The 128422-nt window shown below is 37.8% G+C and overlaps 2 protein-coding genes across 2 annotated transcripts; one reads left to right on the top strand and one right to left on the bottom strand.

Moving 5' to 3' along the window:
• Nucleotides 1–21275: 21275 nt before the first annotated feature.
• Mospd2 (motile sperm domain containing 2) lies at nucleotides 21276–62092 on the bottom strand. Its single transcript, XM_036175394.1, has 15 exons — nucleotides 61961–62092; nucleotides 61744–61813; nucleotides 48154–48309; nucleotides 46001–46087; nucleotides 44068–44222; nucleotides 41135–41195; nucleotides 38779–38817; nucleotides 35623–35747; nucleotides 31857–32033; nucleotides 31042–31154; nucleotides 28751–28847; nucleotides 27937–28033; nucleotides 27386–27515; nucleotides 24678–24780; nucleotides 21276–23788 (listed from the first exon to the last, which is right to left on the bottom strand). Exons 1-15 carry the CDS (start codon nucleotides 61967–61969, stop codon nucleotides 23651–23653), a joined length of 1557 nt encoding a protein of 518 aa, XP_036031287.1. The 5' UTR covers nucleotides 61970–62092; the 3' UTR covers nucleotides 21276–23650.
• Nucleotides 62093–62476: 384 nt separating this feature from the next.
• Fancb (FA complementation group B) lies at nucleotides 62477–84287 on the top strand. Its single transcript, XM_036175445.1, has 10 exons — nucleotides 62477–62538; nucleotides 65263–65325; nucleotides 65670–66677; nucleotides 69695–69847; nucleotides 70768–70860; nucleotides 74008–74136; nucleotides 75079–75242; nucleotides 82669–83081; nucleotides 83194–83428; nucleotides 83879–84287. The coding sequence occupies exons 3-10, from the start codon at nucleotides 65739–65741 to the stop codon at nucleotides 84285–84287; spliced, it is 2535 nt and encodes an 844-aa protein (XP_036031338.1). The 5' UTR covers nucleotides 62477–62538; nucleotides 65263–65325; nucleotides 65670–65738.
• Nucleotides 84288–128422: the final 44135 nt, after the last annotated feature.

Here is a 128422-nt window from a genome sequence, read left to right as displayed (position 1 = left end):
CAGATCCTCTTAAGCACTAAGCCATCTCACCAGCCCTGCATCAGTATGTTTAAAAAGCTCCACAGATCTGGTGAGATGGCTCACTAGGTAAAGGCACATGCCACCAAACATGACAACCTGAGTTCAACCCCTGTGACCCAGTTTGAGGCCGCTGAAATGGCTCAGTGGGCCAAGGCTTTGGCACTAAGTCTGAAGTCTGACAACTTGAGTTCAGTCCCTGGGATCCTTGTAGTGGAAGGAGAGACTGACTTCTACAAGTTGTCATCTGACCTCAACACATGTATGTGCTTCTTCCCCAAACAAATAAAATGTAACAAGAAATGAAAAACTCATCTGTATCTGACATTTACATCACATCTCAATTTGTACTACCACATTTCAAGTGCTCAATAAACACAAATAGTTAATGCCTAGTGTTTTGGAAATCACAGTTTCAGGCAAAGGAAGTCTTATTCTTTATCCCTATCTTTCTCATGTTTGTTAACTGAATATTAAATTCATGTACTGTTTCTACCTGAAGCCAATGTAGGGCCTACTCACTTCAAATAATAGCAGCTGTTTTAGAAAGCCTTGCTTCTGATTAGAGCAGGATGAAACAATCTTGTTCTAGACAAATGCATTCGCGGTAGAATGTGCTGCTATAAATATTTATATCGGTCTGACAGTGATGGCCCCACAGCCTGAGAGCCATGATGTCTTCTCCCCATGCTTGGATCTTATCTTATTTTCCCTCAACTAAAGTTATTAAATTCACATGAGCTTGCACAGTGTTCTAAATTCATGAGAGCCTTGTTTATAGATGGCATGGTGTAGCAGTGGAGGTGGGACAAGGTAAATCTTCCATGTCATCACTTAAACTGTCTAAGGAACAAAATGCTGAGCAGAACTGATTTCCACTCTACAAATGAATGCATGCAGATTTAAATAAATGCACCTTTACGCACCCAGCACCAACTAGACTCCTCAACCTCAATGCTGCTGACATTTGTTATTTTCATTTTTTTTTTTAAATTTCTTGCTGAGGGGTATGCATAGTTTCTTTTCCTTTCTCATTTCCTTTTTTTTCTTTACTTAATTTTTTTAAGATAGGACCTCCTGCATCTCAGGCTGACCTCAGACTCACCATATGGCTCAGGCTAACCCTAACCTTTTGATCCTCTTGCCTCCACCTCCAATGCTAGGATCGTAAACCTGTGTAACCGTGCTGGGCTTATGTGTTGCTGGAGATCCAACCTAGGGTTTCATTGCATGGTTTCATTAACCCCTCTGAGCAATCTTCCTTCCTTCCTTCCATGCTTCCTTCCTTCCTTCCTTCCTTGCTCCCATCCTTTTTGCCTTCTTTCCTTCCTTCTTGGATTCTTTGCCCACTTTGAAACTTGACATGACTAACAGAATTCCTGTAATATTATGGATCACTCTAATTTATTTTTGTCTTTGGAGAGAAATGTGCTTTCTCAAACTTCTTGTGAGATTTGTTAGTCACTGGGAAAATGTTACCTGGTTTTCAGGTCACAGTACTGTGGATACCTTATTGAGAAGTGGGATAGATTCTTATACTGATGCAAACAAAATGCAGCTGCACTTATCTCAAAAGGAATGAGAGCATTTGTTCTGAACCAAGAATTAGTGACCATGGCCTGGGAACACAGATGCAAGTGACCCTGTCGTAACAATAATGGACTAAACCTCTGAAACTGTAAACCAGCCCCAATGAAATGTTTTCCTTTATAAGAGTTGCCATGGTCATGGTGTCTCTTCGCACCAGTAGAACCATGTTTCCCTAATAGTAAAAAATAGAATGAGTACTTAGAACTGTTCCTCCCATGACAGGAAAGCCTATCTAAGAAAGTGCATTTCTTTAAAGAGCTGTGTCATACCATCCTTTAGGTCCTGTGCTGGAAAAATAAATCAAGTTTCAAATGTAGTAACAATTAGGAACCATAAAAGTACCATGTCATAGGTCTGCAAAAGTCAAATATTCTCTACCTATTTCATGACTTGTAGGAGTAACTGTGCTTTATCACAGGTCATTTTTTATACAGTTTCTGGCCCTAAACTCTCTAGGTACGTGCCTGTAAGGTTGTACATGGCACTCATGCGGTCAAAAAACAACTTGCAGGCATTTTTTTCTTTCTGCCATGTGGGTCCCAAAGATCAAACTCAGGTCCTCAGCTTGGAGGAAAGTGTCTTTACTCACTGAGGCATATCACTGGTCCTTAATGTCTTCCTTAAAGGACTAGGTTAGTTATACCCACTTGTCTTCTACTTTCCATCATGTTATAATCTATCAAGGGCCTTCACCAAATGCAGCTTCCTGATTTTGGATTTCTAGTTCCCAGAACCACAAACAGAGTCAGCTTTCTTCCTTTATGAATTACCCACCTGAGATATCCTATTATAGCAACAACAACATACTGGGACAACCACTGTAGTGTAGCATCAGCATTATCTGGGTGCTTCATAAAAATACAGAATCTGAAGCCTTACTTCAGACCTACTGAGTTATAATCTGCATTTTCACAAAAGCTCCAGGGAATCTATTGGTTTAGTAGGAGCTAGAAGCATTGCTGTAAGACAATAGAAAGACTAAATTCTATGTTATTTTTCCCAGAGGGATATTGTGGTAATATCATTTCCTGCTACTGTAATCAAATATGGTGACAACATCAAGGAACACAGACTTTTTTGGACTCAAAGTTCAAGGGCACAGTCTGTCATGGAAGAGAAGTTATAGTGGACGGAGTTTAAAGTGGCTGATTGTATTGTGTCAACAATCAGGAAGCAGAGAAAGATGAATGCTGGTGCTCATCTCACTTTCTCCTTTTTAGTCAGTCCAGAACCTGAACCTGTAGAATGGTACCATGCACATTTAGGGTGGATATTCTCACCTCAGTTAAACCAGTGCATTAACTCCCTCATAGACATGTACAGACATTTGTTTCCAAGGTAATTCTAAATCCACTTTATGTTGAACATCAGTATCAGCTATCACAGATGTAGATAACTATTACAAGATGTTTGAACACTGAAAACTGGCTAAACTATGTCTATCTCTAACTGTTCTCACATTCCTTTGCCTTATGGACCAAGTAGTGTTGGATAAAATGGGGACTGTCTTAAGTCTTTGCAGAGGTAGAATGGATAAATTGCAGCAAGTTGGATACTGGGAGTGGGGTGCATTCAAGACAGAGAGTAAAGCTGTGGGTAGAGCAAGCAGAGCTCTCCTAAGAATCCTAAGCTATATGTAGATTAGTGTCAAACAAAGCAAGTTACCATAGGGCTGTTGCCCATCAGCCAAACCAGAAAAAGAACTCTGATTTTGAGATCTTCGCTTTAAGGAATGAGCCTACATATCTGTTTGAAAAGGGGAGAGACCGAACACAGAGACATGGAATGTCTATGACAGGAAAGCTACCGTGGTAGGAGAAGCATTTTTCCTGTTGTACTCAGTGGCAATGCTTCATCACTTTATTTTTGATATTGGTTTAAAACCATCTTGTTGTATCAAAGGAAGTTAGGTAATAATTAAATTTGTTTACTTAATTAATTTTTAATGTCTTTCATCAAATTTCAATTATAAAAAGCAGGGTTGTAATAAGCTCATTTTAAAAAAATAAGGAGAGGCTGAAGAGATGCCTCAGTGGTTAAGAGCACTGGATGCTCTTCCAGAGGACCCGGGTTCAAGTCCCAGCATCCATATGGCAGCTCACACTGTCTGTAACTCCAGTTCTAGTAATCTGACACCCTCACACTGACACCAAAATGCACATAAAATTAAAGAAATAAATAAATAGAGAGAAAACTCCATTTTACCATGAAAAGAATTGCTGTTAAGTACACTTTCAGAGTGTTGCATCTTTCTGGAAAGATTAAACATTTTTTGAACTATTTTTTCTGAGTAATTATAGATACACACATATGCACACTGCTTTCTTCATATACATTTTATCACAATCTATTTTAAGATTTTATTTTAGGGGACGTAGAGATGGCTCAGTGGTTAAGATCACTTGCTGCTTTTGCAGAGGACCCAGTTTGGATCCCAGTATTCACCTGGTGGTTTACAACCATCTGCAACTCCAGTTTCAGGGGATTCAGTGTCCTCTTCTGGCCTCTTGGGGCACTGCATTCACATGGTGCATTCATATACATGCAGACAAATATTCATACAAGTGAAATAAAATTTGAAGCTTTTAAACATTTTGTTTTTCATTGTATTTATTTCTCTCTGTGTGTGGTTATGAGTACATGTGTGTGAGTGCCCATGGTGGCCAGAAAAGGGCATCAATATCTGGGAACTGGAGTTAGAGGCTGTTAGTGAGTGGACTGGTGTGGGTGCTGGGTACCGAATGTGCGTCCTCTGAAAAAGCAAAGAGTGCAGGTAACCACAAAGCAACCTCTCCAACCCTTCTCATAACAAATTTTGTCATGTTAGGATCTTTGCCTCAGTTTGGGTATAAAATCATCCTAATGATTTGTGAAAGATGGTTGAATTTGAATGTGTGTGTATTTCACAGGTCTTATATTTCATAATTATTCAGATAAATACTTCCTAGAAAACCCTGAGGACCCTACCACCTATTCAAAGAAGTGTTTAATCCAGGAGTCCTCTCTTGGTACAGCCCACCACTTATCTCATTTGGGAGCAAAAAAAAAAAAAAAAAAAAATCTAATCTCTCCATTGGCAGCAAAGCCCAGAAGATTTGCTGATTTAATTCAGTGGCTATTTGTAGAACCTATTTGTAGATGCAGACTTGCCCTTTTATTTTCACCTTAAGAGTGGCAGGCAGAGATGTTGTGCCAAAGAAACAAACAAAAAAGCCCTCTGCATCCCCATCTACCTTTCAGTGACATTTCTTTGAAAATAATCATCATCAAAAAATATTAAAAAAAAATCCCCTTCTGTCCCATCCAGAGGATGTTTGGTATCTAGCCTCAGAGGGGAGAACCATTTTCCCCATAGAATGAAAGTAAATGGAAACAAGTTAGTAGATACATTATCTAGAAGAGCTAAGTAAGAAATGGATTGATTTCACAGCTCCACTAAAGCAAAATCCATTTAATGAGCACACAAATGAAATCAATTCACCCAATAAGGGTGGTTTTTAGGGGAGAGTTTGAGAAATATTTCCTATTTCTAAGGACCATCTTATGTGTAAAGATAGAAATAATGTAAAAAGAAACTGAATAATACCTGTTTAGGTCTCTCTCTTTCTCTCCCCCCACCCCAGAGATTTCCAATGTTGAATAATTGGTCTCTGAAATAAGCTATGTTTGAATCATGGGTTTAAAAGATTAAACAATTCTGCTAATTTGCATTAAACATCTGAATTAATTTTTCAGAGCTGAATGTCAAAATGTCATTTTCTACTAGTGATCATATGAGCAGTTGTAACTGCTAGACTCCACCAAGTACAGGTCACCATATGCCCTCTATTTTTTTTAAATGTTAAGTTAATGTGCATAGTGATATGTCCTCCAAACCACAGTGTGACACTTGGTTAATCATTAATGTCTTCAAGATAACACAGGGATGTATTATGCATCAGATAGTCTTCTAAGTAATATGCCCTAAGACATTTACATTTTCATTTGTGATTGTTAATCTTGATTGTCGACTTGATGAAATTTAGAATCCCATGGTTGGGGAAAAACTATGGATATATCTCTGAAGGATTTTCTAGATTAAGTTAATGAAGGTAAGAAAGCACACCTTAAATGTGGCTGACATCATTATATGGGTTGAGGTCCTTGACCGAATAAAAATGCCAAGGCTAGTTGAGCATCACCATTCATTCCTCTCTGTTCCCTCACTGTGGATGCTAGTTTGCTTGCCACCTCCCTTTCCTGCCTCCATTCCTCTACACCATGATGGTTTCTATACCCTGGAACTATAAGCCCAAATGATCCCTTTCTCCTGTAAGTTGCTTTGGTTGGGTGTTTTTTTATCATACCAACCAGACAAGTAATGAATACATTATTTAGTTCTCATTTTATGACTTCCTCCCTTATTTCAGATGCTTCATTTCCAGGATATATTTGTGGGACTAGGGTGAACTATTTTCCATTCAAGCACATTTTTACCCACACACTCCCCTTTGGAACACCCACTTTGGAAACTGTGCATATTATCAGCTAGCTCCTAGCAAGACACACCTATGCATGTTGAAAAGAAAGGTTGAATTCTGGTTTGTACTCTAGCCTTTCCCTCTCTAGCAAACTTAGGAGAAATGAATCTGTGAGCTCTCCCTGTAGAATTGTTAATTGAGCTACCTGATGGTATTTCCTCATGGGGCGTCCTTACCTACACAATACCCTCATTATGATATACTAAGTTTGACTATTATTAGTTAGAATAATCCCACCAGGTATCTGTAGATTTCTGGAGCATGGCCAGCTGAAAAATACTACACTTCTAATTATCCAACTGTAAAATGAAGATGTTTCATGACAAAAAATAGTTTGTTTTTTGATACCGTCCCACATACTCCAAACAACAACTTACTATTTTGTATGTTAAATCTGGACTGGGACCAATCACCCTACTCTATGACTTCCTGAAAACAGGGGCTGCATCTTGTTTATCTTTGGGACACTGTTCCAAGCATAGTACTTGACATGTAGAAAATGTTCAGTACATGTTTAAGTCATTTTGAAGAATATCCATACACAATGCAGGTTACTTTTAAATGGACATAAAGTATGTGGATTATGAAACTCATGGAAAAGCAGAAAAAACAGCTTCTACCTACAACTCTTGACATTGGGGGAATGATTAATAATCAAGTAAAATGAGAAACCATTTAGAACAGAGGAGTTTTAAGGGAAAAGCATCCTTTCTATGAATGTTTGTCTAACTTTACATGTGACTACCTGGGAACTTGGGAACAGTATGTACATGAACGTGCAGATTCTGATTCTTCTGTTCTGTGTCTCGTTGTGAGTGGTGTGTGTGTGTGCGTGTGTGTGTGTGTGTAGAGAACATGTTCATGTGTGTGAATGTAGTCATGTATGCCATAGTGCACTTGTGGAGCAGAAAGTACATCCTCCAGTGTCAGTCCTATCTGTCCTCGTTGTTTGACACAGGACCTCTCATTTCCTGCTCCACATGCCAGAGATTCTCCAGACTCCATCTCTCAAATAGCCGCAGGAATGCTGCATACATACTACAGTGTTCAGCTTTATGTGGGTTTGGGGGATCCAGACTCAGATCTTCATGCTTATTCAGCAAGTGCTCTACTCACTGAGCACCTGCCCAGCTGGTAGTTAGTGGTTTCTTAGTCTTTTCCAACATTTCGAAAGTCTTCCTCAAAGCATAATCCAGGTACCTCAGCATTGCTGGTGTATTAGAAATGCAGACTCTCTAACCCAGTGCCAACCCTTCTTACTCATACTCTGGCTCCTCATTCAATGAGTCCTTCAAACATACTCCTGGAAAAGGTCTAAAAATTCCTTATTGATCTGCCTTTGAGGTTATCTGACCCTGCTTAAGAAGTGATACTTTCTTTGATGCTTATATATCCCCGTTATGATTGGTTGGCTTTCCCAGGCTTAGAACTAAGAGAGGACAAACCAGTTTTCTATCTCTCATACTTTTCTGAACCTACAAAATGTTGAACTTTCAATCCATTTTATTCAAACACTGCTTTCTTATGGACTGCTTTGCAAACAGTTTAATACTATTATATATTATGTTTACTGGAGGTCAGGAAAATACAATATTGAATAATGAGTCCCATGGGCAAGAAAAGGGATGTGGAAATTTTACCTATAATCGAGTTAAAAAACATTAGATTCAGTAAGTAGCTGAAAGATGTGCCTGGGGTAAAGAAAAACACATTGATATATAGCAAGTTCATAGAGTCTTTTCTTTTCCCTGAGCCTTTAATAAAAATGTATATTGATTTTAAGCCATAAAATGGAAGGGTTAATAGGAACAATTATCCAGAGATCAGTGTCAGAATCATTGAAATTAAAAATGTCAGTGAAGAAGAAAACACTACTGGAAGGAAAAGAAGAGCTCAGAGGAACATAAATTAGCAAGAAGACATATAAAGAAATGTCACAAACACATGATGAGTCAGCACAAACTTGAAACAAACTTGTTATGTGGATACTTACATGTTGTATTTGAAATGAGGTTCCCTAACACTAGGTTTCATAATGCTTCTGAGGTCTACTTGGCTTTACCCTGAGTGAATATTTGCTGCTAATACCTTCCTAACAGCCAGGAATTTGGGCCCCAAGCTCTGCGTGGGTTGGCCAGAGTCCAGCAGAGCAGCAAGCAGAGAGCAACAGTGGCTTTCATAATGACCTTGCATTTCAGTGAGTCTCAGATACCCTTTCCATGCTCAACCAATCCACTGAGAGCTAACAAACATAAAACCAGTTGAAAAAGACCAGAATAGGAAGGAAGGGAGAGCCACACACACAGACTGGACTCTGGATGGGACTAAACCATAGACTAGTGTAGGAGGAAATGAAAAACAGGAATGCAAATCCACTGAAAGGTCTTCAAGATTCCATGTGGGTTTTGTTGTTGTCCTTGTTGGTAAAATCCACACTTTGACTCATTTTACAAATGACATTGAGAAAATTAGGAAAGAAAGACCTTTCCTTCTCCTCCTTTATTTACAATTGTCATGGATTTTGACTTTGACCATCTTAGTAGTCTGATAGTCTGAGTGAATGACATTGGCTTTATAGAGAAATACTTGAATAAAGAAGAACCAAAAATTCCCTGTGTTCTGCTTTGGTTTGAGACTGAGTCTTGATATGTTGCCAAGATTGCCTTTCTCTAGCTTCAGTCTTATTCATGGTCAGACTAGTTGGAATGGCCATTTTGAAGTTACTTTTATTAATTAATTAATTAATTAATTAATTAATTAACTTACTTATTTACTATTTTTTATTAAGAAAATTTTTTCCATTCATTTTACACAACAATCAAAGATCCCCCTCTTCCCTCCTCCCATACCCCCAGCCTCTCCCTCCCAACTCAACCCCACTCACAAGAAGGCAGGGCCTACCATGGAGAGGCACATCCAGTAGAGGCAAGTCCAAGCCCTTACCCCTGCCTCAGTGCTGCACAAAGTGTCCCATCATAGGTAGAGGTTCCAAAAAATCCACTCATGCACCAGAGATGGATTCTGAACCTACCACCAGGGGCCCTCCCAAGCAGATCAAGCTACACAACTGTCTCCCCATTCAGAGTGCCTAGTCCAGTCCCATGTAGGCTCTACAGCCATTGATCCAACTTTCATGATTTCCCACTAGTTTATTTGGTCATCTCTGCATGTTTCCCCACCATGATCCTGATGCATTTGCTCATAGAATCCCTCCTCTCTCTCCAGCTGGACTCTTGGAGCATGGCCTGGTGTTTGGTTGTGGATCTCTGAATTTGCTTCCATCAGTTACTGGAGAAACGCTTTGTGATGACAGTTAGGGTATTCACTGGTCTGATCACTGGAGTAAGCCAGTTCAGTTTGGACACCCCCTCCACTATTTCTAGGAGCCCAAGCTGGAAGAATTTCAAATGGCCAAAAGACATTTAAGGAATTGCTCAACATCCTTAATCATCAGGGAGATGCAAATCAAAATGACTCTGAGATACCATCTTATACCTGTCAGAATGGCTAAGATCAAAAACTCTAATAACAGCTTATGTTGGAGAGGATGTGGAGCAAGGGGAACAGTCCTCCACTGTTGGTGAGAGTGCAAACTGGTACAGCCACTTTGGAAATCAGTATGGTGGTTTCTCAGAAAATTGAGAATCAATATACCTTGAGACCCAGCTATACCATTCTTGGATATATACCCAAGGAATGCTCAATTATATCACAAGAACACATGCTTAACTATGTTCATAACAGCATTATTTGTAATAGCCAGAACCTGGAAACAACCTAGATGTCCCTCAGCCAAAGAATGGATAAAGAAAATGTGGTACATATACACAATGGGAGTACTCAGCAGAGAAAAACAATGACATCATGAAATTTGCTGGATAGAACTAGAAAATATCATCATGAGTGAGGTAACCCAGACTAAGAAGGACAAACACAAAAATACTCACTCATAAGTAGATACTAGATCTAAAACAAAGGATAATCAGACAACAACCCACAACTCTAGAGAAGCTAGCTAACAAGGAAGACCCAAAGAGGGATGCACGGATCGCCCTGGGAAGGGGAAATAGACTACATCTCCATGAGTAAACTGGCGATGAGGGGTGGGCAATGGAGGGTAGGATTTAGGGGGATGAGAACATAAGGGAATGGGATGGTTGAACTGGAACAGCAATGGAGGAGGAAAACAATGAAAGAGATACCATGATAGAGGGAGATATCATGGGAATAGAGAGAAGCCTAGGGCTAGGGAAATTGCTAGGAAGTTACTTTTCTTAATGGTGGGAGTGGGGACAGGATGACAGAGCAGCAGGAGGTAACTGACCAGTTAACATCTAGCTAGTAAGTTACTTCTTTTGTCTGCAGTTTGAAGCAGAAGGAACATTATTGCTATATGCAATTCTTTTGCTTGGGGAATTTCAGTGGTGTTTTTCTAATCCCGATTTCTCAGATCAGTAAAAGCTTAGTCTCAGATTGGTAAAAGGGAATTTTGACATAAATGATTCTATTTTGATTTTTTAAATTGGTCTGTTGGGGCATAATGCAGGAGATTAGTTCAAAAGAGAGATTCATCTAAATTTTTTTTTAAATTTAACACAAGGTCTGCCAATTTGTGGAATACCTTTTATTCTAAAAAAATCATTACCACATACAGATTCTAGAACATTTGAGCTGGAGTTGTAGCACAAATGCAGGGCAGTTTACCAGCATACAAAAGACCCTGAATTCCATTTCTAGCACCATAACAAAACAGAAAGAGATTCTGAGAAATACTATGGGGGAGAAACAATTTTGTCCAATGCCATGTTTCTTAACATTATATGAAATAACAACTTTTGTCCCAGTGTGAGCTGTGGAGGAAGTAATGTTAGGAGGAATCTACTTGAGGAAATGATGATTTATAGAGCCAGAAAATAGAACATAGTGATGTATTCTAATGCAGTACTACATGGGTCATAACCAGGATAAGAACAATGTCTAAAGGCTGGGACAACTGCCTGCTCATCAAAGCTTTGGGTAAGACCCAAATACATTTCCACTCTAGTGAAGCCAGGATGGAAGAAATATCTTTGCATGTTCTAGAAAAATAATGGTCCCACTTACCTACACTTACCAGTAAGGCCCCAGACCAGTTAATCTAGGTTCTATAGTACTGTTATATCCTTTGCCTAAAGCCATGATAATGGATGTAGATTTATGCACATGAGGAGAAAAGTCAGGAATGAACAGAGAGAAGGCAAGTATAGAACTTATGAATTTTCACTTTAAAATTGTAGCTGTTTTTTCCCTCAATGCCAGGACTCCATGATGAACATCTCTTTGTAGTGGGTAACGTTCCAGCTTTGACCTGGAAGTACCACCCCCATTGAGGCTTCAGTAACTGTCACGCCTACAAGGCAGAGCCGAGACAGGACCCCTGAAGACCTGAGATCTGGATGGGGCAGCTCTCTTGGGTCCTGGATCCTAGACACTGGAAGTAGACATAGCAGAATTCTCCAGAGAATGCTGATGGACTGCGCTTCACTTTTCCCAGACCCTGTAACCTATCCCTTCACTTGTAAGTTAATCCACAAAATAAACCTCCCTTTTAACTACATGGAGTTGCCTTAATATTTAAACTAATATCTGGCACCCAACACGGGGCAAATTCCAAAGGACTGGGCGGCTCCCCCCTCCCCCTTCTCCCTGAGTGCAGGCTCCCTGCCCTAGCCCAAGGCTTCCACCGTTTCACCTGGTTAAAATAGATACTGCACTGTCCCTGGTGGCACCCTGTGGAGGCACAGACAGGACTTGGAGCTATGCCTGCTGGCAGACATCCTGTCTGCAGAGGCAGAGAGGGGGCTTAGAGTGGCCTGGAGCTCATGCCCTGAAGCTCCAGGAAGTCACAGGAAGAACTGCCTATCACTGCCTCCTGCTTGTGCTCACTCAGCTCCTGCCTTCAGCTGCTGCCAGCCAAGGCCTTCAGTAGGACCTGCTTTGGAGCTATACCAGCACAAGTTATTATGAGTGTGCTATGAAGAAAAACCTAGTACTATCAATTGAGGGAACATTTAATGTTCTGAGCCAATGATGAGTCAATTGGGATAGGGTGAGGGAGGGAAGTTAGGACAGATGAAATGTCAGGCAGAGAAATGGGCCTGAGCCATAAAAACACTTGATTTGAGAAAGGGGCTAGGAAGGTACACAAAACCTTGGTTATTCAGGAGGTTGGAAGGAAAATTATGAAGTTATTCATGGGCTAAAAAACATTAGAGCCATTTGATATGTATATGTCCAATGTATATGTATGAATCCAGGCCTACATGTGCTACACTGTACATGTGGAAATCAAAGGACAACTTTTGGGAGTTGGTTTCCTCCACTATAGGTCCAAACCCAGGTCATCAACCTTGTGCAGCAAACACTTTCACTTACTGGGCCATCTTGCTGGCTCTATTTTGAGGGCTTTAATCAAATCTCACCAGGTCTACAGTTTCTTATATCCTGAGTATTTCTGAATCAATATGCAGAAGTTGCCCAGATCTCTTGAGACTCTGGTAGGAGTCTAGGTGAGAGAAGCTGTGATGTGTTTAGGGATGGTAAAAGGGGAGAGAGGGAAATAGAAATATGAATAGATTATAGATAGATAGATAGATAGATAGATAGATAGATAGATAGATGAAGAATGTCAAGGATGAAAGTCAAATTCCTAGGTGGTATAAATGGAGCAAGGGTAGTATCATCCATTAAAATGGAGCATGCATTGAAATAGAAATTGGACGGCAAACTCAAGTGTGTGATCACAAATTGTTTTCCTCATTTGTTATGGACCCTTACATCTCCTAAGTTGATAGTACATACATGTGTGTCAACTCCAACAGTATATATGAGATGCAAATATATAAGGCGTAATGGGTTATCAATGGTATTTGCTATCACGGCTGTGGAGAAGTTCAGTTAAAGAGAGGGAGGAGAGTACTGTTCTAACTTTAGCATCTTAAAGAGTTCACAGATAGGTGCCAGTAAAGGAAACTGAAAGGAGCTAATGGTAGAAGGAGGAATCTGTTATGTCAGAAACCTAGTGTGGTGTGGGACAGAAAAAAAAAAAAAACAATACTTTTCTTTAAAGCAGGTTGATTATAAATGCAATCTATTTCTAAAGAAGAAAAGGGGATATGATATAATATGGATAAAAGGGTAGATTAAGGAACTTACTTCTAAAGAGCAACAACTTGTTTAAGATGTTTTACATTAGTATAGACTTTAGTCTATTTATACAAACTTAAAGTTAATTTTGTTATAATGTGTGCATATTTCTACTCATGTTTAAGGTATTATGTTTGTATAGCTCATTTTAAATTGTAATGGATAATTAAAAATAGATTAATTAGTCATCTATGATCTATGATAATCGTACTCGTAGTCATATTACTTAAGTCTTCTACATATACACAGAGATATTTCAGATAGATAGGTAATCTTCAAATACTTCAAAGACCTACAGAATATGGCATTCAAAATATTTTTAAAATTTAGACTTTCTGGACAATGAGACATGTCTGCTCCTGGCAGCACCGTTTTACTTCAGAGAGGAGGATGGGCATTGAAGACACTTCATATGGAGTTTATCTTCACCTTGGCAAAAATAGCCATTTGGACAAGAAACTGTTCTTGCCTGGACTGCTTGATCGACTAGACATACAGGACCCATAGAAAGGTGACCACTAAACTTTGCTTGACAAAATGGTCCTTCAGGTTCCTGCTTCGCAGAGGAAACTGCCAGACATTCTACAGGACACTGAGAGAAGTGACTGAGAAACTCTAGCCCTGTGGGCTGAAGACAAATGCCCCAACTTTACAAAGGAACATTAGGTGACTGTCCAGGCTGCCAGCTGTCTCTGTCTACTCTTGCAAGTCTCCTGAAAAATGCTTACATCCTTCTCCCGGTTCTCAGGTAATATTATATCCTTCTGAGGTCTTTGATGTGGTTGAAGACTAGATAGTTATAATTTCCTTAGTTATGATAAAAGATAAGTTAGATATAGAACCTTAGACTCACAAATATAAGCTAGATAGGATATCTTCTTTAATATTGTAACTGTAATTCTTGCTTGATAATTGTTTTGTTATATGTAATTGTACTATGTAAAAGTTAAAACCTTCCTTTAAAAAAAAAAAGAAAAGGGGAAGTGCTGTGGATATGGCTCTGTGTAAATAAAGTTCTGATTGGCAAGTGGCCAGGCAGGAAGTATAGGCGGGACAAGAGAGAAGAGAATTCTGGGAGGTGGAAGGTGGGGTGGAGAAAGACACCGCCAGCCGCTGGCCAAGACATGATGTAAGGTACTGGTAAGCCATGAGCCATGTGGCAAAGTGTAGATAAATAGAAATGGATTAATTTAAGATAGAAAAAGTAGATAACAAGAAGCCTGCCACAGCCATACAGTTTGTAAACAATGTAAGTTTCTGTGTGTTTACTTGGTTGGTTCTGAGCATCTATGGGCCTGGCGGGTGAGAGAGATTTGTACTGACTGTGGGCCAGGCAAGAAAACTCAAACTACACTAGTGTTATTGATACAGCCACATATTGTAACAAGAACTCACTTCAAATTTGGGTCATAGCAAATCCATTGGATGAAACAACAAGGTGGTTATTGCTGATCTTTGACAAGTACTGTAGCTGGAATGATGAGACTAGATTCTAGAATTGAGTGAGATGATCTTTTTTTTTTTCAAGGACTAAAGGAAGATCAGTCTGACTTTGGCCCTAAGTATGTGAGCAACCTCACTTGGATTTGGCTCTTACCACTTAGAATGCACTTAGAATGTTTTCTTTTTTTTTGGCTTCTGATTCATGTTGCTCTACCCCATGTGCATATTCCTAGATGAGAACATTTCAGTACAAATTTAACTAAAAACAAATTTTCCTCAATGAATCTGTGTGGTAATATAAGAGAGCCTATTTCATAAAAGTTACAGGTGACTATTGCATTGGAGAAAGACAAATTATTTCTTAATTTATTATAACCCCAGATCCAGCAAGGAAAGGGAGCGGGCACAATATCAAAAGTTGGGGAAATTTCTCATAGTCAGCAATTTATACACATACAAATTCCAACATGCATCAGGAAATCAGTGAGATTTTCAACATGCACATGCAGCTTGACAACTACTTGAAAATGCACAGAGGCTTTGATGGAAAAAAAGAGATCGTAAGGCATGGAATTTGGTTCAAAACAAATTGGATAGCTTAAATGTTAGGTCATGGGGAAAAGGAGGGTATGTGCTCTCCTTTTCTTTCTTCCTATTTTTCCCCTTTATAGTTTTAACACTTTCATAGAGAATCTAAGAAAATTAGCTTAAACTCATTGAAGTGAATGGATCATTCCTAAAGGAAAGAGACATATTTTTAAAAAGTGAGTTGGTTTCACTAGAGCATCATTTAGAAAAGTACACAATTCCTGGAAATATCCTTTGTCCTAGCAAATTAACTCTCTGTCAGAATCTTTTTTGAGTTCTTTTATGATGGGATTAATGTTCAAGACAGGGGCCAAGTGCTTTCTCTTGAGAATTTAGTCATGAAAGATCATTTGTGTGGACTGAAGCTGTGACTAGGCTAGAGATAAACTATCCCAGAGCCTGTCACTTGGTACCTAACACAGAAGTTCTATTTGATATTCTTTCAAATGAGTAACATCTTCAAAGCCATCCATCAGAGGCAAGGTTGAGCTCTGATCCTGTTTCTTAGAGTACTGAATTGGGTAGGTCCCACCCAATACCACCTTCTATAAACTAGCTACTGGCCTGTGGTGGTGGGACTTGAGAATGTGGTGTTTCATCACTTTACTAATTAAGTTATGTTATTTGGCAGATACTTTGCAGGCTTAGGTTTAATTAAGGTTCCAGAAGAACTAGTTTTGATTTAATCCCAAAGGAGATTGCCCTGAGTAGAACAATAATCTAATTCCTTAAAGGGAACTGGGCCGCATTGGAAAGAAAAGATTTGAAGAGAGGGCAGCTTTGCTTATGGTGGTGGCCAGAGAACAAAGAGAACAAAGACACAGAGTAGCTTCTAGGAGCTGACAGTAAGGCCCTCTCCACCAACAAATCAAACTAGAGCAACTAGGTGCACTAATGAAGGGATTGCAGCCTCAAAATCTGACATCATTAAAATATCACTTGTTTTGACACCTCCCCCATTTTTTTGTGGAATTTTCTAGAATATCATGAGAAGAAAAGGAGCTTCAGTCCATCCTAACATGAGGGATAAAAGGAATTCCCTTTACCCTATGAGTATGCCACCCACTTAAAAATATTCATGTAAACCACTTTAAAATTCACACTGCAGAACCCACTGGGCTTCTCCTTGTCCTGAGGCAGCCCACTCCAGTCTCTATTGGGAGTATTTGCTTTGCTTAGCTTTGCTGAGCTTTGCTAAATATCTGCTTAAATTGTCTATGGCTCTTGACTAAATTCAAGAAGATAAGAACTGAGGGATTCTGGAACAGTCTGTAGCTTAGAAAACTAAAAATCTGACAACAGTCACTTCCTCAGACCCAGGGAAATGGATGGAATGCTGAGCAATTAGTGGACTGGAAGTTGGGTCTGTTGTAGAAGGACTGGAGATAAGGGAAAGAGTCCCAGTGTGGCTCAGACCACAAGGGGAAAACTCAGGCACCAAAGGAGTCTATGCCAGGTTTCAGCACCAAAATGTAAGCAACCGTGTTGCATCTCTGGAGGACAGGTATCCTAACTGTTCAGGAGTCAGGTGACACCTTGAGCTGCTAGGACAGTTCTGACAACAGGAGCTGCAATGGGAACAGCTCAGCTCTGGAGGGAAAGGTATCCTGACTGTTTCGGAAGTTAGGCTATACCTGGTGTGATGGGGGATGGTGTCCCTGCAGGATATAGCAATCCTGCTCCTCTCCTGGAGAGCCACTACAGCTAAGCGTTGCTCCGCCCCCACTTAAGATGGCTTCCTAGTAGAGCTCTGCTTCTCTGGCCTAAGAGGTTGCTTCTTTTGCTTCACTCTGTTAAAGGGGAAACCCCTGCAGAAATATAACAGTCTCCTGCTCCGCCTCCTGTGAAAAGTTGTTACTTTATCTATTCCCCCTTGCTCAGCCCCCTAAAGAATGTCTCAGCAAGGCTCTTTTGTTCAGCTCTGCCTTGCTCAGCTCCTCTAAGGGAACAACTCTGCAAAGTTTTTTCTGCTTAGTCCACTATGGGACATTTTAGCAATCTCCTTCTCTGCACCATTGAATGAAGAACTTCACGTGTAAGACTCTTTTGAGAAAGAGATTTATTTGGGAAGGAGGAGTCCAGGAAGAGTGGCTGCCTCTACCAGGATGAAGAGAACAGCCCACAACTGACCAGGCAGGGTGATTTTATATAGGATCTCTTGGGGGCAGAGTTAACCAGGGATTGGTTAGATTTTCTTCTCAGGGATTGGTTAGTTTTGTGGGTTAGGAACAGAGATGGCCCTGATTTCAGAGCCAAACTGTGTTTATTTCCTGGCTTTCCTTAGCTTTTTGACTCTAATTCTAAGGCTAGGGAATATTTCTTTCACTGGCTTTGATTCTAGGGACAAAGAGTGTTTCTTTGGTACTGGTTTCAGAGTGAAGACATGTTTCTTAGGTTCTGGGTTTGGGGATAAAGTGTTTCTTCCTCTGGCTCTGGTCCCAGAACCAGGCTGTGTTTCTTTCCATGGTTCTGGGCTCCAGGGTCAGGGTGGGTTTCATTAGCCAGCCCCTTTTTTCTACAGTGTGTGTGTGTGTGTGTGTGTGTGTGTGTGTGTGTGTGTGTGTGTACATGTGAACAATAAGGACAGGGGGTGTTGGGTGCACTGCTCTATTACTCCCTGCCTTATTCCTTTGAAATAGGGTTAACTCTGTGAACACAGAGTAGGCTGATGGCCAGCAAGCCCTAGCAATCCTCCTTCCCTGTGTCTCTCCCAGCTCTGTAGTTACAGGTATTATCACATCCTGCTTTTTAAGCTGGGTGCTAGGATCCAAACTCTGCTCCTCTTACTTATTTACCCACTGAGCCATCTCTCCAGTCCCAAGAAACCAGTTTTTCAGCTTTTCTATCACCTGTTTATCTTGGAACCTTTCATGTTCATTCTCCTTTTATTTTCATATAGTTTAGCAAAGGTAAAACAATGTCGGATCTGCCTATTCTACATTTAAACCAGTTTCTCAGATGTGGCAGATTTGTTTTTTTTTAACTTTGTTTTTATTTATTCTTTATGTCTTTCATACCATGCATTTCAATCCCATTTTTTTCTGTCCCTTTGTATATGTCTTCTGCCCTTGCATCCCACTCCCTGCACCCCAATAAAATTTAAGAGAAAAAAGGGAAAAAATTCCCATCATGGAAGCTGCAGTGTGACACAGTGAGTCACACAGTAACCCCTTTGTCCATACATCTTTACTTGCAGGTGTTCATTGCAAAGAGTCATTGGTCTGGTTCAAGGCCTCTGGTTTCTGTTACACTATTGATGCTGGGCCCTCACTGGGACTCTTCTTGGCTATCCTGATGTTGCCCTATGTAGTGGAGATCCTGGAGCTTTGGATCTGCAGGACCAGTCCCTTCACATGCTCCAGCAGATCACAGATGGGGTGGACTCACCTGTCATATGGCAGCATTCGTGGGAGAGAGATGTCTCCCCCCACCCCCGACAATCAACATCTGAGGCAGATGCTGAAGTACTCCAGAGATGACCACTGTGTTAGGCCTGGACAACACAGTAGAGCTAGCTCTAGGTGTTTTTAACCAACATTACAGGTGGGAAGGTGGCTCAACTCGGCTCCAAAGTTGCATAGTCATGTAATCTTGGTAAAAAGAATGACTTCTAGGATACTCATTCTCCTTGCCCATAAAAACCAAGATTTAATGATAAACTGAGGTAGGCTATTAGGAGAAAAGAACATAAACAACTTCTGTTTCAAGGACCAAACTTGCTCTAGAGTGTGCATATACTTATTACAGACAATGGGCTGGTCAGTTAAACCAAACATATCTTGAAAATTTCGGTGTGTGTTGTGTGTATATGGGAGCCAGAGGACAATCTTAGGTGTCTTTCTTCAGTCACTAGGCACCACTTTTTTTTTGAGACAGGGTCTCTCTTACTAAATGTGAAGCTTGCTGAGTAGATAGACTTGCTGGCCAGTGAGTGCTTATATTCTCCTCTCTGCTTCCCTAGCGCTTGAATTACAAGTGTATAGCAATATGCCTCTCTCTCTCTCTCTCTCTCTCTCTCTCTCTCTCTCTCTCTCTCAAACACACACACACACACACACACATCTCACACATCTTTCTTCTTTCTTCCTTTCTCACTTTCTTTTTTCTTTTTTAATGTGTGGTTTGGGGATCAAACTCGGGTCCTTGTGTTTAAAAGGCTATCAATTTTTCTGAGTGAACTAATTTCCCAGTTATCTTCAAATGTTTTAACACACACAAAAGATTAGGACACATAAGTGGGGTAGGGAAGGTATGAGATTTTGGACAATAAAAGCCAACACTGTTTTTTCAAAGGAAGGAAACCATCAATAGGCAAATGGAAAGGATCTGATGTGGTGATTTTATTGGGGTGCCAGAGCAGATGTGGGAATACCAAGCATGGAAATTTGAAGAACTGACATTTGGCTCTCAGTGAGGTGCAATGTGTAGCTGGAGTTTTCCTGGTCCTGCCTGGCTCACAGTCAGGACAAATCTTTCTCACCTGCCAGTCCCACAGCCGCTCAGACCCAACCAAGTAAACAGAGACTTATATTGCTTACAAACTGTATGGCCGTGGCAGGCTTCTTGTTATCTACTTCTTCTATCTTAAATTAACCCATTTCTATTAATCTATACTTTGTGCCATGTGGCTCATAGCTTACCGGTACCTTATATCTCGCTCGTCATGGCGGTGGCTGGCAGTGTCTCTCTCTGCCTCAGCCCTCCTGTTCCTAGAATTCTCCTCTTTGCTTGTCCCGCCTATACTTCCTGCCTGGCTACTGGCCAATCAGTGTTTTATTTATTGACCAGAGCAACACATTTGACATACAGAACATCCCACAGCACCCATGAACAGTTCCAGGAAGGCAGAGGGAGGCCAGCCTCAGTGGACAGGTTAAATATGTTATTTCCTCACTCTCACAGCTATCATGTACACGATATAATCACCCAATAGGGAGAAGATACATATGGGCTACCTTTCCCCAGATATGAAGTGTAGGGAGGTGACTAGGACACAGGCAGTCCGCTGAACTACTGTCTCATGTGGAATAAATGGGAAGGATTCAAGTTCATTCCTTTGGGCTCTGGAGGGAGGAAAAGCCCTGTGTGTTTGGGTGGGCCCATGGTGTTAGGGATGTCAAGAACCCTCCAGTGGGTGAAAATTGCAGGGAGAAAGAGCAGATTTTTGGAGTCAACCCTTCCCTAAGCAAAGATTTCCCTGAGAAACTTGCCGCTCAAAATACCTTCCTTTAGGAAAGCTCACCTGGTCCCAGGTTGGTACTTTACTCTGCAGGCTGATGTTCTGTTATTGTAAGTCACTCTTTAAAAAATCACATGTATTGGGCCCTTTTCCTACCTGATCTTGTATCACTGCCTTTCAATGTAGGAGGACTAGTTATTCATTTGATTTCCACGAGGGACTGCTTTTTGGGAAAGTTATGTCTTCTAATAGTGAGGGGACAAATGTTACCAGCTTCAAAGGTCTCTTCTGTCACTAGTTTAGGCTGTCTTTGTGCTCTTCCATCACCCAGTTACCCATCAAGTACCTTTGTACAAGGACTCAAGGAGGGGGTACATGAGGCAATCTAGACTTCTGTGGTTCCAGAGCTTCAAGCTAAAGCAGTGAGTTTAATGTCCCCAAACTGCACTGGTGTGCAGCCTAAAGTAGACACAGGGTCAGGAAGAAACTGGATGTACTCAAGGATAGGGTCTCTTGACATGGAATTCATCTGTGGAAAGCCAAGGTAGTAGTGTCCTTACAAAATGCAATGGAGATCCAAATGGAATTATGATGACAGTCTGAATATTGATTTTTTTAAAACAATGATTTATCAATCAGAGACAAGAGTTTTTTCCTGATGATATTTATTTCATAAATGTAATTATTTTCTAAAACATATTAAAATAGAAAACATGTTCTTTTGATCAATTTATACAAAGAAAATACCGGTATAGTAATAAAAATACTGAAAATATATGAAAAGCACCAGAACATTAGAGAAATTACACTGGCAACAATTCTAGGAATATATTTTTTTATAATTATACAATAAAGTGCTATTAAATACAGTCAAAATTATTAGTGGCAAGATATAAAAAGTTATGGTTTTATGAAATTTGAGACTAGGTTTACCAGTAATTGCATTTTAGGCTACTTGCAGATCATGCTAATGATCTTTTATTAATGTTTTCATGGAAAATGTATTAATTTCCATTCCCTTGTGAAAACAAAAATCAAAATGAAAATCCCTGGCAATTTGATCATGAAAAGGCAATGACATGATTAGAGATAAAATTACTGATTAGAATACCAAAAATAATCATGCAAATGTGATTAAATTAAATGAAGACAGAACAAAATAAAATGTAAATATATAGATTAATCAAGATTAGTAGAAAAGTTTAGACGCCTTTGACATTATGGTTAATTTTCCACAGTTCTGTTTAGTCACATTTACCACAGTTTTGAGGAGTGATGTAACAATGTATGTGTTACATTCATGTATGTTACATTACAATGAATGCTAGCAAGGTATGTTACTAAATTCAACTGACCAGACATTAAGCAAGGAAGGTATTTAGTGTGTCAACACCATTTTCTTATGAAACATTAAAGGGACACTTTTAGGACAATTTTATTCCTCATCTTGGCTAATTGATTCTTCATTTATCTGATGAGGAATGAAAAGCACAGACAAATACTTTGGGATGAGATTATATTAAGGCCCCAAATCTACCACTTGGGAAATCACTGTGAACCTACAGGGACATAGATACTGTGCACAGTACTTAGTGTGGACTGCAGTCTGTTTCACATCTGGAGGTGGCAAACTGAAACAGAAAAACCCAAATCAAGACAAAGTATTACACTAGTGTCCTTTTAAGGTTTTATTTCCTCAGCCGACTTTTGAAGGAGCTCCGTTACATTACTCCTCAAAACTCACTTTTGGGATCAACTTCTTCAAGCTGAAAGCTCCCAACTCTACTCCTGAGAATAATAAATCTCCAAACATGGTTACAAATTCATTTGCTAGGCAGACTACTTTTCTTTCATCAAAAGTAGATGTACATTTGTACCTAAAGTGACTGAAACTGGTCATGTTGATGATGACACAAACTAATTTTATCAGCTTCTGCAAGGTGTATCTCTGGAGGAATTTAGGAGCCGTATGAATATACCAAAGGCAGAGTATCAAGTGGTCCAGAGAGCCCATTGTGAGGAGTGGTTCCCTTCCTCTAAGCCTTTTTGTTTTGCTTTTCTATTTGCACACATGGATACTCCAGTCTTTTCAAGGTTTGCTTCTCACCAACAATTTTAACAAGGACCATTTTGAACCCAAGGTCAGTTATACTAATGATCAGCTAAAATAACTAGACTTTCAACATTACCTAATGCCTTTCATTTAAAAATGAGGGTGCACATGGCATAATCTGTGGTCCAGAGAGGAGACTCCTTTGCCCTGGAATGAAGAAGAAGATGGGACAATGGAAGAGTAGGCCCTTATACTAAACCAGGCAAAAAGGTTCAGTGTCCAAACATAGTGAACGGCATGAAACTGCATAGAATTGACTAGAAAGAGGGGCTGTTTTGGAGACTTTCCTTCTGGGCACTGCTACCAGAAATTAACAAAAATTCAACCGCATGTAGCTTTCCATATTGTGTCAAAACCAGAGTGTTCACTAAAGAGCCCAGATTAATAAGAGGCAGGCTGCTCAGCAATGCTGAGAAACAAAGGCTAAGGTGGTTTGGCATTAAATAGCTTTACATTCCAAAAAGAATCTTGACTATCATCTGGAAGGAGTTCTCAAAGTTACAAAGTCATGATTACATAAATTACTCTCTTTAAGTATGTTTCCTTTTCAATATACATATTTTACATACATAGTATAGAAAAGGGATTAAGTCAGCTAAGCTAGTAATTCTGTATTTTTTAAAAAAGCAGATTACATCTTTTGGCTACAACAATGCATGTTACTCTTAGACTTTTCAGCTCAGCTCATGTATTTACATGATAAAACTTAGCTTTGAAAGCATTCAAATCAAAAAGAAAAAATAAATTACATTTAAGCTATTAATTTACACAATGCATATGCCTTTATTTAGTTTCCTAACTAGCTATAGTCTCTAATAATCAATGCCTTGGACATTTCTCTATTCAAACAACTGATTTTCCAGCTAAGCACCCTCCTATGTGCTACATATTTCCTTTTAGGAAGCCCAGATGTTCAGTAGTTCTAGAAGAGGGGTGGAGAAGTTTGAGCGGGGTCTGTATAACTTCTCCAGATAATGTCTGAAGGAGTTAGGTTTCTGACCAGGCACCACTTCTTTAACTGTATAATGAATAAAAGAAAGACACAACAAAAGCAAGCAAGACCATTGTTAAGGCAAGCAGCAGCTGCTGGAACCAGATAGAGCGCTGGAGTTGATCTTCAAGTTTCCTATGGCTTTCTAATAAACGATTGAGCTGAATGGGAAGAAAAAAGGGACGAAAGATTGATATCAATGAAACAATCATAAATCATGAGAATTCCAAACTGGAATATCAGAACTCCAAACACTAAAGGGATGGGGCCCATCTACTCTGAAAGGTTGGGGGCTAGAAATGCAAGGAGACATCCGATGTAAAGTTTGGTGGACACATATGTCCTTCATGCTCTACTCTGAAAGGTCCAATTTTCTAGTTGAAACAGACAGAGTTATCACTTACTGGAGGGCCTGACACCTTTGGGCTATTTAGATCTCTTTGGTTTCTCTTTCCTTTTGGGCATTGTACCTTGGGGACTGCCATGATAAGTAAAAACTCCACCACTGAGGTAGATGCACAAAACCCCTTTGTTTCTTTCCAATTGAAATGCACTAGTTAGAGTCCTTTTTATATAAGGTGGAACTCTTTTGTACTCACCAAAGCACTATGTACTTTACTATTTGGCCCCAATTCCATAGTAAAATCATCGGAGTCTTAAAATGCTTGTGGCCTTCTGAAAGCAACCTGCCACATGCCATTTCTAACTGGCCTCTTCACAAAGAAGAGGGCACTTCCAAGCCAGGCGTGGTGGCCCACCCCTATAAGTAACTCTAGCACTTGGAAGGCTGAGGCAGGAGGATTATAAGGAGTTCCAGGCCAGCCTGGGTTCAAGATGAGTCTTTGTCTCCAAAAGCAAAAAACAGAAACCCCAACAAACAACAAACAAACCCTAAACTCTGCAAAAGAAACAACCCCCCCCCCAAAAAAAAGAGCAAAAACCAACTTTCGTTGTCTCTATTAAAAGGTTCCCTTAATTAGTGGAACACAGTAGGCCTTCTGGTGCCGATGACCACTGGCCATTGTTTAGTCAGGCAGAAAGCACACTTACTTGCAGATATAGGTCTTCGCTGGTTTTATCTGACATGTGAGAAGCACCATCTTTCAGCATGAGAGTGTTTGGTTTGCTGCTCTCAACAGTATGGCATCTTAACCTAGAAATTCAAAGGAAACATAACTTCTTCAAAGCCTTAGTAAATATTTTTTCTGAAAGTAAAATAGGGAGTGCAGAGTTAAATGCAAGTGGTTGTGTACTGGAGGCAAAAGGTCTCATTCCTCTCCTTAGGCACAATTCAGAAAGTAGCTCAGTCTATATTTATCTATTATCTTTTGGGGTCTTTTATTCTCCAGTGAAAATGAAAGCTTGCGCTTTGTGCCTGCTTCTAAACCACTGAGCTTAACCTCCAGTCCCCTTTTAGCTACCTAATGTGTGTGTATAAAGAAGATGCTGTGCATACTGCCCACTGCCCCAGGGAATTCAATAGAAGGCTTCTTTGTATGTTGTTCAGTAGAATTTACCCAGATTAGCTTTCAATTTCTAGAATGGAGGATGTGCTTTATTAGAGCTTTTAGTCTCAAACCACTGGGATCCCTCCTACCTTCTAGGTGAGAGCTCTGGAGAAGGCAGCCATTAGCAACGGGTAAAAACCCAAAGCAAAGAAAGTAAAGCAACTTACACTTAACGAACCCCCTCATTTTGAATGTTTCATAAGCACTTTGAGTTAATCTCGAATTCTTTTTGTGTCACTTGCTCTTAACCTTTCAAAAATTTCCCATGCTTTTCACTAAAAGCAGAAAGATCTGGAGGCCCAGGTCACCCCTGGAGTACATAGCCAAGCCCCATTTCATGAACAGAGCAAACCACACTAAACCAAAACAAATAAAGCTTGACAGAATATAGGTTTTGTTTCTAGGCTATGATTTAAAAATGTAAGTATTGTTATTATTTCGTGAAAAACAGGTGGTACCTCTACTCAGTTGGACCTGCATCAACTTCTCCAGTGTTTTTTGTTAGCTTTATTTTCTTCTTTAAAACATGGTTTTCCTATGTAGTCCATGCTAGCCTCAAACTTTTGATCTTCCTGCTGCAACCTGCAAGTACTGTGTGTTGGGTTATAGGGCTCTATTGCCATGTTCCTCATTTTTTTGGAGGGTGTGTGTGGGTGGGGGATGGAACCTAGGACCTTGCACATGAGGGGCAAGCACTGTAGTCCTGAGCTGTCTTCCCCAGGCTGTTTATTTAAACAGTGCTCAAGTTTCTCATGTTAAAAACTTCAAGACAGGCTGGGCATAGTAGAGAACACTTCTAATGCCAGTACTTCAAAGGCTGAGCCAGGAGAATTGTTATAAGTTTGAGGCAATGCTTGGCCATATAATGGTACCCTGTATCAATGAACAAACAACCCCTGCCCCAAGCCAATAAGGACTCCCAATACCCAAACAGAAACAAACCACTACTGAAACCAAAACCAAAACCCCACAAGAAAAAGCAGCCAAGGACCCTTTCATCAACTTCGTAGTTGCTCTCTAGTCTGCCACACCTCTAGTCTAGCCCGGTTGCCCGCATCCATCTCTTGGGCATGGGCTCTGCCTTCTGTGGTTCCTGCATCCTGAAAGTACTCTTTATGGTCAGCAGTACCTTCAGCAATGTGCCCATCAGCGGGCAGCGCCAGTACCTCATCTTTCTTTATCTGCGTGGCAGTACTTGGTACTACTGGTCCCTTTTCTGTGACATATTGTCTTCCCTGGACTTTACTGACCTGACAAGAGCTGTCCTTTGGCCACACAATACTCCTCTAGGCTGGGCCAAATTCAACACTGCTCAGATGCAATGACCTAGTGCTCTGCTAGCTGTCTCCTGGTCACACGCTCCCCCGTTTTTCACGTAAGCCCAAGCACATTGCGCTTTCTTGAAACTTGCTTTGCCCACCACCATAAAAGCTCTTTGTGCAGTTACAGTCAGTCATGGTGTGACTTCCTCTTTCATTTCCTTCATGTCCTAGTCAATGTGCCAGCAGAGAGACCGTCCTTAACCACTCTATAAACTGGGGTTTCCTACCTCAGCATGACTGGTTTGGGGGGCTCATGATTTGGACTGTAGGAAGCTTAGGAACATTTGCTAGATGCCCACTGTACCCCATCCCTGAGTTGTGAAAAATAAAGATGTCTCTGGATGTTGGCAAATATTCTTGGGGGGGGGCAAAACTGATGTCACTTTAATAAATTGTAATCTACTTTAAAAAGGAGTAAAGCAAAACAAAGTAGAAAGCAGCCTCCTCTTGTTTCCTTTACTTTCCAGTACATATTTAAAGACATTTGTCACAGATGACACACAAAGGTGCACACAAGTATCCAACTGTGCACTCCTGTTTAAATAGGATACTGTTTCCATGTTTCTTTAAGCAGCTTTTCTAATTGTTATCTACTGGGTTTCTTCATGTGGATGTGGGAACAGAGTGGCTGAATTCTCTGAGTAGCTCCAGAGTGCTCCAACATGGGTATGTGCCAATGGATCTCAACTAGGGTTCACCAGTGGCCCTTTACTTCCCGTCTTACCCTTCGACTTTACACTGACACAGTCTATGAACCAGGTAAGCATTCTAAGAAGGTGGACTTGAGGGTCAGAGATGTACACCTGTCAACTGGTCAGTCCGTGAATCAAACAATTGTAAGGCAAGGACAGTGCCCTCCCCGCCATGCAGGAATTTCTGATTCTTAGTCATCCATCTCATTGGAGAGCCTGTGAGTAAAAGCGCTTACCTATGTTCCATCACTTTGCTTCTTGGAACTTCTTTCCAGAACTGGGTCAATTCTGCTGGCCCAGTGCCAGATGACTGCTCCATTTCTGCAGCCATTATCAGAAACCGGTCTTGGGCAGAGACTCTTAAGCCTGTATTCCAAAAGAATAATATAACATATGAACAACAACTATCATGGGGCTAGATATGTGGCTTAACACATTGTTACATTTCAAAAAAATATTATTTGAAACAATTTTTGAATTTAAACATATTTTGATCATATTCTTCCCCTCCCCTATAGGTCCTTCCAGATTCTCCCTACCTCCATACCCACCCAACTGTAAGTTCTTTCTCAAAAAACAAAGGAAACTCCAATATAACAATAACCTCCTAACCCAAGAAAACAAAATAAAACACCACCTAAGACAAACAAAAAACCCACCAAACTGTAACCAAATAAAAGCACACAAAAAATCCTGTGTAGTCTATCATATATGGGTCAACTACTTCTGAACATGAGGCATTATTTAAGAATACATTAAGAAAAAAAAATAAGGAAAGACAACTTACCTCCATGTGGAGAAACGATTATATCAACTGAAGCTCCAGGATCACAGCTGCTGTTGCTTGGCTTAACTCTGTACTTCTCTGGAGCAGTAGTTCTCACCTGGTTAGAAACAGTTACCACATGACCTCATGCTGGTTTGGAGGCATGGGGTAAGAATGACCTTAAAAAGGTGCAGCTAATAAACAATGAATGAAGTCTATGCAACCACCTTGGTTGTTATGTGTTGAATGCTATTTGTTCACCAATAAGATAAAAACATCCTGAGTTATTTAAAAGCCTACTTTTAAGTTCTACTGACACTTGCCCCCACCCCCTTTTTGAGATAGGGTGTAGCCATTGCTGGCCTGAAGCTGGCTATGTAGACCAGGCTGGCCTCAAACTCATAGAGATCCACCTGCCTTTGCCTCTCATGAGCTGGAATTAAAGACATGCACCACCACACCTGGCCCTAGCTTTCCTTTTGTTGTATGTATGTGAGCAGATATGTGCACATGTATGAAGCATCTAATTTACAACAGTGAAGGCTAAAACAATCCAATGGAAAGTACCTTTCCCCTCACATTTGGTATATTCTGGAGTATCATTTCTATTGGATCCTAATGTGTCAGCAAATATGAAGTGCAGGAGACTATAGTCACTATCAGCTCCACTAGAAGGGAATACAACAGGGCTCAAAGTACTAGAAATAAAAACAGGGCACAAGCTGACTATGTATACACAGTTGTCCACTGCTTGAGGACGACTTTTTCCATTAGTATATGCCTCAAATCACTTTCATAACTTAGTACGGCTTTAAGTTTTTGTTTTGTTTGTTACCTTAAAGGCCACTATATTTTTCGTGACATTTGTCAACACTATTAGAGTTTTCTTCTCTCCAGAATCCACGCTTCCAAAATATAATTCTTCGGCTGGGCTAGGTGGATAAACAAATAAGGCATTTATAGCACACAGGCTAAACAGCATTCTAATCATTAGTCTGAAAAAAAATGTTCGCTGATAGTTCATGTTCATTAGTATGAAAAGACTTCCTTATAAAAGATTATTACAAAAACAGTTACCTAATATAATTTTGTACTTTACAATTCTGATGCTGCGCATGCTAGGAAGCACTATGGTTTTCCCTAAGGTCGGAACAGAAGAGAAAGTTATGAAGATGCTGAATTAATCCTATAATCAACACTATCTAAGGCGGATCTGTGTAAGCTCTTTGGGAGGTTATGGATTATAATAAAAAGAACACAGACGGCATTACCGTTCCAGCTCTCCCTAATTACAAACAGATTTGACCAATGGAGAAGACTATTAGGCATTTATTTAAGTAACAGAATAATTTCTTACTACACAACGGCTTTTCTGAGTAAGAGAGGAGAAAAGACAGACATGGGAAGAAATTTGGAGTAGCAACTAGGGGGCAGTTAAACTAGTACAATTAGTAAGCCTCAAGCTTCCAAGTTTGCTATTATTGGCTACTGTAATATCTATAACCTAAAATGAAAAGATTCAATTCTCCTGAAAAATTGTGTAGCTTAACATTAACCAAACTGTATCAGTTGCTTCAAAACAAAGGGAAGGACATTTCGGGTAGTGTTTTTGCTTTAAATTGAAAACTGAATAGCTTACGTTATTTTTTCATATAACTTAAGTATATATACACATATACTTATGTATGTATGAATTTATGTATCTTAACATTTTGAGACTCTTTAGGTGGCCCAGGCTAGAGTCCAAGTGTGAGCCTCTTGCCTCTTATGATTGCTGGAATTGAAGGTTTGTACTGGTAAGCCCAGATGGAGATATGTTTCTACCTGATAAGTCACACAAGAAACATCTTCACATCAAGGATATTCATTAAGCTAGAGAAGACCTATGTTTAAGGATCAACTTGCCCACCTTTGGGCAAGATGGGAAACATACATGACTGCTTAATTGCTTTGGGAGCCTGTGCAACAGGAGACATGAAAAAGCAGCAATGTTATAGATATCAGAGCATGTCTCAGTAAACAGTATACAAATCAGGAGCAGCTTGGGGAGATGACATTAGTGGGGTCTTTGTGTACGTGAAGGAGCAGCTCTGTGACTCTGATGGGGGCACAGGTAGTGGGGTCATGTTCAAATTGCAGTCCTGGAAATGGTCCTATTCTAGCCTGCCTTTCCAGCTGTTCTCACTGTTGAATCTCAAGAGTTGTAGACTAGGACCTATGCTTTGGATGGTCCTTCTGCAAAGCACGAAATGTTGACTTCCAAATTAGTCAAAGAAAAAGTGCAAACATATGAACTCCAAAGGGGAAAAAGGGCAAAGAAAAACTGTGGGAGACAAAATTTATGTTGGGTGGCTTTCCTTTACTCGTACACTCACATAGACAATGGCAATAAATCCAAATTTACCTCCAACAAGAATCAACACACACATAAACAAACCAGCTCTGTCAATTAGAGAATTTCAGATGACATGTATTGTTGATGGAAGATGTACTCCAATATACTCCAAACATAGTTACACATGAAGGTTTTAAGGAAAGGGACAAGGATGCCACATTAGATCATCACTAACCAGTGTTGGTATAACAATATTGAACATAATAATATAGGAAATAGTCCTGGGCACTTTTTTTCCAGTGCTAGGGATCAAACTCAGGGCTTTAGACAATTACACCCGTGAGCTGTACCCCCAGCTCCCAATCCCAAATCTTCTGGATTAACAACTTGGAATGGAGCTAAATATGTCTGAAATTAGGGTTTCATCAATACTCTGTTTTCCTAGAACACACTGGGTTTTCAGAAGGTCAAATCAACAAATACATCCCCTTATTTTTACAAGTATCAGTAATAAAACAAACATATCATTAAGATTAATAAATGAGTATTCAATATTACCATCTGAAGTGTGATGAGGGCTTTGACACACACTCAGTGGAAGAAATAAAAAGTGTAGTTAGAAATGGTCACTAAGTCAGGAAAAGAAGGAAAATTGTACTCTTAACAAATTGTACTGTCTACTCTCAATAGTTTAAACAATAGGGTAGAAGTTTTCTTAATCCTGCAGTCCTCCCTACCCCTAAGACGATCAAGATATGTTACAGCAATGCAGTGAAAAAGATCTTTGTTACCTGATGTGTAATAAGGGTCCTTTAAAAACACTCAATGGCTTTTTAAAAGTTTTCATCTTTGAATCAACTTTTTCGTTTTCATCTGCTTTGGAAGCAGACTCAGTTGTGTTGACCTATAGATTAAAAAACAAAGACAAAAACAATGGAGACAAGATGAAGTAGTTTTAGTTCAAGTTGGACAAGTCATTGGGAGAACAAGTAAACATCAAGATTCAATGCAAATTATAGGTGTTAACATGTTTAGCATGTCTGAATGACATGTTTAACATATATTGACATAACCATGAAAAAATATTATGTAATTTTCTTATAAACATGACATTGTTGAAGATATTTGTTCTAAATTATAATGTACTTATCAAGCAAGCCCTTGCTAAGTTTTGTGAAGACTAACAATTAACAAGTCCTTCAAAACAAGATAAAAAGGAACTTCATCCAGGTGAAGTTTTACATTAATCACTTACTTTTATCTTAGATAAATACATATATTTTTGACAAAAAAAATTCCTTCCAGATGGGCTTTGCCAAGTTTTGCACAGAGCATGGACTCAGCTCTTTTTACACAGGGGGAAAAAGTATGCTGCGATTCAATTGACCTCATCCCCACTCCTTCATTTCTCAAGACGTGGAAGCATGGTAACTGGATTATCTCCAGGATGCAGGCCTAGCTGGGGGGACATGACAATGCTTTTCCCCCACATGCTAGGGACTGAACTTAGGGCAGCATGCTTGCTGGACAAGTTCCACCACCGAGCTATGCCCCAAGCTTTTAGATGGTAGCTTTTGCTTCCGTTTGACTTTATTCCTCAAATTACCTTTTCTGTTGGAACTGGTTGTTCTTCATTAGACACTGTCTCCAAGGTTTCTTTACCATCGCCTTCTATATCCTCTTTACTTGAGGTTTCATCCTCGCTGGCAATCGGCCCGTTTTCGCACAGTGGTGTCTGGAAGTCATCATCTACCAGTGGTGGGTAGCTATACTTGAAAGGATCCTAAAGAAGAGAATATGCCTTATCAGCCTGATAGTAATGTGGAGAGAAATATTTCTCTATGTTAAAAAGTGATTACTTGGGCCATGAAAATATGCTTAGTGAAATCAGGAAAAAATGGGATTCATTTCAAAGAAAAAAATCAAGTTACATCTTTGGCTTACTTCACAGCAAGAATTTCAGATGGCCCAAAGCATTAAATGTAGTGTGTGTCTTTAAACCATAAAAGTAAGCATTAAAACAGAAGAGGAATAAAACAAATCAGCAAAAATCTAAGCAGAGTAGACTCTCTACACACAACACAGAACATAGGTGGTACAATAAATAATATTGACAACTGGCTTTTGATATAGCTCAATGGTAAAGTACTTCTCTAGCATGTCTGAGAACTTGGGTTCAATGCCTAGCATTACCACTAAAACAAACCTCAATCAAATAAAAGAATATAAAAAAGCCCATAAAACCAAAAACAAAATATAAGGAGGGCTAAAGATGGCTCAGTGGTAAAGTGATTGCTGAGCTAGCATGAGGACTTGAATTTAGACCCCATGTGAAAAGCCACATGTGGTAATATTTGCCTGTAATTCCAGTACTGGGAGGCACAGACAGGAGGACCTTAGGGGTTCAATGGCCAGCCAGTCTAGCTAGTCAGTAAGTTCCAGATGCAGTGAAAGACCCTGTCTCAAAAAAATAAGGTGAGAGCAATACAGGAAGACATCTAATGTTGACCCCTGGCCTCCACATGTGCAGGTATGCACACACATGCACACACCACACAGAAGCAAGCAGAAAGAAACACAAGGGCTGGAGAAGTGGTTCAATGATGAAGAGTGCTTCCTGCTCTATCAGAGACCCGAGTTCAGATCCCAGCACCCACATCAGAGAACTGCACTTGGGACTCCAACTCCAAGGCATTTTTTAGCTTCTTTTGGCCTCCTTCCATGGGTACCTACACATACATGTATTCACACACACACAAACACACACACACACAGAGAGAGAGAGAGAGAGAGAGAGAGAGAGAGAGAGAGAGAGAGAGAGAGAGAGAGAGAGAGAGAATATCTTTAAAATCCAAAACACAAGTGAACAAAACACACAAAGAAGTGGGCATGATAGTTATATGTGATAGTTACATGCCTATATAGGCTAGTTATATGCCTATAATATGAGCACTTTAAAGATTACAAGAGATCCTGCTGGGGGAAAAAAAAAAACAAAGAAGGGGAAAATTGCAACGACGGTTTTACTTTAATTGCAAGAATAGGATCTGAAATGCAAAAATTCAGTTCTTCTAGGTTAAAACACAAACTATAAAGTTTCAGAATAAGAAAGGTAAAGACTTAAAATTAAATTTTTTAGTTCAAGTCTCTTCTGATTAATGAAAACAAACAGAAGGATCCTGAAAACTTAATCCTGCTAGTCCTTGGTTCTCTTCAAATACAATTTGGCCAGGCAGACAAAATATACCTATAATTATTTACATAGGTTTTGAATTTTAGGAAAAGTCGCTTTCATATTATTTTTAACAGCTATGTAAATACTAACAAAATTATTTGAGGTGGGGAATCACCATGTAGTCCAGGCTGGCCCAGAACTTGCAATCCTCCTATTTTTACCTCTTAGATACTGAGATTACAGGTGTGCACTACCACATCTGGCCACAACATTAAAAATTTCAAATGCACTCACCTGTTTCTGATCTCCATTAATAAGTAATACAAATCAGTTAAAAAAATTCTGAGGGCTGGGCAAGGAAATTTGCCTAGCATGAATTTAGCCACTGGTTTGATCCTTAGCACCCAAAACAAAGGAGAAGAAATCAATCAAAAAGCAAACACCCCTTCTAAACTTTGGCAGCACATTTTAAAGGATGCATTTCAAATTAAACAGACTACTGAATAGGAAAGACAGGGGTGGCAGGGGAGGGGGGATGGCACAAAATTCAGTAACTTATGGCTCATGTTAGCATACATAGGTGCAATCTTGTCACACACTAATTTGGAATGATCTCTATGCTATGTTGTGAAGGAAAAACTGAGATGTATAATACTGTACAAATACACTACCTACTAAAAAAAGATGAGTAGGAGGAAGTCTTATGTACACTTGCCTACATGTGCAATACACATCCCTGGAAATTAAGATAAGAAATGCAATCATGGAAGGCAATAGGGTGGTTGAGACAAGAGTAGAAGGCATTTTATGAAGACCTGTTTCTGAATATAGTTCTGAATCTTAAATTCAGCACTTCAGTTTAGAACCATATGCATATATTAGCTATTCAAAAAATTAGTGAACTTTGAAACATAAGTGAAAAGTATCTACACCACTGAATCCTTTTCTGAGGGTATCAGTGATCCTTCCTTGGGCATTATGATATGGCATGGATCTCCCTAGGAAGGAGAAATAGAACAGATTTTGCAGGTGGACTGGGGGCAGATGGAGATGGGAACAGGAGGGATCAGGTAGGGGGGATGGAGGGAGAGAGTATGGGAGAAACAATTGGAATTGGAGGGCACTTGGGGGCCAATGGCCAACAGTGCAGTGGAAATTCCCTGGAATCTATGAGGGTGATCCTATCAAGGACTTCTAGTAATAGAGGCTATGGAGCCTAAACTGGCCATCCTTTGGAACAAGGCAAGGCTTCTAGTGGTGGGACTACAACATTAACCCAGCCACAAAATCTTCAACCTATAGCCTGCCCTGCCTGCAAGATGTGCTGGGGCAATGGTGGTGTAGATCTTGTGGGAATGGTCAACCAATGACATGTCTAATTTGAGGTCCACGCTATGAGAGGGAGCCCATGCCCAATATTGCCTGGATGTCTAGGAACTGAAGGCTGGATAGCCCAGAGACCTAGGGTAGACTCAAACACAAATGGAAAAAAGTCAATGAAACGATTCCTAATGATATTCTGCTGTCCTAATAAATCAGTGCCTAGGTCAATTATCACCAGAGAGGCTTCTTCTGGCAGCTGATGGGAACAGATACAGAGACCCACGCTCAAACATTAGGAGGAACTTGGGGTAACCCTGTGTAATCAGGGAGGACGGACTGTAGGAGCCGGAGGGATTGAGAACACCAGGAGAGCACAGCCCATAGAATCAACTAAGTAGGGCTCACATGGGCACACAGAGACTGAAGTAGCAAGCACAGGGCCTGGGTGGGTCTGAATATGTTATAGTTGTTAGCTTGGTGTTTTTGTGCGGCTCCTAACAGTGGGAATGGGGGTGTCTTTGACTCTTTTATCTGCTCTTGGGACCCTTTTCTTCCTACTGGGTTGCCTCCTCCAGCCTTGATATGAGGGTTTGTGCCTGGTCTTATTGTATCTTGTGCCATGTTTGGTTGATGTCCCAGGGAGGTTGATGTCCCTGCTCTTTTCTGGGGGAATATGGAGGAAGAGTGGATCTGGGGGAGATAAGAGTTTGTAGGGGAACTGGGAAGAGTAGAGGGATGGGAAGCTATTGTTAGAATACATTGTATGAGAGAAGAGAAAAAAATTTCAAAAAGATACGGCTTTTTCCTTTTGAGTACATAGTGTAGAGTGCTATTATTCAGCGTTATTCTACAAGTTTCCAAGGACTGTACTTACTGTCCCACCCATGTGGGGAGGCAGGTATTCCACACTGACATACTCCTGGATTTCACTTTTACTTGCAAACTTCAACAAACTTACTGCTTCAGGGCCAAGCCAGCTTTTCACAATTTTGAAAGCAGCTGAAGAAAAACAATCACATCACAGAACTTTACTTGACTTGTCAAGTACTTTCCTGTATGTACTAACCCACAACTTCTGAGACCAGTTTCAACTAGGAGCTGATAGTGTGTTTATTATGAGGAAGGGCACTTACCCATTCTTTAATTCTGGGAGGCTTGATGGTATGCATATCCCTCACAGGTTTCAAATGATCCACGGAGATTCAGGAAGACTAAATTACCCTGATGCTCATGGAGAAGCTTTTCAGAGTTTTGACCTCTGACCACATTTATCAGCGGCCTCAACAACTATGACTTTTAGACAATGAAGCAAACTGCTCTGTGATTCAGGAAGGAATTGCATGATGTTGTGAAGAATCTTTTGTGTTTCTTCTGATAAACCCTCAATCTGAAAACCCTTCTCAAAGGAAAAGGCAGAAACAGGAGGAAGAGGTCCTGTTCATTATGGGTGTGAGCCAGAACCAGCTTCCTTCCTGACTCAAAACTCTGCATTTTTTTCCCCAGGCCTCACAGTTTATATAACCACGAGAAAGACGCTACAAGAATAAACTACTATCAAACATAGCTATTTGACAGTTATAATTCTGTCCTGTATCATGTTGTTTGCTTTGTGCTTAATTAAAAAAATATTTCTATTGGGACATTTTTAACACATTTGGAAAAAACTAAAAGCAGAATGCTGCAATAAATATGCAAAAGTGATAGTAGAAAAAAGGGGAAATAAGAATAATAAAAACATTAAAGTGTGGTTTAGAAAATCATGTTTTATTTTTATTCTGGTTCACTATGATTTAAGCTTTTGTTCAAATACTATTTAAACTTTCCTTTTCAATTTAAAACAGCTTGTGATTTGACAGGATTGAAGTCATGCTATTGGGATTAAATGAAGTGTTAAGTCTGACTTTTTTCATGCCAGATTTATTGAAATAATTCACAAATGATTCTAGCAGTAGGTTATCATAAATGCCAAAAAGCTCTATTCTGTGCAGTTCAAAATTACCCTTATCTAAAGAGAAGTCTTTTTTAGCCTGGGGGTCTTAGATTAATGAGAACAGCATGATCTCAGATTTTGGGTGGGACTTAGAAAACCAACACGTGATTTAAGGTAGGAGCAGTGGTCTATGGAGTATCAGTAGGGACTAACGGCAGGCAAAATCAATCATGCCTACAGAATGGAGCTCCAAGACAATTTCTGAGCACCAAGGTACCTGGCTTCAATGAATTTCCTTGGTTGGCAATACTACGTGTGTGCTGCTCATACTGATGCTGACAGAGAAATCTGTTTCACATTTAAAATGTCTCTCTGAATCCTTTCCTTGCAATAAATCACAAAAGTGAGCATCATTGCTTTCAGTGAGTTCTAGCAGTCCTAGTGAGTGATCAAACATGAAAGGCATTTGGGGAACTCCTTGAATTTGTGGAAGGACTGCTAGGATCCCTTAAAAATCTACTTTTTTCAACAGCACTTTTTGGTCCTACTATTTAAAGTGTTTTATCATGAGATAGTATTAGATTTTTTGTCATTTTTTTCATTTTATTAATATGGTATATTGCACAAATTTTCCGACTTGGACCAACTTTGCATTCTTAAGACAAAGCTTGCTTTGTCATGGTTTGTCAGGATCTCACCAGCCTGAGCTCATTGATTAAATCAGACTGGCTGGCCAGACAGCTCCAGAGTTCTGCCTGTTGGTACCCTTGCCCCTCACTCCTTGGGCTGAGGTTATAGGCACATGCTACTACTACAACTGGCTTCTTTACACATGTTTGTGGAAGATTAAACTCAGTTCTCAAGTCCTTTCCCAACGGAGGCAACTCTGTAGCCTATACTGCTTTTTCTATTTCTTTGAGATGGAACTCAGGGCTTCTCACAGGCTAGGCAAGTGTTCAATCACTGAATCATATCCCTAGCCATAGTACCTGCAGAGGACTGGTGCATCTACAGTTGTAAGGGGTTGCAATCTGGAGTTTTCTTTGCATCTGATGTTTGGTAGCAGGCCTGTACTTACTCATAAATGAGTTACAAGCAATCCTTTGTGGCCTATTTTTAGAACTGTTTACAAAGGATCTGGGTAAATTCTTTAACTATTTAATAGGATTAGCCAGAAAAGCCACCAGGACCTGAATGCTTCTTTGTGGGATTATTATTTTTGGTTGTGAGCCTAGCCTTTAACGGCTGAGCCATCTCTCCAACCCAGGATTATTATTATTATTATTATTATTATTATTATTATTATTATTTTGGTTGTTGGCTACTACTTCTGATTATTCTTGAGCCACTTTCAGTAGTCTAGGTCTTCCTGATAATTTATCATTTGCATCTAGTTTGCTAACTTCGTTGCTATAGTTGTTTTTTAATTCCAGAAAGTCAGCAGTGATCTCCGTTTTCTGATTTAAAATTTTAGTAAGTTAAATGTTTGTTTATTCTTTACCAGCATTAAAGGTTTGCAAATCAGGAACTTTTCCTAGAACTGAATTTCAGTTTATAGAGTTTCCCTATTGTTTGCAACAATGGACTTCTGTAACACCAATGAAAACAGAATGTGAAGAAGCAGCATTCCTTTTAAAATCACCAGGTAATTTTTTCCAATGGCCATTTCACAAGACTCTGAGCAAAATTATGATTGTCAAAAGGGCTATGTGACTATAATGATTTAGAGTGACTTTCAGATTCCTCCCACCTTGTCCTTCCACACTTGAAACCCAAGAGAAAACCTAGGCAACACATGTTTTGTTACACACCCTATGTGTGGGAAACAGAATGAGGCTTCTTGTAATTGCTTTGTCCAAATGGCAGATTATCTTGAGGCTGTTTTAGAAAAGACAGTGGAAAAACTCTCAGTGTCTGAGGAGAGAATGTCAGCCTTATTTGTTTAAAAACAAGCCTTTCAGTACCCTGGCCCTAGCCTTTTAAGAGTACACAAGTATAATACAAATATTTTCCTAAACAGCTGTAGAAACATGGCTGAATTGGCCAAGTAAGACAAATGAAAGTCAAAATGCTTTAGAAAAACACAAATAATACACTCACCATTCATTATCCAAGGCATATCAAAGATCACTATTTTTGCTGAAAGACAGAAAAAAAAAGAATCAGTCAATTTGACTTAGTACCTCTATAATACTCTACCAGTTTGACCTGATCTAGGAAAACAAAAAACAAAAAAAAAAAACTAACGTGTGAGGAAAAATTGAGCTGATTGGCCAAGTTCTAATTCAGGGAAGTGTGAGTAGTGCTGGACGGACCATTGTCTCCCAATGGGGAGGGTCCAATAATGCACCATCATTGTCCTTTGGCAAACAATGCATTCCTTTGTTCATTTGCTGAGTTTGCTCCTTGACCAAAGGTACACAAGAAAATGGTTTAAATGATATGGGTGTGACATGTCAGATCAGTGCAGAAAGCAACTGTGCTTTAAAATTATTTACATGTCTAATGTATGGCTTCACTTATAATTTTCTTGAGTCATACTGTTAAACTGCTCACAGAGCCATCCCTTACTTCTGATTCTAAGAAACAGAAACTATTTTTTTTCTTAAATGTTATGAGCTCCAGGAAGCCAATAATTCCAAAGTACATGGAACTGTTATTTTACATACAGAACTGAGGATATTTAGTAGCGCTATCAACACCTGTGAGGGAAAAATATCAGAAACCACAATGGATATTTGTGATAGCCAATGCATTCTTCTATTCCAGGTGAACCAAATGCATAGTTTCATTTTTCTCTGAGCAGAGAACCCCGTAGAATGTTACACAAAACTAGCACAAAGTAAAGTGCACAAAAAGAACATGGTATCAGTAGGAGGGAGACTGGCGTTCTGTATTCCTGTTATTCAGTGGGAGTATAATGACAGTAGAACTGTTCATGGTATGTTTTGAAAAACAATCAGTTAAAAAGACCATAAAATCCAATGCCTGCAAAACCACATTATTTTGGTAGAACACAGACATCATCTGTGGTTAATTGAAATGAACAATATTACCATTCACCTTTATATGAATCCATGAATAGTTCTTTCAAAATAATCCTGGACATATTTGATAAATAACTATAGTTACATTTTTTTCTCATCACAAATGCTTTTAAGTATTTCAGTCAACAGGTATTTTAGAAGGCTGAATGAATTTTATAAAGTAATAGTTACATTAGTAATTATTTCTACACGGCTTACCACAACGTCCTTTACATCCTTAAATAAACAAGCATTTCAGTTTTGTTTTGTTCATAAAAGAAGCAAGTTAATAGCATGAAGTAGTAATTCTATAGCATCCATTGATGGGCACTGCTTAGCAAGATTTACTGAGTCAGTGTGTGCCAGATACACAAGGAACAGTAGATCGTTCAAGTTTCCCAACCTGGACACTGTCATTCTCTTTACCAACACTCACAGTTTCCAAAGGGATTGCAGTATAGGGCTGTAGGTGGTGCTGATTCTAGATATCCATTATGCTTTTGGTTACCCAAGAGATCCTAACTGTGGAATCTGTCAGGAATATGCGCAGGCAGTTCTGTGAATTTCCATTTTGATAGCCCTTTGCTTCTCCTGCCCTTTCAATTTAACAGAACTGGGAAATATATTTGACTGTTTATGTGGGTTGGCCACTTATTTTCCCCATAAATCCAGCAGATGAAAAATGAGCATAAGGCTTAGGAGGAGTCCATCGTTTGTGTCATTAACCGGAGAATTACCATTCAAAACAAACAAAACAAGGCCGAGGATGTTAGTTCAGTGGTAGAACACTTGCTTGGCATGTACAAGGCCCTGAGTTCAGGATGTTAGTTCAGTGGTAGAACACTTGCTTGGCATGTACAAGGCCCTGAGTTCAATCTCCAGCACCATAAGAAAACAAAATAATACAAAACTCTGTAAATACCAGAGTCAAATGTAGTGCACTGTGATTCAGTATTTTCTTAGCGCCAATTTTAAAACAGCAGTTAGTAACATACTGTACGTATTTATCGTACAATGTGCCTTATCAGTACTGCTTATCTGTTCTTGCATGCAGCAAGTTCCACATAATGAATATAGTTTTAGACAAAGATCAGTAAAAATGGGCTCACATTGCAAATAAATGTATAATTGCCCATAGCTGTGTGTTAGATGTTACAGGATGTCTTGGTGTTTAGAACTTCACTTGTACCAGTAAGTGCAAAGGAAAATTACTTCATAAAATTGTCCATGTATCTACCATGATGAGCATTTACATACCTACCTATGATACATTTAGAGTATTTCATCAGAAAACAATATTCCAGGTATGAGACTCTACAATATAAAGCTTTATAATTTTTGGACATCAGCTATAACTTCAGTTATAAATAAAAATTTTTATTATAAATAAAAAATACTATTATATTTTTATAAAGGCGTAAGTTACTTACAGAGGTATTTGGGGTAATACACCTTAAAGCAGCTGATGATAAAGCGTACAAATTCCATGTCCTAAAATAAAGATTCAATTTTTAAGACTGTCCATATTAGAGAACTTCAAATTACACATTTCTAAAGGTGATAAATTACTAAATACAAGTGAGATTACTGTTTTTCTTAAGAAATAAGCTAATATAAGTATCTATTGCCCCAAGGATTAAGGTTTGGGTCTAAAATTGAGTTAAAGAAGTCAGACACTTATAGGTATTTTAAAAATTACTTGTATTACTTCAAACTAGTTATATGCTTCAGGCTACAAGAGCCACGGGGTATATAAAAGTGATCCCCATAGAGAGACTCTAAAGTTCTATTGAACAACTAAAGAATTATTGAAAAGGGTAGAGTTTATAACTTGACTAACTAAAATAATATATATGTACTCATTTGTAGCTATACATATATATGTTATGGTTTAGTATTTACTTTCTAAATCTATTTTTTACCTCATAAGAGCTTCAATAAAAATACTGTATTTTTTTTTACACAATGATCCCACTGATCAGACCTGCCAGTTTACTTTTTATTTAAAAGGACCCAGATTAGTTTTTTTGTTGTTGTTGTTCATAATCAAGTGCTGTTCATTCATTCCATTTGTTAGGAGGCTATATTAAGCAGCTGTCAGGTTAGTTCTCTTGCTTCATATACAACAACAGAAAATTAGGTCATTAGGGACATTATTCATGTTTCATTCCCCATCGTATTCCATGCTAGCAGGCTGTTTTATTAATCCTGCTCAGCCACCTTATAAACACTTCGAGTTTGAAAAGCTAAGCAGACAAGCTGGAATCCAGGACAGCTACTAAAAACCTGGTGACTCTAGATAGGACAAGCTATAAAGTCATTCCTGGCATGAGTTGCAGCACCTTTAATTGCAGTAAACTGAATGTAAGCATCCCTAGCTATAACTATTTAATATGGGAGAAATCCTAGCATATAATAATACCTTTATAAATAATCATTATATCCACTGGGCACAGTTTCAAAAATCTATGGTTAAGTAAGAGCCAGAGAAAGGGCTTAAAAATCTAGCTCTACAATCATTTGGTTACCTAGTTTAAAAGCCATGACCACTCTCTGATACTCTTACTAGTCTTCATCTAGTAATCATTAAAATCATTTATTCAATTGAGTGTCCTTGTTCATAAAAGCTTGAATACTGATAAATGTCTACACTGGGTACTACATACCATAGCTCTATGAAAGAGCTTGTTGTACAATCTCTCAGGATGTTTTTCAGAATGGTGTCTTTATCATGCAAAGTGTCCACCCTCTGATGATGCATGCAAGATTTTTCTTTCGAGTTCAACTGCTGAGAATGGATACACCTCTCCTAAAATGTCGATTATTTAAAATCTAACTATTTGTATAATTTTAAATGATTCCATTCTTTTAGCTAGGAAGGTAAAAGGCTATAGTCAACATTGAAGTTCAACTCTTACTAAAGCATTTTTAATGCATCTTTATAAGCTGACTTTGTGAATCCTAAAAGTGTCATAGGAAAAAGAAATTACCCAGTAAAGATTAAGGTGCTATATAACATTAACAATGACTGAAATATGTAATAGTACCAATAATCTTTCTCTATGTAAGTCATTTGGAAAACCATCAGAAAGGTCCTATACAATTCACTATATTAAGTAACAGAACATACATTGTTCATGGTTGTGAAGTAATAATAGGTAGCTCTGGTACCTAAGGAAAAACAGAATCATACTCTATCTTTATTGAATGTTGACTTATCTAAGTAACTTTAGTTTCATTTAGAATATAAAATGTTTTGCTTTGTAATTTAAAATCCACTCAATGGGAACTACATTTTAAAAAATATGCAGGGTATTAGATTCTTAATGTGAGAAAACATTCTGCTGTCTCCTAAAGCTCTTTTTAATTGTTCTCTCTAACCTGGTTTTGTTGTTGTTTAAATTTATGACACCATTATTTTGGGCTACATAGCCACACACATACTGTAGTAAAACAGTTTTTCGTTTTTAATCTTAAACAGGTATTTTCCAATATTATTACAAGTTCTTCACAAATACCAACATATATAGTGATAGACTTATCAATTAAGTATAATATAATTTACCATTTTGCTATATTGGACACAGACTTTTTCCTAATCTCTCATTGTTTTTTGAGACAGTCTCACTATGTTGTCCAAGCTATCCTTGAACTTTTATGAACTTTTAAAATAAACTTTTATAAACTTTTAGGTTTAAATAATCTTTATACCTCAGCTTCATAAGTAGCTGTGGCTACTGGTATACATAGACTAACATATTGGTTACTATTGTAACTAGTGATTTAACTAAATTTTCAGGATGGTAAAATCATCTGAAGAAAACTGGTTCCTCAAACTTACTAAATAAAATAAACAAATAAAAAATTCAAGAAGTATAAACAAGTGCCCAACAATAGCAGGGTATGGCATGAGGCAAATTCACATGAATGCTTTGCACTCTCAAAACAAGGCAAAAATATAAGGTCACAGAGATTATGCATCTCTGTGTTTATTCAATATTTAGTGACTGTGTTACTCTGTTCTAGGCATGGGGTTTGGTGCTGGTGGGTATTAGTATGCTAATGATGTTCAGTGTTCATCACAATGACTCATGTCCTGCCAGCCTCTATGTCTTATCTCTCCATCTATATCATCAGACATGGAACATTACTAGGAAATATAGCATCCCTACCAAATACTGCAGCAAATGTAATTCTCTGCAAACCCTATTCCACATTTGACTTCACACACAATGCAAGGGGGGAAACAAACATTTTAGATTCTGCTAGCTTCATTTTACAACAATATTTAGATGTCAAGAACACAGGGAATACAGAGGAAACCATGACAAACCACACTTTAGGATTAATGAAGAATGCTTACCATGCTATTGAGACCAGTTTCTGACATGTCAAACATTACTGTGACAGGCTTCCCATTTTCTCTCTTGGCATATCGTTCCAACCAGAATGCTATGAGCTTCTTTTTGTCCATTATGGTTTTCTGGTCTTTTATATGATACTTCACCCTGATCCAGACTTTAAGCAGAACAACAGATAAAAATAAGCATATTATTTATTATTTGTGACATTTTATGTATGTACACACACACACACACACACACACACACACACACACACACACACATACATATATACCTTGGCATATTCATTTATAATTCACCTTGTTTTGAATAAAAACATCTCTCCCCTCTTCAAAATGAGAAATAGTTGCACTCGGGACCTTTAAATTAAAGAGTAGAAGAGAGGCAAACTAGTTTTCTCTCCTTTAGGAAATAAATAGATGTCACTCTTAAGTGAGCAGGTGAACAAATAGTATTTTGTAATAACCCAGAAGTGCTTTTCACTATGCTTAAGAGGGAAGCCACTGGTTTGATCAAACACTAGAAAATATGTTCCACCCAGAAGAGACACACAGACAGGCAGGAGGGAGGCCTGAGGAGTGCCATGTAGGGGAGTGGGACAAGGAAAAGCTTAGGGTGCTGACAGTGAAGACAAATGGGATTGTGAGAAGAGAAGCAGAACAGAGTCAAGGGAAGGATGGCTAGATGACTCTGAAGTGCTAGTGTCATTGGGTTTTGCCATTTCCAAACCTGGCTTGAGCAGTGTGCCATAGACGTTGGAGTGGAAGAGGCCAGGGAGGAAACCTATTGGGTCACAACCTGGGAAGGAGCTGAGAATAAGAGAACAGGGTAGACAGGGCTGAACTGAGGAAGTGGCTGGTAAAGATGAATTGGGAACCGAAATGATGCTAAAATTATAGGGAGAGCCAAGAAATGGGCCAGAGCTGACAATCCAGAAGGAGCATGATGGCAGGACACAAGTGTGAGTTGCAGATCATGTTGAGTGTTGAAGGCAGCTCACAGTCAAGAGACACCAGCTGGTGGGCAGCTGGGTATGCACAAGTAGCTTGGGAACTGCATGGGATCTGCACTGTGAATTGGGAAGCAGCCAAAGCTGATGTGTCTGAGATGACCCCATGGGACAGTAACAGATGCACAGTATAGGAAACCAAGAAAAGAACAGGCTTTGGGAAACATGTTTCAGGAGCAAACTGCAGAAGAAGTATGAGAAAAGGAGACTGAAAAAAAAAGAGGCAGGGATAAGAGGAAAGTCAAAATATAGTGCAGTTCACAAACTAACAAAAAGGCAAGGAAGATGCACATAGGCTCTCCTACCCTTAGTACCAACTCAAGCTAGATTTAGGTGAGTGGAAAGGAAGATAAGAAAGTCATCTGAACAACAGACTACTGCTAGTCTTCTTTCCATTGCTACACACATTTCAGAAAAAGCTGAGAGGAGATCGGGAAAGACTTAAAGGTCCATTTTACATATTTAGCAACTGTCACAAGGTTCTCCATAAAAATATATACTAGGTGGAGTGCAACAATTGAGAAAGAAGATAATGACTAACTGAAATGACTTTGGTTGTGTTACGACTGCTCCAGTGCTATGCCTACCTGCCAGCTACCATACTTCCTACCACGATGGTCATGGACTCTAAACCTCTGAAACCATAAGCCCCAAATAAACTCTTTTATTAAGTTGCCTTGGTCATGATGTCAAATCACGGAAATAGACAAGTAACTAAGACACAGCATTTGTGTTTACTGCTTAGTTTATAATAAAGCAAACTATGCTTTGATAGTATTTGACAGGGGTAAAGATAGCCACACACCTCTAGTTACAGGAAATTCATTGCATATACATATGGAAAAGTTCTGTGATTATTAACAGAGACACAGATATGCATCTCAAAGTCTTAAAAAGCTAGGGTATGAACTGAATATACTTACATAATTTGTTACCTTCTTTGTCATAACCGTGGAGATAAATACCACCAAGTTCTAATAACCATCTTGGAATAGAGGATTCACTAAGATCTAGAAAGTGATAAACTTTGATCAGTAATAGTAACCTACATATCTAAAAGAAAACTCACACTGTAAAACTAATGTTATAATCACTTACTCAAATATGAACAATACACAACTTAAATCTTGAATAAATGTAACTTGTTAAAAAATTAGAAAGAATGGCTGGTAATATAAAAGCTAGTTCCTGCTGAGAAACTACTGACAAAAGATTTACAGATGATGGAAAGAACTGGAAAAACTCTCTTATTTCTGTGGATATGTTCAGATTCTGGTTGGGTTTCAAATAATGACTTGACTTATCAACACATGTGAACACTAAGAGACCATTTAATTTAATACTGGAGGAGGAGTCTGGGTGTAGTCCCGTGGTAGGAGGGTACATGTTTAGCACAGACAAGGTCATGGATTCTATCCCTAGATTCCTCCTAAACAAACAAAAGCTACATTAATAAAATATTCACACAACCTCAGAATTTGAGGGGGAAAAACCCACTGTTTTGTCTAACAAGATGCCACTTATCCGTCTCCTCTCTTTCTCTCTAGTACCCCACCCTGCTGTGTGTGTGTGTCTCTGTGTGTGTGTAGACCAGGCATTGTGTGGTTGTCTTGCTCTACCACTGTCACCTTACTTTTGGATTTCGAGCTTGCTGAGCTGATATGCTTATACTATTACACTAGCTGGCCAGCAAAGCCCCCTTGAGGTCCTGTTTCTACCCCACCCTCACCCCAGCCCTCTGATTACAAGCGCATGTTGTCATGCCAAGCTTTTCAAGTGAGTGCTAAGGATCTAAACTTAGTCATGCTTGGAGATTCTTAGTTACTGGGCTACCTCCCCACTCCCAAGATGGTATTTTTCTACAAAGTTTTCTATACAGTAAACACTAATGTTTTAGAGCACGTAGAAAAGAATTCACGAAAAAAGATCAAATTCTTTAGCAGGAAAACCAAACAGACCTAACTAGTCTCTATGAGAGGCTAAGGACCAGCACAGAGAAGGGTTTTGTTTCATTCCCCACTTCTTCCCAGAGAACAGTCAAGGTTTCCCTCTCATTCTCTCTGCCCATCTCATATCTTTGCTCTGTCACCCAAAACTGTGCAAGAATTCACACATTGTTGAATTTAGTACGAGATTCTCAATGAGCTAAAAAAAAAAAAAAAAAAAAAAGAAAAGAAAAGAAAGGGAAAAAAGCCACACACAACAAACTTTATTCCAAATAAGTTTATTCTATCTGTGACTTAGAAATTGCAGAAATGTGCTTTTGATTAATACATGTCTCTTTGTTTAAACTGTCTGCATTTTTACATTCCTATCACATGACTTCTTAGATTTTAGGTATGCCCTTTCTTGTGGACTCTAGTATAAAGAATAGGGAGAAAATTAGTTCTAGATTTGTTGACTATTTTGCATAAGTCTTTAGACTCAGTCACTCCCAAGTTCATGCTTATAGGTAGTTGAAATGCGCAGTTTTGTCTACTTATTCATATTAACATTTTAGAAGGAGACAATAGGTAACCTTCCCTGCAAAGTTCTTCACATATCTGAAAACTACTGTAAAATTTCCTCTAAGATTTCAAACACCCATTTGATGACAAATTTCAATTTAGTAGAAGAGTTTAGAGAAGGCTGCGACAGGACTCCTTGGGGAAAATCTTGCTTTTCTGGGCTCCCCATTCAGTTATGGAACACTCACAAACATGAGGTACTCTGGGGATATGGAAAGGCATGGGCAGCAACTGAAAAAACAAAACAGGACAGCAATATCTTCTTATTTCTAGGTCTAATATGGAAGACTATCTTGCCATTGTTTAATGGAATCGAACCAAACACAGACTAGGTAACCATGCTTTTAGTGACCATGTGTGACCCGGTTCTCTGTGATCTGATTTTCTTATGAATGATTCTCCTTCGAAGATTTTGTCATAAATGGTCCCTTTGAAAGTATGATTAGGCCCCTAAAGGTAATATTGTAGTGTTAATGATGACTGCTAGGGATGTATGCAAATACAGACAAACATAACAATAACATTATGCAGATGGTATCACCCTGTCAAAGCGAAGTCCAACAGCTTACCATTGACAGAAAATTCTTTCCTCCACTGAAAACTCTCATCAAGCATCTTCAGTGTTTCATCCACAACATTATGTCTCCAAACTAGGTAACTTTCAACCCAATTATCATCTTGCTGAAGCCTTTCAACATCACGTGGATCATATTTTTCTGACTTTTCTATGGAAAAAACAATAATGAACATCTAAATCAGGTTAATTCTGCTGTGAAAAATATCAAAAATAATGGCAAAGGAGAAGAAAGATCTGGAAGACAAAGCCATATTTCTCCAAAACACACCTAGGGATGTTTTTCAGGTGAAAATGTAATCTAAAGAATTGACTAGATTTCTAAGTGAGAGCAGAATAAAGTTATCTAAAGACTACAGATTTGAGAACATGTCTAACAATGCTGTCCAGGATGTCTGAATTCTTGGAGTTCAAGTGATCCTCTTACCCCAGTCTTAGTAGCTAGAATCAGAGGTGTGCACTTCTGCACATGCTGCAGAATAGCATCTTTTGAAAAAGTCAAGTGGAAAACTGTCCATTAGCTAGAGTTTACTAGCTAATCCTTCATTCCTGCGACAAAATCCAAGAAGGACAGAAAAAATTGTGTGTGTGTGTGTGTGTGTGTGTGTGTGTGTGTGTGTGTGTGTGTGATTATAAGGTGCTCTCTAACTTGCTGCCCTTCTTTCTCAGTCTCCCACGTACTGGGATTACAGGGGTGCACCAACAAGATCAACTAAGGAAGTATTGACTTTGGCTCACAGTTTCAGAGGTTTTAGTCTGTGCCAACTGTCTCTGTCATTCTTTGGCCTGTTATGAGATAGTATGTCATGGCAGAATGGTACTAGAGAACAAAACTTCTCTTATCATGGCAGACAGGAAGCAGAGAGACAGCCAGCAAGGGGCCAGGGAACGGGTATACTATTCAAGTGCACATCCCCACAGTGACTAACTTCTTCCAGCAAGGCCATGTCTCCTAATAGACCACTCAACTATGAACTTGTCAATAGATCTGTCCATGGATGAAGTCAGTGCCCTTATGATCCAGTCATTTCTCATCTGTTACCAGCTGGGGACCAAGACCTTCAACACACAAGCTTTTTTCAGGGAATATTTCACATCTAAATCATAACATGCAGCATCATCATGTTTTCAGACTCTGAGGCCAACATTTCCAATAATTTAGTGAAATAATTATATCCAATTATAATTTTGGGTCTTCATACATATGCCAAATTCCCCACTAACTTGTTTTTTGTTTTGTTTTGTTTTTGTTGTTGTTATTTTGGTTTTTCAAGACAGGGTTTCTCTGTGTAGCTTTGCGCCTTTCCCGGAACTCACTCTGTAGACCAGGCTGGCCTTGAACTCACAGAGATCCGCCTGCCTCTACCTCCCGAGTGCTGGGATTAAAGGTCTGAGCCACCACCTCCCAGCCCCCACTAACTTCTATACCACATATTCCTCCTTGTCTGCTATTCTCACTAGTTTGTTGTAAGGGGATTCTTCTTGTCTCCTTGTAATCACCTCTACACATCCAAATTCAACCATTTGGTAGCACTCTTTTCAGGTATTTCTTCTTCTCACAAATATTTCCTGTGACCAAATGTAATTTTTGGTGAGCAACAGGCTTTTATTTAAGGTTTTTTGTTTGTTTGTTTTTTTAAACAGCATTCAACAATCTTTATTGTGAATTAGAGTTACTGGTATGCATGCCACCTTTCCCAAATAAACCAGGTCCATAGGCTGTACATCTTAAGAGTTCTCTAAAGTAGATGCCACAATATTTACTGACAGATGCTATTCTGTCTTTGTTTTTTGTTCCTCAACTACCCATTCTCTCTTAAGTTCTAAAGCAAACGGTTTTGGAAATCTCCCCAGCTTCTGCAGTTCCTTTTCTTTCACAGGTATTTAGTTGCTACGTTGTAGAGAGTATACGTCCTCTCCACTTGCCTTTAGTCCAGGGCCTTGAGATAATAGATGAAAGGGCAGGAAAGTATAAAGTGCATGGAGACCATTAACCTCTTTGCATCTCCCAGTTTCTCATCTTCAAACTGTTTTATGTACTGAGTGGCCCATGTAAGGGTCAGATGAAAAAGAATATACGAAAGTGCTTGGAAATTGAAAACACCACAAAATATCCACAAATGTGTGATTTATATTAAATATTAAAATATACATCTGAATATTTAGGCTCTATTTTTCTAATCTATAAAATGAGTGGTTCCGTATTACATAACCTTTAGGAAATAGTTTTAGCTCTATAATTTGAAAATTCATTAGTATTCCAGGCAGATTTTCCCTTTAATTTTAAATGACATTTGAGAGCATAAGATGGCTTTAAAAGAGTTAACATAGCCTCTGTCTCATTAAGGAGGGATCATTTTGTTTGCCCATTAGACCAGTAGAATATTTTCCTTAAAATTACGGTTGCCTCCATCCACTTGCAGGAAAATGTCTGCCATACACCCAAGTTAGCATAAGCACAGTTTACTTATCAGTTCTTCCAAATAAAAAATAAAAATGGCAGTCAGTGAAAAGGGGGCTAAGTATGCTCCCAGGTCAAACACACTTAGAATGTCACAATGTTCTGTGGGTACACTCCATTTTCTCACATAAGACATTAAATGCACATATCTTCAAAGGTCAAAGTTTAATCAAAAATTGCTGTATCATTAGAGACTTTCTAAACTAAATCTGGCTTTTCTCTCTCCTTTCACAAACACAATAAGTACTTCAATAACTACTTTCCTTGGCTCTGGTCAGAGAGTTGGGTAATAGTTTTACCTGCTACTGCTTTTGTACAATCAGTACAGATGTCAGCACAATGAAAAAAAGCCAATGATATCTTAGGACTAAGATAAAAACTGTTCGACCTTAGAGGCTTCTGGAAGAGTCTTGGGTATCCAGCAGGGTCCCAAACTGCACTGAATAGTACTTTCTTAGGAAACTATTTGGAAGTGATACAAGGTCAATATAAAGTAACCACAACAAAAACAGTGAAACATTATTATTAACATTATTACTACTGGTAGTGCTATCATCAAGACACTGATCACTACTAGAAATTTAAAGCCCTCTTCCTCTGGTAGTTTTCATGGATACCGATCTCTGCATTCAGAAGTTTCCATTTAGCGTTATTATTAATAGGAATGTGTTTACACAGGAAATACTGTTGTCACTGTTTTAACCATTTGACCCTGGACAAGCAGAAATGAAATCAGAGCAGGGGTAAGAAATGAGAAAGAGATAGCTGGAGAGGGGAAGAGGCAGGGTTTAGCAGAGAGGGAGGAGAAAAGTAGAAACAGGGATAAAGAACAAGAGGAAATAGGGAAAGGGCCAAGGGAAGAAAAAGGCAGAGAGCAAGAGACAGCAAGAGAGGTGAGGGACAGAAAAGGCAGACAGAAGGAGGAGAGTAAGAACAGAGAAGAAAGTGAACAGTCAGCATTCTACGGCTTTGGATCACACAGTTAAGGGACATTCTTAATTATATTTAGTACAACAAAATCCTGTTTTCTTTTAAAAGTCATTGTGTTATTCATGTATTTATTTGTATTATTTGTAGTGTGCATATGTGCATGTGTATTGTCAGAGGAGAACAACGTTCTGGAACCAGTTCTCTCCTTGTACCGTGTATGTTCTGGGAATTGAACTCCATTTGTCAGGTTGGTGGTATGCACCTTTACCCACTGAGCCATTTTGCTGGCCCCCAAAATCTCTTGGTTTCACACATAGGCCTTAGAGTCCTCCATGAATCTTTAGTAGAGATCAAAGTCCTGACAGGGGTTTGAGAGAGAAGCGCAGACTATTGAGGAGTTAAGAATGGGAAACAAAACAAAAATGAGCCCACTTCCTTAGCAGCTGACCATAGTCTATTCTGAATCTCTGTGTATCTGGCAAGCTATCTAGAAGACTGAGGGAAAAGTGATCTTCTATGACAGAACAAATCTCAAGTTTCAGCATGTATCAGAACCAATAAGGGCTGTCCACACAGGCATTTTTGGGTTCTATACCTAGATAGTGAACTTTGGGGGAGAGCCAAGAATCAGCAAGCTGGTATAAGGACCATATCTAGTGAACCTGTGGTCTACTACAGGGTTTGGTAATCCCACCACCCTACTCCAAGTACGGTTAGATGGTAAATATCTTAAACCTTGAGGGACACAGATATCCTGAGGCTGATTCCTTATATGTGTATTTAAAAGCCCTTTAAAATACAAACTGAACAAAAATAATTCTCAGGTGAGGGCTGTATGGAAACCAGTCCTGTATGACCTTTAGTCAGTCGCAGGGAAGGTGGAACTTTATACTTCAGTTGTTTCAAGAGCACCAGGGTCTAAATTTTCACCAGTCACCGGCTAATTATCTAGGCCAAACAGACTTAATGGATTTTGGCCATTCCTCCATATTCTGAACTGTGTCAGGGCCTCCGTGTGGACTCATTATCTACAACTTGGTGTTTGCTCTTCTTAGTCCAAGTCAAAATGGGAGGATGTGGGGCCCATCGCAATAACAATCCAGGCCTGGTGACACAAGCCTGTAATTCCAGTTACTCTGGAGGCCAAGGCAGGAAGGTCACAAGTCCAAGGCCTACTGCAGCTACACGGTGAATTCAAGGACAGCCAGGTGACTCAACAAGATACTTCTTCAAAGTAAAAACCAAGAAGAGAAAGGCTAAGTTATACAACTCAATGGTAGAATGGTAGTGTGCTAGCCTAGCATGTATGAATCTCTGGGTTCAATCTCCAAAACACACAGACACACATGCACACCCTCCCCATGCCATACGGAAATACTATTCATGAAAAACAAGCAATAAGCACTCATTTTGAAGGGACCTGCTCCTTAAGTCACAGCTGCAAATGTCAGAGTCCCTGTGTAATGAGGGAGAGGGCATGAGAGGCGTGGGGGCTAATGCTGCTCTACTCTGCTGAGCTCCAAGCACTCAGGGACTTTGGAAAGTCACCTCCTCATCCTTATAATCCCTACCAACAATAGATGCACATTACATTTTTGAATCAGAATGATTATTCCTGTGTAAGTCTGACCCCTCACCAACCCTGACATTTCTCAGGGTCCAGATCTTTAATAACAGATTGCATTGTTCTTGCCCTTTTGAAAAGTTAAAATTTTACAGAACAGAAAATAAAGTTATCAAATACTTAGGCAGCAAAGACTCTGAATTGAAACACACACACACACACACACACACACACACACACACACACACACACAACCAACCAAGCTTACTGACTTTAGCTAAAATTACTCTTGATCTTTCCATATAAGCTTTCAACTAGTTTTAACATTTTTTGGTACTTTCCATTGTGACACCCTCATTAAACCACGGGTTATTTAGCAGAAGTAAGAATTATACACATTTCTGGGAGGTTATTAATCCATAGAGGTATGTTGTTTTGGACTCCTAAAATTTAATTTGTTTTTAAGTATCTGTTTATTATGACTCCAAATATAGTTGCCTAACAGTGTTAGAACCTGGCCTTTATCATTTAGCTGCTTTAGAATTTTCTGAGACTTCTTTTATTACTTGCCACATGAAAAGTATTTGCATAAGCTCCAAAAGTAGAAAAATAGATTTTAAAAGTATCTATTTTCTATTTGTTGGGTAGGAAACCTATACACTCAAACACACATAAACACATACACAAATATCGTACTCAGCTGTGTTCTACAATCAAGTTTGTTCACTGTGCTGTTAAAATCTCAAATCTTAAGGACATTTTTACCTGCTTTGCTCTAGTTGTGAAAGAAATTTGCTAGAATTGATTCCTTCACATGTTTATGGATTTCTTGAGTTTCCTTTCTTAATTCTGAGAAGTTGCATTTTTAAGGCTACCATAGATCAGTAAGTAGTTTTTGAGTTGTTCAATGTCATGTTCACTGGAAACATACAGCAGTATAATAAAACAAGAACCATGGCAAACTAGAAAAGGTAAATAATGTAAATAATAAGTTCTACAATGAACATAAATTTTGTAATATTGTTACATTGTTTAGTGGAATGTATCAAATTTATGTTCTCTCATTCTTTGTAAAATGGTAACTGGAGGGAAAAAGTCCTTTAAGAGTTTCTATGGTTCTATTAAAAAATCTAGAGATCTTTTATTGTTGTTTCTTTTTTTCCTTTTGATTTTGAGACAAGGATCCATGTAGCCTAGGAGGGCCTCAGACACAATGTGAAGCTGAGGTTGGCCTTCAACTCCTGCTCCTCATATCTTCACCTCAAGTGCTGGGATTACAGACCTCAGCTACCACACTTGGTTCTTCTAGATATTTTACTGTGATAGTTAACTTTCATTGTCATCTTGATATAACCTAGAACCACCTCGGAAGAGTCTCATTGAGGGACTGTGTACATTGCATTGTACTATAGGCATGTCTGTGGAAGACTGTCTTAATCAAGTTATTTGATGTGGCAAGGTCCAGCCAACTGTGGGCAGCACCACTCCCTTCACAAGAAGTCTAGAACTATATAAGAGTGGAGGAATAGTGCATATGCAAGTAAGCAAATGAGATGTGGTGTGACTTGCTATTTGAAGTTCCTATCTCCATTTACCCATAATACTAGATTGTAAGTGAAGTAAGTCCATTTCTCCCCTCAGTTGTCTTTTGGTCAGGGTAGTAGAATACTTTTATGAGAATAGTAGAAACTAAAATACTTATCAAATCAGAATCATTATTATACATTAAATTTTCAGTAATGAAAAGTCACTCCTGTACCCTATTATCAAGAGCACATGTTAGGGCTGGAGATGTAGTTTATTGATACAGTGTTTGCCTAGCATAAGTAAGGGCCTGGGCTCCCTAGTATCACAAAACAATGAAGAGTACACTGTAAATTAGATAAACAGATTGTACTCTTATTGTCTAAGCTATTAAAATAACTGTGACTAAAACAAAATCACCATCCTAGAACTGGCAGTATTTCATTAGCAGGTGGTTTCAAACTGCAAATTTCACTAAACATTAAAAATGAGGATATATGACTAGGGATAAATTTCATAAAGATATGAATTTTAAAAACCCACTGAAAGATAAAAGAATAGTTGCTAGGCAATGTAAAGGGTCATTACTGAGACTAAAGATTAGAAAGTAAACAGGTTTACCAATTCTTCATTCTCATCCAAGTTTATGACTCAAGTCTTTGTGTGAGAGAGGAGGGACTCTATGAGCAAGGGACATTGAGATCATGATGGGAAAACGTACAGAGACAGCCAGCCAAGCTAGTAGAAACTCATAAACTGTGGACAATAGCTGTGGAGCTCCCATGGGATTGGACTAGGTCCTCTAGATACATGAGACAGTTGTTTAACTTGAACTTTTTTGGGGGAGGGCCAGGTAGAGGGATCAGGATCTGTCCCTGGTGCATGAGCTGGCTTTTTGGAGCCCAATGCCTATGGTGGGACACCTTGAGCAGCCTTGATGCAGGGGGGAGGGGCTTGGACCTACCTCACTGAATGTACCAGGCTCTACTGACTCCCCATTGGAGACCTTGCCTTGGAGGAGGTGGGAATGGGGGTTGGGATGCGGGGAAGGCTGGAGGATAGGAGGAGGGAGGAGAGAGGGATCTATAGTTGGTATGTAAAATGAATAAAAATTATTAATAATAAAAATTAAAAATTAAAAAATAAAGCCACATTTCATGTTCGCTAAAGCACAGATTTGGTCATTTTAGATCTATCATAAAGATAAAAATCAATCCTTTTCAAAAACTGACTGACAAATAATTATATACAATTATATAACATTCTATGTATATATCACAGAACATAAATCAAGCTAATGAAAAGATATTTTTCCATACATTTCATTTCTATTGTAAGTGTACTTAAAGTCTGCCTTAGTAATTTACAGGTATACAATATTATTATTAACTATACTCACTATATTGTACAAAGATCTCTTGAACTTATTTCTTCTGTCTCACTGATATTTCTATCCTTTGACCATCATCTCTTTATGTGTGCAGAAATGTATAGGCAATGTCCACAGCAGCACTATGTAAGATAGCAAGCCTAGTGAAAACTGAAATCCATCAATTGGTTTATGCATTCTATGAACTATTACACAGTTCCAAAATTAGTTACATTACACAATATAAAGGAGTCCCAAACTGAGGCAAATCATTGTAAATTATGTTTAGCCTTTACATCAAGGTAAGAAAAGAATTAAAAATGTAATAAAGTTTTGGTGGAGGAGATTTCCTAGGGGATAAAACTAATGAAAAACAAGAGAATGAATAACCCAAAATACAGGAAAAGTGTCTCCTAAACGTCATACTACATGGGAAGCATCTAAGGTAATAGATCTAAACCTTTGGCTGAATATTAAGTACATGGTTACATATTCTTTCATGCTTTAAAGATTATGCCCATTAAAAACATCAACATTCAACCAAAACAAAATAAAAATTAAAAGGGCAGAAACATCTCTGGGTGAGAGGAATCAACTTTAATAGCAACTGAAGAAACCACAAAATAATGGGTAACTTTGAATACATTAAGAAACTGCACAAATCAATGATAGTGGCATTAACAAGAAAGGTGTATGCATAAACGAATATAATCATATGAAAAGAAATTTAGCCAAACTAGCAATCAAACACAAACTATTAGTTAAGAAATGATGACACTAAATATGGATAAGGTGTAGGAGACAAATATTATCCCACAGGGCCAGTAGAAATGAACTTGGACAGCTTGTATGGAGGAAGTTTAATATATATTATGAAATGAGTCCCAAGTATTTATTTGTGAAAACAATAATTTGTTTCCAAGACATGAATTTAAAAGGAAGTAATCTTAACTGTTTCATAAAGTTGTACTAACAAAACATGTAAGTAATCTAAATGTCCAAATAGGGATTATCTAAATGAAATGGCAATTGCCTTTTACTAATAGATTCAATTAAAAAATACAATGTTGTCTACTTTATAAAATGGGGAAGTAAGATCATGTCAATAAAAATGTAACATACAAATGATAATCAGGATAGTCTTTTAATTTTGCTTTCATAAGGATATAGACAAAAGATTTAAAAAACTACCACTTTTAACTATTTCTAGATGGTATAGAGGCTTTTGTACTTTTCTGCTATCAACTAAGTTCATTTAAATAAATTCCTATAGCTGTGAGATCAGACAAACCCCTTGAGCACAGCAAGCTCTCTCTCCACATTTACTGAAGTACAAACACATCACCTAGACATCCAAGGTACTCTACATTGTATTCCTAATGTTTCAACCACGTTTATGTCTCTTTGAGGCTTACTACAGCAAGCTTCCTAGGCTTCCTGAACACGCTGCATACCTTTTTATCCCAGTGCTTTTGCTCACTGTCTGACCCACCTTGATCACTTTCTCTACCTGGCCAAGTTCCACCTAAGTTCATAAGAAATACCACCTGGGTTAGTCAGCTTTCTGTCACCACAACAAATAACAGAGATGAAGAGAGTAAAGATTTATTTTGGCTCGGAGTGTTAGAGGTTCAGGCTGTGATCAGTTGGCCAAGTTGTTTTTGAACCTGTGTTGAGGAGGGACATCAGGCAGGTAGCATATAGCAGGCCCAACAACAGGAAGAGGAAGGAACCAGGGTTCCATCATCATCTTTAAAAGTACCATTCCTACGACCTCTCATTAGGGGATCAGCCCTTTTTTGTTTGGTTGGTTTTGGTTTTGGCTTTTAAAGACAGGGTTTCTCTGTGTAGCCCTAGCTGTCTTGGAATTCACTCTGTAGGCCAGGATGGCCTGGAAATCAGAGATCTCCCTTCCCCTGCCTCCTGAGTGCTGGAATTGAAGGCGTATGTCACCACTGCCTGGCTGCAAACAGGTCCTAAAGATTCTGCTATTTCCCAATAGCACCAGGTTTTAGAGCAAACTTTTCTAAGTTTTGGTAGCTGTTGAGCTTTTCCATGACATTACTTTTAACCTAGTACTAACCAGATCACCAAGCAGTAGGTATCTTTCTTTGTCATACCACTTAATCAGTCTTCTTTGGGAAAAGGTCTCATGAAGTTTAGGCTGGATTGCAAATCACTAGGTAGTCAAGGCTAACCTTTTTGAACTCTCAATCCTACTGCTTTCACTGCCCACTTTCTGGGATTACTCCTTGTGATACAGTTCACCTTACTTAGTAGTTTATCTTTGTTCTAACACCATCACTAAGTTGTACAAGTTTGGAAAATGGCTCTATCATTCACCTTTCTCTGACAACCTGATTTACAGAATTAAGCTGATAATGAGAACTTTCAGGGCTGAATAAAATTATTGTCACAAAGAGAAAGAAGAAAAGAACAGGAAATGGTTTTCATTTGAGACTCAGCGTGAAACTTCTCACAGTAACAATGATGGAGAAAAGTACCATAATTGTGGACCTCTATTTTCTTCTTTTTGTCTGCTAAAAATCTACCCATATTTGGCAATGTTTTCTACAGGCACAGAAAAATGAGCTTGGAATTCCCAAGAAGCTGTTTTAGGAAAAACATCATTATGGCTTATATGCTGCCAAAACATTAACTATCTATATATCTATATCTATCTATCTATCTATCTATCTATCTATATATATATATATATATATATATATATATATTGAGACAGGGTTTCTTTGTGTAGCCCTGGCTGTCCTGGAACTCACTCTGTAGACCAGGCTGGCCTTGAACTCACAGAGATCTGCCAGCCTCTGCCTCCCAAGTGCTGGGATAAAGGCCTGCACCACCATCACCCAGCTACTATTTATATTTTTTAAAGACAGGATTTCACTTTTCGTGCATGCTTACCTGGAACCTACTGTAATAAATCATGCCACCTTGGAACTCAAAGGCCCTCCTGCCTTAGCCTCTTGAGTTCTAAGATTCCATGCATTAAGAACCACATCAGTTTTACCAAGGTTAATTTCGAAAAAGCAACCTTATAGGGAGAATACATACAAACTAAAAAGCCTTATTATAGTCCAGGGTACACCTGCAACTTTCAAGTGAGAAAGTCTTTCATGGATTCTACTTTCCTTGCCCAGAGTCTTTTTACAACTCTTGTGTAGATAACTCATATACTGGTTCACATATACCTAAGTGTATATATTTAAGGGTAAAACCACCCCCATGCCACCATACACAGTGCCTTTCCCTGAAAATAAAACAACAACCACAACAACGACAACTTTGTCTTTATGGCTTACATTGTGAAGGCTGCTCTTTGCCAGACTTTTGGTAGGAAAAGGGAGCTGGCTACGTCAGTTCTTAATTTGGAATATTAATTCTTCCAATGATCTTTTTTCTTTCTTTTTTTTTGGTTTTTCGAGACAGGGTTTCTTTGTGTACCTTTGCGCCTTTCCTGGAACTCACTCTGTAGCCCAGGCTGGCCTCAAACTCACAGAGATCTGTCTGCCTCTGCCTCTGCTGGGATTACAGGCATGCGCCACCACCGCCCTGCCCTTCCAATGATCTTCTAATGCACATCTTTAAGTAGTGCTCTATGCATTCAATGATTATGTACTGAACATTGTGAAAGGTATTGAGGAGTGAGAAAAATACATATAGCTTCTGCCTTCAACTTCTATAGGTTGCTACTAGTAACTAAAGCCATCTATCATCCACTGGAGGAGATGAACAATAAACAAGACAATCACAGGCTAGGAGGGAAAGCATGCAGGACAGGAAGCTACTTACTAACCTGCGAAGGCCTCTCACATACATTTAAACCCGGAAAAGACAAAAGAAGGCCTAACCATACTACACACTGAGTGGGGAAAAGCATCCTAGGCTGAGAGAAATGGAAATGTCCCAAGATGCAAACAGATGCATTCTGTTTGAAGAACACAAATGAGGCAGTGTAACTATATTTTTCAAACTGTGAGTCATGTTTTGGAGTGTGATGTCAATTTTGTGGGTCACTGCATTTTAAAAAAGGAAGTCAAATAGAAAATACATCAGCCACATGATTTTAGACTAAATATTCTTAATTAACTTTTTTTTGTGTGTGTGTGTGTGTGTGTGTGTTTGTCCTGGGTTGCTATTTGTATGTCTCTTAATGCTGGGGGTGGTCAACTCTGCACTAAGCAAGGAGAGTAATAACAGATGAGGATGGACAGGTAGCCAAAAGCTAGGTAATATATGACTACACATTTGTAGGCCACCAAGAAGAACTGGAACTTTATTCTAAATACATACAGTGGGAAGACACTGAAAGGTTTCACGCTGGGGAGTGACATGATCTAATCTGACATTGCGATGTTGCTTAAAGATTACTATAGTGAAATCCAAAAGGCCTGATTAGTAGGCCAGGCCAAAACTCTAACACCACGGATTCTGAGCAAATTGCTTAATCTTACTACACTTCACTTCCCTCATTTTAAAAATGAGAAGACTGAATCAAGATGACCTTTAAAACCTTGGAGATTGCATAACTTACCTATCGTCTGCTTGATCCCTTGAGCATAAGAAATGACTATTATAGAATCAATTCATTAGTTATGAGTTATGTCTTAATATACTATAAATCATATAGCTATGACTTGTATTCATATAGAAAGCTATTTTAGAATCTCCTTACTGTAACCATCTATAATAGACATGAGTGAGATCTCTGTGCTAAAAGGGAATGGAGTGATTTTGCAACTCTCTGGTACAAAGTTTGGTACATGAAGAAAATTGGCAAGGAGGTATGAAAAGATTTACTGAGCAGGCAGGCTATTTGCAAGATTTCCTTATTTGTTCTAGGTTATCAACTGATGTACACTACAGAACAATATAAGGGTATAGGAATCTTCTGGTAAGCACTAAAATTAAAATACAAAAGTTTAATTCCATCCACAGTAACTAAATGACTAAGGCAAAAATCTGTTTTCAGTTCTACACTTGACAATCTGATACATGTTCCTTCACTTAATCCTTTAACCTTATTTACATTTCACAGATATGGAAACAGGAACTCAGAAGATGTAAGTAAGCTATTTAGTGGAAGGGTCTAGATTAGCATCAATCAAGGCAGACGGCAAGTTGAGCTTTTAAATTCCGTATTTATAACTTACTCTAAATGTTTAAAAATACTGATCAGATAAGTATTTGACAACTCAAGTATCTGAGACATTGAATGTTTAACCAATAAATCAATTCTGCACTTACAGAAACTTCCAAGTACAGAGCGTGATAAAATAAGAACTTGTGAGTAGCACTTTTGGTTTTGAGAAGCGGAATTAAGCAAAATAAAAGGAACTGGATTACCAAATTATGTACAAAGTATATAGTAAAAGTACAATGACAGTTTCCAAGTTTATTTTTTGGTGAAAGGCTTTGAACTGCACACAGTGTCACCTATGTCATTAACCAAATAGCCCACCAGGCCCAAGAACACGAGATGCTAGACATTCTGATTTCTAACTTACATTAACCTTTTAAAGGAAGAAGCAAGCACACCATCTGCCCCACTGAAGCAGTTCACACACTATGGCAAAACCCTTGAAACACGTACAGCATCTTTCCAGTGAGGGTTGAAAAGGTCTCTAACATCTGCCAGCAAAAATACCCACAAACATTCTAGCAAAAGTTGGATATGTTCACTTAACACCCCACTTCAACCCCTACAATGCATGCTCACCTGTCACATACTCAGCTTCGAATCTCCGCCGGGTCTCAGAGATTAGCTTGGCTTTATTCTGAGGGTTATTCTGGATGGGAGACAAAACAGAACCTTAGATGCTTATGGTCTTTACTATGATCACTCAGTACAGCGCACCTGCACCGGAGCGCAAGGGCCCTGGCCTGGAAGGCGGCTTCCCGGTCCGGGGACCCAGCAGTAGTGCAGTGCTGCTCACCTCGGCCATGGTCACGGTCGTGGACTTGATCGTAGTTGTAGCTGTCGCTGCTTCCACAGCTGGCTGCCAAGTATCTCATCACCAGTCAGCCCAGCCCAAAGGTAGACCAAGAAGGGAGGGAGGAGGAGGCGGTCGCGTGACACCGGAAGGTAGAAGGAAGTGCCTTCATACTGTCCAATCCCATACTGTCGTCCGGGGGTAGAGGCGGGAGTAAGTTCTCTGCTTGGCTCCCACTTGCTTCTCTAAGGAGAAACTCCACCCTCCGACGTCCTTCTGGCACTGCTGTCCCGCCCCCAGCAGGCTGGAGCGCTCCAACGCTTTCCCCAAAGCACAGCCCCTGACAGCTCGGCAGGTCATTCGCTCCCACCACTCAGAGGCCCCGCCCCCTCAGGTCTCCCCTGGCAACCGCCTCCATCAGGCTTCGCCTCCCGAGTTTTTCACTCTGCTATTGGGCCGGGTTTCCCAGCGTGCAATGCGCGGGCGGGAGGTTTGGAGTTGTTTAGTGCTTCTGGGACATGAAGATTAGGCTGCCTTGGAGAACTGTGTTTTCCTCCTGACCATTGCGGATACTTTGGATTGTGAGTGTTCTCTATATCCGGCGATTATTTCTGTTACGACTTTTTGTTGTAGTGTCTCGCATTATATTGCTGGCAGGCCTGGAACTTGGTCTTTAGCCCAGGTTGGCCTCAACTCTCAGACATGCTCCTGTTTCTGTCTCTCTCATGGAAATTACAGTTGTAGCGACCACTCTTGGTTGTGGAGTGTGAGACGCTTACAAGGCAAATGACTTTGAACTCCGAGTTCAAGTGGTTATAGAAGGTTAAAAAGAAAGTTGACGTGCTTGTTCTTAACAAGGTGGGGATAGGGCTATTATTTCTGCTATGTAAGTGACATTTGTGGTTGTCACAGCTCGAGAATAGAAGTGCATCTGATTTCTAATGAAAGCCAGGGGTGCTGCCAAAGTTGCAGGACAAGTCACAATGCTTATCCAGAGCAAAATGCAAACATTGCCAAGACCGGTAAAAGCTTAGATTTATAAAGTACTAGAACAAACTTTAGGTTTGGTGGTTTAGTTGAACATAACAATGCTACCTTTCTTAAAAATTGACAGATACTGAAGACTACTTCTATAAATTGTAAAAACAAAACAAAAGTGTTACCCTAGGGAATGGGGATATAACTCACTGGTACCGTGAATGTTGGAGGCCTGATGCTCAGTCTCCAGCAGCCCTTTACCTCCACCAAAAAGGAAAACCCAAGCCTTCCCTCATAAATCACTCATCTGTAGCTGGTTCACCACAGTAAGGCATTTAGCATTTTTTTCCCCACAGTGCCTCCTAAATTTACATTTGTATGGGAAAAAAATTGAACACATTGTTTAAAACTTGTTTGAAAATATTCATAAAAATATTTGAATAGCTAAAATCTCCTCTAGACTCAATTCCCACTTTGATACCCATACTTACTAAAATTTAACCATCATGATATGCAATACATTCCTTTTAACTGTAGTGTAATGTTCCATCTGTTTATTTTTCTACTGGTAATCATTCAAATTTGTAATTTTTATACTGCAAATAGTAGTGCAGTATATATTTTAGAGTAGTAGTATCCTTCCACTTGTGGGCCTGTTTCTCTTGGGTCAGGTCAGCAATGAAATTGCCAAAGATACACATTTCAGTTTATTGCTAGGCTAAATTCTATAGTCACTCTCTCTTTCATAAATGACTTTTTAATTATCCCCTATTAATCAACTTTGTTCCTCATTCATGTATTTTGTGCTGTCACTCAGATGTACCATTCTGTGATTTCTGCATTGTTAATTCATTCCATGTATTGTTACTTAAAAGAGTGACTCTGCATGTATAGCCACTGAAACAAGAGAGAACAACAGTTTTCTATGTCTGTTGAATTTAGAGGATGTTCCTTTGATTACATTGATTTTTCTCATTCTCTCACACTGCCTTCCTATAGGCTGTTTGTTCTTAATAGAGAAATGCATGCCATGGCAATATGATTAACAGGGTTGGCTCAAGAGGCAAAATGACTCTTTTCTAAATCAGCATTGCTGATTAGTATTGTAAGCATGGAGCAATGCTGCAACCTTGGAACAGTTTACCTTCATTAAAGTAAGGGATCAGAATTTATATAAAGGAACGATAAGGATATTTATTATGAGAGAATAGTTGTAAACCTGAAATGATGTAATTCCTGTATTGTAATGGACAGAGATAATAAGCACAAGTGATTGATCACAATTACTTAATTCTTCTGCTCATTATAGTTAGTTGTATTCACTCTCAATTTCCCCCTATTTTGAATACTAATAGTTTTCCTCGGGTCATAAAAATGTATTGTAATGTAAGAAGTATTTCTGGTTTTTCTTTCCATAGAGATTTCTGAGCTTTTGCTTTCATCATACAGCTTGTACAAACTGTTTTTAGGAAGCAGGGACCCAATTCTGCTGAAACCTAATTCAGCAATCAACATATTTAGGGAAGTCTGAGTTTCAAGACAAGTAACCCATTGATTAACTACATCTCATCCTAAAGGTGCTACTATAAACCCAAATTAGATTTAGTAGATTTGTAACAGAGAGGGAAGTAGTACTCATAAGAAATTTTCTGAACAAGAAAGATATCTGAAGTCATTTTTTTTTCAGTGCTCTCAGGGTCTCTCTAGTTTTCTGGAATAGTTCTCACCTTCTATCCTGCTGAGGCAGGGTCTAGTTTCTGCTGCTGCTTTGCACACTTCAGGCTTAGATGGCTTAGGGGGCTTTTGGGAGGTTCTCATGCTTCTGCTTCCCATCTCAACAAAGGAGTGCTGGGATGACAAGGCATACCACTGCATCAGGCTGGTTTTTACTTGGTGAAGTCTGATTCTCCCACTTGTATACCTTCCTAATGGAAGGTACTTTTAATAGAACTTCGAAATACAGCTTGCCATGCTGATAGCACATTCAGGTATCTTTTCTGACTTGGTTCTTCACAGTCTTAGAGTTGTTTAAGGGAGTATCACATTGTCACCAGGTTCATGATATGTATCTGTAATCCCAGCACTCTAGAGATAGAGGCAGAGGAATTATGAGGGCAGGGACAGCAAGGATCTTTTATATAGCAAGGCCTTCTTTCCATAGGATGTTTTGGTTGTGAGCCTAGCCTTTAACGGCTGAGCCATCTCTCCAGCCCCCATAGAATGTTTTGTAAGAAGTTTTAATATATTTTCTTCAAATGAAATGTATGATTACCTCTGTGATAATTTTCTAACGAAGTATGTTTTCTACTCTGCCTGTTCTATCCTAGGGCTACACCCTTATGCTACCATCATGTTGAAGCATATTTAGACTTTCCAAGCATTCCTGTTTTGTAAGTCAGTTTTTAGCATTAGTCTTTGTAGATGTTTCACTGTTTTTTTGTTTTTGTTTTTCTTTTCTGAAGTTGTCTGAAGTCTACCTGATAATGGTTTGGAGTCTTGGTGTTTGAAGTCATTAAAGCCTTTGAGTTTGGAAGCATAAATATATACCTACAATTTTATTTATTTGTCATTTACTATAACTATTTGTAATTTTTATTAATGTAATCATATTGGAATATTTAAGTTAGAGGAAGTAAAGTGATTATACTTGAACAATTATACTTAGCAGTTAAGACAAAACAGTAACCATGTAGGATTTAAAATGGAATTGAGTCCTTCTTTTTTTCCCCCTTAGGATTAAAGGCCTCAACTGGAATCCATTTGCATTTGGAACTGGATCAACACAGAGACTTGATGTATTAGAATGGCTGGCAAACAAGCAATGCCATTTAATGAGCAAGCAAAATTCTTGTGTTATAATGGGGAAATCCTTGTTTTTCATTTGTCCAAAGGAGGTTTTGCAGTGCCTACAGATACATCTGTATTATATGTCAAAAGGATGGTATTTGACAGAGAAACAGAAACATTTGTTCTGATATCCACGGGTTTTTTAAACATTAAGGAGAAAGCTTCTCATTTAAAAATTCTGTGTTGTAAATGTGTGTCAGATTTTAGAACTAGAGTTAACCTCCCTTGCATTTTGATACAATATACAAAATACAGTAGTAGAGCTTTCAAATATTATATACTGTTTCTTCACAATCCAAACAAATTTGAAAAGCATTTAAGTTTTAAACTTAACCATGCATTGGATGACAGCTTAAAGATCTTTGATGGCCCTATAGTTTTTTGGCAATATCTCGACAAATTCTTCTATATATCATCCCAAATTGGGAAAGTTACTAATATATCAGTTAAACTTTGCTCTATTGAGTGGGTAGGTGAGATTGAAAATTTTGGGGTAGTATTTTTGGGTCTAACAGAACCACCAGAGGCTAAATGTACCCATAAGCTTTCAGAATCAGATTATGAATTTTCCAATTCCAACCTTTGTGCATATGTTCTTAAAAGTGAAGAAATATTAAGCAATAGCTACCTTATCCCTCTTGCTTACAGTAGTGTAGTAACTCATGTGCATGTCTGTACAGCTGAGATGGTTGACAACCAGTTAAGAATGTCTCTGATTGCCCTTACGAAAAGAAATCAGCTTGTTTTGTTCCAAAATGGCATTCCTGTAAGAGTATGCCAGCTTCCATTTCTGGATCCTTGTTCAGTTCAAATTCTAGATTCAGGTAAAGGAAACCGATTTTTCATCGTGTCATTCAACTCCAAGGCGTGTGCTGTTTCAGAAAAGAAATTTAAGGTACAGTGTTTGGTCTAAATCTTACAGTAACTCACTTGGTAGTCTTGGGCTTTTCTTTTCCTGTGTTTGATTTGTTTCACTTTTTTGAAACAGGGCTGGGTCTTAATATGTAGTTCAGATGGCTTTACATTTTCGTCCTGCTTTCCTGAATCCTAGGGCTACACCCTTGGGCTACCATCATGTTGAACCATTTTTAGACTTTCCAAGCATTCCTGTTTTGTAAGTCAGTTTTTAGCATTAGTCTTTGTGGATGTTTCACTGTTCTTTTGTTTTTGTTTTTGTTTTTCTTTTCTGGAGTTGTCTGAAGTCTACCTGATAATGGTTTGGAGTCTTGGTGTTTGAAGCCATTAAAGCCTTTGAGTTTGGAAGCATAAATATATACCTACAATTTTATTTATTTGTCGTTTACTATAACTATTTGTAATTTTTATTAATGTAATCATATTGGAATATTTAAGTTAGAGGAAGTAAAGTGATTATACTTGAACAATTATACTTAGCAGTTAAGACAAAACAGTAACCATGTAGGATTTAAAATGGAATGAAACATTTGTAATATTAAATACTGAGCCTTTGCTATGAAGACCTTCTGTGAGAGGTTTTAGATAGTAGAATGAATACTTTATTAAATAATGAAACTATCTTTAATAGCAGTTTTGTCCCCATATGGAAAGTAACAATCTTTCTTTGTGGAAGCTATGAATCTGTTCATTCTGTTTCATTCCAAGAAGGAATTGAGGTAGCTTACAAAAAATACAAACAAGCATAAATTCAAGTAAATAATGAAAATGTAAGCCATCGTGCTCCCAGACCAGCTCTTCATAAAAGCCCCAGAGATATTTAATTCAGTGACAGGACTACATTTTCTCTTAGGCCTTCCTGCAAGTGGAAATTGTCTCTGCATGGTTTGACTCAAATCTGTTTAGTGACCATTTCAAATTTGAGGCTGTTGTCAGATATACACAGAGCATTGTGTTTTCAATAGAAGAGATTCATATGTTCTCTAGTTGTACTGTTTAATAGAGCCACTAGTCTCAGGAAGTTGTGCAGTATTTGAAATAGGAGTAGTCTGAATTAAAATATATTAAAAATGGCAAGTCGACCTGAGATAACAGACTTAGTAAAGGGCTAGGTATGGTGCTACATTGTAATGCCAACAATGGGGAAACCAAGGCAGAGAGCGTCAGTAAGACCTTGTCTTTGAAAAAAGATTTAGTGATAAATTTTGATTCTTAATTGATGACATCAAATTGAAATGGTAATGTTCTGGGCATACTGGGTTAAATAGACTAGGTTAAATAGTCAGCCCTCCCTATCTAAGTGTTCTGCAAACACTGATTCTGCCAATAGCAGATCTAAAATATTTGACAAAATCTGGGGTTTGTATTGAATATGAATAACATTTTTCCTTGTTTCTGTGCCCTAACAAGTACAGTATAACCAATGGAATGTTGTACTTTCATTGTATTTGACATTATAAATAATCTAGAGGTGTTTTAAAGTATATGGCAAGATATGTGTAAATTATTATTATTATTTGGTTTTTCGAGACAGTATTTCTCTGTGTAACAGACCTAGATGTCCTAGAACTCACTATGTAGACCAGGCTGGCCTCGAACTCAGAGATCTGCTTGCCTCTGCCTTCCTAGTGGTAGGATTAAAGACATTCACCACTATGCTTGGTTATATATTATATACAAATACTAAACCAATAAGCATCCACAGAGTCTTGATTCTACAGAGGGTTTAGGAGCTAATCTTCCACTTATATTGAGAGATGACTATATTACTTTTACATTTTTACTGAAAGTTTAAATTGTATGAGTGCTTCCCATTTTTGGTTCACTTGTATTTGTATTAAATAGCACTGTTTGAAAGATAGTCATTAGAAATATGCATATACATTCATGCATAGTTCTTTGATGTTTACATGTCCTAAGAATGTCAAAAGCAATACCCATAAAAATCTCACCAACATGATTACCTAAACATGTGCTGAACATGTTAACAAATTTTGATTGCCAGTGTCTCCTTTCCATAGTTCATTGTGCCCCATAATTGTGGGGAGACATGTGGGTTTTCAGATAGGCTGTCTCCCTGTACAAGTGAAGAATCACAGCTTTCGAAATTAATCCTGTAGGACCAGGATTGATATTTCATTATGTAGATTGAAATGCCTTATTTACATTCTTTCCAAAGTATAAGCCGCCTTCCTATGTCATCTAGATAATGTCCTTGGATTCTGGGTGGGAAGTGTAGCTCTTCTGCCCTCAGGAGATGATCTGATTCTTGTGGTGTTAAAAGCCTTTAGCTCTATGGACCTTTAAGGAAACTATTTTAAACTCCATGTCTCCTATTCTTTTATAAACTTAACAGATCATTCTATTTAATTAGAAAGCTTCTAGGTGTCCTGCTGTTAAGGATCCATTCATTTCCTTTTGTGTCCCTGATAATAACAATGCTTGTACCACCACCACTGGGGTTAGGCTGTTAAGTTCATCTTGAGCATATTTTACTTTGAGAACTCTTTAAACATGTACTGGTACCTTTGGTTATTCAGTGCTACTGAATTCCTTGGGGAATTAGTCTGATTGTAAACAGCGTGTTCACTGAGGCTTATGAGAAATAGGGTCATCCTTAAATTATCCATGCTAGATAAAGAATCTTCACTAGAGTTTTACTTATGCTAAATATTAGGCTTCCAAAGTTTTAGGTATGAGAAGTGATTGAATTTGTACATAGATCATAAGATTGGAACACAAAAATCAGAACTGTGATAGTCTCTAGATAAGCATTAATAAAATACGATATAAGCATTTTGCTATTTATAAAGTTGTCATAGTTCCTTTTGTTTTGGATCCTATAGTAGCTGTATCTTTAGCTTTTGCATTGCAACTTTCATCAGTCATTTGCAAGAATGAACTTAGCAGATTATAATTGCATGAAACAAAAAGACTTTCTAGTTGGTTTATATTTTTCCTTTCCATATTCCTCTTGTAACACTCCCATTCTTTCAGGTTGTTGCTAAGTGGGAACAACTTAGCTTAGTCCTGATAAATGACTTTGTTGGAGTTGGAACTGAACAAGTACTGGTCATTTTTGAGGATGCTCAGAACACAGATCGGCTGACTTCATTTGCATTAACAGATTTTGTCAGAATAAGCTATTCAGTAAGTGCTGTTTACATAGTATAGTTTAAGAGCCATTTTAGTACTTAAAAGCTTGATCCTCTATCTAAATAGTGTGTATCTCTATCTAAATGATTTCATACTTTTAACTTTAAAAGTATATAGACTTACTCCTTTAAATGTATACATTGTTGTTTTCAACAAATGTTATATAAATTGACCTTGCTTTTCATATAAACTTGTATTGTGGTATATGTTTATCTAAGGGTCACTCAAATGATGATAATGCTGTAAGCAAACTTTATTGTTGCTTCTGACATATCATTTTGTATCAACAAATAATATTGCATTAATTAAGGAATAAAAGGAATTGAAACTACTTCTTAGAAGAGGAAATAAGTGACTATGAAATGGCTCAGTGGCAAGGGTACTTTGTTGCCTAGCCTGATGACCTGAGTTGTGTGCCTAGAACCCACATGGTGGAAGGAGAAAGCTGACCTCCACAGGTTGTCCTCTGACCTCCACATACATGCTGGGTCACATGCTGTGGAACACTTCCAATCCCAGTAAAAAAAATGTAATAAATGTTTTCAAATACAAGAAAAAGGTGAAGCAATCTTGAAGTCTTTATCATAAGAGAAATTATTTTCCCTGAAGTTTCATATTTAAGTAGAATTAAAAATCTCTCTAAATTTTTTTCTTTTGTAAAATGAAGATATTGGTCCTTGCTCCAGGATTTTATAGAGAATAATGATACAATATACAAACTTGTGATACAGTATACAAAGTTTAGGTGGTAGCAGTAGGACCCATCGTGATACTTGCCCAGTTCCCAGATGTTGAAAATACATAATTTGTTTTTCATGAAGAACTGCCCTTTAGGTCAATAGTGATTGTAGTTTTTTTAATCCTCTGAATTTTCAATTTATTTCAAAACTTGTCTTGATATTTTCTGTTATTAGACTAAACCACTGGATTGCAGTGAAGACTCTTTTGCTGAAGAGGAACATGAGAATTATTCTTTGGTGCTCCCAGCACTGGAAGCACAATTAGAAGTTAGTGTCTCGATCTGCTGTTTCCTTCTGCTTTGGGATTAACAAGTTCTAACTGAAGTAAATAACATTGAAAAGGGCTGGTTACACTAGTCAGCAACTCAGTGTTTAGAAAAACGGTATTTAAGAGAGCTCCATATTTGGGGCACTGATGTAAAAAACTATCAATATTATGAAGGTGAGTGTGGTGTTGCAGGCCTGTGCTTTTAGCACTTGAGAGGTTGAGGGAGGCTAATTGTTAGTTTGAGTCCAGCTTTAGCTACACACAGCTCCAGGACAGCCTAGGCAACAAAGCAAGACCTGTCTCAAAAATAATAACCCAAACTACTGTGGTGTTCCATGTAAGTATGTTGTCTAGAAATGATAACTTTTTGTAGTAGGATTTAGTAGGGTTAACAAGCCATATGAGTGAAATTAACAGAAGCCCAGTTTTAGAAGGATCCTTACCCTCAGAATCAGTATGTCAAAGCTTCTTTCTTATAATGGCAGTGAGCATTATACAGGTTATAGCACATTAACAGACCTGTAACAGTCTACTCTCAATTTTTCCCTAGTAAACTTCTCTACAAAAGCTAGGCATGGTAGTACATGCCTATAACCCCAGCACTTGGGGGTAACAAGAGTTTAAGGTCAGTATATACCATATTCCAAGCCAGCATAGGTGAGACTTTCTCAGACAGACCATGAAAAATCTCTACAAAAGAATTACTGCTTTTGGTTAAATATACCAGCTGTATTAGTTTTCATTACTGGCAAAGTTCCTAACATAGGATCTAAGGCAATGTTTTTCAACCTGTGGGACATGACCTTTTTGGGAAGTCAACCCTTTTGCAGGGGTTACATATCAGATATCCTACATATCAGATATTTATACTATGATTCAGAGCAGTAGAAAAATTACAGTTATAAAGTAGCAACAAAAATAATTTTTTGGTTTGGAGGTCACCACAACATGAGAAACTGCATTAAAGGGTTGCAGTGTTAGAAAGGTTGAGAACCACTGTTCTAAGAGAAGAATTTCTTTTGGATCACAGTTTCATATATCTCAGTTCTTGGCTGGATAGCTGCAGTTGTTTAGGGCTTGAGATAAGCCAGAATATCGTGACAGCAGGAGTGTGGTGGAGCACAGCTGTGCATTGCATGGTAGCCACAAGGTGTCTCATGGTAGCCACACAGCAGAGAGTGTGCTTGTGTTAATGTTATTTCTCCTCTCCCCTTATAACTTTCATACCCTTTGCCTATGGGGTGATGGATGCTGCCTCACATCCAGAATGGGTCTTGTCCCCTTTAGTTTATTATTTTGGAAATACCTTCACAGATCCTGTGCTCTTAAGTTTTTTTGTCAACTTGATAGAAGCCAGGGTCATCTGGGAAGAGGAAGGTCTTTTAGAGATTAACTATTCCTCCCCTCCTCCTCATTTTGTGTATGATGAAGTAAGTAAGTGTCTTAGAGCTAAAACTAGAGTCCATTGCATCAACATAGTTGTTAGTATGGAAAAAATGGAGGACCCATACCTTGAAGAAACTGGTGAGCATGTAGCAAGATGCTGATAATCATTGTTTATAATGCCCCACACCTAGACATTAACACAGATCCTCATCAAAAGAAGTGAATTGTGTTCATGGGATGAAGTGCTGTAGAGAACCAAGAAGGAAAGATATTTAGCTATTAGGGACAACACGACCAACCTTAAAATCTGATGTACACATAATGGTTCAATTTAAGAAGTGTTCAGAAAACATACAAGACTACAAACACTCTATAGGAACATGTAGGAAAAAAAAGGTAAACTCAGAAGACAAGCAAGGAGTCCACATAGTGTTGCCTTCTGGTTAGAAAAAGACATTTGTGACTATTCAGGCCTCCCAGCCTGCTTCCATATACTTGGATATAGTTTTGTGGGTGCTGACATCATTTTTAGTCTTCAAACTTTTCCAAATTGTGGCATTTGGGGCATGTATAGTAGCATCACAGTCAGGAATATTAAAGCAAGGCTCAGTGTCATGCAGGGCAGTTTGTCCATATACTGGGTTTTTGTTCGGGTTTCTGGTTATAAGGAGATGAAAGAAAATAGTCCTTAACATACATGGCAAAATTCTGGAAAGGTAAGCCATCTATTGGTTGCAGGATTATGTGTATAAAAAAAGGAGGGGAATGCTTTATTGACTAAATTTCTTCCAGTGAACTTAGTTTTATGGCTTAATAATCAAACTTCACAATATTTTAAACTAGAGATTTGCTATTTTGTCCTGGAGCACAGGGGACATGATGAGAGAAAGAACTGAGAGAAGCCAGTGTTAATTTCAGAGGGTTGCTTTTCAGTCAGCCCACCTTAACTTGATACATCCACCCCCACCCAAATGACAAGCAACCAAGTACCTGAGCAATGGACTGGGAGCATTATGAAGCAAGTAGGAGATGTTTCAAAATGGTAGCTACACTTTACACACTTTGTAATGAGGTAAGGTAAATAAGGTAAATAATTCAGTCTCCCTCCTCCACCTTCTAGTGATTGATTAAAAAAATCTTTAGTTCAAAAGAAAGGAACCCAAGTGGTTTTTAAATATGGAAAGACATTTTCTTAGAAGCTGGATTAATATTTAAACAGCCTCACATGTCTGTCTAAATGAAACAACTGTCAATTCAACAAGACTATTTACACTTTGAGTGAAAAAATATATTCCAGGGTTTTTTCATCCTTAGAGCTGAAATCTAATTATCTTGCACAATAAAAGAAATGTATTGCCCTATTCCGTGTTCTGAGCCAAAGTTAGTTTCTTCCATAGTTTTCAGTAGATGTTTTTGTCAGTAGAGTTGACTAGGAAAAAACAAGCATAAAACAGATTGTGGCCATTGTTCTGTTGGAGGCCTCAGTTTTATTCATAGTGATACATGTTATTGAACTCAGCATTGAAATGGATGCTAATGTATTAGTATGCTCAGTTTGGTGCATAAACTCCACAGCAGTTACTTCCATGACTTCCTACAAGCACAAAGCTCTTCTTTTGTAAGAGAAAGAGAATCTATAAACAAAAGAGCTTTGCTCTAAAGTGTTCTCTGCAGAGCTTATGTGCACAAAGTACTTCCTAAATTAATGACATGTCCACTTTCATTTGACACTCTGCTAACTTTTTCTTTCTACTTTACAGGCTTCATTTGTTTCTCTCAACAAATTACAGAAACATATCTCACTTAAGGATAAATTTATTGCAAACTCTTGGAAGGCTCTATTAAACTCAGTTTATGGGAAAGTTGATAGTACATCAAGTGATGAGGAGGTAAAGTTAATCATGTGACTATCATTTATTCAATTGACAATGTACAATCTATTTGAGTTATTTAAATTAGAATAAAGGAGAAGATATTGCTTACTGGATTGAAAAGAAGAGTGACAGGGTAGACTTTCATAATATTGACAAACATTTGTTCAAGGAACCAATATCAGTCTGTTGAAGTATAAACTCAGCTCTGCCACTTTGTAGCTGTGTGACTTCAGGCAAGTTCTTAACCTCTCTGTAGCTCAGTTGTATCTGCAAAATGTAGAGAACGATACAACCAATAAAGGAGGCTGTGGTTATTGTGAGGATTGGTGTACAAATGGTATTTAGACATAAAAATAAAGATTCAATAAGTAATACAGCTATTTCCCTAACTCTGGTTTCTGTTATTGTTACATATTTATGGTAATGACTTGAGAATGGGCTGGACAGTAACAATCAAATTTCAGCAGAATTAGATTTGAGCTCAGTGCAAGTTCCAGATTGGATTGTTTTCAGTATATTTGTGGTATATATTATCAAACTTCATTAAAATCCAGTTTTTTGTCCCCACTAGCTCTGTATCAGATAACTCATCTTCCAGTCATGATTCTTGACCTGAGCATATAATTATGTTTCATGAATTTTATTTTAATAAGATATGTATAACCTATAACTTTTTATCTATTATATAATATTTATTATTAATTATTATTCTGTATTATAATTTATTTTAAAATACTTCTGTGGTGTCCAGCCTTTTGACATTGCAACATGACATCATTTACAAATGTGTTGGGCTACATTCATAGTTATTTTGAGAAGCATGTGGTCTATGGGTCTTGGGGCTGGGCATGCTTCTTCATGCTATAAAAGCCACAAAGCTGATCTTCCTTATATACCTTTTGATTCATTCTGTGCATTTTTTTTGTAGTCACCTATTTTGACACATTTTTCTTTAAGGACTGCCTTGTTCCGTTCTATGATGAAGATGAAAATAGTGTCCATACCCCTGAGGAGAAGTCATCAGAGAATTTTCAAGAGCCAGAACACATTGTAGAACAGACATGGTGTCGTGTACTAGATGATGACTTAGTTGTTGGGATGAAAGTCACATCTTTGAAACTGTAAGTAAATTTTAACGTAATAATGCTATCTATGTTAATGATGCATACCAATCCTGTCTAATAGAAATTAATGAAAGGCACATCTTCAAAAGTGTAAGTAAATTTTAATGTAATAATGCTATGTTAATGCTGCATACCAACCCTGTCTAATAGAAATTAATAAAAGGCACATAGAATTTTAATTGTTCTAGTAGCCATATTAAAAATTGAAATAAAAGCAAGTGAAATTAGTTTCAGTATTTTATTGGGTACCCTCCATGCAAAGTTTCATTTTAACATATAATCCGTACAAAAACTATTAATGAGGTACTTGTTTTCATATTGAGCTTTTGAAATTTGGTTTGTCTAACATGTTTTAATTCCCACCTGCCATGTTTCTACTGTTTAGTAGCTGTATGTGTCTTGACCAGCAATGTTCTACAAATATCCATTTTATACAGATACATTGAGTTTATTTGAGGAGCATGGCATTTATAAAATTAAGATGATATTCTCAGAGTGGAGATAATTAAAGAGTACATGGAATGTTTTATCAAAGCATTGAGAAGAATTAGGACCATGTAGAAACTTTAAACTAGCATGGACTAGAGAAAGTTTAGTTAAGTAACTAAATGTCTGATAATAGAAGATTTTTCTTCTTGGGCTGTTGAAATCATGGAGAGGGAAATAATATCTCTACTGTCTGAAGCCGAGAGAAAAGCTTTCCCACCAGAACAGTGAAGCACAGATGTGCATACAGACAAGTTGGAGAGACTCTGCTAGTTTCTTTGACTGTAACAGTGTGGAGTTCAAACAACGTACCTAGTAATTTGGGGTTTCTACTTGATCTTGTTTCAGTGAGTTCCTTTTTATTTCACTGCAGCCTAAGTTGATCTAGAACTCTGTTTTGCCCAGCCTGGCTTCAAGCTCTTGATCCTCAGGTCCCAGCCATCCCAGCACCAGGATTCCAAGTGTGTTACCATGCCTGCCTGTTCACTGACTTCCAAAGGTGTTTGAGGTGATGGACCATGCAGGTTTTGGGTTTTTTTGTTTCATGTAGTGAGTTAGGTGAATCCGTTTTCTAGTCTAAAACTAATTTTTCAATCCTGAGTTTTTAAACCCAAATTCATTATATAGTTTTGGTGCATTAATAATAGATTTGGTTTCCTCATGTTTGGTCAAGAATATTTGCATTTGTGAACACAAGTGAAGTCATCTTGAAATTTCCTTCAATAATATTTTCTTGCTTTTAGTCCCAAGGCTGTAACAGTTTGCTCATTTGTTCATATTCATTTATTCATGTCGAGGCTTGTTTTGTTTCCTAGGCTAGCCCAAAATTCCTGGTTTAAGTCATCCTGTCAGCTCAGCCTCCCAAGAAGCTGGACCATTTGTTTTGTTTTTCCTGGTCTGTGGAAGAGTGTATAAAATCCAAATGATTTGGGCTTTGCCATTTGGTTGTACTGATCTGGAAAGCAGTGGATTATGAGAAAATTCTTAACTGGTGATCAATTTCTCTAAAAGTTGTGGATAATTCAGATTTTATTCTTAAAAACCATTTACTTATATTTTTCTAGTAATTTAATGCTGATACATAAAATATTTATCAACTGTGTCGTCAGCAGTTTTCATTCTAAATCTTGTATCTGTTCATGAGCAATTTTTCAGAATTGTGTTCATTTTATTTAGACTTTTCAATCGAATAATTTTGTTTTAATGATTTATAATTTTGAATTGTTTCCTAGATTTTAAAATTTCTAGTCCTTCATTTTCTTACTATTTTAGGCTTATACTATTGTTCTTTTTATAACTGTTTCATTATAACATGATTGAATGTGGATTTCTTTATATTCTCCATTAGGCTGTTAAACTTCTAGATTTGAGAGCTTCCTTTTTTTTTTTTTAAAGCAGTTCAGGAAAGATACTAGAAGTGGTGTTACGCTTGTTCTTTCTGTATTCCATGTTTAATAGCCTATCTGTTCATCTCATTGGCTCCTAGGTCATGTCTCCTGATATAGTCTATTCACTAATTTTATCTCCAGTTTTCTAGTCCACTATTTATTCCACATTTTTATTTACATTTGTTCTATTTACCCCTTCCTAGGTTCACCTGGTCATGTTTTATTGTCTCACAATTTTCAAGCTTTTTATTTCCTTAATATGGTGAACATGATTACTTTTTAAATGCTTTTTATGTATAGAAAATTTCAAACATACCAAACAGCATGGTGACATCACCTCATGACTCAGTTCCAAAAATTAACAAATTATTACTAATCTTGTTATATATGCACGTTTATTTACAACCCTCCAGATTATTTTGGAGCAAAAGTATGTCATCTGTAAGTATTTTAACACACACACACACACACACACACACACACACACACACACACACAAACAGTGAGAACACTAAAAATGTGTTCGGCTAACAATAGTTCTCTCAGGCAATGTTCATATTTACCTCTTATCTTGAATTTAAAATAAGTTTTTAAAACATAAGCCAAATAATATTTATAAATTGGACATGGCTTTTTATACATCCCCATAATCTGTACACACTCCTTTCTTGTGTATATGTTGTTTTTTCTTGTAATGTATATTTTGAAGTAACCAAGCGTTTTTCCCTGTAAAGTTCAATGCCCCCGTAAATGAGAAGTTAGATCTTGAAGCTGAGTCATTGACTAAATGTTTGAATTTATATTAAAAGAATACTGAATACATCAGAAAGCATGTGAAAATGCTTTGGGATTTATCAGCCAGAATAACATTGTTAAGAACAGTTCTTCAGGAGTTAGATACATATGCCCTTAAATGATGTGATTTGTGATTAGAAACAAAAGCCTGGTCAGAACAAGATGTTTGTTTGTAGATCAATGGATTGTTCTATCTGGGGATTTTGTATATTCTAAGATAGGAGCTGTCTTTTGTTGGTTGGTTGACTGTGGGGGTTTTTTCTTAGTGATAAAACCTAACATAAATCCATGCTGATACTTCCAATTTGGAGACTTACAGTCTTATCACTACCAGTGTTGTAGCTCAGTTTCTCCTGTTCTTGGTGAAAAATCCCAGCACTCAGTTACACCAAAAAAATTACTCTTTCTTCATTACACAATCTGTATATGATAGTAATGAAATCAAAATATCAACAGTAAGATTATTACAGGTTGTTTCTTTAAAGTTCTTTGTGTAATCTTATTTATTATTATTATTATTATTATTATTATTATTATTATTATTATATTTGTGTTTTAATTTTACACATCAGCCATGGGTTGCCCTGTCCTCCCCACTCCTGCCCCCATCCCCACCTTCCCCCCATCCCCTCCCTTCCATTCCCATCTCCTCCAGGGTCAAGGCTCCCCGGGGGATTCATTTCAACCTGGTGGATTCAGTACAGGCAGGTCCAGTCCCCTCCTTCCAGGCTGAGCAAAGTGTCCCTGTGTATTCCCAAGGTTCCAAACAGCCAGCTCATGCACTAAGGACAGGTCCTGGTCCCACAGTTCAAGCTATTTGGATGCCTCCCAAACAGTTCAAGCTATTCAATTGTCTCACTTATCCAGCGGGCCTGTTCCAGCTGGGGGCTCCACAGCCTTTGGTTCATAATTCATGTGTTTCTATTCGTTTGGCTATTTGTCCCTGTGCTTTTTCCAATCTTGGCCTCAACAATTCACGCTCTTACAGTCCCTCCTCTTTCTCGACAATTAGACACCTGGAGCTCCACCTGGGGCCTGGCTGAGGATCTCTGCATTCACTTCCATCAGTTATTGGATGAGAGTTCTAGCTCAACTGTTAGGGTGTTTGGCCCTCTGATCACCAGACTAGGTCAGATCAGGCTTTCTCTCGACCATTGCCAGCAGTCTACAGAGGATGTATCATTGTGGATTTCAGGGAACCTCTCCAGCACTCTGCCTGTTCCTGTTCTCATGTGGTCTTCATTTATCATGGTCTGTTATTCCTTGTTTTCCCTTTCTGTTCTTGATTAAGCTGGGATCTCCTGCTCCCCTAAGCTTTCTTTCCCTCAAACCTTGTCCTTCATTACTCCCACTGTAGTCCAGGTTGTTCATGTAGATCTCATCCATTTCTCTGTCATTGGGTGATCCCTGTGTCTTTCCTAGGGTCCCATTTTCTCTAGCCTCCCTGGAGTTGTGTAGCAGTCTAGTCATTTTTGTTTTACATCTAGTATCCTCCTATGAGTGAGTACATACCTTCTGAGTCTGGGTTACCTCACTCAGGATGATTTTTTCCAGATCCATCCATTTGCCTGCAAACTTCATGATGTCATTGTTTTTCTCTGCTGAGTAGTACTCCATTGTGTATGTGTACCATATTTTCTTTATCCATTCTTCAGTTGAAGGGCATCTAGGTTTCCAGGTTCTGGCTATTATAAACAATACTGATATGAACATAGCTGAGCAAATGTCCTTGTGGTATGATTGAGCATTCCTTGGGTGTATGCCCAAGAGTGCTACAGCTGGGTCTTGGGGGAGTTGGATTCCCAATTTTCTAAGGAAGCGCCATATTGACTTCCAAAATGGCTGTACAAGCTTGCATTCCCACCAGCAGTGGAGGAGAGTTCCCCTTGCTCCACATCCTCTCCAGCATAAGCTGTCTTCTGTGCTTTTGATCTTAGCCACTCTGTCAGGTATAAGGTGGTATCTCAGAGTTATTTTGATTTGCATTTCCCGGATAATTAGGAATGTTGAGCAATTCCTTAAATGTCTTTCAGACATTTGAACTTCCTCTGTTGAGAATTCTCTATTTAGTTCTATAGCCCATTTCTTAATTGGACTGTTGGGAATTTTGATGTCTAATTTCTTGAGTTCTTTATATATTCTGGATATCAGCCCTCTGTGAGATGTGGGGTTGGTGAAGACCTTTTCCCATTCTGTAGGCTGTCACATTGTCTTGTTGACCGTGTCCTTGGCTCTACAAAAGCTTCTGAGTTTCAAGAGGTCCCATTGATTTATTGTTTCACTCATTGTCTGTGCTACTGGTGTTATATTTAGAAAGTGATCTCCAGTGCCAATGCGTTCGTTAGTACTTCCTACTTTCTCTTCTATCAGGTTCAGAATAACTGGATTTTTGTTGAGGTCTTTGATCCACTTGGACTTAAGTTTTGTGCACAATGACAGATATGGATCTATTTGCAGCCTTCTACACATTGACATCCAGTTATGGCAGCACCATTTGTTGAACATGCTTTCTTTTTTCCATTGTACATTTTTGGCTTCTTTGTCAAAAATTATATGTTTATAGGTATGTGGGTTAATGTCAGGGTCTTCAATTCAATTCCATTGGTCCACATGTCGGTTTTTATGCCAGTACCAAACTGTTTTTTTTTTTTTTTTTATGGTAGCTCTATAGTAGAGCTTGAGGTTGGGGATTGTGATGCCTCCAGAGGTTGTTTTATTGTACAGTATTCTTTTGGCTATCCTGGGTTTTTTGTTTTTCCATATGAAGTTGAGTGTTATTCTTTCCAGATCTGTGAAGAATTGTGTTGGTAATTTGATGGAGATTGCATTGAATCTGTAGATTGCTTTTGGTAAGGTCCCATTTTTACTATGTTAATCCTGCCTATCCATGAGCATGGGAGCTCTTTCCATTTTCTGACATCTGCTTCAATTTCTTTTTTCATGGACTTAAAGTTCTTGTCATATAGGTCCTTCACATGCTTAGTTAGAGTAACCCCAAGGTATTTTATATCATTTGTGGCTATTGTAAAGGGTGATGTATCTCTGATTTCCTTCTCAGCCTTTTTGTCTATTGTATATAGGAGGGCTACTGATTTTTTTTGAGTTGATCTTGTATCCTGGTATGTTGCTGAAGGTTTTTATTAGCTGTATCAGTTCCTTGGTTGAATTTTTGGGGTCACTCATGTATACTATCATGTCATCTGCAAATAGGGAAAGCTTGACTTCTTCCTTTCCAATTTGTATCCCCTTAATCTCCTTATGTTGTCTCATAGCTCTGGCTAGAACTTCAAGTACTATATTGAATAAGTATGGGGAGAGGGGACAGCCTTGCCTTGTTCCTGATTTTAGTGGTATTGCTTTGAGTTTCTCTCCATTTAATTTGATGTTGGCTGTTGGCTTGCTGTAGATTGCCTTTATTATGTTTAGGTTTGTTCCCTGTATTCCTGATCACTCCAAGACCTTTATCATGAAGGGGTGTTGGATTTTGTCAAATGCCTTTTCTGCATTTAGTGAGATGATCATATGGTTTTTTTCTTTGAGTTTGTTTATATGGTGTATTACATTGACGGACTTCCGTATATTGAACCACCCTTGCATCCCTGGGATGAAGCCTACTTGATCATGGTGGATAATAGTTTTGATGTGTTCTTAGAGTCTGTTTGCCAGAATTTTATTGAGTATTTTTGCATCAATGTTCATGAGGGAGATCGGTCTGTAGTTCTCTTTCTTTGTTGCATCTTTGTTTGGTTTAGGAATCAGAGTAATTGTAGCCTCATGGAAAGAGTTTGGTAATATTCTTTCTGCTTCTATTGTGTGGAGCAATTTAAAGAGTATTTGTATTAAGTCTTCTTTGAAGATCTGGTAGAATTCTGCAGTGAAACCATCTGGTCCTGGGCTTTTTTTTTTTTTTTTTTGGTTGGGAGACTTTTAATGACTGATTCTATTTCCTTAGGTGTTATTGGACTATTTAAATGGTTTATCTGGTCTTGATTTAACTTAGGTATGTGGTACCTATCCAGAAAATTATCCATTTCTTTTAGATTTTCCAGGCTGGAGAGATGGCTCAGCTGTTAAAGGCTAGGCTCACAACCAAAATATAAGTGTAATCTTTAGTATAACCCAGTAGGTAGTGAAATTCCTATCTTTGGTATGCATCACCATTCCTTGATAACGTGATAGAGTTGGAATGTGCCTCAATAAACCTGAGTCATATTTGTCAATTATGAGGAGTATCAATCACAAAATCTTTTGTGAAAGATAGAAAATAATTTATATTTAACAGTTAAATTTCAAATTACTCGGGGAAGGTTTACTTCAGAGCCATTTTATTCTAAATTATTACCAGAACTTAAAAATGAGTAATTTCTTTTTATTATTTCAATAAGATTCATTTACTGATAATTTCATAGAATGTATTTTCATCATATTAAGCCTCCTCCCTCAGCTCCTCCAAGATCTACCTCCACCTCCCTACCCACCAAACTTTATGTTATTTCCCTTTTTTAAAAACTCAGGAAATCTAGTTTGTATTATCCAACTCCTCTTAGGTGTGATTGATGTACCTGACATCACAGACCTTTTCAAGTCTGTGTGGCTTTTACTCCCAACTCTTTAAAATTTTGCATTGAAATGATTTTTTGTAGGGAAGGAGAGAATAAATGTTTTCTTGGGGTTTTTTTTGTAAACATTTAATCATTCATTTGATTCTTTTAAAAGAAAATGCAGAATAAATGAAAATCTTGTTTTTTTCACAGATCGCCTAATAAAATGACTTTATCACTGATAATGGATCAAGGCAACAGGTCCAGCTTTCAGCTTATGAAGTGTCAAAGTCAGGTGACTAGGTTGAGTATGAGCTCTCACCCAGAAGCATACTTGATGCCAGTGGAAACAGGAGCAAAGAGAAAAAGGATCAAGTTGACCTCTGGGATCAAGTGTGAACAGTCCTGTAAGACAGAACCTACACACATAATTACTGCCGTTACGTCCCTTTCACCACTTTTAGTATTCAACAAATTGTGTTGCACTTTACTGTTAAACATTAGTGACAGAGATAATGATAAAAATACTGTGGATGATTATATGGTATGTGGCAACCTGGATTTTAATCTACAAGAACTTTTTAGTATGAACCACCTACTGGCATTCCCAAAGAAGCAATCAATAGGTAATTGGAGGGGTAATTTTTTTGTTGTTGCTTAATTGAATCAGAAGATTTTGAAATTGGTTGATAGTAGACAGAATTTAAGGATGGGATTTGTGATGTGCTTTTCTTGTAGAACATATGGAAGATCTTTTCTCACTTCTTGCAGTATTGCACAAATACTGTTTTCTTGTCTCCTCACCTGCCCATGCCCCAAATCTAATGAAGATGTGGCTCTTGAAACACATGAAATGTGAAATCATCAACGACTTTAGAGAAATATACCTTTATAAAAAGCTTCGAAGTTGTGGGGCACTCTTCTCTTGGAAGCCAAGAACAATATTTGAAGGAATTTTAACTGTATACTGCAGGTAATATATATCCAGTTCAAACCAATTCAGAAAAGTTTGTGTGTCTGAGTTGTCTAATAACAATCTCTGTGTAGAATTCTGTGTTAGGACATGTTACAATCATGGCCTGGTATTGCTTGAATGGATAGAAATTTGATGTCTTTTCTTTAGTTTTTTTGTTTTATATTTTTTTTAGAATTTACTCCTTTTCTATAGTGAATTTTCAGTAATTACTGTGTTGCTGTTATTACTGAGCAAAAGATACATAATCAGGCCAGTAATTTGACTGCTACTAAGTTAATTAGTACAGGATATGTATACTGATCTAGTCACAATTTTATTAATGAAAGCATGCATTTTTCATTGTTGATCTTAGTGTTTATGAATAATTATAAATTGGTTACTATAATATGTTGCGTGTGACTCTTGTGTCCATTGCAGTTGTATCACATCTTTGTCTTTTATTTTTAGGAACCAAGGAGTTTTATTCCAGTGTCTTGACCATCTCTTCAAAGTGCTTCCTGAAAAATGTTTCTTCAAATACCTGACATTAGGAACCGAGGATGCCCTAATGAATCATTTGTCATCCACTTTGGAGCAGGAACTAGTTACGTTTTCTTCTCTTTCTACTTCTGCCTTTGAATATGTTAGAGATGGATTGATGCATCAGTATAAGCCAAGCAAAACAAGTAATAGTGCCACAAGTGCCTCAGAGGGAAAGGCCAAAATCCATCTGCACAAACAAGAAGTACAGAGAGAAAGACTGATACAGGACTTGAATCTGAAAGTGAATGGTGCCAGCTATGCGGAGATGACTTTGGCATTAGCTAAGACTCAGTTGAAATCAGACCTTATTGCAGAGAAACTGGCCAATTTGTAATTATACTTTTAAAATCTTGTTTTAAAATGTTTCAACTGTCATAAAGTGTTGGTTTCACTTGTTATCCTTTGTTAATATAAAGATTAAAACTTACTATAATCCCTAGGGTCTTGTTTTTGTTTCATTGTTTTTGTGTATGACATAGGATCTCATTCTATAATTTAGGTTGTCCTATAATTCATTATGGATCCTGTACTGGTCTTACTTAGGATTTGCACGAATCTACCTACCTCAACCTCCTGAGTAGCAAAATTATAGGTGTGTGCTCTATTTTGAGTATTGATGACATAATATGGTATTTCCAATAGAGCAGCAGTTTCTAACGTTGTCATTTTGTCTCCCTTTGCTCCTACTTTCTAATGTAAGGGGCCATTTGACTATGTCTGGAGACTTCCTGTGTTAGAATTTGTAGAGGAAGGTTTATGTTTATATAATCACAAAAACTGAGACAAAATAAGAATGTGTAATAGTGGCACTTTGGAACGGATGATTATTTCTTGTGGGGCTTTGTTTTATGTTAGTAGGAAGTTCTCGGACTTCTTGTACCCACTAGATGCCCGTTACATTCCCTACCTACCTTTGCAGGGAGTTAAGGCCAGGATCCTATGAAACCTTCTGCTATTCAAGGATGGCCCACACAGCAAAGAACTAAATCCAATAATCCAAAGAACTAAAATGTCAATAATTTAGATTTGAGAAATCTTTTCTTAAATTTACCACTTAAGTAAAAATATTTTGCTCAATGTTTTTTAAAGCTTCTTCTTGTGTATTCTGCTTAGTAAAACATGGCATATAAAAAAAAACAACTTCAAATGGATGAAGTAAATTGGGTTGTCAGAAGTCACTTTTATATATACCTAGCCCTTCTGGAAAATTAAATGTAATAGTGAGTGAGATCAGTTTGTGAGGCTCTGGTTATATTGTATTAGACAGCCACTCTGAAATTATACAACTGTAGGAATGCAAAGAACTTGGGACATTTTTCTTAAAAGAACATCTCTCTCAAATGTCTAAGAGTACCTCACAAGCTACTAAACTATCAGAAGTAAAATTGTGGGGCTGGGCAGAGCTTAGTGTATAAAATAATTTGCCCTGCAAGGCTGGGGACCTGAGTTCTGATCTTGGCATCCTATGAGAGCTGGATGCAGAAGCATGCTCCTATAAATGCAGTGCTCCTACAATGAGATGAGAAGTGGAGATAGGAGAATTCCTAGAAACTCACTGGGAGGGGTAGCTTGATACCTATGGTGGCAAACAATAAGACTCCATCTCAAACAAGATAGGTGTACAGCACATATTCCTGTACGTACACACACTTTTCATGCAAAAAAATTGAAAATGCTTTTGATGCCTTCTGAATTCCAACTGGAGGCAAAAACTAAAATACAAAATTCTAATTAAACTAAAGAATATAGTTCTCAATAGAAATAGAAAATTTAAAATAAGTGAAACTTCATTAAAGAACTGATGTATAAGGTCTAGTGAGAGACATTTGAAAGAGATAAAAATTCAACCTTCTTTCTCTTCCTGAAAAAGAATTGAAAAAGAATGTGTGTAGTGTGTGTGTGGGTGTGCAAGTGCCACGGTATCCATGTGAAGTTCAGAGAACACTTTTGGGAGTCGTTCTCCTTCTACTATGTGGGTCTAGGGGATTAGACTCGGGTCATCAGGCTAGTGCCTCTACCCATGGAACCATCTCACTAACACTGAAAAAGAATTCTTAATAACAAGAGTGTCAGGAAAAGAAAGGAAGGGGGCAGGTGTGGGTCCCTTTGGTTTCACAGTCTTTGACTAAGATGCTGACTGTCTTCTCAGTTGAAAGCTAAAGCTGATTACACAAAGTGACACCTCATGTTTGCAATCATGAAGTTTTAACTGCTCCCATGCTTTCCTGGTAACTAATGATCTGGGCATGCCAATGGTTTCAAAAGAATGCAGGTTATTTTCTTGACAACTGTCAGTTTGCCCAAATCTTGTAGAGAAAAAATTTCTAGACATCTTAAGTGTGACAGTTGTTTAGCTCTGGGCCTAGATTTAGTGAGGGGTCAAGAAATATAATATTATTGACAGACAGCTGTATGCCTACCAGCAATCTTGAAGGACATATAAATACATTCCTATGCATATCTGTGCATACATAAGGTTAATTTGTTTTTTCAGTATTAGGGGTTAAGCCTAGGTTCCTCTACCAGCTAAGCAAATGCTCTACCACTCAACTATATATACTCAGCACTCTTACTTTAAAAAAAACTAATATATTTTAATTCAAATATAATTACATCATTTACCCTTTCCTTTTCCTCCCTCCCTCCACCCTGTCTCATGTCCCCTTCTCCCATTTGAAGAACACAGCATGCTTGCTTCTAAGGACAGTTGGTACAGTGGAAAGACACACAAATTGGGTACTTCATTGAGTTCTTCCAAGGGCTTCTCTTCGCCATTTGGGGTTATCTGTATCTGTGATTTCAGTTGCTTACTACCTCAACAACAACAAAAGCCTTTTTTCCCTTTGATCCATGTTCTTAGTCACATCTTCAAAGTACATCTACCTTTTATTAGTATATTAAAGAAAGAGCCTTAATTTATACCCACAGGTATTTTGCATTTTAGATGCTAATAACATATTATACCACTGAGACAAAAGTCTTCTGGCTTCAGTCTGTTGGTCACCTTTTAGGACCTCATTTCGGGAATCTATCCTGCCCATTGTATTCAGTGGGACCAGGTCCTGTTTATATACTGGTTTTTGGTAGTAAGGCACGGTGCTCTCACTGGTGGAATATTGGCCGTGTACATTTATGAGTGGCTTTTCTGGATGAAAGTACTTGTGCTAGGGAGGTGGTGTGTGGGGTGGGGGTGGGGGGCTGGGAGGAGTGGGTGGAGGGGAAAACTGTGGTGGGAATATATTGTATGAAAGAAGAATAAATTTAAAAAGAAAGTACTTGGGGCTGTTCAACATCATGGCCTTGAGTTCAGCTAGGAAGTTCTTTCCCACCTTTAACTTCATCTTTCATTATCCATTTCTTCACAGTAGTAGTCAATTTGGACAAATCATAAATAGTGTTATTGTCAGTAAAAGCATAGCACTTGTCGTCAAAATGCTTAGCATTAGTCCTTACAAGTTCAGTTGGAAGTTCGAAGTACCATGTGCTCTATTAATTACCACTTGCATACCCTTTTCCTCCTTTCTCCAAATCACACTTTCTTTTGTTTAGAAAGCTCCTTTTCCCCCAGCTCAAGTGATTGGGGAAATAGCCTTAATCAGACTGAGAGAGGGAACTTGGTTCTCTGTGGAGGAAAGGACTCTATGTAGCTCCTGCTTGAAACAGTTAGTCCTAATTTTCAAAGCTGAGTTATAATCACAGGAAATTAGGCCTTGGAATGAGATTAAAAGTAGACCGTATTTTTATTGTTACATCTGGCTCAAACCAAATGCTCTTTAAACTGCACTGCCAATAACTTCAGAAAAAAAAAAGTACTTGTGAAAAAAAGTAAAGGTCCTGTTATAGCTGAATTGTTGCTAGCCACTAGCTTTGATACCAGCACAATCTTCAAAAACTGTTTAATTATCCGCCCCCCCCACAGAGTCTCGTTGTGTAGTCTAAACTGGCATGGACCTTGCTACATAGCGCAGTGTGACCTTAAGGTGACTTTAAAGTGAAAGGCAATAATCTCTGCTTTAGGTTCCAGAGTACTGAGGTCACAAGTGTGGGCTACCACCCCCATATCCTCTGCTTCCTTCCTGTTACAGCAGACCAATTTCCTTTCTGCCATCTTCTCTGAGGAGAGTTGTATGGCAGACCAATTCAGTTGCATCTCTGTATCTCCTGGTTTAGAATATAGAATGATAAATGAAAGACTATCTGTCAAACACGGTTCTGTTTTATGCATTTCTTAAAACATCTGAAGAATTCTGACTTTCAGTTATTTCTCATAGCAAATGTTATCATATTCTCAGCTGACTCCTGTCCTGTAGCAAGAGAAGAAACCTTGATCCTTTTTTATTGTTAATTGTGTCTTTTCGCTGGGGAAAAATAAAACTGATTTGATGTCCTATGACTGTTTGCAAAGTAGAGTAGCATTGCTATAACTGAGATAGACATGGGGTTATTAATGTTGAGCTTATACCCTTTCCAAGGTATATAGTAGTATGTGAAACACTAACCCTTTCTAACCTTTTCATAAAACGAGGTAAGTTTTAGTGTGATTTTTGAGGGGCATTAGATGTTTTAAGGTTTAGAATGGTTGAGTAATTTGTTTATGCCAAGAGCATTAATAAAATCCTCTTGTAAGTTATACCAATAGGAAATTTATGCTATAGCTTTATACTTTTAAAAAGTAGTGAAAAACACTGTGGTGTTAGAATCTGAATGAATCTGGATTGATTACTGGTGGAAAAATAGGCTAAGTATGTAGTATATTTGTTGGCCCCCAAAGAAGGTAGGGGGTAGTGTGCAGTATCGTCTGTTGTTTTCTGAAACCCATGCCACCTGCAAGGGGAAATCAGTCAGAAAACAAAATTATTAGGAAAAAATTATTTGTAAGATTTAGGTAGAATAAGATTGACAGAAACTAACCCATGTTGTTTACCACTTTTCTGTGGTGTGGGCTGCTGGGTAGTAGTTATACCATTTATTGAACCAAATACTATGTTCATCCTAAAACTGCTTTTCAGGAGAATGGCCACAAACAAGGTGTTGCTATTCCAGTTTACATTTGCATTAGTTAAAACAGAAAAAAAATTAAATTTAGTTCCTTACTTGATCTAACAAGGTTTTAATAATCCTGTGTGGTTAGTGGCTAGCATTTGCTCAGTGCAGAATAGAACATAGTCACATAATGTTTTCTTCCACAGTGCTGCTTTAAGATGTGTACTATTAACTAACACTTGTCTACCAATAAAGAAACTGACACCCACACAAGTGAAATAATATACCCAAGGTTGCATGGCCAGTAAGGAACAGAGCCAAAATTTTAAGCCTCTAGTAACCATAATCTTTGTTCTATTGATAACATGCTTTTCTCTTTTTAGTCAGTTTATTAATAAAACAGTCATGATCTGAGAGTTTTATATTGACAAATTGTATTTATTATTTTTAAAAGATGGAATTATGAATACATAATTACTAAAACTGTAACTTTATTAATATATTTTCAATATGAGGGAAAAGGCAGACTGTGTATAAATCCTGCAATGGTTATTTTCTCAGTCGAGTGACAGAATCAGTGAGTTTCTTTTCATTTAACTACTTCCCTCCAGCAATATCTATATTGCAGTCTATCAGTGCCCTATTTGCTGTCAGTTGTCTTTGTTAGAACTATAACTCTCCAGAATTATTGTACTACTATCACTCGTTCATATTTGGGAATTTCTTAATTGAGTATCAAACCTTTAAGTAGCTTCTTTTTGAGACTCACCTAAGTCTTCTAGTTTTGGAAGTATTTGTCATTAATTGGTCATCACTACAATAGAGATATTGGAATTCCAGGGGGAGAAATGTAAGCTGTCTATTCTAGAAACTTAAGGTCTTTGTTTTATGTGAGTACTGTATCTCTCAAGAAGAAAAAGAGGTGGATTTCTATTTTCTTTTTACAATTGCTGTCTGCTGTGATACTTCCAGATGATATTCCTATAAAAAAACATTTTACATCTTTGAAAATACCAGTGGTCCATGAAGGGGAAGAATATAAAGAGATCTATCTATTCAGCCCTATGTTTCTCTGATTTCATTGAATAACTTATACACATCTAAGGGCTGAAGATACAAAGATAAATTTCTTGGCTTTTCAGAAAGAAGCACACACTCTTAATGGAGAGACAAACACATAGAGATGTACTCTAGAGTAAGCTAAACAAATATCCCTAGTGTTCCAAGGGGACAACATTAAAGGACTACGTCCAATAAAAGCATAATCTGAGAAAAGAGGTCTTCATTCTGAGAAAGAGGATATCTTTTGGGAATCTGTTAAGAGCTGAGAGCATGTTGGAAGTAGGTATAAGATTAAAGATATTATGGTGGTGTTTTACCTCATGATTCAGGAATAATCCCAGAACCAAAGAAAAAACAAATATACACAAGGAAATTTACAGGTATTTAATATATGAATCAATTTTGAGATATTTTGATGATTTTTATATGGAGCTTAAGGACCTCATACATGTTAAGCAAACCCTCTGCAACTGAGCTCCATCCCTAGCCCTGAAATATTTCTTGATGATGAAAATATGATTATTTTTTGGTTTGGTTTTTCAAGACAGGGTTTCTCTGTGTAGCTTTGTTCCTTTCCTGGAACTCACTCTGTAGCCCAGGCTGGCCTCAAACTCACAGAGATCTGCCTGCCTCTGCCTCCCTAGTGTTGGGATTAAAGGCGTGTGCCACCACCGCCCGGCGAAAATATGATTTTATTATATAGGTTGAACTCTGACTTCCACATGTACCGACATATAAAAATATGATTCTGATGATTGCTGTGGGGTAACATAGATGGTCAATGAAAGGAAATGAAGTAGACAAGGAAGAATGCAGTTTATAGGTTGGATTAAAGGTATAAGAATTTGAAAGAAAAGTGCTTTGAACTCCCTTGAGAATCCGTCTAATTCTATGAAAATTTTTTCCATTAAATGGTCTGCATTCAAAGAGAGCAGTCTTTTTTCCTCTATGCTCAAAACAGTAATTCTGGCTCATCTCAGTACCATCTTTGGCACCTGCTTTGTACTGGAGAGCAATCTCATTTTTATATATTGAAAAGCTCAATCCAGTCTATTGTCTTCAAAATAAGACTATATAATAAAGCAAATATCATAATTATAATAGCAACACAAAGTGCACATAATAAGACATGTTTCTGATCAGAATGAAAAACACACTTTAAAAGATTTCAAATAATACTTAACAATAGTACATACCATTTCCCTGAATTGGAAAGTAGATGTAATTGATTTCAGTCTCTATACACTTGAAATTTTAATGAAATATCAGTAGGGTGTATAAGTAACAAGTCAAGCTGTTTCTAAAATTCTTGTGGAAAAAAATCTACAATGCAGAAAGACCATAGGAACTTGTGAAAAAAACATGGAGGGAATAGCATCTCCCTACTGGGTACTAACATGATGAGTAGATTATCAGTAAGTCAAAGTTTACTTCTGTCATGCATTTAGGCATACTGCAATAGGATAGAATGTTCATAAATAGGACCAGATGAATTTAATAATTTGGTACATGATAATAATGACATTCTACTTAAGCAGAGAAAAGGTGGAGTTGGTGACACAGCACATAGCTAAATTACTAGAGTTCTTGCCTAGCATTTGTCAAAGCCTTGGGTTCTACCCCCAGCACCACATAAGACCAAATGTGCAGGCCCAGGCTTATAGTCTCAGCACTTGTGAGGTAGAACCTGGAAAATTAGAAGTTCAAGGTCCCCTTGTGCGGGATGACTCATCCCTAATAGGCTTGAGAGCCAGCTGGCCCAAACCAGTAAAAACGATACTTTCTGAGAGCCAACCTGGGTAGGCCTAAGGGACTTAGCAACAGCAGCTAAGACATGATTTGGAGATGACCTGGACCAATGAGAGGCAGCCATGTAACGCCAGCTGATGCATATTCATCAGACCTCCTCCCAGGGTGGGGTGGAGGGAATATAGCTGTGGATATTGCTCTGTATAAATAAAATGCTGTTTGACCAGTGGCCAGGGAGGAAGTATAGGCGGGACAAGAGAAGAGAATTCTGGGAAGTGGAAGGCTGGGGAGAGGGACACTGCCAGCCGCCACCACGAGAAGCAACATGTAAAGACACCGGTAAGCCACAAGCCTCGTGGCAAAGTATAGATTAATAGAAATGGGCTAAATATAAGAGTAAGAGCTAGACAATGGTAGGCCTGAGCTAATGGTCAAACAGTTTAAATAATATAAATGTCTGTGTGTTTATTTTACAAATGGGTTGTTGGACTAACAGGGCTTGGTAACACCTGGAGACAAGCTCTCCAACTACAGTATATAAGGCTTGCCTCTTCCTGAATAAACTGAGCATATTGTTTGGTCATTCTCCAGGAGTCTGTGTGCTTTGATTCTGTACTTACTTGACCCCTCACTCCCAAAGGGAACAACAGCACAGGACCCTGCCACCCTCTTCATCTCCTTCAGTTTTGTTATTGCTCTAGCTAAGACTTCAAGTATTATATTGTATAGGTATAGAGAAAGTGGACAACCTTGTCTTGTTCCTGACTTTAGTGGAATTGCTTTGGGTTTCTCTCAATTTAAGTTGATGTTGGCTATGGTCTTGCTATAAACTATCTTTCAGTATATCCCTTCTCTCCAGCACTTTTATCATGAAAAGCTGTTGGATTTAGTCAAAGTACTTTTCTGCATCTAATGAGATGATCATGTTTTTTTTTTTTCCTTTTGGTTTGTTTATATGGTGGATTATATTTACTGATTTTCATATATTGAACCTTTTCTGCTTCTCAGGGATGAAGCCTATTTGATCATGGTGGATGATCTTTTGTATGTGCTACTGCATTTGGTTTGTGAGTATTTTGTGGAGTATTCTTGATTCTATGTTCACAAGGGTAATTGGTCTGTAATTATCTTTGCTGAATATTTGTGTGGTTTGGGTATCAGGGTGATTGTGCCCTCATAAAATGAGTTTGGTAATGTTCTTTCTGCTTCTACTTTTTGTAATAATTTGAGGAGTATTGTCATTAACTCTCCTTTGAAAGTCTGGTAGAATTCTGTACTAAAACAATCTGGCTCTGGGCTTTTTTGGTTGGGAGATTTTTTAATGACTGCTTCTATTTCACTAGGGCTTATATGCCTGTTTAAATTGCTTATCTGATCTTGATTTAACTTTGGTAAATGGTATATCTCAAGTAAAATTATCATTTCTTTTAGATTTTCCAATTTGGTGAGTACAGGTTTTTAAAGTACAGGTATGTCCTTATGACTCCCTGGATTTCCTCAATGTTTGCTGTGTGTTCCCCTTTTTGTTTCTGATTTTGTTAATTTGGATATTCTCTCTCCAGCATTTAGTTTGGATAACGTTTGACAATCTTGATTTTTTTTCAAAGAACCAACTTGTTGTTGCATAGATTCTTTGTATTGTTCTCTTTGTTTCTATGTCATCAATTTCAGCCCTAAGTTTGACTTGTTTCTTGCTGTCTACTATTTTTGGGTATGCTTTCTTTCATTTTGTTCTAGAGCTTGCAGATGTGCTTTTAAGTAGCTAGTAGGAGATATCTCCAGTTCTTTTATGTAGGCACTTAGTGCTGTGAACTTGCCTATTAGCACTGCTTAATTATGTCCCTTAGGTTTGGGTGTGTTGTGTATTCATTTTTACTCAATAATAGAAAGTCTTTACTTTCTTAATTTATGTCTTGACTCACTTTTCATTCAGTAGAGAGTTTTTCAGTTTCCATGAGTTTGTAAGCTTTCTGTTGTTGATATCTAGCTTTAATCTGTGGTGGTTTGTTAGGATGCAGGGAATTAATCCAGTTTTTCTGTATCTGTTGAGATTTGCTTTGTGTCTGAGTATGTGGTCAGTTTTGGAGAAAGTTCTATGAGGTGCTGAGAAGGAAGTATATTCTTTTTTAAATTTTTTTCTTTATTATTATGTGTTTTAAAGTTTATACATCAGCCATGGGTTCCCCTATCCTCCCCGCTCCTGCCCTGACCACCACCTTCCTCCAAGCCCCTCCCCTCCATTCCCATGTCCTCCAGGATCAAGGCACCCCTGGGGATTCATTTAAACCTGGTGAATTCAGTACAGGCAGGTCCAGTCCCCTCCTTCCAGGCAGAGCAAAGTGTCCCTGTGTAAGCCCAAGGTTCCAAACAGCCAGCTCATGCACTAAGGACAGGTCCCAGTCCCACAGCCTGGGAGCCTCCCAAACAGATCAAGCTATTCAGTTGTCTCACTTATCCAGAGGGCCTGATCCAGCTGGGGGCTCCACAGCCGTTGGTTCATAATTTATGTGTTTCCATTCGTTTGGCTATTTGTCCCTGTGCTTTTTGCAATCTTGGATTCAACAATTCATGCTCTTGCAGACCCTCCTCTTTCTCGACAGTTGGACACCTGGAGCTCCACCTGGGGCCTGGATGAGGATCTCTGAATCCACTTCCATCAGTTATTGGATGAGAGTTCCAAGACAACTGTTAGGGTGTTTAGTCATCTGATCACCAGACTAGGTCAGATCAGGCTTTCTCTTGACCATTGCCAGCAGACTACAGAGGATATATCATTGTGGATTTCTGGGGACCTCCCGAGCACTCTGCCTATTCCTGTTCCCATGTGGTCTTCATTTATCATGGTCTGTTATTCCTCATTCTCCCTTTCTGTTCTTGATCCAGCTGGGATCTCCTGCTAGCCTAAGCTTTCTTTCCCTCAAATCTTGCCTTTCATTACTCCCACTGTCGTCCAGGTTGTTCATGTAGATCTCATCCATTTCTCTGTCATTGGGTGATCCCTGGGTCTTTCCTAGGGTCCCGTTTTCTAGGTAGCCTCCCTGAAGTTGTGTGGCAGTCTAGTCATCTTTGTTTTACATCTAGTATCCTCCTATGAGTGAGTACATACCGTGTTTGTCCTTCTGAGTCTGGGTTACCTCACTCAGGATGATTTTTTTCTAGATCCATCCATTTGCCTGCAAACCTCATGATGTCATTGTTTTTTTTCTACTGAGTAAGTACTCCATCGTGTATATGTACCATATTTTCTTTATTCATTCTTCAGTTGAAGGGCATCTAGGTTGTTTCCAGGTTCTGGCTATTACAAACAAAGCTGATACAAACAAATGGTGCTAGCATAACTGGATGTCAATGTGTAGAAGGCTGCAAATAGATCCATATCTGTCACCATGCACAAAACTTAAATCCAAGTGTATCAAAGACCTCAACAATAATCCAGCTACTCTGAACCTGATAGTAGAGAAAGTAGGAAGTACTCTTGAAAGCATTGGCACCAGAGATCACTTTCTAAATATAACACCAGTAGCACAGACATTGAGAGAAACAATCAATCAATGGAACCTGTTGAAACTGAGAAGATTTTGTAGAGCAAAGGACATGGTCAACAAGACAATGTGACAGCCTACAGAATGGGAAAAGGTCTTCACCAACCCCACATCTCACAGAGGGCTGATATCTAGAATATATAAAGAACTCAAGAAATTAGACATCAAAATGCCCAACAGTCCAATTAAGAAATGGGCTATAGAACTAAACAGAGAATTCTCCACAGAGGAAGTTCAAATGTCTGAAAGACATTTAAGGAATTGCTCAACATCCCTAATTATCTGGGAAATGCAAATCAAAATGACTCTGAGATACCACCTTACACCTGTCAGAATCGCTAAGATCAAAAGCACAGAAGACAGTTTATGCTGGAGAGGATGTGGAGCAAGGGGAACTCTCCTCCACTGCTGGTGGGAATGCAAGCTCGTTCAGCCACTTTGGAAATCAATATGGCGCTTCCTTAGAAAATTGGGAATCCATCTCCCCCAAGACCCAGCTGTAGCACTCTTGGGCATACACCCAAGGAACGCTCAATCATACCACAAGGGCGTTTGCTCAGCTATGTTCGTTTCAGCTTTGTTTGTAATAGCCAGAATCTGGAAGTATATTCTTTTGTTTTTGGTTAAAGTGTTCTGTAAATATCTGTTAGGTCCATTTGATTTATAATGTCTGTTAGCTCCAGCATTTCTCCCTTTAGTTTTTGTCTGGAAGATTGTAAGAGATGGGTATTGAAATCTCCCACTATTGGTGTGTGAGGGTTAATATGTAATTTAAGCAATAGCAGTGTTTATTTTACAAATTGAAAAAAGAAAGAAGTCAAAGTTTGCAGATGATATGATAATATCCATAGGTGACCCTAAAAATTCTAACAGGGAATTTCTATAGTTGATATACACTTTCAGCAAAGTAGCTGGCTACAAAATTAACTCACAAACATTAGTAGCCCTTCTATATGCAAATGACAAAAAAATTGAGAAACAACACCTTTTACAATAGCCTCAAATAATATATCTTTGTTTAACTCTAACCAAGCAAGTGAAAGACTTGTGAGATTAAAAACTTCAAGTTTTTGAAGAAAGAAATTGAGAAGATATCATGGATCAGTAGTATTAAAATAGCAAAAATGGTTATAATATCAAAAGCAATCTACAGATTCAATGCAATACCCATCAAAATCCCCACACAATTCTTTACATACATTAAAAGAACAATACTCAATCTCATACGGAAAAACAAAAAATCCCAGGATAGCTAAAACAATACTGTACAATAATGCAACTTCTGGAGATATCAGCACTCCAAATTTCAAACTCTACTACATAGCTACTGTAATAAAAACTTCATGGTATTGTCATAAAAACAAAATGTTGATCAATGGAATCGAATTGCAGACCCACACACTTACAGTCATCTGATTTTTCTATAAAGAGCCCTAGATACACACTGTGATAAAAAGATGACATCTTCAACAAAAGGTGCTGCTCAAACTGAATACCTGCATATAGAATTCGAATAGATCCATATTTATCAACTTGTACCAAATTCCAGTCCAGATGGATCAAAAACTTCAACATAAAACAAAATATACTTAACTTGAAAGAAGAGAAAGTGGAGAATGGCCTTGAACTCATTGGCACAGGAGAACATTTTCTGAATCTTAGTGCACTGAATCTTAGTGCACTGTTGGCACTGGCACTAAGAGCAACAATTAATAAATGGGATCTAATGAAACTGAAAAGCTCCAGCATACATGTCTAGTAAAATGAAACAATTTTTTTGTATTACAACATAAAGCATATTACAGGTATACCACACAATCCTACAGGGAAAGCAGTTATAGCAAGATCTATTTGAACTCTAAAAGATATGCTTAATAAGCATAAAGGTGTAATAAAGACCAATAGAGATAGATTGCACAATACTTTATGAACTTTAAATTTTCTAAATGCTAATGAGAAAGCAATGACAAATGTGGAGAGACATTGGATAATAGAAAAAAAATGTTGAATTAAACCATAAACTAGCCTGTATGCTTTAAAGATGTGTTGATCTCAGAGTGGAAACCAGGATATGGTTACACTGGGGAAGAGGTTATGCTTTTGTTTCCACAGGAGAAGAAAAGTTATGGATACCATCCAGATTGATAAAGATTATATTCAACAATGAGAGACCTATTGTTAGGAGAGGTAGTAGTTCATCAAGCAGTGTGGCCATTCAATCTAAACTAATTTACAAGACTAACAAATGCTTTTCATTTGATCAGATATAACCTTTCAAAAAGGGCAATTCCCCAAAGGTAGGATTGGGGACAGGTTTTGTTTTTGTCTGTCCAGGAGAACAAAATTATCCAACTAAGGAATCTGAAGACCACTGGACAAAATGAGACATCTGAAGCAATGCACAAATCATCAAGAGAAATAGCAAATTGACCTAATGGTAGCACAGTTCCAATAGGATAAAATTTCATGAATCTTTCCAAATGTTTGTTTCTGCTGTTCTCTATAGACAAACAAGTCTTTTATGGTCTCAATTCTACTAAAAATTAAAAATGGCTTTGTAATTGGAGCATGGCTCTCTCCTTCTCTAAACCCAAGCATGCTTGTTAAAGGAAAATCCAAAATCTCTGTCTCTTGTCAGAAGAGCCACTTGGTATGAGACCAGAAGAAAATCCAAAGTTAAAGGACTATTCTATTGCCACTAATCTCATAATCCTTTGGTTTTATTTTGACTCTTTAAAAATTTTAAGGTCTAAACACTAATTCAAATTTATAAGATACACACACACACACACAAAATTAAAATTTCTGGTGTGATATCAATGGTCATATAAAACACTAACTAATTCTAGAAGTAGACTTCATCTAGCTTTCTGTACATGATTTCAGGCTTGAGTCTAGAGCAGGTTACTAGGAATTAAGCTTGTGTACTCCAGATGTATTTAGTAGATTGTGGTCCTTTAACCTCTCAGAGATCTGCTGAATATGACATTTAAAATGTTTATGTGGTGATATTTTATTTTCACTCTTACAAATAAAGCTTGCCTGTGGATCAGAGGAAAAAGTCAGCCACCATATTAAACATAGAGGTCAGGCAGTGGTAGCACACACCTTTAATCCTAGCACTCGTTAACCATAGAAGTATGGAGGTCTATATAGACAGATAGGAACTGATAGAGTTGGGTGAAAAGAGGAAGTGATGTAGCTGGGCAGAGATAGGAAGTAAGATGGCAGGGTACAGAAAGGTATATAGATGTGAGTATACAGGAAGTAGCTCTCTTGGCCTGAGGATTTCCTGCTGTGAATATTGCTCTGTGTAAATAAAATGCTGATTGGCCAGTTAGCCAGGCAGGAAGTATAGGTGGGACAAGCAGAGAAGAGAATTCGGGGAACAGGAAGGCAGAGGGAGAGATACTACCAGCTGTCGCCATGACAAGCGAAATGTAAGGTACTGGTAAGTCACGAGCCACATGGCAACTTATAGACTAACAGAAATGGGTTAATTTAAGATATAAGAACTAGATAACAAGAAGCCTGCCACAGCCATACAGTTTGTAAGCAATATAAGTTTCTGTGTGTTTACTTGGTTGGGTCTGAGCGTCTATGGGCCTGGCAGGTGACAGAGATTTGTCCTGACTGTGGGCCAGGCAGGAAAACTCTAGCTACAATTTCCTAGCAGTAAGAACTTGTGGCTGGCTTGTTCTAATTCCTCTGATTGTTCAGCTTTCACCCCAATATCTGCCTCTGGGTTTTTTATTAGTAAGACCGTTTGGCAATTTGTGTTACCATGTTTACATTTTTCTGCAGTGAACTATGACCATTTCTAACAGTGACTTTTGATGTCTCTAAAGGATAATGCGGTTTCCACAACAACTATTCCACCTGGATTGTGGTAATGCCACTAAGTTGACAAACACTACCCAAAGTTCATCTTTGGACTACAAATTGCTCAGGACAATTTCAAGGTGTTTAGTTAAGATGGTCTAGCTTTGTAGACTACTCTAGCCAGGACTTCAGATAAGCCCTGCACTTTCCCATCACACCAAGACTAGACAACATCTAGTTCTCCCATTGCTGAAGACAATACCCACCCAACTGACTGAACATGGAGTCCTCAAGTTGGTGGCTACATAGAACCTTCACCCCTATTTTCTAGTGTCTTTGGTATAGGAAATTACTCTGAAGGATATAAAAAAGAAATGTAAACACCAAAAGCCTCAAAACCTTTGACCTACAATCTGTCCTGCCTACAAGATGTACCTGGGCAATGGTGGTTTATAACTTGTGGGAATAACCAACCAATGTCTGATTTGACTTAAGGCCCACTCATGAGATGGAACCCATACCTGACACTGCTTAGATGACCAAGAACCAGAGACTAGATAGCCCAGATACCTAGGGTAAAATTAAATACTCCAAGTCTTAAAAAAAACAAACAGTAGTGATAAAATGACTCCTAATGACTCATAAATCAGTGCCTTATTCAGTCATCATCAGAGAAGCTTCCCCCTGTAGCAGATGAGAACAAATATAGATATTCACTGCTAGACATTAGACAGACAGAGAAAGAAAGAGAGAGACAGAGACAGAAACAGAGAGGAAGACAGAGAGACAGACAGACCTTGAAACATACAGTTCTAAATGAGATGTCTCCATCAAATCCCTCCCCTCATTGCTCATGGAAGAGGAGGCAGGAAGAATGTCAGAGCCAGAGGGGATGGAGGACACTAGGATAACAAGCCATCAATCAACTGAGCAATGCTCATATGAACCCACAGAGGCCACAGCAGCAAGTTCAGGGCCTACACAGGTCTGCCTGGCTTTCAGTTTAGTATTTTTTATGGGATTCCTGAGTCTGTATACAACTGGATCTCTCATTCTTGTGCCTTCTTTTGGGGGATCTTTTTGTTTTGTTCATTTGCCTTGTCCATCTTTGATGAGTTGGGTTTTTTTTTTTTTTTGCTTTACCTTACTATATTTTATTTCATTATGTTTTGTTATTATCTCTTAGAAACCTGTTCTTTTCTAATGAGACAGAAAGGGAGTGTATCTGAATGGATGGGGAGAGTGGGAGGAACTGGAAGGAGCAGAGGGAGGGGAAACTGTAAGCAGTATATATTGTATTAGAAAAGAATCTTTTTAATATAAGAGCAAAGAAAAATAGTGCAAGGTCATCCGTATCTACATATGGAATTCAAGGCCAGCGTAGGCTACATGAAACCCTGTCTAAAAATGAATGAAAGAAAAGATGGTATTAGGAAATACAAGTAACTCTCTAGGAGAGAAAAATATTGGGATTAATAATAGATGAAGAGGGAAGAAAAAAAAGGAAAAGTGAGACTTGTTCCCTAAATAACTTGTTGCCAGAGCTTTGCTTCTTGGGGTTAGATTTCATTCATTTTGGAAAAGAGTAAGGACTTCTGTTTTGAGAATATAATCAGAAGCATTTTAGCAATTGTATGGTATTATAATGACAAATTAAAATATCACAGCACCTACATTCAGACAATTTTCACCTTGGAATATTTTCATAGTCCTGTCACTATACAAAGAATGTGTCATCAGGCCCCCAATTTTCTGAAGGACAGAATTTTAGGGGAGCTCTAGGTAAAACACATGGCTGGTTTCTCTGTCAAAACTTTTGCCAAGGTTCAAAACTGAATGAAGTAGGAAGCTAAAGAGCTAAGCTGTTAATGTCTGAAAGTCAAAAGTTTCTTAACTTCCAGAGCTCATGTATCCTCCAGGATCTAGGAATAGTAACATGTTAGATGTTGATTGAGGCTTACTAGTGTTGCAATGTAGTCCAGATTACCCAATTTATGATTGGGATCAGTTGATTTATCACTCATCCTTATTGCTTACTGAAATAAATGAGAAATCGATTTTAGTAAAAGATAAAATCATCTGCAATATCTATATATCTATGGCTCATCTATATATGCCACTTAGCACACAATAGGTATTTTTGGCTATGCAATAAGGAAAAACTAAAAATTGTGAGAAAAATAAGTAGTTGTAGATCAAGATATAGCAGGTACCTTTAAAATGAAATATTAAATAATATGTCCAAAAGAGAGGAAAAGGATAGATGGAAATATAAAACAATTAGAACACTTAGTCATCAATAAAATACTTAGAAATGAAAATTGCAGCCTCTGAAATGAAAGACTCAGTGCATGTGTGTAGCGATAGACATGGCAGACAGCAAAATGCATTCAGTGAATTATGATGTTGGTCAATATAAGAGAAAGTGAAGCAGAGGAGGAAAAGTGAAAGAAAGACTACCATGTAATAGTCATGATATGTATTTAATGCTTTAACTTTTATGTATTTAGTCTCAGTAAAAGGGAAAGATTGGGCCAAAAGCAATATTTCAAGTGATAATGGCTGAGAATTTGTTCAAATTTCGTGAAATACACTAACTCAGATTTACATTTTGGAAATTCCAAATTGGAAAAATAGTAAGAATCCACATTTATGCACATGAAGGATAAAAGCTGATTAAACAAAGTCATTGAAAATATTATAAAAGTGGCTAGAGAAAACACAGAACTTTCAAAGGACAATAATATAACTGACAACTGATAGCTTTTCGAAAGTATTTGAAGCTTTTTTTCAGAAAGCAATAGAAGTATAGCTTTAAGCTTATTTTTAAAGCATCAGTCTGTGGGACTGGAGAGATAGCTCAGTGAGTAAAGGGCACTTGCAACCAAGCCTGAAAGTCTGCATTTGATGCTTGGGACAAACATTATAGAAGGAGAGAACCAACTCATTCAAGTCATCGTTTGACTTTGCAACATCTACCATTGTACACACCCCAATACAAACACTTTAATAAATGAAAAAAAAGCCTATGTCTAGAAAAATGTGCATCAGAAATGAGGGGTTTCAGACAAAGATTAAGGGAATTCCTTTATTCTGAAAGATGCTCTACAAATGTCAGAAGATATTATTCAGAGAAGAATGGAATGACACTGAGTGGAACATGGAATTGCAATAGGAAATGAACACATGAAAACTGTTGTGTGTAAGTATAAATGATTATTTCCCTCCAAGATAATTGTCAGGACATTATTATTTGTGGAATAAAAATGTGTAACAACACTAAAATTATTTCAGGGTGATAAATAAAGTTTAAGATTTATTAGGTTTTAGAAATATCAGAAAAAGTAAATGTCATATATTAGTATGTAATAAGCACAAATGCATGTCTAATCTTTAAGTAAAAGTTATAAAAGTTAACATAACCTTCTATGGATTACTTAGCATTGCTAGGTGCTTACCAAAGTACATGAAAAAAATTTCCATAAAAACACTATCAATGTTCATGATATTTTTATATATACTAGTATATATTTTATACTAAAATAACCAGAATATTCTTGAATATGAAAATATATAAATAAATTGTGTTATTCATCCATATGTGAAATACTACTCAGAAATAAAAAAGAAACAATCACATTTATTAGTGTCATAGACACAATTTGTGAAAGAAAAAAGTATATAAACAATTTTACTTACATGATGTTCAGCAAAAAGTATGTAACTGGGGGATGTTAACTGGAAAGGGGCATGGAAACTGGGATGATAGAATGTTCAAAATCTTGAAGAGGAATAATTTAGAAAGTGTATGCAGTTGTCAGAGCTCACCAAACTATATTTTTAAAATCTATGCACCTAAATTTTAACTGAGCACATGAATGTATTATTTGATATTTGAATATTTCTGATAGGGTATTTATTTTCAATATAACTTTTCATTTTTCAATTTTTAACTGAAATAAAATTACATCACTTTTTCACCTCCTTTTTGTCCCTCCAGCCCATCGCAAGTACTATCCCTCTAATCTCTCTTATGCCCCTCTCACTCTCAAGTTTATAGTCTCTTTTTCTTTAATTATTACTGTTACATATGAACAAATACATAAATACGATTTGTCTAGTCGCTTTTTGTTGCTTGTATGTAAATGGTTTCAGGTGACCACTCTGAATTGATCAACCAACATGGTTCATCTTTGGAAGAGGCTAGTTTTCCTTTTCACAAAAGTCATTAGTTGTCTGTAGTTCTTTGTCTATGGGTGTGATCCATTGAAAATTTTCCTCATCCATGTTAGCATGGCCATTGATATTGCCAATGTTCTAGTCTTGTTTATACATCCATTTCTAGGAGATCCTGTTTCACCACAAACTTCCTGGTCCCCTGGATCTTACAGTCTTTCTATCCTCTCTTCCATCATGTTCCTTGAGCCATAGATGCAGGAGCAGTGATGTAAATATCTGTTGGGGTTGAGTTCTCCATGATCCTTTGATCCCTGTATTGTGTACAGTTGTGGTTTTCTTTGATTTGATGTAAGGAGAGGATTCTTTGATGTGGAGTGATAGCTACACTTATCTGTAGGTATTATAAGATTTAGAAGGATTAGTCTGGTCTAGTAAAGTGACTGTAGTAGATTCTTTTCTAAGGTCTATAGCCTCACTAGTCCTGGGAAGCTGGCTAGGTTTCCAGTACCAAGCAAGATTTCCCTCCTGTTGAGTGGGCCTTAGATTCAATTAAATAGCTGTTGGTTACCACCAACATGTTAGTGTAAATTTATGGATATCTTGCTATGTGATAATTGTTGTAGGTCATAGGTGTCACAGCAGGGTAGACCAGTTTAATTTCTTCCCTTCCTTGGCAGCTTGCATAATATTTCCTGGAACCATGGAAGCTAGACTGCACTGAGAAGGCTTTTGAGTCAGATCCACCTATAATCATCCAAGTGTGCAGTGTCTTCACCAGTAAGGGTGCACCCTCAACTCCTGAGAAGAAATCGATGACTACATTGATAATCTATGTTGTTTGAGAGTCACTTGGACTGCCATTATGAACCATTGAAAAAGTAGTTTCTCTTGCATAGTACTAGGGATTTTATTAGTCTCTAGTTCTTAGGGGAGCATTATCAGCCCTGATGGCATAACTTCTTTTAAGATACATATCTATATCTGTATCTATATCATATCAATATAGACTTCTGTGTGTATGTTATTGTGAATAGTTTTAGAGAAATACAAAGTAATGGGATTCCTTGAAGTTTTATGAAACACCCTTGGTGCTATTTGTCCGTTTACCCTCTTTCTCCTTCTGGATTGACCTCCCTTCATCCTCTCCAATTGGAGCGGCCCCCCACCTTGCTATTCTATTTTTCATTTTATATCACCTATATTCTGCTATTCTCCTGTCAAGTACTTCCTCTCCATGATTCCTTTACATTTTCCTGGTTTATACTCACATCTGTGGATTTAAAACTAGGAGCCTTCAATAAGAAAGGACATTCAATATTTGTCTTTCTGGGTCTGGGTTACCTCACACGATATGGTCTTTTCTAGTTTCATCCATTTACCTGAGAAGTTCATGATTTCATTTTCTTTTTTCTTTGTTTCTTTGTTTCTTTCTTTCTTTTTTTAATTTCCTGAGCTGAGAACCGAACCCAGGCCTTGTGCTTGCTAGGCAAGCGCTCTACCACTGAGCTAAATCCCCAACCCCTCATTTTCTTTATATCTGAATATCATTCCATATTGTATTACTGCATTTTCATTATCTATTCTCTATTGATGGATATTTAGGTTGCTTCCACTCCTTAGCTGTTGTGAATAGAACAGTTATGAGCATTGTTGAGAAAGTATCTGTGGAGTAGGATGTCAAATCCTTTTGGCATATGCCAAGGGATTGTATAGCTAGTCATGCTGTAGAATGATTTTTGGTTATTTGATGATACTCCATACCAATATGCAAACTGGCTTTTGTGGACTTAATTTTATGTAAACCATAGCTAAATTGTTGACCAAATACCAATGCCAGAAAAATATGTAAAATATGCACATATGAACAATACTAAATAGGTTCAGTAGGATGTGTGTGTGTGTAAAACAATAATTGAATAGGCCATGGATTTGAGACAGAATGTGGGACACAGGAGGAATAGGAAGGGGAGATAAAGGGGTGAAAATAATGTAAATATAATATTCATCTATTGAATTCTAAAAAATAGCAAAAATGTTATTAATCAAAAAGGCAAAGAATGATTGGACATAGAATAGGTGAGTAAAATAGAAAACAAATATCAAGGTGATGGATATAAATCCTACTATATCAATGCTTACATTAAATGTAAAAGAAATGAACATTCTATGTAAAGAAAGGTTATCAATATTTTTGTATCATTTTTCATTTAGTTTGTACTATATTCATGAGGATTATTCCACAGTACATATACCTATGTATTATTTGTAATATGTAGCAAGTCTTACTTTAAAGTATAGCATTTTATGAACTTTGCATGCAATAGCTCATTTTATGGCTTTCAAATAATCATGTACATTATCAAGAATATTAGTTTCAAAATAGGCAGCCAAAGTTCAAATCTGGGACCCTGCGCTGACTAGCTAGGAACATCTGGCTAGTTATTCCACCTCCATTAGGCTAAATTAGCTCTTTCAGGAGCTCAGCCTGGAGGGAACTGAGCTGCCTAAGTTTTACAGTGGTTGGTTAAGACAGAAAAATGAAAGTAACATCTAAGTAAGCATTGGCTTGCCTACTGCATAATGTAAGAGAAGACTAAATCAGAGAAAGAGCCAGATTCTTCCTGTTCCTGTCCCACCCCCCTCTCCCAGTTCTCCACCACTTACTACAACCTCTGTGGAACCAGTGATGCACAGATGGAAGATTAGCTACATCACCACAGAGGAGAGAAAATCTCACCGCTGAGGGACCCCAAACAAGAAGTTCCTGTCCCAAGGGTCAGGGATAGCAGGATGTAATTCAGTTAGGAGTGAATTTAAGAATATAAAAATAGCCGGGCGGTGGTGGCGCACACCTGGAATCCCAGTACTCGGGAGGCAGAGGCAGGTGGATCTCTGTGAGTTTGAGGCCAGCCTGGTCTACCAAGCGAGTTCCAGGAAAGGCGCAAAGCTACACAGAGAAACCCTGTCTCGAAAAACCAAATTCTCCTTCTCTCCATGGCCTTGACAAAGCCATCTGAGTTTTGACTGCACGTCCTGAAGGGTGGAGGCTTTGGAGCATGCATGTGGAGAAGAAGGTTACCTTTCTCTGGTAAGCCTACCAACCAAAGCTTTTATAATCCTGTATAGTTGGGCCCCAAAACTCACATATACATAGATTTCTGGCTCAGAGCTGGATTCTTCTGGTTCTTCAACTATAAAATGGAGTTCCTAAATAAAATAACACATACAAAATGTTTAGGAAAATAGCACACAGTAAACCCCTAATAAATGTATTCTTGTCATCATCCCAGGGCTAACACTCTTAGCTAGTATAACTATCAATTCTTGTGAATAATCAAAATCCAATTTTTGATATCTGGCTCTTACTACTGGTGAAAATCAGATAAAACTTTTCAGAAGGCTGTTTTGCAGCATGTATCCATGACCTTAGATCCTTAAGATCTTTAAGCAAATGCACTGGTAGAAATATATTCTAAGGAAGCAAGAAAAGATATATTCTCAGATATTGTACTATTTCAAATAACAAAAGATAAAATGTCTGACTATAGGAAAAGATATTTAGAATTTGTAGCATTCAAATGATGAAATATTCTGTAAGTCTTAAAAATTCTGTTCACATATACAGAAGCAATTTACCAAGATAATATATTTCAACTTTAAGGTTGGCACAAATCCAAGTCTTGTTTGACAATATGTTCTGCTGTCAAGGACATTGGGAAACTTGTACTCTCATACTGTGCAGGTGGGAGTAGAGATGGATAGATCCCTTAGGCAGGTAATTTGGCAATATCTATACAGAACTACAAATTCATATACATTTTCACAAAGAAATTCGTCTTCTGGAAAATTGTGGTTAAATTTGTTTGTATGTATATTTGTACATACATGCATACATACTTCTTTTGTCATTTTTTTGTAATGGAAAAATTGAAAACAATGGAAAAAACTAATTCAGCAAATTGCAAATACCCATAAATACCTATTTAGTGATAAGTAGTCTATGTACCTGTAAAACTAGAGGATGGTTTTCCTGCACTGATACACACACACACACACACACACACACACACACACACACACAGAGAGAGAGAGAGAGAGAGAGAGAGAGAGAGAGAGAGACAGAGAGACAGAGAGACAGACACATACACACACAGAGACAGACAGACACACAAGCACACACGTGCATGTGTGTGTGTGTGTGTGTGTGTGTGTGTGTGTGTGTGAGAGAGAGAGAGAGAGAGAGAGAGAGAGAGAGAGAGAGAGAGAGAGAGAATGAATGAGGCTATGAAGTAAGTTGTGTTTTAGTTTTTGGACATAGGCTCTTGCTTTGTAGCCCAGTGTAGTCTGAAACTCTATTATAACCCAGGCTGACCTTATACTGGAATCTTTCTGACAGTCGTGAGACACTATGCCTAGCATTAACATATATTATTAGATTAGCAATCCAAGATGCAGAACAGTGTATTGTTAACGACTTTCATCAGAAAGTAAAAGGTATGAATATGCCTTTTATCTGTTTCCATTGGCTTATATTTATAAATATGCATAAGAAAGTGTGGTAGGCTGAATAACAGCCTCCAAGGATGCATCTACTTCCTATTCTTGGGAATGTGTAAATATTAAATTATGTGGTAAAAGATGATTAAATTGATCATGCTATGTGGTATTGAGGGAGGAAGTCTCAGTGCCATTATAAGTATCCTCAGAGAGGCAGAAAGATTATGCACAGAGAAGAGGGGTAGCTTATTCATTGGAGCAGATAATGGAGTCGTACAGTTATTTGTCAAAGAGTGTCAACAGTCTCCAGAAGCCAAAAGAGACAAGCCTCTAGAGTGAACATGTCCCCGACAGTCCCTTGCTTTTCGCTCAGTTGTAGTGGGTTCAAATTTCTGACCTCCAGAAACTTGAGAGGATAAATTATTTATTGTCTTAGACCACCACACTTTATAATTTGTTATAGCACTCACAGAAAACTAATACAAATAGTCACCTCTTTGGCAGAAGTATGGGGGACTGAAGCATAGAGGCAGGACCAGGAATTTTCATTGATTATTATTTTATGTTGTCTTATTTACCAAATAACATAGATAAACTTAATATTTCAAATTCAAAGTGTTAAAGATGTCATCACATTCATCTGAAAACAAATGTGTATGTGTGTGTGTGAGGGGGGAGAAAGTTCACACATATGTTCACATGCAAGTAGAAAACAGAGCTCAGCACTGGGTATCTTCCTCAGCCTTATTTTATAAGACAGGGTCTCTTACTGAATCTAGAGTTCACTGGTTTGGCGGGACTGATTTGGCGGGACTGATTTGGCCAGCAAGCCCAGGGATCTTCCTACCTCCACCTTCCCAGGGCTGAGACTGCTGGTGTACATTATGATGATGGACATTGTATTTAGAGGATAAATTTAACTGTGCAAGGCTTGTAAACACAAAACTCTTTTAAGTTGCTCCTACCCTGAATGTACCCTGACAACTGGCCCAAGATAGACCCTTCCTTGTGAACCTGGGTCATTATTAAAAAAATTGCTGATTGTTGCAAAATATTTCACTGCCTCAGCTATTCCTACAAGGTATTGGGTCACCATAGGATTAAACAGGCTAACTGCTAAGTTCTGCTTTTGTATGAAATCTTTGCTTTCTTGGATGGCTGAGGTACCTAGTGGACATCTATTACAAAATCAAGCCTTGCCTGCATCAAGACAGGATATGAGTTAATTTGGCTCCCCAACTTATAACTTCATTGTTTTTTCTTTTATAATCCCTGGGCTAACAATAGCCAGAACCTTACTAGAGAACTCTCTCTGGTTTGGTCCTGGCCAATCTCTTCTTAATAAAAGCCTCTAATTTACTAAAAGCAGAACTTGAGTCAGACTGGTGAATCTTTGAATGACCCACAACAGCACCACCATGTCTTTCATGTTATGTAGATGCTAAGTATGCAAACATGCAAGCACTTAGCTGAGACATCTCCCAACTGCTTGCCATTCTTAGCTCAGGCCTGACCAGCAATTAAGAAAGAGACTAGATTGTTCTAAAGCTTAGTTTCCACCCACTGCTTCTGTCTAGCTTCTGAAATGTACATACACTAGAGGCAAAGAGCAATCCTGAGTGACCCTAGCAACTGATCAGCAAACACTCAGCTGCAGAGTCTTTATCTCACCTTGAATATCCTTATAGAGGCCTTAGGATTGGTCCAGTCTATGCCCAAGGTCACAATGATTTCAGGACACTCCCTGAACTTCTGATCTTTGGCATTCCATCTCTTAGGGCACTTTTTCTGTCCTGAACATCAGATAATTTAAAAATGGTTGGAGCTGGCTACCTTCCAGAGCATCTAGCTGGCCTGCAGAAAAAGTGCCACTCTTGTTATACTTGCTCTCACTTCCAGCTGTCAGGTGCTACTCTGATGTCACCAAAGGATAGCATCGCCATTAAGGCTGGTGCTCCTCAGAAATCGGAGACTGCTTCCCAGTCTCTCCAAGAACCCTGTTGCATCTACTCTGTTATCACAGGACAGTTCTGTGGGTATGTCAATCTAGCAAGCTTCAGTTGCTGAGTGAAATGCCCTTAGTTTTTGAGGGGAATGTTATCCATCTTTCCAAAGGAATTGTGGCTTGGCCCTTGGGTTGCATGAGGGAAGAGACTGTCCACACAAGGAAGAAAACAAAACCACCAGAATGTTCTCACTTCTCATTTTGGTAAGTCTCCTGGGATTTTTCTTAAACATGGTAGAGGTAGGTGGTGCTCACTGAACCAGTTGGTTTGCCTTTTACAAAGTCACGTCTGGGAGCTTAACAGAACTAAGACACTAAGAAAAGCCTCTTCTGAATTAGTTGCAGAGTGATCAGCTGCTTAAATAATTAGGTTATACATGTCACAAACTGTATGACATATTTTGTCTTATGCTCTTAGGTTCCCTGTCATGGCATATGTCACAATTATTTGTCAGCTGTGTGACGGAGGGCACATTTGGCAGTTAGAGGGCAGAATTTTCTGACCAGATATTTTCAAATATAATTAAAACACGAAATTAGATAGACCTTTAGCCACTTAACTGCCTTTTACCAAGCTTCTGCCCTCAGTATGCGGCTTCACTTTTCATATAATTTTATCTCTTTATCACAAAGATTTTCTGTAATTGAGATACAATCTGTTACTAAAATGTGGCAGAATTAGTATTTCAACTGAGTTGACTGGGCAGCTTACTTAACTAAAATAATATTTTAGTTATTATAAGCATTACAGAATATTTAGGACGAAATGTGCTTATGGCAAAACCTGTCCTTTCTGTAACTTATCATCGTAGCAGTAAGAAAAAGTTGTGATAAACTAAACTCATGATGACATTTAGCACTATGAGGAAGACAATGTTTTAGGTTCTGTGTGTAAATGTTTTGTTATTGAAATCCTTAATATTTTTGTGAAATTCTTCCTTTAAAAAAAAGAGATTACATAGCTGGGGAGAAAATGCAAAGAAAAAGCATTTTAATGACAATTTAAATTTGGGACTATTTTAAATTTACTTCAGAAGAGTTGCAAAGCTGACCTAATTTCTGTATAGAAGCCTGTGACATGTATTCAATACGGAGGTGACATATTCTGAAATGTGTTTGGGAAAGAGCTCTGTGTCTATCATTTGGAGCATGGATTGGAGTGGGGGAATACCAGGGAGGCAGCACTGGGAAGTTCCAGCAATAACACAGGTGAAAGCTATGGCCTAAACAAGTGGGCGGCAAGGCATATTAGTGAGTTATGAAAGATTCTGCTGTCTAAAATGGCAGAACTGTATGATACTTTGTGTAATTTGTTGCCTGTAAACTGGTTGTCATGGCTCACACCTGTAATTGCAACAACTGGGAAGATGATGCAGGTGAACTGCTACAAGTTTGAGGCCATCCTGGGCTGTACAGTGAGTTCTAGCCCATGCTTTGCTGCCAAGTGAGAGCCTCATTCAGGACAAAGCATAGGTTGGCCTTTAAGGGAGATAAGGAATAATACAATATATCTATAAATTGTGTAGAAAATGTAAATTTATATTGTTTGCCCATTTAGTAGGATTACTTGCTTATTTTTATTTGTATATATTCTAGATACTGGTTCCTTGTCAGAAAAACAGTTGACAAATATTCTCTCCCATTCTGTATGCTGTCTATTTACTGTTGAGTTTTTGTTTTGCTTGGTTGAAACTTCTTGGGTTAGATGTAGTCCTATCTCTCTAGAGTTGCCTGTGCTTCTAGACTCCTATTTAGAAAATATTTGCATGTCTTAACAATTTTAATTGTTTCCTCTACATTTTTGCCCAGTAATATCACAGTGTTATCTGTCACATTTAGGTTCTTAATCCTTGATTTGATTTTTGAATGTGATAAGAGGCAGGGACCTAGTTTTGTAATTCTGCCTATGTCTATCTAGTTTATCCTTTATAGAAAAAGAATTATTCCAATGTTTATTCTTGATATGTTTGCTGAAAATTAGCTAGGTGTTATTAATGGGTTAATTTCTGGATTTTCTGGTGTTTCACATTGGTGTATTAACGTAGTTTTATACCAGTATTATGCTATTTTGATTATTATAGCTTTGTAGTATGTTTTGACATCAGCAATTATGATACCTCCATCTCATTTCCTCAGAATTTCTTTTTGGCTATTTTGAAACCTTTTGTGGTCCCATATAAATGTTGCATTTCTTCTTTTCTAGTTCAGGTAAAATGTCATTGGTACTTTGATACACATTGCATGACTCTATACATCATTTTACATAGTAGATGAATTTTAGAAATATTAATCCTAATTCAATGGCATGATTATATGTTTCCATATTGTATCCCATAGTTTATTTTATCAGTGTCTTAAATTTTGCATTATAAGTAATCTTTCACTTCCCTGGTTAATTTTATTCCTAGGCATTTGATTTTTGAGTAGCTCTTGTGAATAGTATTAATTTTCAATTTCTTTTGCAACCAAGTTGTCATTGATATGTAGAAATGCTGTTGCCTTTTTAATTTTTATTTTATATTCTTAATCTTATTTCACATTCTAAGATTTTTCTGGATTTGATTATCAGTTCAAAGTGTTGATGGGGAGGTTCTTAGGTTTTTCATGTCAACTGCAAACAGACTTCCTCTTAACCAATTGGGAAAACTTTTATTTCTTTATGTTGCCCATTTCTTCTGGCTAAGAATTCTAGTAGTTTTATGTTGACTAGGAGTAGTAAAAGTGGACTTATTATCTTTTTACAGACAGTTTAACATGATGTCAGCTATAGGTTTGTTATATACAGCCTTAATTGATATATGTTCCTTCAATATCTAATTTTGAGAGGTTTTATCCTGAAGCTGTGTTGAATAGTTTTGAATGCCTTACTGCATCAATCGCATCTTTTAGTCATTTGATGTGTTTTAATGTGTTACTGATGTGAGTTTATTGAAATATCTTTGGGATAAATCCCACTTATAATGGTGCATAATAATCTTGATGCGTTGCTGTACTTGCTTATGCTAGTGTTTTGTTGAGTATTTTTTGCAGCTGTACAGGTATGTAGTTGATAAGTCAGTAAATAAGAGATATTACAACTAATATTAAATGAATACAATGAACCACTAAAGACTATTATGATCAACTATATACAAACATATACAAAGTCCCAGAAGAAATATATAAGTATCTTGGTACATATAACACCAAAATTAAAGAACAACAACAATAAAATGACAGGGTCTAAACAGCCCAATAATGAACTATGAGGGTGAATTAATAATAAAAGAAAAATCTCTATAACAAAAGCCCAGATGAAGCTGTATCTTAGTGCATTAACTTGGTAGGCTTTATTGATTTTGTTTCCAGCTGGGTACCATATATACTATAGCTTCTTCAGTTGTAATTGATGAGTATTCACTGAGTGCATGTAACAGAAGCTTAGGACAGTCCATTTATTTCTGAGAGCCATTTGGAAATGGGACCATTCTAGTGATGAGGCAGGTATAGTAGTTAATTTAGGTGTATCCGGACAGCTCACAAGAGTGAACACCAGTGGTGGTAGGAGCTCTTGGCAATGGAAGTGGTGGCCCCAAAGGAGTGGGCCTTATGAAATTTGTCCTTGTTTTAGTGGGACTACTAGAAAGTAGCTAATATATCTGATATGCATTATATTTCTGCAATAGAATGCTGTTCCATAGTAGCTGGACAATTTTCCTTATTCTCTTATCTTTTAATTTTATGATTTTCCAGGGAAGGCTCAAATCTTAATATCTACTGTACTCAAATTTTATGCATAATATTTTTAAAGAATATGCTTGATTACATGGTTTGTAAAATCTTGTCCTAATTTCTATCCTATCCTAGCTTTTTTCCCCTTTCTCTATTAAGATCAGTGATTAAACCAAGGGCCTCAGGCCTCACTCACGATAAGTAAATACTTTACATCTAGGCCATAACCCCAGTCTATCCTCATGTATTCTAATATTGTTCTTTGTATCTAGAGCCTCTGATTTTTCTTTTATAAAGCCTACAGAAACATTTGCGTCCATTTTAGCTGAGCTCACACTTCCAGTGCCCATATCTGGTCTGCTCTGGTTCGCTGTTTCCTCTCTTGATTCCCAGAGCACCTAGTGTGAAATGCTATGCATGCGGACTTACACTCATAAAACTTTGTATCATTCTGACTTCTTACATGTAAATTTTTCCTCTCTTTTCAAAATTTAAGTCACTTGAGGCAAGGGCATTCTTATCTCTTTCACACATATATTGGATCTACTGTTTTTCTTTGAACAACACACAGACTCAGTAAGGACTAGTTGATAATAAGTCAGTGAGGGAAAATTCTAAATAGTTGAAATATACACTATTAAATTGATAAATGAAACTTGTCAGTCCTAATACATTCAAATTACCTATTTATGTCTGTGAAGATGATCAGTAGTAGAAAAATGACATCTAGTCAGCGAAAGAAGGCTTTTAATTTTAATTGTTTATCTTGGGTGCCTGACCTTGGGTAAGTGTATTTCCCCTTTCTTGAACTGACTTTCTTCATCTAGAAAACAGCCTAGATAATCTCTAAGGTACATTTACAAATCATATGTTTTAGAAGTTTACAATGTAAATCTTGCTTGAATCCCTTATACACTACCCTAAATTTTTAAAATAGAACACACTAAACAGAAATTAACATTTTAAAAATGTCACAGCCATTATTAGGAATGTCAATTATTTGCTGATACATAATGCAGCTAAGGGGGCTATTGTGATGTGTAAAGCTACTTCCTCTCCCGAGCATGTGGCTTTTATTTCTAATTAAAGTGTTCTCTTTAATTTTCTCTTTTAAAGTCAGACTGTTATCTGTCACTGTCACTTCTTACAACTGATACTGGTTTTGCTCCTATCAATACCTTCCTTCTTCCTAGCTCACCTGATTCGGGACTTCTAACCTAAGGTATATGGAGCAATGAAGAAATGTTAAATTTGACTTGTGTCAAAAATTGATCATTTAATTACAAGTTCTCATTCATCTGTGGTTTCTCGGTCCAAAGCCTCAGATTTGGTGTAGTCCCCACCTCTTATCAAAGAAGACTTTCTTTACAGCAAATGGAAACCATCACAGAAAATGACAATTGGACACAGTCCCAACAGATGCATTTATATCATAGCTCCTGTGTCTATGGTTCAGGGTACATCATAAAAGAAGGGCTGAAAGACTCTTAAGAGCCAGAATACCTACCAGGAAGTCTGTGGTGAAAAAGTCTCTCCTAGAAAAGGCTGCCTAAACAAGACCAGAACAATGGAAATATCAACAGCCATGCTTACATGGAGGGTGGAAGATTACATTGAGTCAGCCCACCTCTAGACAAAGAATACAGTTAACCAATAATTGCAAGGAAGAGGAGAATTTGACTATCTCAGGGATGAGTGAAAGATATCTCCGAAAAGCAGGGGATTCCTCTCAGACCACGATTAGGCACAAGCCATACCCAAACACCCATTTGCAGAGAGATACTTTATTTTAAGCAGGAAAGGGAGTTAAAGTGGTTGCTTTCTGACTTAGGCAGAAAAAAGAGCAGCAAATGATCTTGCAAGTGTGATGTTTAAGAGGAGAAGAAGGAGAGGTCTGTGTTAGAATGGGTTAGGATGCTGTGGTAAAGGAGACAGGGGACTAGGGAGTAGGGAAAGGGACCAAGAAAAGGGACAGGGAGATTTGTCCCCAAGGGACAAAGTATTGCCTCTGGTTAGAGAGAGAGGAGACAGACATGGCACATAGGAAAATGGCAGTTTATAAAGGTAAAATGGGAAACCATGTCTTAGGATGAGGTGTTCAATTTTAATTGGGCATGTTAAGTAGGTGAGCCAAAAGGGACTTTTGATTGCTGGATTTCATTATTTTGATAGCTGGACCTTGGTAATCAGCCTCAGGAGGAGGAAGTGGTCAAACAAAGGAGCAGATCTTGGTGGCGTCTAGCAATTTTAGCAAGATGGAGGGAATGGGGGAGAAGGACAAGGCCTGCCATAGCCACATGCATAGTGTCCCTTCAGTGAGCCTGCTTAATGGTTGTCCAATGTAGAGTAGTCAGCCCAGAGACTGTTTACACACAAGCAACAAATTGGTCCCCAACTGTTTGGATTTACATATGTGTGCATACACACAGACATGTGTAACAGTAATAATCAAATATAAAGAGGCTATCAACTTGAGATAGAGAGAAATGGGAGGATTTGGAGAGAGGGTTCTTGGGAGGGCCTGGTTGTAGGAAAGGAGGCAGGGAAAGTGATAAAATTCAATTTCAATAAAAAACATGTTAAAAATGAAAAGCTTCTCAATGAGAAATAAACCAATGGATCATCACAACTGGACTGCGCTGGCTGAGGTGTTTTTTTTTTTTTTTGTAAGTGCCTTTACCTCCTGAGCCATACCACCAGCTCTTAAAGGATGTTTCTTCATCCATTTTTTATTCTTATTTAGATCAGACTAAAGCAAGGGGCAAGTAGGAAGAAAGTGGGTGATAACTTTTGATGTCTGAAAAGACTTAGAAATATTTTACTCTTCCTGTAAGAATACAAGTGAAACCTAAAAACCAGCCATTCCCTGTACTAGACACACAGAGGTTACACAACCTCTTCCAAACATCACCACCCATTGAGGACCAAGTATTGAAATTTATGAAGCAGTGGAGAACATTCAGCAATCCGAGAGTGGAAGTGCACTATCAGTGTGGTTATGCACATTCCATCAACAGAGCAGAGTGGACCTGGATGGAAAAGGAAAAACAGAAACTAGGGCTCTTCCTTCTGGAGAAGGTTTCAATTCTTTTGTTATTCCTGGACATCAGACTATAGATTCTGAGCCTGACACCAGTGGGCCTCTCATGGTTTGCAATCTTTGGGTTCACACTTGAGGGAGTTTACTGTCTATTTCTCTAGTTCTGAGGCATCAGGTTTCTTCTGTCACTTTTGCTATATATGTCTGTAGTTCTCCAACTTGCAGATGGCCACCAATCTCATTTGTCCAGTAATAATTTTCTTAGCTATTAGCATCTTCTTAAAGTTGTTGCTTATGCCCATGTCTTGAAATACTTTCTCTAATAATTTCTAAATCTCAGCTCTTACATCAAAGTATTTGATCCACTTCGAATTGAATTTTTTGTACATTGTAAGAAATAGGGATCTAGTTTCATTCTTCTACTTATGGACATCTATCTGATTCTTACAGAACCATTTACTGAAGAGGCCATTTTCCACCAGTGTCCATTTTTAGAAACACTGTCAAGAATCATGTGCCTGTGACTGCAGGGATTTATTTCTAGGACCTCTATATTCTATTCCATTGATCCATATGCCTGTTTTCTGCCCATCTCATGCTGGTTTTGTTTCTGTTGCTGTGTAGTATAATTTGAAATACAGTATTATGATACTTTCAGCATTACTTTTATTTGCTCAGGATTGTTATAACTTTTGCAGCTCTTTTTAGTTTCCAGTTGTGTGGTGGTGCAATACGGTGAAATTATCTCTTACATTATAGGAGATTGAAACTTTTGAACTTCACAACCAAAGTTAATAATACACTCTGAGGTCACTTGACTTAGGATGGCTAGCTTACGGAGCACTCAGTCTGTTTGTTTAATCTGCCTTTAAGAGAACAAATGTAACAACCAACCGTACTTGCCTTGGATTTCCTATATGACCAGCTTTTACAGCCTAAGCTAATACATAACTGCAGTTTTAAGTTACGTATTCTTCCATGCCCCTGACTCAGATAATGCATGTGTATTATGTACTGAAAGCAGCAAAAACAGAAGGTGAAAGCAACATCCTAAAATCCACCATAAAGGCTGAAAGCATCCATTTATGGGTGTTAGATGATAAACAATGATGTTTGTTATCTGGGTCAGTTGGGATTAGTTGGAGCCAGTTACTTAAGCCCTTCTAAAACTCTGTTAAAGATGTATGTAAAGTGTCTTATCCCTTCCCCATGTGATGCTTCTATGACGTTCAATGAACACAGGGTGAAGCTCTTTATTAGGGACACAGACAGACTCTACTCGCACAACAGTCCCACACAAGACAGCCTTCAGACAGGCACAGGTTCAGACTCACACAACAGACAGACAGAGGATGGATGACACAGGGAGCATACAGTAGTGAATTCAAATCTGGACTCACTCTTAGTTTCCCAATTCCAAGGGGAAATGCTTTCATTATTTCTTCCCTTAAGTGCTTTTATTTCCTTAATGTGACACCAATGTACTATTGGTGACTCCGAGTTGATCACTAATGTATATAATCCTTAAATATGTGAATTCTGAGATTGTTATTTTAAGATTTGTAAATGTGGGTATACACAATGGAATTATTTCCAGCCTTAACAAAAGAAATGAAGTCATAACATTTTCTCTGAAAATTAATGGAACTGGAAATGCTAATGCTAAGTGTGAAAGATAAGTATTACTTGTTTTCTTTCATATGCAGACCCACGATTCTAATTTTATATATGCATATATGCATGTGTAGGATATTTTATTGGTATAGATTTTTAAAAAAATGGAAGACCATGGGTATGGGGAGGAGGTCTTCAGGAAAAGGAGTAGGAGAAAAGAGGGTAATGGAATTCTTACAATATACACCAAGAATTAGGGGTTACTCTAGCTAAGAAGGGAGAGATTAGATGAGAGGAATACAGTGAAGTCAGTCAATAAAAATAAACTGTATGATAATGTCATACTTTAGCTACTTGTACGCAAATTTAAAAATAGTATAAGAATTTCACTGGAATTGTGATGTACATTGTGTTAACATGGTATATGACTGTAATATGACTATTTTCAAAATATTAATTATTTCTATCACTAAATATTGGAAGGCATTTCCATATTTTACTCTCTTTTCAATTCCTTTTCTTATCATACTCGTTATTAATACATACACAACTACTGATTTTGTTGTTGTTTGTTTGTTTTTGTGTTTGTTTGTTTTTGTGACAGGTTCTTACTATGTAGACCAGGCTGGCCTTGAACTTACAGAGATCTGTCTGTCTCTCTCCAGTGCTGGAATTAAAGGTGTACTCTACCACTCTCACACTCACAACTACTAATTTTTTATGTTGCTTTTGGATCCTGGTACTTCGTTGAAAGTTTTTATCTGATCTAAAAGTTTTCTGGTGGAGTCTTTTATATTTAAACAGAATCATGCTGTCTACAAATAGAGATAATGAGACTGAAGAGTGATCCTAATTAGTCTTAGCAATAAAAACCCAGAGTCAGATACTGAGGGTGATAGCGCAGTGATCAGAGAAGCAGAGCAGCCATCCACTAGAGTTCTTACCTCTACAAAATCACAGACTGAATGGGCGGGAGATCCTGTCTCCACCTGCCTTATATTCCTGTCTCCACCTTCCTAGTGCTAAGATTAAAAGCCTGCACCACCACCGCTCAGCTGTTTCTCTTTTAGACTGGTTCAATCTCAACTAGCCCAGGGTAGCCTTGACCTCCTGATCTTCATACTTCCTTCTCCCAAGTGCTGGGATTAACGGTGTGTGCCACCACAGCCTGGTCTCCATGGTTAACTCGTGGCTAGCTGAACTCCAGGTAAGCTTTATTTGTCAGAACACAAACCAATATCACACAACATGAGACTTTTCCCATTTCTATTTCTATTCCTTTAATGTCTTTCTTTTGTCTCATCACTCTGGCTGAGAACTCAATCATTGTATTGAATAAGAGAGAAGAGATTAAACATCCTTGTCTCATGCCTGATTTTAGATGAAGTACGTTTTATTTTCTGACATTCTGTGTAATGTTGGCTATAGGTTTGTCATATAAAGCTTTTATTGTATTTGTCTGTGAAGCTTCTATTCCTGGTTTCTTTAGGAATTTTATTATGAAGGAACGTAAAATTTATCAAAGGCCTCTTCTGCACATTTTGTAACTTTATGTGATTTTTGTCTTTGATTCTATAAATGTGCTATAGCACATTTGTATATGTATATATAACATATATATGTAATAATATATATACAATATGTATGTTCACATGTACATATACACATATGTATGTGAATTTTTGCAACGATATTCATCAAGGATGAACCAGTGTCTTCAGTTTCTCTTTGTTGTATAATTATGAATTCATTAATATTGGCTCTTTAGAATGAATTATAAATAGTTTGAGAGCTGTTACTCTTTTATTAGTCAGAATTTAACAGTTAATCTATTATAACAGTAGGCTTTTATGGTAAGGCTCATTATTGTTTAAGTCTCATACCTCATTATAGATATAAACAAAGTTTTTATATCCTCTTGATTCAGTTTTATTAAATGGCTTTTGTCCAGAAATATGTTTAGTTTTTCAGATTTTTCAACTTCTTTAAATATATTTTTTTCAAAATATTACTTGATTATCTGGATTACAGTAGTTCCTGTTGTAATATTCTTCAACTCATACCCAGTTCTATTAATTTAAGTCTTTTCTTTTCATTAATTTGGACATTGAAATGCCACATTAGGTTCCTTGTTTGAAATCTTCATTATTTTTCATGTAGGTACTTATAATTATGAGTATCCTTCTTAGAACTACTTTGCTATATCAAAGGGCCTGATAAGTTGTATTTTCATTTCCATTTGATTCTAGCAATTAAAAAATTCCATCCTGATTTTTAAATAACCTGCTGATCATTCAAAACCATATTGTTTAATTTTCATACATTTTAAATGTAGTTCCTCTTGTTGCAACTCTGAGCTATTTTTTTTTACTTTTCTCTGTAGCACCTCCATTACTCTATGCTTTTTAGCTGTCTGCTAATATCCTTATTCCTCATGCTCTTCCTCCATTCTATAGTCAGAATATCATCTCTTTTTGTTGCCCTGACTCTTATTTACATAGTTCCTAGAAACACATATGGATATGGAGAAATAAGGATGCTGACATGACATGGAAAACAGTGTCTACTTAGAGAACAGTGACACTAACTCATTTTCCAATCTTTGCCTAAGACTTTATATGAGTAAGAAGTAATCTTGTGCTATATCACTGAAAATATTGAATTTATTACTGTGTAGTCTAAATTTTCTTGATGGATATATCAAAGTTCATTAGCAATTACTCTACAATCTATGAGCTGCCACAATTTTCTAGGATTTTGGTTTTGCTTTGCAAATCAGGATGTGATATTTTATATACATATTTTTTTCATACTGCTCTCTCAATTTCTAATTAGCATAAAAGTACTAGAGAGATGATAGCCTCCATTAAGACCCTTGTGTCCCTGCAAGTAAGTACTAAATGTTATGTATACCTGATGGAACTATATGCTTACTTTATGCCTCAATTTCTTTTGGAATTGAAATTTGTTCTGAGCTATGACATCTCAAACTTGAGGAATTTTGTCTATTATATAAATCCTATTATGCAAAATATAATGGAAATTTGGTTTAGCTTCTTGTATTTCTAGATTAGAAATTGCAAAAATTCTAAGACAATTATAATCAATTCTCTCTTAACTTTTATATACTTCTCTCATTCACTTTGAATCAACATTACATAATTATTCCTCTGACCCATTGGAAACACAATATTTTTGTAAATTAAGGTACCTTGGAATAAAGAGCATTGCTTACTTTTAAAATTATCATCAGTGATATCATTTAGTTGCTTCATGTCTCTATTGTATTATAATTTTGTTATCTTTTTATAGAAGTATATTTATTTTATTTCCATTTTACATAGTTATTATAGTCATCTATTCAGGGGTATTTGGTTACTTTGTAGCAGTTCTACAAGTTTCTGATTTGGGCTGAAACTCTAACACAAGGGTCAGCTGTCTGGAAATTGCTAACTCTTTCAGCCTTATCATAGTTGCATCCCCTTTTACTCTGATGTCAAATAAACTATTCTCTCTGAGACATAATTATTCAAGTGGTAGAAAATCTATCATACTAGCCAAGATGTCTGGTTAATGGTGTTCATTCAGCTTTTGGTAAGGTCATTCCTCATGGTGACCTTCTTCCCCTTCTTCTCTCCACACCCTGTATCACCTTTCTCACTTGTGCCACTGTTCTATACCAACACATGTGTCAGTGTAATGGATTTTTACAGAAGCTTTAGCATAGAGAGGCTCACATCTCAGAATAGTCACAAGAAGCCATACAAAGTCGAACCATAGGCATTCCAGTACACTATAATTTCTTGGCTGTTTTAACCACTCAGGGGCTGTGTTCCTTCTCAAGTCATAGCATCTAAGCACGACACTAGATGCTGTTATTTGTACTCTTCTGACAAATCTTCTTCCTTCTTCTGAGAGGGCCACCATAACCCTTCTATAAAAATATCCTCATCCCATTCCTTTGAAAGTCATAAGTGCCTTATTACAGTAAATACTGTAATTTACCTAACCCAATATTGAACTCAACTCTGTTCTTACCTTTTTGCCATATGAACTTCAACAATACATTCTGTCAAGCACAGGCCATCTACTCTGGGATGCCTTTTAGAAACATACATATGTTCAGAAGAAGAATGTCTTCTTATAGGATTGATCCATTAGACATTAGACTTCTACTCACAGACTATTAGAACCAAGAGGAAACAATATAAATTATGAAGTCATTCAAGAAGGATAAGAACTAGACAGTTGAAAAAAACAGGAAGGAGTTGAATGTGAGAGTTAGAGGATGTCAAGGAATTGTAGTGAATAGGATTGGAGTCATCTAAATGAACCATATAATACATACTACCACATAATACTTTGGGGAAGTTTTCTATGGATAGAAGGAAGTTATTGAAAGTTGTAAAGAAACACCATGCTCATCCACCCGTGGTGGTGCATGCCTGTAATCTCAGCACTAGGGGATAGAAAGCAGGAGAACCAACCCCAAGTTTAAGGCCAATTTTGGAAACAAAAAGCAAAAACCAGAATGCATGGTGCTGAAAGCTAAACCCTATGAAGATGACTCTGGTTATACTCAGCAACAGAATGGAGGCAAGGAGAAGAGTAAACAAAACTTTCAGTCTGATCTAAAGTAAAATCAGAGGAGACGTGATGAAAGACAATGAATTCATCAACTATTCAGATGGGAGTCAGTGGAAAGATGAAGCCAGGGTGAACACCGCAGAAGGACAGTCTTCTCTTAAATAATGAAAGCAATGTGGAGTGACAATGAAGATCATGGATGTGGATAACTGTGTGGTTTGCTTGAGGTGTTAGTGAGACAGAGTCTGGAATAAGTTAAGTAGGCAGTTATGAAGTCTCAAGTCCTAGCACTCACAGATTTAACACACCTGACCTTGAATGTTCTTGAGGGTCATGGTCTCACTAAAGTATAAATAGACTAATAGACTAAAACACAAAATAGTGTTCAGGAGTGAATCATGCAGTGGAAAGTCATGACCACAGCTTTGATAGTATTAGGCCTGGAGGTGTAAATCAGATAAACAGAAGTATAATTCCATTTGCTAAACTGAAACCTTTGATTTCTTAGATTTGTTAAGTTGTGTGAAGATGAGAAGCTAGTCTTAGAATTTAGATTTTGTTCTGCTTTGTATAAGGAACCCTGTTGCAATTGGCAGAGGCAGATAGGTCTTCATAATATGTGGCGGGATTGAAATGAGGAATGAATTTAGAAAAGAGGGTGAAATTTCATTCACATCAGCAGAATTATTTCTTTGTTATCTGTTCTTGCCATGGGTAGAAAATACACATGGTATTTGAAGCCAGGAGAGTTACTAATTTTTCACTTCTGACACTTTTCTTATTTTAACTTTACTGGTATCCACATGATGTTCCTCTATGCAACACACACACACACACACACACACACACACACACACACACACACACACACCTAGAACATGAAGGCATACACATACAGCCACAGTTATTAGTGGTGCTTTCTCTTCAAAAGGCATTTCAAAATGACATTTCCATGTTGGTAAAAAATTCCATGGTGATCATTTAAAAGTATTGAGTGGCAAAAGGAATTCCTGACTTTTTCATGACAATAAACTGAATCCTTATTCTATAATAATATTTGCTAACTCAAAGTTCATGATTGAAACCCAGGTAGCATAGCTCCCTTGCTAAAGGACTGTGCATGCCTATGGATAATTGACAGGCAGGCATGGATCCTCAGATGGTCTCTACACTTTGTCTATAGGAATAAAAACTTTTCCCTTCAGGATCTCTTGTCTGTATTGTTCACAGCCAAGACCTTTTGGTGTATAGAAAACAGTTGGATTCTTAAACTAAGAGAAAATTCAAGACCAGGACCATAAAACTGGGTGACTTTTCTCTACCCATGCAAACTTCTTGCCTCTCAAAATGAAGCTTGGTTGTCCAATGACAAGAATTTGTTCAAGACAAGAATGGTGGAACATACCTGTAGTTGCAGCATTCATAGGCTGAAACAGAAGCAATTCCACTAGTTCGAGGCTAACCTGGGCTACATAGTGAATATCAGATATCTAGAGTGGTATAGCAAGACCCTGTCTCAAAAACTCTATACCCTCAAAAATGTTTTTATTCAAATTTCAGCAATATTTAGGTTCAGAAATACCAACATTTATGCTTTTAAAGGATTTCTTATATTTGTTGCACATCGGCATTTTTCTCCTTGAAAAATAGGTTTTAAAGATATATGGTAGAAACCATTTTCCTCATAATATTAAGTAAAAGCATGATTGGCCAAGGACTGTATAATTCCTACATTCTTTGTACCTTGGCTTGGGAGACAGAAGAAAGAGTTGAAGAACCAATCGTCTAGCATTCTAATTTAACTGGATTTCCTATAGCCAGTTTAATTCAGTTTAGCTGCTCAAACCATACTTCTTTTTTCTCCCATATTTATGTAAATTCCCTACCAAGACACTTAATCAAGTGTCTAGATATCATCCAACACTTCTGCTTCTTTTCCTTTTTCCATAATTTCTTAGCTTTATCTCTTAAAAAGCTGTTTCTGTTACGTTCTTTGCTTTTCCATCATTTTAATTAAGTCCTTTCTATGTCTCATCTTCAAATCATTTGTTGACTGTGCAATTGACTTGATTGTGCTTGAAAAATGACACATTTTTGCTTAAAATTTGATTACTTTAAGACCCCTCACTGGTTACACAAAACAGCAAGACACTGTCCAAACTCTTTTGTGCTGTTGGAGACCAATTTTAGGGTCCTGCAAATGCTAGATAAACGCTTTGTCATTGAACTATACTACTGTCCATTTGAATTGTTATCATAACCTTTAAGGCTTCTCTCTATGATCTAGTCTTTTCTGTCTCTCGGTTCAGCTCTGTCAACTGATGTTTCGGCTATATCATATGATACCATGCTATCCTATTACATATAAAATCCCATACAAAATGAACTTGCTGTTCACTTTATGGAGCCCGCATAGACCCTTCCTTTTGTCTGGAGTGCCTTTCATTCCCCTTGTCAGACTAACAATCTCTTAGTTATATTTTAAGAACATTTTATCTTTGGTAGTGGTCTACCATATTTTGCTAACTCCACTCTCACCAACATTACCTTAAAAGATAATTTTAAACGTCTTTGTTATCAGACTAGGAGCCAGTGAAGGGAAAGAGTTGATCCAGTAGCTTCAGTTTCTAACACCTAAACTTAACTATAAGGAAGGGAGGAAGCTCTGTGGTTCCAGTCCCAAGGCCTCAAGGAATTCACTAGGTTATTCAAAGAGTTATACCCATAGAGCTCCTCTTATTGTGTATTTTACATTTTACTTTCTGTTTTCTACAGACTGAAGTCTTTGAAGTCCATGTTTCTCAGAGGCATCAGTTCTGTTTGCCTGGGACATTTAAAAAGTAGAAAGGTGGCCACATTTACTGTGCAACAGGCCAGGGTCTATTTTTAAACTGAAGATACTTTTAAATCATGATAATGCTCTAGAGAGCTACAGTTTTCAAAATTTTTATAACATGGCACCCAACAGGATATGTGACACACAGCTGTATTCACACAATGTGTGTGTGTGTGTGTGTGTGTGTGTGTGTGTGTGTGTGTGTGTGTATGTGTGTGTGTGTATATGTGTGTGTGTGTATGCTAAAGATAGGCCTTATTTGCAAGAAACAACTATTTGTGGAAGGGAGTGATGGGAATCAGTAGGATCAATATCAAGCTAATGAATGCCATTCCCTGTACTTTTAAAGCTAAAAGAAGTATGCAGTGCAATCCAATCCTGACTTTTCTAAAGAGCTGAAAGAAGTTACCTGATCAATAGATCACAAAGTCAGAAATTAGATGATCATTTCGTCCCAGCTACTTAAATCACAGAGATTTGGAGGCCTGTACCATACCTCCATCATTTGTGACTTCCAAGCAGTGACACTGGTGGACAGTCTCATCAAGGTAGTGTTTCTGATTTACTGTGCATATCAAAATGACTGACAATTAGTGGCTCAGTGTATAAACAAAGCCCATGCAGAATTTAAATCCCTTACTAATGAACAGTGGTGCTTGCCAAAATATTGTTTGCTTTATTTAATTGGATTTAGCGTGCAAAAACATTGTCTGAGACTTTTACAACCATATGAAAGCAGAAGAAAAGACCTCAGAGATCAGAGAAGGTGAAGATAGATAAAAATGATAAATATTAGATTTTTAAAGGTATCATAAGCCAGTTTTTAAAAACCTAATTGTTAGTTAAATTGTTTAGGTAATTAAGCATAAAGTTTATTAAATTAAATTGTTTATCTTGGTTCATTAGGCTGATATAGAATATTGTAAGTGCAACACAAGAGGGCATTTCAGCTAGTTGATATTTTTTGATACTATATTACTTTCTTGAGACTGACACAACAGTACTACAAACTGAGTGCCTTAGTAACTAGATATGTATTCTCCTGTGTTTGATATCTAGAATTCTGAAATCAAAGTACTGAACCAGGCCGTGGTACTTCTGAAGTCTTAAGGTTAGGCTTTCTGTCTTCCTGACATTGGTTAGCTGCTGACAAATTTTCACTTTGGTCATCTTGTAAACATGTCAATCCAATCATTTCTGTTTCCACATGACATTTATCCTCTCTGTGAGTCTTCACAGAGGACTTTTCTTTCTTCCTTTCAGATCTGTTCACAGTATCTCTTCTTATATGAGAATCTCAAAACTGTATACATTTTCCATGAAATTCATGCATATTCAAGCCATTAGACATGACAGTTCTGTACAAATCCTTCCTAGGTAAGCCCATTGCTATTCCTATCTGCTGAGAGATGGAACACTAAACCCTCCTTACATCCCCAGTCTCTTGTCCAGTCACATAGCTATCCCATTGGTATTTGTGTCATACTTTTTTTATTTTCCTGCATCTAAGTATGTGGAGAAGTTCCCAAGACATTAAGTGCTAGTTCTTTTTTTTTTTTGGACAGGGTTTCTCTGTGTAGCTTTGGTGCCTTTCCTGGAACTCACTTTGAAGCCCAGGCTGGCCTGGAACACACAGAGATCCGCCTGCCTCTGCCTCCCGAGTGCTGGGATTAAAGGCTTGCGGCACCACTGCCCAGCTTCATTTTTAAGGAAAATTCTTTATTCCGTTTAACTCTGTCCTCTAGCATATTATTATAAGTAGTGAAGAAAAATAAATTTATGGCTTTCCTACAGTTTGCTTGGAAATCATCTCAGTTAGAGATCAAAGTTGATCTATTAAAAGTTCTACTTTCCACAAAATACTAGTACATAATTCATCTAAGTTCTCTGTCATTCCATAACCAAGATGACTTTTCCTCCTGTGTCCAGAGACTTTCCTAGAATCACTTTTAACTTTCATATTTCTACCAACATTCTGTTCTAGTAGTTCCTTCTGAGATGGTAGAAAGTTTCTCTTCTGTGCACCCCATTTTTGTCTGAACCTTCACCAGAGTTACCCTTAATATCCATGTGGAGAGTAGAATCAGCCATCTCTTCAACACAGTCTGGGCTTTCTCTTAGAGCCAGTGACATTTAACGAAGTACAAACTTCTCTTTCAATATCTACCAAATATGTGTATTGCATTTTGTTGAAAACAGAAAGGAAGATTAAGGTTAGAGTCTCTTCTTTTGAGATGCAGCAGAAAAAAACAAATACATTAGAACTAAAATAGAAACATGTCAGGCTAATAATCTGCTAAGAACTTGAGCATCTATTAAAGGCTACTTAAAAAGCAGTTGAAGCATCATATTGAAATTGAGAAGCTAGAGATTCAAGAGACCCTTTTCTCTTTTTGTTAGCCAAATATCACTTTGTAAAGCCATAATGGCACATTCATTCAAAGAGCCTAGTAAAATCTTCCATTGGAAGCCAAGTAAGAACATCATTGTAGTCAATTGGCTCCCACCCCACTGAATTGCATCCTTTATTACATTTTTCTTTCAGTGTGAACTACAAATAAACTACTCAACATGTGGGTCTCGCCCCCTTTGGGGTTGCATATCAGATACTCTGGATATCAGATATTCACATTATGACTCATAACAGGAGCAAAATTATAGTTATGAAGTAGCAACAAAAATAATTTTAATGTTGAGGGGTTACCACAACATGAGAAACTGTTTTAAATGTTTACAGCTTTAGGAAAGTTGAGATCCACTGCTCTACAAAATTTCCTGTATGAGCTCACCCACTGCCAGTACATGATTTAATGAGTAAGAAATTAATTAATTTAATCTTGGC

The sequence above is a fragment of the Onychomys torridus genome, chromosome X (assembly GCF_903995425.1).
Source record: "Onychomys torridus chromosome X, mOncTor1.1, whole genome shotgun sequence".
In the NCBI taxonomy this organism is placed as follows: Eukaryota; Metazoa; Chordata; class Mammalia; order Rodentia; family Cricetidae; genus Onychomys; species Onychomys torridus.
Note: the sequence above shows the minus strand (reverse complement) of the source record. Positions and strands in the feature narration are given on the sequence as shown.

Excerpts from the sequence above, each read along its gene's own strand:
- Mospd2 (XM_036175394.1), bottom strand. Across the intron at positions 35,748-38,778 it reads TATGCCTTGGATAATGAATG|CTGCTTTCAAAATTGTGAAA; the intron begins GTGAGTGTATTA and ends GTTTTTCTTCAG. Across the intron at positions 24,781-27,385 it reads AGCAAAGTGATGGAACATAG|GTTAAGATGCCATACTGTTG; the intron begins GTAAGCGCTTTT and ends TTGAATTTCTAG.
- Fancb (XM_036175445.1), top strand. The coding sequence starts at position 65,739 with ATGGCTGGCAAACAAGCAATGCCATTTAATGAGCAAGCAAAATTCTTG. Across the intron at positions 69,848-70,767 it reads TTGTCAGAATAAGCTATTCA|ACTAAACCACTGGATTGCAG; the intron begins GTAAGTGCTGTT and ends TTCTGTTATTAG. Across the intron at positions 70,861-74,007 it reads CACTGGAAGCACAATTAGAA|GCTTCATTTGTTTCTCTCAA; the intron begins GTTAGTGTCTCG and ends TCTACTTTACAG.